This window comes from Polyodon spathula, chromosome 25 (assembly GCF_017654505.1).
Source record: "Polyodon spathula isolate WHYD16114869_AA chromosome 25, ASM1765450v1, whole genome shotgun sequence".
Classification (NCBI taxonomy): domain Eukaryota; kingdom Metazoa; phylum Chordata; class Actinopteri; order Acipenseriformes; family Polyodontidae; genus Polyodon; species Polyodon spathula.
In genome coordinates this window covers 12,802,287-12,946,465 of record NC_054558.1, presented here as the reverse complement: position 1 = coordinate 12,946,465, position 144,179 = coordinate 12,802,287, and the positions used below count along the sequence as shown (strand labels likewise).

Sequence of the window (144,179 nt, the reverse complement as noted above, 5' to 3'; positions counted from 1 at the left end):
GTCCTCATGCGGGTCGCTCGCCGGCAATTTAGCCTGGCAGGTGATGCAACAATGAAACCCAGACATCTTGTTGATGGGATATGTCACTGTGTCTTGATTAATGCGCGAACGTCGAGGTACGTGTACTGAGCGGCAAGGAGTTGAAGTACCGAGCGTAGAATGCCGAAGCGTTGAGCGTCGAGGTACGTGTACTGCGTGCACAGAGTGTTAGGCGCCGAGCGTCGAGGTGCGTCCACCGAGAGTCGAGGTGTTAATGCGCCAAGCGTCGAGCGTTGAGGTGCGTGCACTGAGCGTCGGAGCGCCGGACGTCGAGGTGTGTGCACCAAGCATCAAGGTATTAATGCACCGTACTGAGGAACTGCAGCCGTACTGAGTGTTAGTGTAGCAACCGAAGACAACGACCACACAGTGGGATGAACACAATCCGCGGGTGGTAGTTTGAGAGCGACTGCGAGTAGCAGTCTAACTCCGGGTCTGGCGCGGGGCGAGACTGAGGCTACAAATATTGTGTGGCTTACTGGCGCGCAATGTGTCCTCTAATTCAATGCCTGTTAGGGAAGAATAGACAAGCAAAAAAACCAACAAAAATATATATAACAATATATACATATATTGGAAGATAAAGGAAGATGAAGGGCCAATGCGGAAAGCATGCAATGCCGAGGCAAAGCGTGAAAGGAAAAATATATATAAAATTATATATATAGTGCTCAAAGGAGCAAACACTGAAATCAACTGAGAAGGGGCGGTAGCCAGCTTCTCAGCTCAAGGCTGTCGAGTACAATCAGTGAAGGAAAATCTCACAGAGAGAACTTACAAGCTCAGAGTCCTACAGAGGCTGAAGGCAAAAGAGGAAGAGAGTCTCCGCATGCTGCATATTGTAAGCTCCCAGGGGAGTGGGCTTACACGTCAGCTCGCGCGGAGGCCTATCGGCAGCTTTGCTATAAAGCTCAGCCAATCCTACTGCCTGACGGCAATATCCCATACCTTGATGGTTATTTTCGAATTGAAAGGGAACTACATTAACAAACCTGTAGCTCCTTCTTAATTAAATAAAAAGGCACACCTCAGTTGAGTTATTTAGTTTGTAGGTTTATATATTTAATATTCCAAACATAATAAGGCAAGAAGGCAGAGCTGAGATTTTTAAACATGTTTTCACTTTGTTTTCTGTTAAAATGAAAGATGTTATGATTGGGGGTTCATGTTCAGGCATACTGCATACACGGCAAATAATGTAATATTTTAAAGAAATTATATTTAAATAAAATACGATACTTGTGTATTTTATTATTGTAAGAATAGTAGTCATAGCTTGAAGATGTTATTGTAGTCATCGACATGAACATTTGCTTATCTACATACATAATGTATTGCATATCTATAGCCTACATAAAATTAATTGGATGAAAGGCAGGAATCATCATGTACCATATAAGCTGTCTCTGTCTGACTTTGGTCTATCTATATATATATATATATATATATATATATATATATATATATATATATATATATATATATATATATATATCTATGTGATATGATTGGCTGGTTTTGAAAATGTTGCCCCTCCTGGGAGACGCGTTGCTGGGGTGTTGCTGGGGTGGTCATGTTGTACGGAAATAACACAAATACATTCAAATCTAAAATATCAGAGAAGGCAGAACGACTACGCCAGTTCAGTGCGATGTAGTGGCGGATGAAGAGGAAGATGGGCCACAGTGCAGGACATTATTGCGCCCCCTCCATCCAAAATGTTAATTTAACCCTTATTTATAAACATCAAACAAACCATATCAAGTGTTCAATATTGATCTATATTTAATTGTCTGAATGTTAGCATGTATGAAAGAGTACGTAATAAGAAGGTTTTCTACTCACCTTCTTTATTTCAGTTTGGGTACATCTTTACATCCAACACTACACTATGTTTTAATGATAAACAAACAGGTTTAATCACTAACCCTACCAGGATTCCCAATTCTGCGATCACAATGATTACAAAATTCACAATTCTGCACCGATATTTGCAGAAATTGTCTCACACAGGAAACCGTTCTACTATTATTATTATTAGTATTATTATTATTATTATTATTATTATTATTATTATTATAATAAATCAGAAATACAGGGATGTTGATTGGCTGTAGTTTATTTTGGTGCCCACAGCAGAACCCAACAGCTTCCGTCTAAACAGGATGAATTGTGCACACAGAATATAACTGCAAATGTCTGTGGTGAATAATACAGCAAAACCTTCCATGAAGATGTGCCCTGTACCAGCCTCTAAGGGAAGAGTTAGGATAATTAAGTCAATAGTGATACCTGTTGAAATGAGGGAGGATACAATATGAATTACTGGCACCGCACACTGGCAGCTACAGTGCTACAAATGTATAACATGTGCAAATATAAATGCGAAGGATATTATCATTTTTAATAAATAAATAAATAAATAAATAAATAAATAAATAAATAAATAAATAAATAAATAAAAACTTTGGAACCCCTCCGGGACCCTCTGAGTGCACAGGTTCGTGTGCAGCTTCACCAGCTGCACCTGCTATTGCTCCGCCACTGGTGCGATGAGGCACTGAAAATCATACAAATCAATGCAGTACACGTTTGTTTATTGTAACAATCTGATAATAGCAACACAATGTTTAAAAGGGACTTGTTTAAGACAATCAGATAGGTTGCGAGACTTCGAATGGGTAACAGCAATGTTCATATTAAGTGGGATAATGTATTCAGCAAAGTGCAATAACCCAGAGAATAGAGGGGATATACATGTTCATAATACAGTAAAAACAGTAACAAATACTAAATACTGTGGTCTAATAATCTGAGAGAGAGAGAGAGAGAGAGCGAGAGAGAGAGAGAGAGAGAGAGACTTTTAAGATCCTTTATTTAAATATTCCAAATAAAATCCATTAAAATTCAAATAAAGGTGAAACACAACAAAAGTTAAGATTCCTACTGCCTCAGCAGAATTAAAATAAGTAAAATACATTGTGTTCTCCTTAAAAACAGATTTTAAACAAAATAAAGATTATTAAACAAATCAATATTAAACCGTGTTTTTTTACCTTTGTTGAAGACAGATTAAAGCCAAAATAAAACACTGTAAAACAAAAATTAAATAAAATTAGAACAAAAACTGGAGCTCCCCCTCCTCACTCACAGCACACAACGCGTCTCCCACACACCACCTCTCCTGAAAGTCCTCCAGGTTACTGACCAGTTTAAAATACTCAAACTCTACTCTGATCTGGCTGACCACGAGCACCCTGAACTGAACCACTAAACTGGTCAGTCCAAAACCAGAGAGTTGATTTTTCCTTGTCTTTAAAATAGCCAATTTTGCCTGTCCAATTAAAAAATTAATAAGAACACACCTGTTTTTCATTTTAAAACTATATAGAACCCCAAAAATAAAAAGCTCCTTACTAAAAACAACCCCTAAATTATTCAGGATTCCCTGCAGTAAATCAAAAAGTGGCCGCAGCCTCTCACACTCACTGTAGGCATGAAACAGAGTTTCCTCTGCTGAGCAAAAAGCGCACTGCTCACTGATGCTGGGGTCCACTCTATGGAGAAACCTGCCTGTGGACACAATGCAGTGTAGAATCTTCCACTGCAGGTCCCCCACTCTCTTGGTGAGAGGCGGCTTGTACAGTACCCTCCACACCGGCCTGTGCCCCTCCTCTACAGCCAAGTAAGCTCGCCACTTAGAGTCTACCAGACCCCTTAGCCTACTATACTCTGTGGCTTTAACACACAATTTGTATATATGTTTTCCACTCATTGTGTGAAAGATAATTTCCTCCACATTCTGCAATTTAAGCAAAGTCCCTCCATTCTCTCCACCCCCCTCGCCTTCCTCACCTACTGCTGGTGACACAATCATTCCTGGAAATAAGGAAAGCTGTCTCTGCTCTGTGCCTCTGGACAGCTCCTCCCTCAGGACTGCCTTGAGCCGCAGGGAGAGGTAGCCCCTCAACTCACCCATCAGTCTTTCTGCAAGCCTCTCTGAGTGCCAGCCTAGCTGTGCAATTAGCCAGCAGGAGAGCTCAAGGTTTAATAAGTGAACCATCCTGGTTACACCTGCTTTTAAAAAACTGGCACAGAGCGTCATCGACTGGAGGAACTTAACTGGAAAGAGTGGATTAAAAAATAGGGGCTCCTCAAACAGGTCCTGCCCTGTCAAGGACTCCACATCCCTTTCCACCCTCACCAGCTGCCAGGCTTTTAAAATACTTTGATAAAAAGGAGGAAGTCCTGCTTTACTAAAACTGGTGTTCTCAATTAAAAACAGGTGTTTTCCTAACCCCAGCCCCCCAACTCTATTGAGAAGGAAACCGGCTAGTCTCTTCCAATGAGCCTCCTCCTCAGTGTACAGGAGTCTCTGAACCGCCTGCAGTCTGAAGGCTGCCACCCTGCTGGCACCCCCCTACCCCCCACCCCCCCACCCTCCCCCCCCCCCCCCACTGCTGACCCCCCCCCCCCCCCCCCCCCCCCCCCCCCCCCATCACTAGGGAGGTAGAGGACTGCCGGCCTCAAACTGTGTCTCCCGCTCCAAAAGAACTCCAGCAACACTCTCTGGATCTCCTTCACCAGGCCCTGGGGTGGGTCCAGGCATACCAGCTTGTGCCACAAGCTAGAGGCCACCAGATTATTAATAACAAGCACCCGGCCCTTGAAGGACAGTTGAGCCAGCAGTCCCTTCCACCTCTGCAGCCGCCCCCTCACCCTGTCCAACAAACCCTCCCAGTTCTTTTTCATGTAGTTTTCTGTTCCGAGGTGCAACTCCAACACTTTAATGCCTGTTCTGTTCCATTTCAGCCCCTCAGGCAGGAAAGGAGGGGTGCCCTCATCCCAGCTGCCTGACAAGAAGGTGTCACATTTTGCCCAGTTTACTCTGGCAGAAGATGCTCTCTGGAAGTCATTTAGAGTCTACTGCAGTGCTTGGACATCTGCATCCCCACTCACAAACACAGTCACATTGTCTGCATAGGCAGACACCTTCACTGTGGCAGAGGAGGGTGTGGAGGGCGAGGAGGGCACTGTCCATCCAGCTAACCTGACCCTCAGCAGGTGCAGCAGGGGCTCTATAACCAGTGAATACAGCATACCAGACAGGGCACAGCCCTGCCTTATACCCCTGCACACTGGGAAGGGTTGACTCAGCCCATTGTTGATCTTTAAAATACTAAAAATGTTGGAATATAAAAGCTGAATATAAGAAATAAAACCAGGACTGAATCCGAAGGCTTCCAGTGTATGAAAGAGGTAGGTGTGATCGACTCTGTCGAAAGCCTTCTCTTGATCCAGGGAGACCATTCCTACATTAAAATCACAAATATCACTTACAGTTAAAAAATCTCTAATAAAAATTAAGTTATCAAATATAGAGCGACCTGGTATACAATATGTTTGATCCATATGTACTACAGTTCCAATAACACTTTTAAATCTATTAGCGATTGTTTTGGATAAAATCTTTAAATCAGAACATAAAATTGACACAGGTCTCCAATTTTTAAGCTGGCAAAGGTCTCCCTTCTTGGGCAGCAGTGTAACCACCGCCCTACGGCAGCTAAGAGGCAGTTCCCTGTGGCTGAGGCTCTCTCTCAGAACCTGGAGCAAATCCTCCCCCATTATATCCCAGAAATTATTATAAAATTCTGCTGGCAGTCCATCGATCCCGGGAACCTTTCCACTGGAGAGCTGCTTGACAGAGGCGGTCATCTCCTGGTGGGTCAGCGGTGCGTCCAGCTGAATCTGCTCCTCCTCACTGAGGCTGGGTAACCCCTGGAGCAGCCGCTCAGTGTCCTCTGTGTTGCACAGTTCTTTATTATAAAGTTCCTTGTAAAAACGCACCACCTCTCTGCTGATTTCTTCCCAGGTGTGCAGTTCTTTCCCACCAGGAGTCCTGATACAGCACATCCGTCTATTGTCTAACGAGTGGGGGCATCCATGTCTCTCAACTCCATGAATCTGGAATGCACAATAGCCCCTTCACTCTTTCCTTCAGCAAGCTCCCCAGCGCAATTTTCAACTTTCCTCTAGGAGGAGGATTTTGGACTCCAGTTCTCTCACGGCTGTGTTCAGTGATCTGGTTGCATTTATAGTATATTGTTGACAAAAACATTTAATTTGTATTTTGCCAATGTCCCACCACTGTCTTAAATCTTTATATTGTGCTTTTTCTTTTTTCCAAATTATCCAAAAAAGTTTGAATTGTTGCTTAAATTTTACATCTTGTAATAATTTTACATTGAAATGCCAGTAAGATGCTCTGTGGGGTTCTGATTGAATTATTACTGTAATTAATGGACAGTGGTGGTCAGAGAAACTACTGGGGATGATTCTTGCTTTGATAAATTTATTTAAATCGTTTTTAGAAGTATAAAACCGGTCTAGTCTTGCTCTATATACACAGTCTGTGTGATACTGAGACCAGGTGTATTGTCTTGAACTGGGGTGCAGGCATTTCCATATGTCAACCAGGTCACTGGACTCTAACAATACAGCCAACTCTCTGGAGGACTGAGGGTGTGGTTCATCATTATTTCTATCAATATTAAAATTAACAGTACAATTAAAATCTCCTCCTAGTACCACCACATCATTATTATTAATATTAAAAAGAGCTTGCTTTAATTTTTAAAAAAATAAAATTCGTTCCCCCCCTCTATTGAGGGCATAAATATTAATAAAAACATACACTGTACTGCCCAGCCTAGCTCTTACTTTTAAAATCCACCCTTTCTCGATTTCATCCATATCTAGTAAAACTGCCCCCAGGCTGGGTTTAAAAAGCACGGCTACTCCTGCACTAGTACTAGCGCCATGACTCATCACGTACAGCCCCTTCCACTCCGCTCGCCACGCCTCCTCATTCTCCTGATCCAAGTGCGTTTCCTGCAGAAACACCACCCCCGCCTGCTACTGCTCTAAAAACTCGACTAGCTGCGCCCTGTTAAAAGACTGTCTGCAGCCGTTTAGATTAAAAGAAACAAAAACGCACCTTTCCATCATAGCTAAAAAAATCTAACAGACTAAAACAAGTAATAAAAGAAGTTTCATAAAACACAGCCATTTTTAAACAAGAGATTTTGAACCACTGTAAAGATCCTTTTTAATTTTCTGAACAATTTTTTTTAATCTATAATGTTTTTGCTGATCAAATTCTTCTATTGTGGCTTTCCTTGTTATAACGTGAGCGGAGTGGAGAAATAACCTTAGATCAGGGAAAAAACTCTCTATTTCTACTCCCCTTTTCCCTTTCGTTTCTATCATAAAATCATTTACTTGCTCAAGCATGTATAACTTTTTCTTACTGACAGGTTGGCTATCAGGGATGTCTGAGATAAACGAGGAGTCAGAGAGCTCCCCCTCCATCTCATCCGCGCTGTCCTCTCGCTCGCCCCCGAGAATCTGCTCCTCCGCAGCTCCCTCCGACTCCTCGACATCGGTCTCTGCCACAGCCGTCACTGTTTCAGGAGGCTGAGATTCAGCTAGCGGAGAGTCTTGCACCACGCCCGGTTCACCCTGCGCTGTGTTCTCTTCCTCCGCTTTGGGGGGGGACTGATGCCCCGCCTGGAGCCCGCAGTCTCCCTGTCTGCATGGGTTCGGAGTTCTGCACTGGCTGCGCTCTGCCATTCGGCAGCTCTGCAGCCTTCTGTTGAAATCGTGTCTTTTTCGCTACTACCTTGAATGGTTCTTCACCATTATCAGTAGTAGCTGTATTATCCTCCGAACTCGTCAGTGATGGACTGCGGCTGGGTCTCTTTGTGCGAGGCCGTGGTGTTGGTGGTTCTGCTCCGGTTTCCTTCTGGATCGCCCGCTCCTTGGTCAGCACGGGCTCGCTCTGCGGCTGCGGTGCAGGAGCCGACTCTTCCTCCCTCTCACCCCCAACACCCCCGACTTCCTCCCCGCCAGCATCGCCCTGATCCTGCCCTGTCTCCGCTCTAGCCTCCTTTCTCGGGCAGGCTTTCCTCTGGTGTTCTCCACAGTAAAAACACCTCATCGTCTCCGAACTGACAAACACCACACAATTCATCCCTTTCACGTTGAAATTCCAGGCAACATTAATGACTTGACTAGGATCATTTAATAAGACAAAGGCCTGCCTTCTAAATGACATCACGTGCCTAACACTGTCATTTTTGCACCCCAGCGGGATTCCCTTAATCGGGGACACCAGTTTACCAAAATGAGCTAAATTCTTTTCTAATTGCTCATTTTTTAAAAACGGAGGCACATTAGAAATAATAACTTTCGTAACCGGGGTTACTAGAGGGAAAACCTGAACAAATTCACCTTTCACTGTAAATCCTTCCTCTACCAGCTTGTGTACCAGAGACACCTCCACTAAAAATATTACCAGTGCTTTATTCATTCTTGACGCCGACATAATATTCTCAAACCCCATCACTTCTCCTACGCCAGCAGGCACTCCTCCACCAAAACCCTGGGGTTTTAAAAGTTATAAAATGTGATGTTTGAACTGTTTAAAACTCCATAAATAGCAGAGCTTTATAAGTCTAGTTGAACTATGCAGTACCAGAAAGCAGCGCTCCTCTTACTCTCCTGCCCCGCACACTCACTGCCATTTCCCACACACCAAGCAGAAATAATCAGTTCCTCTTGTGGAATGTGCGGATACCAGCCCAGGCAGGGGTACGCCAGCACTATCATACACTGCCAAGACTGTGTCTGCAATCAAATGCAACATTTGCTGCTTCGAAAGGGGCTGTCCCAGGGTCCGTGTTCCATGGCAGACAAAGAGTTGGTCAGATAGACGCAGCGCTCTTGTCCTATCCAAATAACATCTCAATGTCCAAACCAGGCAGGGAAGGTTTATCCTCCTAGCCTCCTCTGAAGCAAATGGTTTCCAGTTCCACAGACTGATTCATGTGGAAGGCTGTAACCACCTTAGAGATAAAAGCAGGGTTTGCACGCAGTGACACTCTGCTACCATCATTCCAAATATGCATGCAGGAGCTAAGCACAGACAGTGCCTGAAGCTCAAGAACCTGCTTTGCAGAGGTGATAGCAAGAAGGTAGGCTGTCTTCATGGACAGATACTTCAACTCAATGGAGTATATAGGCTCAAACGAGGCCTGCGTGAGCCTTTAGTACAATCTCAAGGCTCCACTCAGGGAGAGTAGCCCTCCCTGGTAGCCAGGAAATGCGCACCCAGGGACACTGAGTCAATGGGGGCATGGCAAGCAGAAATATCCACTAGGTAAACCTTCAGAGTTGAAGTTGACATACCAGCATCAAGCAGATCTTGCAGAAACTGCAAGATGACAGGTATGGGACAAGAGATTGGATCATGACCTTTACTATGGCACCAATCATGGAAATATTTCCACTTATAGGCGTACAGCGACCTAGTGGAAAGAGCACTAGCATTCTGCAGTATACCCACAACCCTAAGGCTGACCAACGGTCCCTTTCAGGGGCCAGACACATAACTGGAGCCTGTCCAGCTCTGGGTGCCAAAGCTTGCCTCTCACCTGGATGAGGAGATCCCGGCGAAGCAGGATCTCCCAGGGTGGGCTGTTCAAGAGCTGGCACAGGGTTGAGAATCAGATTCTCCTGGGTCAACAGGGGGCCACTAGGAGAACTGATGCTTTCTCTGACCGGACCTTTTTGAGAAAGTCCAGAAGTAATGGTAGAGGTGGGAACGTGTAAAGGAGCACTTTGGGAAATACGTGGGCTAGGGCGTCGACGCCGAGTGGACTGCCGCAGCAGTGGAGGGAGTACCACAGGGTGCAATGTGTCACCTCTGCCGAGGAGAAGAGATTGACCTGAGCATTCCCGAATCATTCCCAAACATGCACCACCACCTGAGGATGAAGCAGCCATGACGACTGATGCAGGCCCTCCCTCGAGAGGAGGTCCACTGCCTGATTTTCTACGTCCGGATCCTGCGTCGCCAGAAGGGACAATAGGTTCTGTTGTGCCCAAATCTGGAGCCTGAAGGCTAGACGATGTAACCCCAGAGACCAAAGGCCAACCTAGTGGATGACATACACCACCGCTGATGTGCTGTCCATGCGAATCAGTACATGCTTGTTCAGCACTAAGGGTAGGAAGCTCTGGAAGGCAAGGAACACCACCTGCCACTCCAGCATAATGATATGCAGGGATGTCAAATGGACCGACCAGGGCCTGCTGACTCCTCTGCTTTCGCCGACTGTGCCCTAACCTGAGTTGTCACCATCCTGTGGTTTTAGATCACTCCCATTCGGACTCCTTGGTGCAGGCGAGAGGGGATCCTCCACCAGCGCAGGGCCGCTGCGTACGCAAGACACACTGTCAGACGACGGTGCCTGTCGCGCTTGGGATGTAAGTTGAACGAATTGAGCCATGCCTGTAGCGGGCGCATGCGCAATAAGCCCAGCTCGATGGCTGATATCGCTACTGCCAATAGACCAGGTAACTTCTGGCACAAAACAAGGGGCACCCTCGATCCCTGTCAAAACAGGCAAAGGTGGTGCTGGAGAGCTGCTACCCTGAAATCCTATAGGTATGCTTGCATCGTAGTGGAGTCCAGCAGGAGCTCCACATATGTTGTGCATTGCACCAGCGTCAGCCGACTCTTGGCATCATTGATGGTGAGGCCCAGCCTCACTAGATGCTCCATCACCAGAGCCGTGTGGGGCACCGCTCCCTCCCGCTGCCTTGAAAGGCGAAGCCGAGATTTTCCTGTGCTGTGGAAGAATGGAGACGTAAAAATACGCGTTCTGCAAGTCCACTGTGGAAAACCAGTCGCCCGGCCTGACAAACTGGAGCATGTGACGATGAGTCAGCATTTGGAGCCTCCTCTGTTTCAGAAACTGGTTGAGGAAACGCAGATCCAGGATGGGGCGAAAGCCACTGTCCTTCTTCGGCACCAGGAAGCATCTCGAGTAGAACCCCTCCTCGGAACAGGTGGGGTCTACGAGCAGAACGGCGCATTGTCCAGCAAGCCTGCTACTTCTATCTGGAGCACGAGGCCTGAAGTGGATCCATCACATACATAGTCATGACGCCACGAATAGGATGGGGTCCCAAGAAAAACTGAAGCATGTAACCGTATTGTACGGTTGCAAGCACCCACGCATCAGAGGTATAAGTGTGCCAGTAGTGCAACTGTTGTGCCGTGAACTGGGTCTGAGGTCGCAACCCACAGGGGCCCTGCTGGGGTGGCTGAGGCTGAGGTGGGGCTGGCTGCGGCAGTTGCCTACGGTGCGTGCCCTGGAACCGCCTTCTAGGGTGCTGGTGGGTGGACTGGCCATGGCCGCGCCCTCGAGGTTGCGGGAGAGTCCTGTCCCTCAACTAAGGTCACCTAGTGGGGCTGTGGGAACTGGCACCGTCCTGGTGACTGTCCATGTCAGGGTTGTGTGTAGATGGCTCGACCTACCCCGCACCAGACTGGGAGGAGGGAGGAACGCGGCTACTTGCCTCGACGCCTCGCATTCACGAAGAGACTGCTGCAGGATCTCCTCCACTGCTGGACCAAAGGTATGGCTGGAGATATAGGTGCGTCCAAAAGCGCAGCCTTATCGGCATCAGGCACCTGCACCGGCGATAGCCACATATGTCTATGCACAACCACTAGGCCCGCCAGGCTCTGGCCCAGGGCCTGCCCGTGCAGGCCAGAGATCTGGAGCAATGTGAGTGATAGTAATCACAAATCTGTGGCCACTGACTCTGGAAGCGGGGCATCACGCAAAACACCATCCATGTACGCAACCAGCATACTTTATGTATTGGCCAAGCGGGTAGTCTGGGCCTCCACCATGTAAGCCCTCCGGACGTGTGTCTCTGTAACCCTGCACTGCAGGTTTGGCAAACAGGGTCCCTGGGCATACCTCCCACAGGTGGAGCCTTCACCAAGGCTGCGATGGTGGATTCTATGGGGGGAAACCCGGCCGGGCCCAGCTTCTCTGCCCCCTCCAGCGAGGCCAGTTGAGAAACGTGTCTCAACTGAGCTGGCGCTGTGGCTGGGTGGTCCCAGGAGGAGTGCACCTCCTCCATAAAATCAGGGAAAGAGGGGAAGGGTTGGGGTCGGGGAGCCACAGCATGCGGCCGCAAGACGGAGCAACGTGGCTCTGCCTCTGCTGTCCCGGGGACCTGCAGGTATGCTGCAGCATGCCCCACGAGCGCCGATAACTTGTGTACTGACTGCCATGTAGCACCGGGTATATTGTGCACCGAGTGCACTAAGCAAGGGGCAACAGATACTGTGCGCACCATCTGTACCGAGCACTGTGTGCACCGAGTACTGCATGTACACCTGCACTGAGTGCCGTGCAGCGCTGAGTACCATGAAGCACCGGTGCAATTGCCTGTATCCCTACTGCAAGTCACTAAGCACCATGAACACCATGGCACCGCACTATTTAAAAAACACTGGGGCTGCTATGAACGGTGCCTACCCTGACCGCCTGGACACACACCTGAGCAGCAGGTAGCATACAAGAGAAAAAAAAAAAGCTTAAAATAAAAAAAGATGCTTAATAAATCCATGTACACTGTCGTGTATTTTGTTTAGAAACTACCCACATTAAACAGCACACATTGTTCTGTAAACTGGTTGATAAGCTCAGTCAATATACCATGAAAATAAATAAACAAAGTTTAATATCATTTGCGTTTTGTATCTGACCAGTTCAGGACTGCGAACAGTGTCGACTGTATCATAGTTGAATTCATTCAAGTATCGATAATACAAACCTTCATTTACCCATATCACACAGATTGAATTGAACAAATGGATGAATGAGAAAGCATTGTATGTAGCAGGTACCTTGATTCAGCAGGACCCTGCTCACTGCACCTCTCACACAGGTCAGCACAGTGAGCTTGATTCGTCAAAGTGTCCTTATTAATGTAGGTCTTGAGGCTGTTTTCAGAGTTTATGTACACAAAGCCCTTCTTTTACTTGGACTAGAGTATCAAGTCTTTTAAAAAGAAATACCCAAGCTTTTAAAAAGTAAGGAATTGTAAAAAAGCGTATTTTTCCTAGTTTACACATCACTGACTGTGCCAATTGCTAGTTAGCAGTGACTCATCATTGTTTAGTACATTTTAAAGAGAACTTCTCTGTCGTATTTTAATACAAGTTTTTAAATAACCTAAACCCTTCGCAGACTAATGAGAAAAAGGCTTTCTGATCCCTGGCTTTTGAAAAAAAGACTGTTCGGGAAAAACAAAATCTAAAAAGCTACACATTGCTGAAGGAAGCCTATTGTCACTTCAGCACGCCCTTTGCAGAATATGGGAGGTTATGGGAGGTACCACTGATGCGCTCAGTAATTCATTTAATGATCAGCTTGCAAGAAATCTGAACTGCAACATGCAGCTCAACACCATCCGGATGCAGATGAGATAAACAGCCACCAGGTGGCGATAGAGGACAACAACTACACCGTGTAGGAGAGAGGCACTGGTTTCCATGACATCGCCTCTATAGAAACACATGATTCATAGTTCCAGCTTCAGATTGCACCAGACAGTAGAGGGAGGTTTGTCTGTTGAGATTGGAACAGGAACGTACTTGGTTACTGTGCTGCTGTTCTGTTTAAGCATAAGTAGGTCCATGTATACATACTGGTTATGCAATTTGTCAAACACGTGTTTCAGTCTATTATACGATATCGTACAAGTAAAATACCCGATGTTCAAGACAGAGAAGACCTTTCATCTGAATATCACTGCCGATGTGTTGTCTGACTCTGCCACGTACTTCTGTGCTCTGAAGCCCACACTGTGAGAGTGTTTATATCACTTCATACAAAAACCTCCTGCTGCCTGCCGAGTGAGTCTCGTTGTTGAAGATGACAGTGCAGCCTTTGTTCTGTGTAGAAAGTACTAGAGAAAAAAGCACACATGAATCTGCACCTGCTGGTAACTATCCCCCTGCACTCTACTAGAGAAAACAGCACACATGAATCTGTAAATGACCCGAGCAGACTGGTAACTATCCCCCTGCTCAGTGAATATTCTCAGGCAGAGGACATTCCACCAAGGTTTCAAAATCGTTTCTCTGCATCTCTGACAAGACAGAGAAAATAGCACACATAAATATGTACTTGCTGGTAACTATCCCACTGCACTCTACTAGAGAAAACAGCACACATGAATCTGTACCTGCCGGTAACTACCCTCCTGCACATCAACGTGTATTCTACTGTATATAGTCTTAATATGCATGGGCACACCCCACCTGTTGCACAGAAACCTGAAGGGTACAAAACACAGCAAGAAGCAGCACATCACTTCCTGTGCAGAGCTTACAGCACAGACTGGGAGCCCCGCACACAATTGAGAATAATCTACTGCTACACATACTCCCCGGGGCGCCTTCATACAATGTACAAGGTAAGTGCTCATTTAACTAACCTGCACTGGTTGAGCTCTCTACAACAGCATCTCAGCTTGTCTCTATATCTGGCTTAAACTCACACAATTAATTAAGTGCCATAGCTTTGCTATTTATATAAACTGGTATTGGAACTAGAGGCAGACAATTAGGTGAGCCCAACACCAACAATATCTCACAAAATAAGAATAAAATACCTATTTATTTAGTTAAATTTTTGCTAATCTAAAAATTGACTTTAATAATCAATAGATTACTCTTACATAAAAACCTGAGACATGCTTCAATGTAAATGAGAGTAGAATATTTCCAATCCAAATGAAAGCAATGGTCCCCATTACAATAGAATGCTATGATAATACCTCTGTGATACAATGTTGTTTTCCAGATTTCTTTGTATGTGAGTTGTGTTCTTTTTAATTGTCTGAGACTGAACTAACCTGAATGAGGATCTTCCTTTACCTGCAGTTTCCACTGTGGTCTCGAAAGCTTGTGTATTTTATAGACTTATACAGCTGATCAAAATAAATCTTTGTTGCACTTCTGACACAGAACAGACTAACCGTGAACGAAACAAAGTGATGACGCAATAAAGGGTTGCACTGTGTAGGGGGCGGGGCACTGGTTTCATGACATCACTGCTATAGAAACGCATTCTTCACATTTTCAGCTGCAAATTGAACCAGACGGTGGAGGGAGGTTTGTCGTTTGAAAGTCTGGGAAGGACGCCGGGTGGTGTTGTTCCTCCCACTGTTCCCACCACTCCCCATCTCAACGCCACAGCGTGTTGATAACTATGGGGAGATCGTGGACAAGGTCTGCCTCAGGGTGCATCAACCAGTCCCAGATCTCCTGGGACGGTGGTGAAGGTGGTGGTGCTGGAGGTAGTGGGGTGGCCCCTGATGCCCAGAGTGAACACTGCACCTCTTCCTGGGCCTGGTTGTAGGGGCATCCTGCCCAGTTGTAAATTTACAGTATAAACATAAATCTCGAAAAACTACTCACTTCTAAATCTTTTGTAGTCATTTTTGTATTACTTTAGTATAAATACATGTTAATTTGAATTCATATGTTGTTTTTTTCTGACTATGTGAACGAAAAGACACAAAAGCACCCGTTTTCTCATTAGAAATAGTGATGTTTTGAAATATCACTGTCCTGGTCACAAAAGCAAAGTTTGTGGGGAATAATAGCCATTTTCTATACTTTTGAGGCATAAGCAATTAGGAAATAACACTTACTACCCAGGAACAAAAAATTGTGTTATATAGTGTTATCTTTCTGTCTCCTCTTTTAGAAATGATCCAGGGAGATACAGTGACTCAACCGTCGATTTCAACTCTTGTTAAAGAATCTCAGAATATTCCAATACATTGTAAATATGATATAGCAGCCGGCTATACCCCCGATGCTCTCTTCTGGTACATTCAGGATCCCAATCAAGCACCACAGCTCATACTCAGCGAACATTCTCAGGCAAAGGACATTTCACCAAGGTTTCAAAATAATTTCTGTGTATCTCCTAACAAGACAGGGAAGACCTTTCATCTAAATATCACTGCAGCTATGTTGTCTGACTCTGCCATGTACTTCTGTGCTCTGCTGCTGACTGCCGGCTCGGACTCACTCAGGTGAACGATGTACATTCAGCCTGTGGTTTCTGTGTGTAAATATTCTATATAGTGATTACATGCAGATGTAATTTTAAAGCTATCTGTACATTCAGATATAATTTATAAATCTATTTAACATTTAGCTAAATATTTAACTAAATCTTAAATCTCCTTACAAGATTTAACATTTAGCTAAAGATTTAATTAAATCTTAAATCTCCTAACAAGATTTAACAATTAGCTAAATATTTAACTAAATCTTAAATCTACTAACAAGATTTAACATTTAGTTAAATATTTAACTGACCAGCTAAATCTGGAGTTTGTATGCAGATGAGCTCTGCCCGCTGTGTGCTTACACGCAATTTGATTGGTTTTTGTAATGATGTCCATATTCCCTGATTATCATTACAAGTGCCAATAATATTTAGAAGGCGTTTCAAAAGATGTTCTATTTAACAAGATACTCAACTCCGCTGATATTCAATGGGGACTTCCCTCTCTGCGCGAAAAGCATTGTGGTATATAGAGAGTTAGACAAAAAATAAATCTATGGAGAGTCAATGGAGGTGTACGAAACAAGTTGAGGGATTTTAATAAAAGTGCGCAATTATTTGACTTTTTAAACAACAAGTGTTCAAATGTGATTTTATTGCAGGAGACAGCAGTAAGCAGTCTTACTGGCAGTATGAGTGGAGGGGCGACTGTATTTTAAGCCACGGTTCTAATTTTAGTGCTGGGGTTGCTGTTTTATTTTCTCCAGGATTTGGGGCAGAGATTTTATCTATTGAGGAGAGTGTTCAAGATCGACTTTTAAAAGTCGAGATAAAACACGCTGGGATTTTTATTGATTTTATTAATTTTATGCACCACATGTTGGGAAGAAGAGGATTTTATTTTTTAAAAAAGCTCAGTCAGGTACTCAGGGATTGCAGTACAGACAGTTTCCTCATGGTGGGGGGAGATTTTAATTGTACTATTGATTTTAATAAAGACAGAAACCACGGGGACCCCCATCCCCAGTCTGTCAGGGAGCTGGTCACTGTACTAAATACTTTTGACCTGATTGACATTTGGAGGATTTTTCATCCCAGAAGTAGACAATACACATGGATCAAATGTAATCAAAATCAGCTGACAGGGACGTGTCTAGATAGGTTCTATACTCCACAGCATATTAACAAATTCACTAAAAGTAGTATAGCACCCAGTAGCTTTTCTGATCATCATTTTGTTTCTGTCACTGTTTCATTACCAACCAAATCACATTCAAAATCATATTGGCACTTTAACAACAATCTGCTCCAGGACAAAAACTTCACTGATTATTTTAAATTGTTTTGGAAAAATTGGCAAAATGATGCTAATTTTAGTAGTTTAAGACAGTGGTGGGATATAGGGAAAATTCAAATAAAACTTTTCTGTCAACAATACACACAAAATGTCACCAGGTCCGTGGATGCAGTGATCAGTGAGCTGGAGAGAGAGGTTGTTGAGTTTGAGAGCCAGCTGGCCAGCGAGAGAGATGAGGGAGCGTATCGGGGCCTGCAGGAGAGGAGGCAGCTCCTGGGCAGCCTGCTGGAAAGAAGGTGAAGGGCTCTCTACTCAGAGCCTGCTTTACTGAACTTAAAGATATGGCCTCCCCCACAGCCGCCTTCTTCGGCCTGGACAGGAAGACAGCAGAGTGCAAGACAATGTGCTGTCTGAGGCTGTCCGGGGGGAGAGAGGTCTCCAGACTGCAGTCGTGGAATTGAAATTAATCAAATGAATGACACGATTACCGCAAAAGTTAGTAGCGACACGAGGATATTCTGCAATTATTCCCTGAGCAGTAGCGCTAGCACTGAGAATCGGTGCTGGTACAAGCAGACTCCAGGCAACTCTCCTCGATATCTGCTTCATCGCATGAAAGGTTCCATTGAAGAACTCCGATCAGATGAAACTGAGACCAGGTTTTCCAGTCAGTTGGACACATCGCAGAAGAGGACTACTTTAACAATCGTGAACACGCAGCTGTGTGATTCTGCAGTGTACCTGTGTGCACCACGGTGCTGTCTTTACATTACTGCCTTCTATAATAACACAGCCCATTCAGGGAGCACTAATGAAAGCCTTTACTGGAACATCTCAGTTACAATGTGTATGTGCAATATTTTATTATTATGGTATATAAGAGAGCAAGAAGCTTTAGAAAAAAAAATAAAAAAGCGATCAGATTACTGTGAATATTTGATTTAAAAAAAAAAAAAAAAACTACACTTGAATAAAAATAATATCTTATTTCGTAAGTTAAATGTAATGTTTTATTATTATTTATGTTATTTGTATCTATTTATTGTATTTATTTTTGTTGTTGCTTTTGTTGTTGTTGCAGTGTAGAAGTTCACTGTGTGTTTTGTCAAACAGCACTGCTTGGAATCTTGTTCCAGATTTGACAGCTTTGATCAACATTACAAGCCACATTACAATGTGCTGCTGTTCTTGTCATATTAAACAGCACCGCTAGGTTATAAGCAATACACAAATAAACAGATACATCTTTACTGAATAAACGTTGTTTAGCGTTTTTTTTTTTTTTTTTTTTTTTTTTTTCCCTAATATGTGTGTATTTACTGAGCTCTCTAATAAAGGCCTTGGCACAAACACACATCTAAACTTCAGTATTACACATCACATTGTACAGGAAACTCAACATGTACAACATCTATTGAACAACCAAACAATGCGCCCATATATGCGCTTCAATATGAAGGCGGACAAGACGGTGCTTGTATCAATATAAAGGAAAGTATGGGTTATTTTAATAAAGCATTTACCTCCGTGTTTATATATATATTTTATTTTTTTTTTTTTTTTTTTTCAGCAGAAGTAGTTGGTTTGACACTGTCCTTCTTTATTATCTTTTTAAAAAATAATTAACAAATAAATACATAATCACTGTCCTTCTTAACACTCAGCCCTCGATAAGAAACGCAGCATGGAACTACACTGGTAAAGTTACAATACAGTCCTGTACACTCTGCCCTGCTCCTCAGCCCTCGATAAGAGACACAGCACTGAATTACACTACTGAAGTTACGAACACAATAAAGAAAAGCGGAGTGTACATTGTGTTGTAGATACAAGGATCTCCTATAGCAGCCAGGAGATTGTGTTCCTCTGAATCTGCTGCTTGTTTCTTGTGTTTCATTAGAAATGTCCCAAGCCGATATAATAAGTCGATCTTAAAAGAAAAGTATGCTTAATAAATCCCTATACACTGTCCTGAATTGTGTTTAGAAACTATCCGCATTAAACAGCACACATTGTTCTGTAAACTGGTTGATAAACTCAGTCAATATACAATGTCAACAAATAAGCAACTGATACATTCAACTCAGAGACACACTTCATTTGCATTTCGTATCTGACACATTCAGAATTGCGGACAGCATCAACCTTATTCGCATTGAATTTATTCAAGTATCGATAATACAAACCTTTATTTACCCATATCATAGCGATTACATGGATCAAATGGCTGAATGGAAAAGCATTGCATGTAGCAGATACCTTGATTGAGCAGGACCCTGCTCACTGCACCTCTCACACAGGTCAGCACAGTGAGCTCTATTCATCAGTGTGTCAGACCCAACATCCCTTAATAATGGAGGTGAGACAGATTTCCCTAGAAGGTTAATGATACATCAAAGCCGTCTTTACCTTTTTTTGACTGCAGTAATGAGTCTTTTGAAAAGAAATACAGAAGGTTTTGAAAACTCCAAAGAATTGCTTTATAAAAATCCCACATTTTTCCTACTTTACACATCATTAACTCTGCCAATTAGTATAGACGTGATTCATCATTGTTTAGTATATTTTAAAGGGAAATTTTCCGTGACATATTTTAAAAGGAGTTTTCCTAAACCCTTACCAGAGAAAATTGATTAACGAGAAAATGTCTTTCTGCATCTCGGTTTTTGAAAAGGAAAAATTATGAATCGCTTGCACTGCTCGTAAAAGAAACCTACACATTGCTGAATGCAGCCCATTGTCACGTGTACACGCCCTGAGCAGAATATGCGAGGATCTACTTAACACTGGTGCGCTCAGTAATTCATTCAGGGCTCTATTCTCACCTGGTTTAAGAGCTTCTTCCAGCGAATAAATAACATAAGAATAGGTTCCTTAAAGATCAGTCTGCAGAAAATCTGAACTGCAACGTGCAGCTCTACACCATCCCAATAAAGATGAACTGAACAACCACCAGGTGGCAATGGAGGACAGCAACTACACCGTGTAGGGGAGGGGCACTGGTTTCCATGACATCGCTTCTATAGAAACACAGGGTTCACAGTTTCAGCTTCAGGTTGCACCAGACAGTAGAGGGAGGTTTGTCGTGTTGAGAATGGAACAGGAACGTACTTGGGTTACTGTGCTGCTGTTCTGTTTAAGCACAAGTAGGCTCATGTGTACATACTAGTTATACAATTTATCAAACACGTGTGTCAGTCTATTCTATCATATCGTGCAATATAAAAATTAAATGGATTTTAAAGTCGTACAGTTTAGTAATACATTGCAAACAGAAATAGTGATTTATCTTATACAGTAAACAGTGCAATTGGTAGAAATTAATTATTGGAAAATGCAAAATGAGTTCAAATCATTGACACACATGTATAAGGGAGTTCACATTATCTATAGGTGGATGCTATCATGTCATGTGTTAGATGTTTGTAAGTATGCTTTCACATAATCTTATTCATTCTGTTTTTTGTCTTTTCTTTTAGAAATGACCCGAGCAGACTCAGTGACTCAACCTTCACATCCAATTGTCCTGAAAGAGAGTGAGAGCACTATTATGCAGTGCACGTATGAAACAGCAGGCACTGCTAACGATCTCTTCTGGTACATCCAGGACCCCAATGAAGCCCCACTGGTCATACTGAATGCATTTTCTCAGGCAGAGGACATTCCACCAAGGTTTCAAAATCGTTTCTCTGCATTTCATTACAAGACAGAGAAGACCTTTCATCTGAATATCGCTGTGGCTGTGCTGCCTGACTCTGCCACGTACTTCTGTGCTCTGAGTCCCACACTGTGAGAGTCTCTATATCACTTCATACAAAAACCTCCTGCTGCCTGCCGAGTGAGTCTCGCTGGTGAAGATGGCATTGCAGCCTTTGTTCTGTTTAGAAACTCCTAGAGAAAACATCACACAATAATCTGTACCTGCTGGTAACTATGACCCCCTGCACTCTACTAGATTAAACAGCACACATGTATCTGTACCTGCTGGTAACTATCCCCCTGCATATCAACATGCATTGTACTGTATATACCCTCAATATCCAAGTGCACAGACACTGGCAGGAAATAAAACACAGCAACAAGCCGTACATCATTTCCTGTGCAGAGCGCAGAGCACAGACTGGGAGCTCGGCGCACAATGGAGAATATTGTACTGCTACACATACTCCTGGGCACAACGCTCAACATTACTGTTTAGGTGCACACACATAGACTAACCGTGAATGAAACAGAGTGATGATGCAATAAAGGGTTGCACTGTGTAGGGGGCAGGGCACTGGTTTCATGATATCACTGCTATAGAAACGCATTCTTCATAGATTCAGCTGCAGATTGAAGCAGACGGTAGAGGGAGGTTTGTCGATTGCAAGTTTTGACAATGGAACAGGAATGTGGTGTTTTTACTTTGATACTTCTCTGTTTAATCATAGGCAAATAAACTGTTACACAATTAGACAAAGTGTTTGACAAGATTGTGACAATGTCTTTCTTGTTACAGTTAGTCAACATATTGGCAGTATAACTATGTACTTCCTTTGTGTCTGTAATGATTATTTATCTATCTATTTACTGTAATGCAGCTTGTATCTGGAGTATATTTCATTCTAATTTCACAATGATTATCTTTCTGTCTCCTCTTTTAGAAATGATCCCGGGAGATACAATGACTCAACCTACAAATTCAACTCTCGTTCTAGAAACAGAGAACACCACTATACACTATAAATATGATTTTAGATCAGGCACTACTCCATATCTCTTCAGGTACATCCAGGAACCCAATCAAGTACCACAGCTCATACTGAATGAATATTCAAAATTCAAAAGTACCCTCACTAGGGGGCACTGTAGGACAATTAATTGTCAGTGTTTGAAGCTCAATATGCACCATCAGACAATGCTTCCCTCATTAAACAACAAAGCACGTACCAGGCAATAAGGAGATGACAATTCATTAATAGCACAGAATGTGAAATACATTCAGAGATACATCCCTCAAGCCCTTTAGCCCATTACAGTTCCATGTCAGACCAGTTGAGTCCCATGAACAGCGACCAGCGAAGCTCCCTGCTGAAAGCATTCAATGTGAATCTATTGAACCCTCCTAGTATGTTCAGAATGTAGGTACAGTTAATATGTTTCGGGTCATATTGCACCACTGCAATTTCAAATCAACTTGTGTTCATTAGATAGCTTTTATTCTTTAATGTAAAATATTTTAAATGATTGTAAACTCTTATAATAAATTCAAATAAATACACATTGCAGCACAACATTATATAACCATATTTATTACACAGAAACCAAAATTGCTTTGAAGCTTAATATCTGGAGAAGTGAATGAAAGAAGCTTGAGCACAATGCAGAATTTCAAGAATTTAACAAAAAAAAAAAAAAAAAAAAAAAAACACCTTTTCATGATGTGCTAAATATAACAATGGTACTGTACTTATCAATAACATTTCTGAATGAATTTAAAAAAAGAAATCAGGGTATATGCAAACATAGGACATAAAGCTGCTGATGTAAGGATATATGCAAAGTGATATTCAGCTGTAAAACACCCATATTGCAAGCAAAATGATATTGAAATGTATTCAAATGAAGAAAAAGCATGGAATTGGAATACTAAGCGGGTGCAAATATTATAATTAGAAGTAAGCATCTTGTAAATGTTATTGTGCTATCATTTGCTAAAGTATTCCTGCTTCACACTGCAGCTGCTTCAAGTCCACATCACTTGTGTCGTTTCATACCATCATGTCTCCAGTGAGCACTCCAGTGTGGAATAGTTCTCATCTTCATCATCGGTCACGTGTGCAGCTTCTGTCTCATGTTCCGACACTGCAGTTCTTGAGCTCTCCTCATTCTGCACTCACACAGGCACCGAGCATGGGGTGAGGAAATCAGCAGCACAGTGTTCTCACTACAGCTCTTCTGCTCATTCTGATAGGTGTGTATGTAGGGTTTGGGTTCAATTTAAATACTTGCATTATTCACATAGGAGCACACACATATTCCATGTCTTTAACATGGATTTATTGAACTGTATTTCAGAGAGAAGTCTTGGAGATTCAGTGGCACAGTTTCCAGCTGAGATATTGACACCTGAAGGGAATGAGCCAATATTAACCAATCAATATAATACAACAGATGAATCTGTACAACAAGTATCTATTCTGGTATAAACAAAGCCCTGGGGAATCTCCTGAATATATACTGCACACCAACCAGCATCTGAGTGATCCCTCAAGTGAGTTTCCAGCCCGTTTCTCAGCTGAGCTGACCCCCAGCAGCAGAACAGTGCCTTTGAGAATACAGCAGTGTGAACTCAGTCACTCTGCAGTGTATTACTGTGCTCTGAGGCCCACAGTCACAGGAACACTACATCTCACCCTGCAACAACCACCTGCTGCTCTTTACACTTCAGCATTGCATTGGAAATGTGAATGCTTTAAACTGTGGCAAGCAGCTGTGATGTTTAATGTGTCATTGTTTTAAATGAACCTTTTCCAGACTGCATGGTAAAACTAATGTTGTCTGAACCTCATTGCAGTAATCTGTAGATACCAACATGAACAAGAAAACTATTTTAAGCAATAAGGTGAAGAACAAGGTAGGTAGTCCCCAAGTTTCAGGTCATGTGTAGTGGTTCTTATGTGTTGCAGCATATACACCATTGTTCCTACTGGTTACGTATCTGTAATATTTAATTTCTGTTTGAGAGAAAGAATGTAATTATGGTTACTGTATTGGTCTATACTGCCATCTTGTGGTCTCAAGTATGTTGGCAGCATCTTAATTCAACAAACTATAATAATGGGAGAGCAAACAGTCATTGCAACATTTAATGTTAGTCCAACATTGAATACAACAACAACACATCCAGATTTCATGAAACAGGCAAATGAATAAACCTTCACATTATTAACTGTTCAGAGTTCTGTAGACCTGAATAACTGAGATTATTATTATTATTATTATTATTATATTATTATTATTATTATTATTTATTATTATTATTATTATTATTATTTTAAATTCCCATGTCTCTTGCTTTTTCAAAACATCTTCTGATGTACTAACAAGGATTGTTTTATTCCACACAGTGCATGATATTAAAAATACATTGTGGTGCTGAGCAGATCCATCTGTAGCCTTGTTCATATGACCAAACTCTATATATAGAACGGACTTGACCAGAATAGAACCTGAGGTATTGAGATAACAATAAATAGGCGAATCAATCTTTTAACCAAATGCTCTGGAATAGAACTTATTAGCACATGTAGTCTTATTTTATGTCAGTAGGTGGCAGTACAGAACACTCACTTCAGTAAAATCAGGTCAGACCAGCAAAAGGAGATGAGCCAGCATACACATGCAGTGCACTGAGTATCTCATTTAGAATAACAGGTTTAAACAGGCGAATACACAGACCCCTCATCGATATCCATCACTGCACTAATTTAATACTGCACAGTGCCTGCAGACATGGACCTGCTTCTTCTTCTGTACTGCTACATTGTAGGCCTCTTTATAATAACAATTTACAAAATAATAATTCTGACCGCATGTTATTGTGTTGCAGCCTAAAATCACCTCTTGTTCCCGTTCCACAGGTTCCAGTTTTGAAGATCAAGACTCTGTTACACAATGGCCTGCTGCCTTGCATGCACAAGAAGACCAGTCTGTTACAATGCACTGCAATTTTACCCATTCAGCTTCCAGCAGCATATATCTGCAGTGGTACCGTCAGGACCCGGGAGAGCGAGTCAAATACATTCTGCAGCTGTGACCACCAGGTGGCACTGTAGTACAGTACTGTGTGTGAATAAAAATTCATAGGTATATTCCTTTCAGCACATTCTCGTGTAATTCTGCACCAGTGAAAGCATGCATGGCTAACTAGGTCATGCACTTCTGAGCAATAGCTTCATACATAGCTGAAATAACTGGATTCCTTTATTCTGTGCTGTGCAAAGATGGGTTATACAAGTTCTCTATTTTAATTGCATGAACACTTGTTAACTGATAACTGGATATGAAGTCAGGGTAAAAACCATTGAAAGCAAATGCAAAGTGTCTCTTAATGTGTTTATCTGCAGATGAGAGCAGAGAGGCAAAGTGTCTCTTAAAGTGTTTATCTGTAGATGAGAGCAGAACCCCAGAAGGAGGAGGAGCCTGCATTTGTTCAAACATCGCAGTCATGCAGCTCTCATGTGTTGAGGAAGACATGTACACAGCGAGACTCACAGCTCTCATGGGTTGAGGTAAACTTGTACACAACGAGACTCACAAGTCTCATGTGTCGAGATAGAGTTGTACACAGCGAGACTCAAAATTCTCAGACCGGTGCAACCGCTCCTGTCCTGCACGCTGAGTGAAGATGAAAATATACCATCTGCTCTTGTTTTGCTTTTTAGCTTTTTAACATGTGCAGATATTGTAGATCCTATATTTATAGTAACAAATCTTAATACAGAATGTCATGTCTTGGTTTATTTAGACAAACGTTTTGTGGAACTCAAATATAATGCAATTAATACAATTAATTTAAAATTATTACTAATTATCATCACTGCTTTTCATTTATGATCATTAATAATAATAAGTAATTTTATTAATTGTGTTCAATTTGAGCTCAACATTACAGCTATACCCAAAAGTTTTGCATCATCTACAATTTGAGCATTGACATATATATATATATATAAAGTATGTGTCAATGCTCAAATTGTAGATGATGCAAAACTTTTCGGCATAGCTGTAACTACAAAATGATATCACAAAAGTCTACCAGAAGCCATATTATTAGTTCAGAATTTCTTGTTAGATTTCCAAATGTCACATTTTCAATTTGTCAGTTTTTTTTTGTTAAGTAGGCTATATGGAAATCAGTGATAGGCACATGTTATGAAACAGTAAAGATACAACATAAATCTATATGCCAAAGGCGGGCAAACCGTACAAACTACACAAGGTAGGCACATTATGTTTGCATGGTCAGCTCTAAATAGCTAAGCAACATGTTAACTGCTGATATGCTGACTTGGAAAGGGGTGTGTCTTTGAGCAAAGGACAGCCCAGGTTTATAAACGAGCTCTTTCATTCGCACCCGTTATCTAGAGAGGGGTTCATGAGACACGAGTGGAGCACGGAGAATGCAATGATGCGCCGAGTTCTATACACAGCCCTGCTTCTCTGTGTCTCAACGGGTATTATGATTGATTCAGATACATTTTTTACTGCTTGATGAACATGTATTTGTATTATTAATTGTTCCCTGTTTTTTGTGTTTTAATTTAGAAACATCTCAGGGACAGTCAGTGAACCAGTCTTCAGTTCTAACAGTAAAAGAAGAAGGACATACCACTATACCCTGTTCTTATAAAGACGCTACGTTGCCATTTCTATTCTGGTACATTCAAAATCACAACCTAGCTCCCCAAATCCTATATTATGAAAACATAGATGCCACAAGTGTTCCAGCAAGCTTCAGAAATCGAATTTCAGCGAAGCATGATAACAACAAGAAGACATTCGATCTGCAGATAACCCGAGTGCTGCTTTCAGACTCTTCGGTGTTCCTTTGTGCGCTGAACCCCACAGTGTGAGAATCTATATACAGCTTCATACAAAAACATCCTGCTAACTTCACATAGCCTGCTTTTCTATTGAAGGCGCACATGTTTCCTCAGTGCGCTTTCAATAGAAACGATGAGGAAAAACCATAAGAACAAATAAGTAGTAATTACCCGATTTGAAAATGTTCTTTAAAGCAAATCCAGTTATACAAAAAAGGGGAGATAAATTAAAAAAAAAAATCTCTACTACTGCTTTTTGCAAACAAACAAACAAAAAATCCCTGCATGTACCAGGACTAAAACTTACAAAGAGACCAATTTAATCTCTTAATATTAATAATATTACTAGTAAAGTCGTAGCCCGCTATTAGCCACCCGAACACGAGCCTCGGTTAAAATCAATTATATTGACTCAAGTCCCGCTGATATCTCGGGGCTCTTCAAAATATTTACTGTCATTGCAGACTACAGCAACACCGACTCTATTGTTATTAAAATCTGAAACGAGCCGATTAACTTCTATCTTCTATCTACTCCAGGGAATAACATTAACGTGGAGACTGAAGGCGGCGGAATAAAAAGGATGCTCTGTATTTTAAGCAGTGCTCTGATAATGCAAATTATCAATTGTTTTATAGGATTGTATATATATATATATATATATATATATATATATATATATATATATATATATATATATATATATATATATATATATATTTTTTCTTGTTTGCATTGTTATCAGGACTGTCGTTTGCAAACAAACCAGACATACAGATATAGACATATGACATGGTGAGGTAATCGTTTGTGCATCACCGTGTGCATTCTGGTATGCAGCTCCCTTTAACTGACTCTCTTTCTGATGCACTTGTTTTTCAAAAGTAATTCACAACAGTGTAATACAAATAAATAAATAAATAAATAAAACCACATTATCAGCTGCTGGTATTAATCCACAAGGTTTTGCTTCTGTCTCTCCCAGAAATCACTGCACACACTCTACTGGTGTGATCTCAAACTATTTGACACGCCTTCAATGTGACATCATACACAGCTGAGAGCACCATCCAGAGTGCTTCCTAACCTCGCGCATAGGGAGGGCTGTCACAGATTCCCTGGTATTGTCACGGGTGAGAATGTCGCTCATCACTTTACTGTTCTGTACACTTCTATTAGGTAAGTCTGATGACCAAGATAGACAATGAGATTTTAATTTAAGGTCCTTTAAAATTTCTTATTTCAATTGTGTGACTTACATTTTACAACACTAATGGACTTTACACAGTAAACGATCTCCAAAATAACTTTTTAAAAAGTGTCGGCTTCTTATCTTTAAAAAAAAAAAAAAGTGGTACATTTATTTAATAACAAGATGAATCTGTAGATCTGTAGTGTTGACATGCGCCTGCATTGAATATGACAGTTTAGACGTTTTTCTTTGTTTTATTTTATATCTGCAGAAGGAGGTTTTGGAAACACAATTACTTCAGTATCCGGTGTGGAAAATGTTAAACAAGGAGATAATGTGAGCCTCCAGTGCAGCTACACGGGTGCTGTAAGCACTTTACAATAGTATCGCCAGTATCCCGGACAGGCTTTGGAGTACCTGCTGATGAGCTTTGAAACGAGGGCTGTATCTAAAGCTAACGAGGAAGATCACCGAGTCTCAGAAGAGCTTGATAAAGACAAAAAACACGTGTTTCTGAAACTGCTAGACACTGAAGTGACAGACTCAGTCGTGTACTACTGCGCCCTGAATCCCACAGTGACAGAAACCCATCCAGCACTGTACAAAAACTACCTGACACTCAAACACAAGCAGCTGCTCACAAGCTGATATACTTTACCAGGAGATGGCACTGTCGTGACATGAAAGTAACTTGTCATGAAGTCAAGGTTGTGTGCTCTGAATCTCCCATGCCTTCCGTATTCTCCAATAGAAACCAAAAGACCTGGTCACACGGGCGACTTGTTGACGGCAACAAGAGGAACACATTTACTGCCTGCGTGTTGCCTTGCAGTTTGCAGTAGACACACGAGAGACAAGCATGCGGTCGACAAGCTGGCAACACACAGGCAGCAATATAATGCAACCCAATCATAATGCACGTTTGAGTCACGAGACCTAAACATGCTGCTAATGTAATCACTGCATTAACAAACCTGTAGCTCCTTCTTAATTGAATAAAAAGGCGCATCTCAGTTGAGTTATTTAGTTCGTAGGTTTACATATTTAATATGCCAAACATAATAAGGCAAGAAGGCAGAGCTGAGATTTTTAAACATGTTTTCACTTTGTTTTCTGTTAAAATGAAATATGTCATGATTGGGGGTTCATGTTCAGGCATACTGCATACACGGCAAATTGATTTAAATAAATCATATTTAAAAAAAAAAAAAAAAAAAAAAAAAGCTACTTGTGTATTTTATTATTGTAAGAATTGCAGTCATAGCTTGAAGATGTTATTGTAATCGTCGACATGAACATTTGCTTATCTACATACATATTGTATTGTATAGCCATAGCCTACATATAATTAATTGGATGAAAGGCAGGGATCGGCATGTACCATATAAGCTGCCTGGCTGACTTTATGGTTTCTCTCTCTCTCTCTCTCTCTCTCTCTCTCTCTCTCTCTCTCTCTCTCTCTCTCTCTCTCTCTCTCTCTCTCTCTCTCTCTCTCTCTCTCTCTCCTTCTTATCATATGATATGATTGGCTGCTATTGAAAATGTTGCCCCTCGTGGGAGACGCGTTGCTGGGGTGTTGCTGGTGCTGTCCTGTTGTAGGGAAATAACACAAACACATTCAATCTAAAATATCAGAGAACGTAGAGCGACTGCACCAGTTCAGTGCGATGTAGTGGCGGAGGAAGAGGAAGATGGGCCACGGTGCAGGACAGTATTGTGCCCCCTCCTTCCAAAACGTTAATTTAACCCTTATTTATAAACATCAAACACACCAAATCAAGTGTTCAATATTGATGATCACAATGATTACAGAATTCACAATTCTGCACAGATATTTGCAGAAATTGTCTCACATGGGAAACCGTTTATTTATTATTATTATTATTATTATTATTATTATTATTATTATTATTATTATTATTATTATTATTATTAAATCAGAAATGCAGGCATGTTGATTTGCTGTAGTTTATTTTGGTGCCCGCAGCAGAACCCAACAGCTTCCGTCTAAACTACAGGATGAATCGTGCACACAGAATATAACTGCAAATGTATGTGCTGAACAGTACTTCAAAACCTTCCATGAAGACGTGCCTCGTACCAGACTCTGAGGGAAAAGTTAGGATAATTAAGACAATAGCGATACCTGTTGAAATGAGAGAGGATACAATATAAATTATTGGTACCGCACACCGGCAGCTACAGTGCTACAAATGTGTAACATGTGCAAATATAAATGCAAAGGATATTATCATTGTTAATATATATATATATATATATATATATATATATATATATATATATATATATATATATATATATATATATATATATAAATAAACTTTGGAACCCCTCCGGGACTCTGAGTGCGCGGGTCTGTGTACTAGCTGCACCTACTATTGCTCTGCCACTGGTGCGATGAGGCACTGAAAATCACACAAATCAAAGCAGTGCAAGTTTGTTCATTGTAAAAATCTGATAATAGCAACACAATGTTTAAAAGGGACTTGTTTAAGACAATCAAATAGGTTGCGATACTTTGAACGGGTAACAGCAATGTTCATATTCAGTGGGATCATGTATTCAGCAAAGTGCAATAACCCAGCCAATAGAGGGGATATACATGTTCATAATACAGTAAAAAAAAAACAGTAATAAAAACTAAATACTGTGGTCTAAAAATCTAAGAGAGAGAGAGAGAGAGAGAGAGAGAGAGAGAGAGAGAGAGAGAGAGAGAGAGAGAGAGAGAGAGAGAGAGAGAGAGAGAGAGAGACTTTGACTTTTAAAATCCCTTTATTCTATAAAATTGAATACAAAATAAAAACTAAATAAAGCCACTTTAAAAAAGAAGCCTAAACAAAACAAAACAAAACAAAACAAAAAAAATACACTTGTGCAGAACACAAAACCACCCAACATTTCTCATTCCATTTAAATAAAAATCAACCTGCAGCCTAAACTCTGCCATCCTGCTAGGGATATCAATGAGCCCCTGCCCTCCCTCCTAAAGGGGGAGATACAAAACAGCTGGGCAGAGCCAGTGATGCCCACTCCAAAAATACTACACCATACATCTTTGTATCTCATTAAACAAAACCAGGGGAGGATCCAGGCACACTAGCTTATGCCAAAGCATGGAGGCAACAAGGTTGTTAATGATGAGGACCCTACCACTGAAGGAGAGACGAGAGAGGAGCCACTGCCATCTCTGCAGCCTCCCCTTCACCCTGTCCATCAGCCACTCCCAATTCTGCTGCATGAACTGTTCATTCCCAAAATAAATACCTAAAAGTTTGACTCCAATTTTGCTCCAGCTTAAAACTGAAGGCAGTAATTGGGGGGGGGGGGGTACCCTGCCAGCTGCCAACAAGAAAAGCTTCACTTTTTGCCCAGTTTACTCGTGCTGATGTTACCTTTCCATACATTCTAATGCATGACTCCAGCACAGCGACATCTCGGTCAGTTGCGACAAACACGCTGAGATAGTCAGCATATGTGGAGAGCTTGATAGGAGTTGCATTGGGTGCAGCTGGTATTGCCAGTCCAGGCAGTTTCCCCCTCAGCTGGTGTAGCCGGGGATCTATAAAGAGGGCATAGAGAATCCCTGAGAGGGAGCAGCCCTGCCGTATCCCCCTCTGCACAGGGAAGGGGACAGTCAGACCATTGTTAACCTTCACAACACTAAAAATATTGTGATAAAGGAGTCTTATAAAAGAAATAAAAACAGGGCCAAAACCAAAAGCTTTTAAAACATACTTTTTAATAAATACTCAAGGTCAACTCTATCAAAAGCTTTTTCCTGATCAAGCGAAATTATACCAAAAATTATAGACTTTGGATACAATAAAAATATCTCTTAATAAAAACACATTGTCAAAAATCAATCTCTCAGGCACACAGTACGACTGGTTTGTGTGCACCACTGATCCAATGTTGGTCTGTAGACGATTAGCGAGAGCCTTGGAAAGCAGTTTGTAATCGAAGCAAAGCAAGGATACAGGGAGCCTGTTCTGAATATCACAGAGGTCTCCTTCCTTGGGTAGCAGTGTTATCACTGCCCTGAGGCAGCTCAGTGGCAGCTCTCTCCCGAATACTTTCCTACAGGACCTGGTACAGGTCCTCACCAACACAGCTCCAGAACTTTTTATATAATTTTGCAGGCAGTCTATCCAGTCTGGGAGCCTTCCCTTTGGAGAGGTTAGCCACGGCCGCAGTGAGATCTGAGAGCAAAGTATACAACCCGCTGCTCTCCTCCTTGTCCAGGCTGTAGAGACCCTGAAGAAGCGATTCCAACTCTCCCAGGTCGCAGCCCTCAGCCTTGTAGAGATCAGTATAGAAGCTCACTGTAACATGCCTGAGCTCCGCACGGCTGGAAACCTCTCTTTCCCCCCGAGCAGCCTCAGACAGCACATTGTCTTGCGCTCCGCTGTCTTTCTCTCCAGGCCAAAGAAGAAGGCTGTGGGGGCGTCCACATCTTTAAGTTCAGTAAAGCGGGCTCTGAGCAGAGAGCCCTTCATCTTCTTCTCCAGCAGGCTGCCCAGGTGCTGTCTCCTCTCCTGCAGGCCCCGATACGCCCCCTCATCGCTCTCGCTGGCCAGCTAACTCTCAAATTCAACAATCTCTCTCTCCAGCTCACTGGCAGTGGTGACATTTTGTGTGTATTGTTGACAGAAAAGTTTTGTTTGAATTTTCCCTATATCCCACCACTATCTTAAACTACTAAAATTAGTTTTTTTCATTTTGCCAATTTTTCCAAAACAATTTAAAATAATTAGTGAAGTTTTTGTCCTGTAGCATGTTGTTGTTAAAGTGCCAATATTATTTTGAATGTAATTTTTGGTTGGTGGTGAAACACTGACAGAAACAAAATGATGATCAGAAATGCTACTGGGTGCTATACTACTTTTAGTGAATTTGTTAATATGCTGTTGTGGAGTATAGAACCTATCCAGGCGCTCCCCAGACAGCTGATTTTCCATGATCCATGTGTATTGTCTACTTGTGGGATGAAAAATCCTCCAAATGTCAACCAGGTCAAAAGTATTTAGTACAGTGGCCAGCTCCCTGACAGATGGGTCCCGGTGGTTTCTATCTTCATTAAAATCAATATTACAATTAACATCTCCCTCCACCACGAGGAAACTGCACTGTACTGCAATCACTGAGTACCTGACTGTGCTTTTTAAAAAGTGCAGTGTACACATCGTTCTTCTCCGCGTTGGCTGGTGCTGCATCCCCTGGTTTCCGCTTGAGTTGCACTGGTATCCAGCTCCTCCTTCCTCTGGGACTGCGGCTCAGGTCTCGGAGGCTCCTCCACCTCCTCTCTCTGAAACACCCTGGCCGCCTCCCCGTCACCACCACTACTACTTGTCCCTGCTTCAGTTTGTAGCTTGGGGCAGGTCCGTTTAAGGTGTCCCTGTTTTCCACAAGAAAAACATTTAAAAACCTCCGTGCTGGCAAAAACAACATAATCCATAATCAAGCAATACAAATACTTGTCTCCTAAAAGACATGACGTGCTTAACTTTAGGGTTTTTACATCCAAGGGGAATTATTTTGATTGGTGACATTATTTTACCATATAATGAATGATCTCTTTCGATAAATGAATTATTAATAAAAGGGGGAATATTTGATAGTATTCCTTTAGTAAGAGGCGTAGATAATGGTGTTACCAAAGAATAAAATGAAATGAAATGAAATGAAAAAATTCAACATAAATCCATCTTCCACAATTTTGTTAACCAGATTTTCTTGATTAAGGAAAACAACTATAGCTTTGTTCATCCGTGAGGCGGATTTGATCTTTTCAAAACCAACCACCCACCCCACGGCAAGCAGCACATCTTCAACAGAATCATTATTTTCAGAAAAAAACTTTAAAACCGTGGCGCCTAGTTAGCCCTCCAAACCCACCCGAAGTAGGAGCCCATCTTTGGGCACACACTGGCTAAAAAACCTTTAAAAAGGGTTAAGATAACAAAAAATACTTTAAAAAAGTTTAATAAATATATAATTAGTAAATATATAAGTAAATGGCAACACAGCTCACCACTACAGCTGTCACACAGCTCGCAAACCCTGCATTTAGATGTAAAACAAAAACTCCAGATTTTATAAATGGCACCAGTGATCTGGATATAATCATACTCCATGAAAGTTGGACCCATGCAGATGTGTATACTTGAGGGCTACAGAGTTCATCTCACCCAGAAAACGAGGGGAGACACATTTATGGCTCAACATTGAAAAATAAACCTTCCAATCCCAATCAGACACATATCTGTGTGCATATTACATGCCATCAACTGACTCCCCCTATCACAGAGAGGGGTGCTTTCAAAACCTTGTGGAGAGAAACCTGCTGTGTGGAGATCTCAATGCTAGGACTGGCAGGGAGATTGACTAGATCAGCACAGAAGGTGACAGACACATGACTGGACAGATCCCTTTGTACCACACACCCATCACTAAACAGAGGAACAGCTATGTGTACTGCATCTCTGTAAAGGCCTGGCTCTGTACATTATTAACAACAGGATCAGGGGGATTCTCTGGGCAGACACACATACAGCTCAGCTCTGGGAAACAGTGTGGTAGACTACGCCATTGCAGACATGGACCCAAAGTCTATTCATTCATTTATAGTCCGGCAACAGAGCCCTCGATCAGACCATTGTCAAAAAATCGTGTATCTAAAAAGAACTGATCAAAACAATTCAGTTTGAACCCCCCGGCAAATTATACAACCTCAAACCAGCTGTGGAAGGGTGGTTGGTAATTCACTGACACAGGAGACAGAACAGATGTACTTGAAACACCACACAGGTGCCCAGTTTAATTTTCAATGCAAAGGGCACTGTTGTCCGTGGGCTGCCTATCAACGATGATAGACAGCACTATGGGAATACCAAAGCTGGTAATTGAATTAACTGCGGGCGCACTCACAGATGCTCAAAATAATAATGAAAACAGAAGGCAAAAAGAACAAGGAAAAATAAAACAGTAATAAAACTACAAATAAAAGGTGCTGCACTCGGCAGCGTTATCCCAGTCGCCGCTACCCGTATGACCTGGATCACCGACCTACTCTAGCGGCTCCCTGCCTGCTCTAAACAATACTTCGGGGGTCTGCCCAAGGGTTCCCTGCTGTCACTCTCTGGCTTGTTAGTTGCTGTCTTTCTCCCAGCTGGGTTTCTCGGTCCTCGACCAGCGCGTCCACACATACAGCGTGTCTAAAAGGGCAGACCTGAGGAAACAGTAGAGCATTAACTTATAGGGCTAACAATCTCCCCAATTCCCACCTCCCAGCCATTTAGAGAGAGGGAAAGTCCATACACCCACTTTCCCACCTCCCAGTGTCACTGCCATGACTCACAGGTGGTTGTTGGACGACTGCTGCCCTCTTCCTGCAGCACTGTGAACATGCCAGCAGAGCCAGCACATATCTCCCCCTGCTACATATCCTCCCCCTCAGAATGACACCATCGGTTCATTCGAAAATCCTACACCCCCATGCCTTCCTGAGAGAAAAAGTCTGCGTTTTGATGCTACACCAGCCTATAAATGGACACAAAGCAGTGCTGAGGAATATAATAAAACAATCTATAGTGCAGAAATATAAAGTTTGCTAAACAGCTTTCTAACCAAAACATTGCAAATCAACAAAGATGGAATAAATTTGGCCATAAATTATATATAATTCATAACAAATTCAAAACTCAGGAAAACAAACACAACTTAAAAAATTAATCAAATGAAAAATGGTTTGACATGGAGTGTAAAATAACTAGAAAACAGTTAAGAGAACTATCCAACCAAAAACACAGAGAACCCAACAATACAACCAAAAACACAGAGAACCCAACAATACAAACAAAAACACAGAGAACCCAACAATACAACCAAAAACACAGAGAACCCAACAATACAACCAAAAACACAGAGAACCCAACAATACAACCAAAAACACAGAGAACCCAACAATACAACCAAAAACACAGAGAACCCAACAATACAACCAAAAACACAGAGAACCCAACAATACAACCAAAAACACAAAGAACCCAACAATGCAACCAAAAACACAGAGAACCCAACAATACAATCAAAACCACACAGAACCCAACAATACAACCAAAAACACAAAGAACCCAACAATACAGAATTATGCTTCAGCTACTGCCAGACATTGAAACAATATAAACACGTTCTAAAAAAAAGAAATAAAAAAAAAATAAGAATATGTTTCTAAAATAATAGGCCAAATTGAGGAATCCATTGACCAAAACTCTTTCTGGGATCTACTGGAACAAATTAAATACTTCAAAAACTGACAATGACTTGACAATGAAAAATGGCAATATTTGGAAAAATTACTTAATAAAGTCTACCAAACATTAGCTACAAATTAGCTAAATCCGAAACAAAATTGTGTATTGAGTTTGGAAACTTATAGCCCATTGACCCCTACTCAGACACCTTGTTAACTAAGTATCTCGGTATCCATGAATAGATAACCATGCTCTAGTAATCAGCAAGACATCTCACAAGTGCATTTAATTGTGGCGTCTCCGAAGAACAAAAACATTGACATGAAGGGAATGCAAAGGTGCCTGTGCAGCATGTGATATTGAGAGTAGATATGTGGAGACAAAATACACCAAGTTTAATTTCATGTGTAGTGGTTCTTATGCGTTGCAACATACACATTATTGTTCTTTCTGGCTCTGTACATGTGCTGCTTCATTGTTGGTTGGTATGAGTCACAGAATGAAATTATGGTTACATTAATTATGGGTGAACTGTTTGACAAACTGTTTGACTGCCCTCTTGTGGACAAGACTATGCTGACATCTCATAATTTTAAATATTGTACAATATTTTATTGGGCAAGAGCAAACACAGCCATTGCAAAATGTAATGTTAGGCTTAAGATACAGCTAAATAACGGGATTGAAAAGAGATAATGGGACTGACTGCAATTAACTCAGCATGTTTCTATTTTTAATAGTTTGCAAGTGTTGTGTATGGAATTGGTGAGCACAGCTTTAATTGTGTCCAGTTGTAATATGGAAAGCTCCCATGCGCAGTATGAGTGAAGTCCTGATCTGGCAGCATGTAACACACACAGCTCTTATGATTACATGAAAGCCGAACGCACAGAAATACTGTAATTATGACGTGTGCTGTTGAGAAAAAAACTAAATCTGCTGATGTTAATACAGTACTTCTCTGCGCTTCCAAGCATTTGTATTCCATCAAATTGTTACTGTCATTCTTGCACTGCAGTATATTAAAAAAAAAATCATATCACATTTTTTTAATATACATACCGACTTCATGTTGCATTCATGAATATTAAACATGTTTTTAAAGGGAGAGGCAGCATTTGTCAAATTTGCAACCGTGTGGAGTCTGGAGCCCTGCATCATCATCTCTCATTTATCTGTGATTCAGTGGTACAAACACATTGATAAATTACCATAGTGAGAATGAGGGAGTGTTGTGGGTGAGGAATCACATGGTCATAAATAACTGTCTGTGTGTAGCAGCTGCAAGCCTGTCACGTGCAAGTACTGTTGCACGTGTCCAGGTTGAAAGTCACTGCTTTAGACAATATGAACAGAGCCATTAGTGTGTATTTACAACATATTAAACAAAGCGGTTATTGTGTTAAATGAATAAAGCATTGAGTTAAACATCATTCTGAATATGAAAATCAAACAACATACACTGACATTCATTTACATTCTGTCCATTATAACTGCATGGAAAAAAGAAAAGCACATGTTCCATGATTAAAAGGTTTCATTTAACACTGGAAAAAGCCTGTATGGCTGGTATCATTGCTGGTACTAAAACAAACACAGTTACAAAACGTGATGTTTGAACCGTTTAAAACTCCATAAATAGCAGAGCTTTATAATTCTAGTTGAACTATGCAGTAGCAGAATGCAGCGCTCCTCTTACTCTCCTGCCCCAGCCACTCACTGCCATTTCCCACACACCAAGTAGAAATCATCAGTTCCTCTCGTGGAATGTGCGGCTACCAGCCCAGGCAGGGGTAAGCCAGCACTATCATACACTGCCAAGACTGTGTCTGCAATCAAATGCAACATTTGCTGCTTCGAAAGGGGCTGTCCCAGGGTCCGTGTTCCATGGCAGACAAAGAGTTGGTCAGATAGACGCAGCGCTCTGGTCCTGTCCACATAATGTCTCAATGCCCAAATCGGGCAGGGAAGCTTTAACCTCCTATCCTCCTCCGAAGCAAATGGTGGAGGATGGAAGGAATCCATTTACACAGACTGATTCATATGGAAGGCTGAGAAAAGCAACGTTTGCACACAGTGACACTCAGCTATGTTCATCCCAAATATGCATGCAGGAGCTATGCACAGACAATGCCTGCTGCTCAATAACCCACTTTGCAGAGGTGATAGCCAGAAGGAAGGCTGTCTTCATTGACAGATACTTCAACTCAATGGAGTATACAGGCTGAAACGAGGCCTGCGTGAGCCTCCAGTACAATCCCAAGTCTCCACTTAGGGAGATTAGCCCTCCCGGGTAGCCAGGAAATGCAAGCCTGGGGACACTGAGTCAATGGGGCCATGGCAAGCAGAAATAGCCGCTAGGTAAACCTTCAGAGTGGAAGGTGATCTACCAGCCTCAAGCAGATCTTGCAGAAACTGCAAATATTTCCACTTACAGGCATACAGCAACCAAGTGGAAAGCGCCCTAGCATTCTGCAGTGTACCCACTACCGCGTCTGACATCCCTAAGGCTGACCAATGGTCCCTTTCAGGGGCCAGACACATAACTGGAGACTGTCCAACTCTGGGTGCCAAAGCTTGCCTCTCGCCTTGCTGAGGAGATCCCAGTGAAGCAGGATCTCCCAGGGCGGGCCGTTCAAGAACTGGCACAGGGTTGAGAGCCAGATTCTCCTGGGTCATCTGGGGGCCACAAGGAGAACTGATACCTTCTCTGAACTGACCTTTTTGAGAAAGGCCAGGAGTCCTGGCAGAGGGGGAAACATGTAAAGGAGCACTCTTGGCAATACGTGGGCTAGGGCATCGACGCCAAGTGGAGTACCACAGTGGTGGAGGGAGTACTACGGGGGGCAATGTGTTGCCTCCGCCGAAGCGAAGAGATTGACCTGTTCCTTCCCGAAACATTTCCAAACACGCGCCACCACCTGAGGATGGAGCCACCATGCCGACTGATGTGAGACCTCCCTCAAGCAGAGGTCTACTGCCCGATTTTCCACACCCGGAACCTGCGTTGCGCGAAGGGACAGTAGGTTCCATTGTGCACAAATCTGGAGCCTGAAGGCTAGACGATGTAACCCCGGGGACCATAGGCCAACCTAGTGGATAACATACACCACCACTGATGTGTTGTCCATGCAGATCAGCACATGTTTGTTCAGCACTACGGGTAGGAAGCGCTGGAGGGCAAGGAACACCACCTGCAACTCCAGCATAATGATATGCAGGGACGTCAAACGGCCTGACCAGGGCCTGCTGACTCCTCTGCCTTTCGCCGACCGCGCCCTAACCTGAGATCGAGGCATCCATCATTACCACCCTGTGGTTTTAGATCACTCCCATTCGGACTCCTTGGCGCAGGTGAGAGGGGATCCTCCACCAGTGCAGGGCCGCTGAGTACGCAATACACACTGTCAGCCGACGGTGCCTGTTGCGCTTGGGATGTAAGTGGAATGCATTGAGCCATGCCTGTAGCAGGCACATGCACAATAAGCCCAGCTCGATGGCTGATATCTCTGCCACCAAGAGACCAAGTAACTTCTGGCACAAAACAAGGGGCACTCTCGATCCCTATCGAAACAGGCAAAGGTGGTGCTGGAGAGCTGCTTCGGAGCAGAGCTTCGGCGCTTTATGCTTCATGCCTCGGCACTTGGGGCTTGGTGCACGCACCTCGACGTTCGGCGATTCGACGCTCGACGCTCGGTGCATTAATACCTTGACGCTCGGTGCACACACCTCAACGCTCGGCGCTTTGATATTCAGCGCAAGCACCTCGATGCTCGACACTCGGTGCATTAACACCTCACCGCTCGGTGCACGCACCTCGACACTTGGCGCTTCGACCTCTGGCGCACGTACCTTGACGCTCGACGCTCCCATGCTCGACGCTCGGTGCATTAATACTTCGACGCTCGGTGCACGCACCTCAATGTCCGGCGCTCCGACTCTCAGCGCACGCACCTCGACGCTCAACGCTTCCACGCTCGACGCTTCCGCGCTCGACGCTCGGTGCATTAACACCTTGTCGCTTGGTGCACACACCTCGACACTTGGCATTTCGACCTCTGGCGCACGTACCTTGACGCTCGACGCTCCCATGCTTGACGCTCGGTGCATTAATACTTCGACGCTCGGTGCACGCACCTCAACGTCCGGCGCTCCGACTCTCAGCGCACGCACCTCGACACTCAATGCTTCCGCGCTCGACGCTTCCGCGCTCGACGCTCGGTGCATTAACACCTTGGCGCTTGGTGCATGCACCTCGACGTTAGGCACATTAATCAAGACACAGCGATGCATCCCATCATCAAGATGTCTGGGTTTGATCGTTGTGTCACCTGCCAGGCTAAATTGCCGGCGAATGACCCACATGAGGACTGTGTGGCATGCCTGGGACCAGAGCACGCCGTGTCTGCCCTGGCAGACAGATCGTTTTGTTCGCTGTGTGCTAATTTTCAACAGCGCACTCTTCGCCAGAGGGTGAGGAAAGCAGTGGGGAGCCACTCCCCTTCCTCTGGGTCGTCCTGCACGGTGTCTGCTCCTCCGTCGTCTACACCACCTGTAAAATTGCAGCTATCGAGGAGCCCCTCCAAAGTTACAGCTGGTCAGAGATCTCCTGAGCATAGACGTGCTCGCGAACGCTCCCGTAGCCCGCCTATCCGACACTGAGGCCCCTCCCCTCGCAGGGAACGCCCTTGCCGGTCATGGTCTCACTCTATTTCACTCCGCCATAGGGGACGCTCTCGTTCCCCTCGCCGGGATAGACGCCATAGGGACAGGTCAGACATGGCAGAGCTCACATCAAAGATGTCCCAGTTCATGGAGGTGATGATGGGTCAGCAATCGCTGCTAATGTTGCTGACCAACAGGGCACCACAGACCACCGACACACAGGTTGGGCTGACAGCTGCCCAACCGGCTCTGCCCGCCCCAGTCACCCAACAACCCCAAGGGGTTTGGGACGCGGATGCAATCTCCAGGGATGCGTCAGAAGGTGAGCCTCTCGCGGAGGAGGACTTTTTGACCTGTGGCCGGTCCTGAGAAGTCTGTATGGGGCCACGAGGACGTGGTGTACCGCCTCTTCTAGAACACCAACCAATAGTGTCGGGGCCTTCACCAGAGCAGTGAAAGCAATGTCTACTGGTGGAAAAGATGCCAACCCAACTGCGTCCGCCCCTTGCATTGCCGAAAAAGCAGAAGTTTTTCGTGCTGTGGCAGGAGAAGAGGCCGGAGCCCCCCAAGTGGACTGCACCTCCTTGATAAAGTCCGGGAATGCTGGAAGCATCATGGTATGATGTACCTGTGTAGACCGTGTGTCCAACTCCTCTTCATAGAGGAATGGGATCCATGTCTGATGCATCCCTAGAGATCGCATCCAGATCCAAAGACGCTAAGGGTGGGTCCTGCTATTGTACAGGTGGAACCACAGTAACGTAATATAGTGTGTGACAGGGATGGCAGAGTGGTGATGTCAGGCTAGAAGTAGAAAGGAAGACAAATGCAGTACTGCAGGGCAAAAGACACAGCGTGCACTGTTTTAATTTTAACACAAAAAAATATATACAATTGAACAACAAAAAAAAAAACACTGCTTATAGAGCCAAATAAAACAGGTAAACAAAAACAAAAAAACAAACACGAAATACTGTGATTGTGATCTCGCTCTCGCTCGTTCGAACACCGACCCTGAACTGAGAGCGCTGCAGGTTTATATACCGTGGCCGAGGGGTTTATCTAGCTAGTAATTATTCCACAACTGCATGAGTTTATTAATTACCAAACAAAAACAAATCATATGACAAATAAACAGTAACATGGCTACGTCGTCATAGTTACACAAATACAATAAATAAATCATAATGATAATAATAATCATAATCATAATAGTAATGCAAAACAAATATACTTTATAAGAGAAGGGCTTTGCCCTGCCCCCTTCTTCAAGAACTAGCCTTGTTACACAGTGGTTCTCAACTTTTTTCAATGTAGGGACCACTTTGGTTTGGATTTTTCCCACAGACCACTTGCCAGTCATTTTTTCACAACAGATTTTGAAACTAATTTGTGTGTGTGTGTGTGTGTGTGTGTGTGTGTGTGTGTGTGTGTGTGTGTGTGTGTGTAAGTACCTGTAGAAAGTAAAGTATTTATATAATGTAACTTCATGAGATTCCTGGGCTTGAAGCCTCACGACCAGGTCAGTAAGGAATGTTGTCATTTTGCACATTGAAAGTTGCTGATGGCAAAGTTCATGTTTATTTAGTTTTAAATTGTTTTATTTTTTTTCACATTCTGAATGCTTTGTAGATAAATAGCAACTCAATTTTGCAGGTTTAAGAGTTTCGTTTGACAAATAACAGACTGGGGTCATTCTCGGATACAGTACATGTAAATTTCAGTGCTGGTCCCTGCAACCATTGCCTCATGTAGCAATAATCTGTCAATTTATTATTATTATTTTTTTTTTTTTTATTCAGTTATTCAAACTGAGTTAGGAATATTCAATGCAGTGCGCTACTTTTATGCTGGGTGACAAGACTGTGAGAGCAAGATTCTGTTTTCTTTTCCCCTGAAGCTGAATGAACACAAGCAGTATGAGCACACATTAGAAAGCAATGTTATATGTGAATGATAGGTTTATTTTTTTTATTTATTTATTTTTTTAAAATAATCTCCCTTCATAATGTGTAAGTTAGCTAGTAGTAAGTATTTGCTTCACATTGGTAAGCTGTTTCACTTAATGGCGGAGCTGTAATAATATTAATTTATAAACACGCCCTTAATAAAAAAAAACAGATACAGGGGAATAATGCAGACTGCATGCATATCTTATAATTATATATCACATGGTTAAAGCCATTTTTGTTTTGCTCAGTAGTAACTCAACATGTGATTGTGTAGAAATGTTTTTTTGCAAGAATTGCGTAACTGCATTTTGAGAGTTGTTTGTGGACCACCTAGAGTTTACTCACTGACCACAAATTGGGAATCACTGAGTTAATGCCATCTACTTCTGGAATGATTGATTGATTTTTGTGTCATCCAATGGAAGAATCGAAAGTTTTTTGCTCATTCTCTCCTAATAAAATTAATAAATAAAAACTCGGAGGACTGATACCTGAAGATTGACTGGAGGAGGACTGTTACACCGGAAGGAAAGATCCCTGAAGATGTCATAAAAAGGACACCATATGCATTGTCAGGCAACATTCAGAGGGGGTGTACAAGAAATTTGATTTTCTTTCTCAAGCACAAAAAGGGTAAAATACACAAATACTATATTTACGTATTTAATGGTGAATTGATTTGGAACAATGAATTTCAAAGATAACATTTAAGGTCCTTTACCATGAATTACAGCCTTCATATTGACCAATCAGGTTGAAGGAAATCTCTGATCCATTTTCTAATTAGAAATAGTGAAACTATTAGAATAACACATGTACATCAAATACATTAAAACCCAACACCAAGGACCAGACACTTGTGCAATTATGAATGTCTAATTACCAAGGTCTAGGAATACACTTTGTTCTAAAAGTAGTTTCATTATTTGTGTCATCATTTCTAGTAAAAAGCTCCTCATTGAGGTTTCATAAGATCATGTTGCATAATGAAACTGCTGGCAATGCTGTGATGTACTTCTGATCTTGCTCAATGGTTTGGTGGTCACAATGCAACAGACTACGTCAGTGCAGGATGGTTACTCACTGAACAAATTAAACAGTTTATCAGGGCATTGACAATTCAGAAAAGCAGACCTAAAACCAATAACCTAAATACGCAAGAATTACACAACACAAACTGTAGTTTTAAAAAGATTGCAGATTTCTTTAATTGTTAGACAACTTAAACACACATCCTTTAGCACCAAGGCAATCCTTGTATATAAATATGGTAGCACTCAGACTAGATGTCATGTCTAAAACTATATTTAGTATACTGGTTAGATGACTATAGTCCCAATAAACAGGTTCAAGACAAATAGTACCACGACTAGCTATAAATATCGGGCTAATAAATATGGGCAATAGTCTTAATCGTTAGAGTTATATTATTTAATATATTTAAATTAAGTAGAAATCTGACCAAAAACTGTGTTTTGGGGAGGGGGGAGTGAAGACCCTGTGTATTGAAATGTTTTTTGGGGAGGGGGGGGTATCTTGATCATCAATAAGCTCAATGTGGAGGGTACAGACCAGGCACCTTGACAGGTTTTCTTTTAGTTTGGCAGAGACGCATGTATAAAGGCACCTGGATCACTTTGCAATTCAGATCGGGAGAGAGAGGACAGCCCTGCCAGCATATAGTCTTGAAATACTGACTGTACACAGAGTTAAAATCTATATTTAGAAGCATGGGTGTTGGAAACTTTTGGTTGATAGATATAGCCACAAATGTCAAAAAAAGGAGAAGTGGCCATTGAACAAAACAGTGCACCACATATCAGTTTTTTAAAATAAACATACTTTAAAAAGACCTTCCTCTTTAGTCTTGCATGATTTTAGACACAGCTCACAAAGGGAAGCATCGCTGCAGTGTGAAGGTTGACTTACCATATAGAAAGAAAGAGTCTTGACTCACAAAGATCCAGAAATATAGCGGGTGAAGTTCTCTACTCCAGTGTGAAGTTTGCTCAGAAAAACAAAGGCAGAAAAGCAGCTGACGAAACCAGCATAGGTAAGAGAATTGTTCATTTAAAGAGGCAATGCTATTAAAGTATTGGGCAGCCACAATGGTATGATGCTGCCTCTAGGATTATGGTACCACAGTAGGATAGCTGGTATTAAATGTGAATGTAGCCAGGTGCAGGTGCTGCAATGGCAATGCAATGGAATTGTTCTAAGGAGCAATTATTTGGACGCACAAGAACATCATTGCTGTAAATGGAATGTAGCCTACTGTAAATTCCAAATGGAATAAAATCATGTTGTTTATTTTCATTATACAACTACCATTCCATTGATGTTAAAACATCATGATTACATTGCAATCAGGGTCATTTCTTCTCATGTTTCTTCACACAAGGGAATGGAAATGATATCACCTACGCTGCCGTGAAGTTTGAAGAAACTCCAAGTGCCCAGAAACATGGTGAGATCACAGAGTAATTATTACATCAACATCTCTGTATTTATCTTGCAATCGGCAGTGTCTTTCTTGAAAGCATGTATTTATAACGAACAGTATAGCCATTAAATAACATTACATATAATTTCTCTTATTTTTATTAATAGTAGCAGGCAAAGTTGTGGACCCCCAGTCAAGATTGGCAACTCAGCACAACCAGGATTAGAAGCAGCAAGCTCCTGATTGTATGACTCAGTCTTCACTGCGGCACAGTGCTGTCCTTATTGGATGAGTCATGGGGGACCTCCAGGATTTTAAAACACTAGTTAGCATTCAATTACATTGTTATTTTTGTTTGTATTGCTTGGTGTGTAACTGTACAAACTAGGAAATCTTCAATAATTTAGCAAATCTTAATTAATTTAGCATCCCATCAACCTATGAACTATATGGTAACTGTCCTGGGAGACAGTCAACATGGTTTTAGGAAAGGCAGATCGTGTCTAACTAACCTGCTTGATTTTTTTGAGGATGCAGCATCGATAATGGATAATTGCAAAGCATATGACTTGGTTTATTTAGATTTCGAGAAAGCTTTTGACAAAGTCCCGCATAAAACACTAATTCTCAAACTGAGCTCAGTAGGGATTCAAGGAAACACGTGTACATGAATTAGGGAGTGGTTAACATGTGGAAAACAGAAAGTACTGATTAGAGGAGAAACCTCAGAATGGAGTGTGGTAACAAGTGAAGTACTACAGGGATCAGTATTAGGTCCTCTGCTATTCCTAATCTACATTAATTACTTAGATTCTGGTATAGTAAGCAAACTTGTTAAATTTGCAGACAACACAAAAATAGAAGGAGTGGCAAACACTGTTGCAGCAGCAAAGGTCATTCAAAATGATCTAGACAAGATTCAGAGCTGGGCAGACACATGGCAAATGACATTTAATAGAGAAAAGTGTAAGGTACTGCACGCTGGAAATAAAAATATGCATTATAAATATCATATGGGAGATACTGAAATTGGAGAAGGAATCTATGAAAAAGACCTAGGAGTTTTTGTTGACTCAGAAATGTCTTCATCTAGACAATGTGGGGAAGCTATAAAAAAGGCCAACAAGATGCTCAGATACATTGTGAAAAGTGTTGAATTTAAATCAAGGGAAGTAATGTTAAAACTTTACAAAGCATTAGTAAGACCTCTTCTTGAATATTGTGTTGAGTTCTGGTCACCTCACTATAAAAAAGATATTGCTGCTCTAGAAAGAGTGCAAAGAAGAGCGACCAGAATTATTCAGGGTTTAAAAGGCATGTCATATGCAGACAGGCTAAAATAATTGAATCTGTTCAGTCTTGAACAAAGAAGACAACGCGGCAACCTAATTCAAGAATTCAAAACTCTAAAAGGTATTGACAATGTCGACCCAAGGGACTTTTTCAACCTGAAAAAAGAAACAAGGACCAGGGGTCACAAGTGGAGATTAAACAAAGGGGCATTCAGAACAGAAAATAGGAGGCACTTTTTTACACAGAGAATCGTGAGGGCCTGGAATCAACTCCCCAGTAATGTTGTTGAAACTGACACCCTGGGATCCTTCAAGAAGCTGCTTGATGAGATTTTGGGATCAATAAGCTACTAACAATCAAGCGAGCAAGATGGGCCGAATGGCCTCCTCTCGTTTGTAAACTTTCTTATGTTCATATGTTCTAACTTCCTATCATTGCAGCTCATCAAAGGAAAAGAATTGTGTACTCAACAGCCTGTTAATAGTGAAGAGCAGTCACTCAATCAAGGATTCAATCTTTTTTCAAACATACGAGAAACAATACTACTACTACTACTACTACTACTACTATAATAATAATAATAATAATAATAATAATAATAATAATAATAATAATAATAATAATAATAATAATAATTTGTGGAAATCACTTTTACAGTCACAGAGGCCAAGGGCTTTTCTTGGTACCACCGTCTTCACTGCTATTCATCTGAACAGGAGGCGCACTGCACTGCTGTGGTCTGCTGGTGGTTTGCTCAGTGGTATCTGTAGTGCTGGTAATATGGGTTCAATTCCCCAGAGAATCTGTAAAGCTGCTGACCAGTGAAATCTTCACTTAGCAATCCTATCCTTCCTCTTATCACACAATATCATGAGATAATATTTATATAACTGCAATTGGTTCTCACGTTATTCTAATACAGCACATCCATGCAAAAGGGGAAGCTTGTGCTGCTATACAAAGAAAGAAAGAAAGAAATATGTAAAGACTTAATGAAGCTCTTACTGTGAAGAATGGAATCCAAAACCAGGGGGTGAGAAACAATCCCCTGAAATCCCAGAATACATGTCATCATTCAAAAACACAAGACTTTCAAAACAGTGTGGCGAGATTCTGATATTAAACAGTTTTATTGAAAGGCTTTTTGTTTCAATTGTATTTTGTTCTTATATTCCAGTGTTGTAGCTCCATAGTGCTGTGGTACCAGCATAAAGAAAAATAATTACCAGGCATTATTTGTGTGTTTCCTTGCATAACATTACAATAATTGTATATTGTGTGTAATTGGGGCGGTATAGTATGAATATAGTATCACTGCCCAAGGATATTTATTTCTTCATTTAATCGAATTTTGTGCTGACTGTAGAAACCTAAATTACATCAGTATACTAGAGTTTGACTCTTGAAGTTCTCTCATTTTTTGTTATATATTACAGCGTGAAACTAATTTTAATTACAAAACTGCAGTTCCGTTGATTTTATACTACCAGGTTTAAAGTGGTCATAGCTAACACAGTAATTTGCACTTTTGCTACATAGCTCTAAAATGTGCAGTTTTGAAAGAAACACGCATTACAGCAGACATGCTTATTTATTCTTGTACAGCTGCTATTACTTTAGAGTTAGAACACTCTCGGTTTCTTTACATTTATTAAGATAGCCACTCTGCTTGCACTTCCTGGGTCAATTTAAGGCAGTAGCGTCTTCTGGGTCAAAGCATGTTATTGGATGAATACATGTCAGTCAACAGAGGAAGCAACTACTTGGTTAAAGACAGGAAAAAAGCCATTGAATAGATGGGGTCAAGTATACCTTCCTGGTGTGTAATTTTAATGGAAAGCATGGCTTGCAAACAGAGATTTATTGGACCAAGTATTTTGATATAAAAATACATTTAAGACCTATATAGTGAATCAAAATGCACAATAGTGAATCAAAATGCACAACATATATATATATATATATATATATATATATATATATATATATATATATATATAGATAGATAGATAGATAGATAGAGAGAGAGAGAGAGAGAGAGAGAGAGAGAGAGAGAGAGAGAGAGAGAGAGAGAGAGAGAGAGAGAGAGAGAGAGAGCTCTGGAAAAAATTAAGAGACCACTGCAAAATTATCAGTTTCTCTAGTTTTACTATTTATAGGTATGTGTTTGGGTAAAATGAACATTTTTGTTTTATTCTATAAACTACTGACAACATTTCTCCCAAATTCCAAATAAAAATATTGTCATTTAGAGCATTTATTTGCAGAAAATGACAACTGGTCAAAATAACAAAAAAGATGCAGTGTTGTCAGACCTCGAATAATGCAAAGAAAATAAGTTCATATTTATTTTTAAACAACACAATACTAATGTTTTAACTTAGGAAGAGTTCAGAAATCAATATTTGGTGGAATTACCCTAATTTTCAATTACAGCTTTCATGAGTCTTGGCATGCTTTCCACCAGTCTTTCACATTGATGTTGGGTGACTTTATGCCACTCCTGGCGCAAAAATTCAAGCAGCTCGGCTTTGTTTGATGGCTAGTGTCTTAATATGATATATATATATATATATATATATTATATATATATATATATATATATATATATATATATATATATATATATATTATATATATATAATATATATTATATATATATATATTATATAGTAATTGCATTACACATTTGATCTGATCTATTACAATGTATCACATGACTCTTCTCATGTTACAGTATTGGAAGAGACAGCCAGACAGATACTGTCACAAACACTGACAGTGCTGAAGATTGCAGAATGGGACTCAATAAGATAATACCTTCCAATACCAGTTACTGTTGCAGAAGAATTGTGTTTCTTATACAGTCTAAATAACGGGTGACGTTATTAAAACGATCAGAACCTGTTTGAAACCTCATCCAGGACCCCCCTGTTTTATTCTTGTCAGAGTGGAGCACCGTGCTGCTTCTCCATGTCACCTGCAGAGCCCCTAGTATGGGTTGAGGTCACCATTACAGTCCATGACTGCCATCTGGTGGAAATGTTTACGGGTCTTTCCAAGGCGAATATAAACGGATAAGACAGTAGTTTTGCTAGTATGCCAGTAGACAGCAGCAGAGCACTGTTAAGCTATCTTTGTTATATTGCTCTGGCCTGTAATTTTACTGTATACCACTAGATGTCAGTACAATGACACAAATAAGAGTCATTTTCTGAAAATATGCACAGACTAGCTATGCAGTACAGTAAAACCTGTAGAGTCTGGCATTACTTCAGACCAGAACATTGTGCTGCACAATGTGCGAGAGTTACTGTTATAAAATAAAATAAAATAAATAACAAAACTATTTTAACACTTAAAAAAAAAAAAAAAAAAAAACATTGCTGTACATACACAGTATAATAAACACAAAACTATGTTAACACCTATTTCAATAATCTATTGAAAACAAAAGGGCACCCTTTCCTGGATAAAACAAGTCATGAATGAAAACCCTTTGGGTACTGTAAAACACCCATCTTGAAAAATACAGAAATAAAAACCACATGTGGCTTCCCCTTGCAGAATATAGGTTGATCACCCTAATGGTATACCTCTCACAATGACCCTGATAGTATACCTCTCACAATGATCCTAATACTATACCTCTCACAATGACCCTGATAGTATACCTCTCACAATGTCCCTAATAGTGAACCTCTTACAAACTTAGGGTGCTGAGCAATGTGTTTATAGGGATAAATAACCTCTGGATTTTATTAGGGATTTGTACAGCATAGGGTGAATTTACTTGCATCTTATCAAGCCCCTTTTTTTCAGGGTAATCTCTAGTGAATCTCTAGCCCTTGAGTTGCAGTCGTTGAAAGATTGTTTTGAAGGATTATGTTTCAATTTGTAATGTGTACCTTCTGGTATACATTTTCACTGCCCATGTGTATTTTTTCTCTACTATGAATATATTATATTGTGGATCTGAAAAAATAAAATCTATAGTGCAATGCACAGTCTGCAAAGTGTTCCCTGCAGGGACCAAAAATCAGTTTACAAGAAATAACTCTTTTTTTTTCTAGTTTCTAAATATAACGTCAATACAATATTAATGTTAAAAAAAACTAAACTTTAGCAGCCAAAACACATAAAAGTCCTAATCTAAATTGTGGCAGACAGCAGTTTTCAGTTATATAGAAGTTTCCAGTCCTCATATAGAATGTGACCACATCCTGTGTGAACTGACCCGAGCATTGTGTGGACAAAGGGGCAGTGATAAAGATTTGCCCTCCCCAAACTTTAATCACAGCATAGAGAGTACAAAAGCCAGAGGTGACGAGGGAAACACTTACAACACATTTCATTGAAAGGTTTGAAAATTACAGCAAATCCTTTCAACACGATTAAAAAGGTAAGCATTTTTTATTAGTTATTATATGCATAAGATCTTTCATTCTCATTACAGATCAACCTGGACTGCAAAAAGTGTGCAGTCCACCAGTGAACTACTGATGTTATTGTGATTGTAATGTTATTGTGAAAATGATATAGAACTATCAGGACAAACACCCACATAGTTCAGCACTATAACACTAAAACACATTCCAACAGTATCAATTATGATCCAGCATTCCACAACCTTTATTAATAATAGGTCATGATAATGGAATTCAACATCAATAAGCTCTAGGTGACAGATTTACTGCAAGGTATTCATGACTTTGCGTTGCAGATTCAGTTCTCATATTATTGTCACTTTACTGCGTGCACTAGATTGTTCTTGCAAGCCTCCTGCACACATCCTGTTTGTGTGGGCTGATCAGTGCTGGTTGCTTTCTGCTGAGCGTGTAACTGACATCCGGAGAAACACACTTCTGACACATTCAGTCTGCACCTCTTATCTTGGTTTCTCTTTTCGTATTTTTAAACTACACCATTTCTTTCCACAGGAAACGGATGTTGTTCACACAAGTGGTGATGTTTTGAATGCGCGACCTAGTTCTTCACATGTGAAAAAAAAAGCAGTGGAAAATATTGCAAACATCAAATGACCTTTATATGTTTTTCTGTCGCTAGATGTATTGCTTTTACATTTTATGAATATTAATTTTTCTTGGATGTTTATATATAAAATCATAATACAATGTTTGCACTGGAGTCAAAACCCTGTATTAGTCAGCAGATCAGGAGTTCCCCAATAATCACTAACCTCCATCAGACTGTCCATCTGAATCCATTTGATTCCCAGTATTGCTGTACAATATACAGGCACTCTTTCTTCACTGGGGTTCAGAGAGTCACAAACAATGCTTCCAGATATGTCGGTTTGAAAGGAGATTTATAGAAATGTATGCCTACAGAACATAGCTGTCATGTAAAATAAGGGCATCCCATTGTAATCATTTCAAGTGCTTATAATCTTATTAACAGTGTGCTTCTTCATATCTTGTGCTGTGTTATAAATCATTAGCACACTTCTCTATGATCTACCATGCTGGCCTGTGCTTTACCAGGATTTCACTGCACTTTCTATTATGCTTTATTAAAATGATTGAAGTCAACTTGTATATGGGATAGAAGCTGTCAATGATTACATTCACTTCCATGTAAGTGTATTGATTATTATAAAGTATTAATAGAACAATCTATAGCATTGTACAGGCTGAGAGATCACAGTGCTGGACATGTTGATTGCAGTATTTTGTATGTCTGTGTAATGTACTATATTGAAATTTTGAACAACAGCAATACAAGTGATACATCTCAATTATAGAAATACATGGAAAGTATGGCATATCAAATTCCAGTGAGGGCTGTGATTGCTCAAGACCTTTCTTTAGTAAGCATGCATGTGTTCATTTTTCACATGCCATTCAAATACCCTTTTAAAATGTATTGTTAACATCAATCATTCCTAATGGGGATTCAATATAAACAGCAGGAGGTCATCTGTGTTTCATTTAAAAACTATAGGTTTATTTTCAAAGCATTTTCTACAGGCTTTAATACGTCTGTAGAAGAGAGAATGGGAGAAACAACATTATGTATAGTGTTACATACAGAGAAAACAAGCAACAAAGCTCATATGAAACCAATCACACAACGCAGGGGCCAGACCATCGACATGTTCTTAATATTTACTTTCTTATTTTCTACATGAGTAGCTTCTCAATTACACTTAGTTACGTTGTAATGACACACAGTAATTAACACAAAATAAACATTTATATGGGATAGATTACGGTTAATGATGACATTCACGCCTATGTAATGAATTGATTATAATATATTGTATTAGAAGTACAACAAATTGTATTGTGCATGCACCTAGACATCACAGAGCTTTCAATTAGCTCAATTCCAATTGAATCTCTAGTTTAGTGTATTTATATGATTTAGTTTGATGTGTTTCTTGTATTGGGTGGTCATGATTGTGTCAGTGTATGCAATGTGTTTTTTTTTTTATGTTGTAAGTGGAAGGTTATTTTATGACTTGCTAATATTGTAAACTTGTCGAATGTTTAGTGTTTGCATGCAATCAGGGCTGGTTTTGATGCAATGTTTTAACAGGAATGGGGTGAAACATCCAGGTTCTTTTGACATTGCCCAGATGATCAATGTCTCATTCTGAATGGAGGATTTCTGGAGTGAGCTGAAGGTGAAAATGAAAGAAGAGCTGAACAGTTGAAGGTGTAATAAATATATCCGCCAGACCCGTACATGCTGTGGACACGCTGGGAACTAGCATAGAGAACTAGCATACCAAGCTTCAATTAGATCACTTTATTTAACCAATACATACATTGTTTTACAAGTACACTTAGCTATACGTATAATTTAAATAGAAATAGGTAGTGGCTCAATACAATAAACAATTACAAAATAAAAATAAAACCTTTTTTCCAAACTGCTGTATTTTTACCATTCAATTGCATATTTATCCAAAGTCTTCTATTGTTTCAATTCAATTGCATATTTACTTGGTCTTTATTTGTCCAAAACTTTTGGTAATTAATAAAAAATATTATATTAGTTTCATGTTGATAGTTGATTACTGCCTTTATAGAGGTTTTATTTTAAACATGTATCTTTAATTAACTTGCAGTTGGAGATTCATTAATGCAAAGAGGAGACAAATGAATTTTAGTGGCACAAACAACAAAACTAAAACCAAACAAACAACATAATTTGAGGTTCAAACCAGAAACATCTTCTTAATATTATTTTTTTACATGAATAAGTTACACTTAGTTACACTGCAGCGACTCAGTAATTAAACATGTCATTCTGTAGATATAATGCTACTACAAATTCACTAAACTTGTAAAAATTGCACAACGCCTTTTTTTTCTGTTTTGGTAGGCTGGGCAAAGACTCGTACAGTGCTCGTTAGTTATGTTAGCCAACATGAGGCTGACTGTTTCAGCACTAGACAGGCATCGTTAACAACAAAGTGGGCAAGGGACACAAACAAAATAATTACATAATAATAATAATAATAAAACCTGTTGTGTAGCCCTTATAGAAATGTGGCAACACTAGTTCGGGGATCTGTAAATGTGTTATTGATTATGCATACCAGTTACAGATTGTGATTAGAATTTTTTTTTTTTTTTTACTATAACACATTATAAGAATGTTCTAATGTATCCCTTTCTTTCTATAAAGGTTCATTATCTTCACTGTGCTTTAACATGTTTTCTTTCATCATGGGATACTATGGGATACTACAGAAAAAAAAAGAAAAGCATTAAAATGTAATCCATGGATACAGGGAGAGAAGGCAGGTGGCAGAGCATTCAACCTTACAGCCACAAGGCTGTGGAATGATCTGCCAAGATTTGAAGAGAGGCACTATCTCTTGCTGCTTTTAAAGTAAGATTTAAAACACATGTTTACAATTTAGCATATGTATTATAAAGGGAAACTCTATCATTCTATTTTATACTACTTTTTATTTTTTATTCTACCTTTTTGTCACTGCTTTTTAAAATAAGAATTAAAATGACTTTTTAAAATTATTTAAATGGATGTAATTTAAAGGCTTATGTTATCATTGTATCTTTTACAATTTCTCCAAATTGTTTTGTATGTTATGCAGTTGTGTTATATTTTAGCATTGTATCATTTGCAATTTCTCTAAATTGTTTTGTATGTTATGCAGTTGTGTTATCTGTCTCTGTAAAGCGCTTTGAGGAGAGTTATAAGAAATGAAGCTTGAATGACATGTTCCAGCAGTTCTCAGCCATGTGTAGGATGAGAGAGTGCCTGAAGAGTGGAGGACTTTCCACAGTATTGGGGTTTTCATTCGTATTATTAATGTGTCTATGTGTTGTCATATGTTGTCGTATTTCTGGAAATAATGCATCATATATTTTTCATAAATATAACTTGTTTGCACTTTTGACAGTACAAATTATGGGTGACATTAATCTGTTATACATACATGTGTTATAATATATAAACAATAGCCTAGTCTACAGTTATTAATAACCAGAAAAACAGTGTTGAAACTCGACAAACACCACAATCTTCAAGCTAGTTAGTTAGTCATTGTTAAGCTGTATCTGCATACTAATAAAGACAAAACAACTAATTAAAGACTGGGTTTAAGATTTTATTTTTCTTTGCTACAATTCAAATCAAGGAGATTTTAAATGATGCACTTGCTATCTGTGCGCACTCCAGACCGGGTATTTTCTGCTGAAAAGAAAATCTGTCGGGACAGATCTGAGTGAAAATAACAAAAGCACAGCGATAAACTAGACAACTGTAAACATGAAGTGCAATTAGCGTAATGTGTTTGAAATACAAATTCAGCAAAACAGAATCAGGCTCCGTCAAGACATGAAAGTAAAAACAAGTAACATTGTTTTGTTTTTCTGAGTTTAATTAGGAAACAAAATCAGCTCAAAATAAGTTTAGAGTGGCATGATGTGATAAAAAAATAAACCCTAAAAACTTCAATCCCCAGTTATAATTATAAACACATGTTTATTTCTATTGAAGATTAATATCTAAAATAAATATATACAGTGTGTATGGTCGAATCCATACACTTCCAATGAGAAAATGAATTGACTATACAAATAAATAATATACCAGTATACACTTTTAACATTTTTTTTTTTAACTTTTGACCAATATTTCAGAAATAGGGATGCACTCCCTCATAGCCTGCTATCCATAGACTCTTCATGTATCTCTAGTGGTCTTATAACAGTTCAGAAATAGGGATGCGCAGGCAGAGTTGTTTAATAGGTAACCTATTCAGTTTGATTTACTTAAAGTGCCCATTTATTGTACCCATGTTTTTCTAAACCAGTTTAAAATGTGCAATTACTCTCCCTCACACTGAGGGTCAGTAGGCATCCTCCAATCCCACCAGCATCTGGTGCTTTTTGGTGAATTCCCAATCATAAAATATGCAAACGTAAATTACTGACAATTCATTTGAATGCCCAAAAAGTGCCAAAGAAATCCTGGTATTTCTAAATGTTTTTTTTTTTTTTTTTTTTTTTTTTCTTTTGCATGCAGTGACTAAAGCAAAATATGACCAGATTATTGGAAACCACAACCAGCCAAATAACATTGATTATTATTATTATTATAATAAAATATTAGAATGTATTAAGTAACCTATTAGTCAGAATATTTCCTCACTCAATAATATCTCTCAGTAACAGTAATGCTCCTGTAGCTACTCACATCACCCCTTATCAATAATATCTCTCATTGGTATCGAACAGTAATACCCCTGTAGCTGCACACATCACCCCTTATCAATAATCATCAACACCATTATAGCAGGTGTTTATATATTGATCATTAATGTTTATTTGATTAAAACAAAGAAATAAGGTGCCCTATATTGGTGGCATACTTCCCCACATTCTCACGGTCCATTGACGTAAGAGTTAATTTTTTTGAGGTAACCTATTTTCCAATACAGTGTGGTTTCCATGGAAACATCTGCCCCTATACACATGAACACTTAACTGAATGGCACCCTGCCGGATTGTTAACGCTGGCAATGCCACGTTGTTTTTCCAGCAGCAAAACTGCAGGTGCCTTTGTGGGTTACAGCAACAGGATGCACAGATACGCCTTGAAAACAAAGTGACTGTGGTGCTAAAAATGGATTCTTTTGTTTACACTTCCTTATCGTATTGTTCTCCAAATAGGTCACCTTTACGAACACCTGTTTAATGATTTTGGTGATTACTCCAAATAAATGATAATGCTTTTCATAATAAAATTATATTGACATATTACAATAAGTCTAAAGCATTGTATCATCCAAAACAATTAATATAGAGTTTCTTAAAAATACTATAGTTAAATGTTCTTATAATTACTACAGTTATTACTACAGTTGTTTGTATAGACCATTAGAAAACGATTGAGTGCGAACAGCCAATCAGCTTCCAGATTTAGCAGGCTTCAATTTTGCATAGATGCCTGCTGGAATGTTGAAGTGCTTAACTGTGAATTATATTTTAAAATCAATCCGTGCATTACTGGCTTTTTCCCTTGACATTCTAATCTACAACTAATCTAATAACCTAAAAAGCTACTTAAACATACTTTCTGATGCTGGTCTACGGACAAGCAAAATCATGCCTGTGACAGGATACAGTAATGAAGGTTCAATTCACAGATACTGGACAGCAAATCAACAGTGAAGACACGATTGGTCCACAATTCTGTCATCAGCTGGATCCAAACAACACCCTCCATCAAAAATAGCCAGTCAAACTGCCAACCCTGTTTCAGTTCTTTCCACATCAGCCAATCCACTCCCTGCCTGCTTGAATAAAGCCCCGCCTCCAACAACAAGTTTCGAGTAAGACTCAATACTACACAGACTATTCAACAAGTGAGCATGTCCAGATAAATTATAATAGGAAAGAGTAAGACCCCAATAAATAAATATGTTAGCAATAATAATAATAATAATAATAATAATAATAATAATAATAATAATAATAATAATAATAATAATAATAATAATAACGTTTTCTCTACCTGTATTTCGTTTTCTATTCTAATTATGTTAGGGACTATTTTCCTCAGCGGAATGTTAACTGGCAAAATATCAGAAGTTCAAGGTAAATATAGGTTTTAAGGTTTTTTTTAAAGAGAAAATAAATAAATACATTGTTTTCTAATAGCAATAGAGCCCTCTCGATGCAGGCTCTACCGTGTGGTAGATAACCTTGACTTTTGTTAGCGCCCCTGCCTACGGCTCGGGACGCATAACTCCAGTTTCAGGCTCTATCGGTTAATTACACTGAGTATTCAAAACATTAGGAACACCTGCTCTTTCCACGAAATAGACTGACGAGGTGAATCCAGGGGAAAGCTTTGATCCCTTATTGATGTAACCTGTTAAATCCACTTCAATCAGTGTAGATGAAAGGGAGACAGGTTAAAGAACGATTTTTAAGCCTTGACACATCTGAGACATGGATTGTGTATGTGTGCCATTCAGAGGGTAAACGGGCAAGACAAAATATTTAATTGCCTTTGAATGGGGTATGGTAGTAGGTGCCAGGCACGCCGGTTTGAGTGTGTCAAGAACTGCAACGCTGCTGGGTTTTTCACGCTCAACAGTTTCCTGTGTGTATCAAGGCTGGTCCATCACCCAAAGGACATCCAGCCAACGGCAGGCCAGTGGTCAAAATGCTCATTGATTAAAGAGGCCACAGGAGGCTGACAAGAATTGTGTAGAGCAACAGATGGGCTACAATTAGTCAACTGACAGTCCAGTACAACATTGGTGCCGAATGACCCATAAAAGAATGCACAACTCGTCGTACCTTGACATGAATGGGGTATGGGAGCTGATGACCTAACAGAGTTCTGCTTCTTTCAGCAAAATACAAGAAACTGCTGTTGCAGTGGGCTAAGGGTCGAAAACACTGGACATTGGAAAAACATTGCCTGGTCTGATGAATCTTGGTTCCTGCTGTTTCACGCTGATGGGAGGACTAGGGTATGGAGAAAACCACATGAGTACATGCATCCATCATGCCACATATCAACATTGCAGGCTGGTGGTGGTGGTGTGATGGTGTGGGGTGTGTTTTCATGTCACACATTGGCCCCTTGATAAAAGTGGAACAATGTTTGAATGTCACAGGATATCTGAACATCACTGCCAATCAGATGCATCCCTTCATGGCAGCAGTGTATCAATCTGCTAATGGATATTTTCAGCAGTATAATGCCTCATGCCACAAGGCAAGGATAGTCCAGGAATGGTTCCACGAACATGACAGTGAATTCAGCTTACTGCAGTGGCCTGCCCAGTCACCAGATCTCAATTCAACTGAGCATCTGTGGGATGAGATGGAACAAGCTATTCAGAGTAGAGATCCACTACCAGCAAACTTGACACAACTGTGGGAAGCATTGGGCCAGCATCCCTGTGGAAAGTTTTCGACACCTTGTAGAGTCCATGCCCTGACGAATTAAGGCTGTTCTGAGGGCAAAAGGGGTGCAACTCAATATTAGGAATGTGTTCCTAATGTTTTGTACACTCAGTGTATATCATATGTAAAGATGCATTATTTAAGCAATGAAATCCTTATTATAGGCATTACTGTGTGGTAGTGGACCGCGTCGGTAAACAAGACCATACAGACAGGGTCAACTACATAGTAATGCCCGCTAGTCAATGTTTTATTGTGATTAGAAGCTTGTACACAGTGGCTTTATTGCTATTTTTGACAAAAGTTGCAGGTTGATTTATCTTTTCATTAGATGTTCTATCTGCAACTACTGAGAGAGAAAAAAAAAAGGTTTTATCAAATGAATATTGTTGTTCTGTACATGTTAGCTTTGTTGCATTTTACTGTGCATTCTTCTACTAAAGATAGCACTTTGTCCTTTTATTCTTTTCACCAAATTACACGGGATACCTGGAAACAACAAGCTCATGCTCACGTCACCTACATCTAGCACGACAGTGTCTTTAATAGACCATGAGCACATTGCAGCGTCTTTAGTATATCACACGCACATTGCTGTATCTTTAGTAGACCAGATGCACATTGTATTAATAGATTGCTAATTGTGCAAGTAATGCATAACAATGGAGATTAATAATTAGGTTCTTTCAGCTAAAGTATAAAAAGAGGTGCCCTATATTGTAACATACTTCCCCTACATTCTCACGGCCTAGTGACGTGATGGCTTCTTTTGAAGTAACCTATTTGCCAATACAATGTGGTTTCCATGGAAAACATCTGCCCCTATACATACCCTCAACTGAATGGCACACTGCAAGCCTGTTAATGTGGGAAATATGACGTAGTTTTTTCCAGCAGTAAAACTTGCAGCTGCCTTTGTGAGTTGAGTGTATATAGAACAGGAAGCACAGATATGTCTTAAAAAGTATTTCATTGTTTTGCTAAATATGGGTTGTATGATTGTTTCTAAATCACCCAAATAGGTCAGATCTATTAGTATCTATTGAAAGGTACTGATGATTATTCAACAACTTATTACAGCATCATGTGAAAGACACATTACAAGTGGAAAGCATGTAATGGGATACAGTTAATGTAGTTCACGTTTTTCACATTTTCTTATAATACTGATATAGCCTTAGTGATACTGTCGACTGCCTAATAGTGTTAAGAACATCCTTTCCAGATGCATCATTGGTTATTTATAAAGGATCCTTAAAGAAAAGTAGAGCTGTCCAACATTGTTTATTAATTCAGCCTTGCCCCTGGCCTGTATATTTGTGTAAATCAGCTGGACACCCTGAACTAAAGTGTTAGAAAATATTTCAATATCACTACACTGCAATCCTAGTAGAAGCATTTCCTTATTGTCAGAAATGTATATTTTACTGAATAATAGAAGTGCTCATTCTAGTGGTAAGTTTGAAGTAGACCATTGTATTCTTTAATCCACACACATTTCATTTAAGGAAATGTCCAATTCAGAGGGCAACCTCAGTTCCCACTGTGAAGGCTATGGCCTCTTTTCAAGCTGCTGAGCCCTGGAGTGAAGTGCCCAGCCTGGGAATTATCTGGCTAACTCATGAGGAACCTAATTAGTAGAGATGAGGTGAAGTATACCAGGCCTACCAGCCCTCTGGAGTGCCAAAGCCAGTGCAGTTCTACCTGTGGCTCCCCAACCAGTATTAGCCCCACAAGATAAGAAGGATTTGATGCAGTCAGCTCCTGTTTATAACCTGTAGGATTTGAAGCTGTCAGCTCCTGATTGTATTACTGAACCTGCAGGATTTGAAGCAGTCAGCTCCTGATTGTATTACTCACCCTGCAGGATTTGAAGCAGTCAGCTCCTGATTGTATTACTCACCCTGCAGGATTTGAAGCAGTCAGCTCCTGATTGTATTACTCACCCTGCAGGATTTGAAGCAGTCAGCTCCTGATTGTATTACTGAACCTGCAGGATTTGAAGCAGTCAGCTCCTGATTGTATTACTCACCCTGCAGGATTTGAAGCAGTCAGCTCCTGATTGTATTACTCACCCTGCAGGATTTGAAGCAGTCAGCTCCTGATTGTATTACTCACCCTGCAGGATTTGAAGCAGTCAGCTCCTGATTGTATTACTCACCCTGCAGGATTTGAAGCAGTCAGCTCCTGATTGTATTACTCAACCTGCAGGATTTGAAGCAGTCAGCTCCTGATTGTATTACTCAACCTGCAGGATTTGAAGCAGTCAGCTCCTGATTGTATTACTCACCCTGCAGGATTTGAAGCAGTCAGCTCCTGATTGTATTACTCACCCTGCAGGATTTGAAGCAGTCAGCTCCTGATTGTATTACTCACCCTGCAGGATTTGAAGCAGTCAGCTCCTGATTGTATTACTCACCCTGCAGGATTTGAAGCAGTCAGCTCCTGATTGTATTACTCACCCTGCAGGATTTGAAGCAGTCAGCTCCTGATTGTATTACTCACCCTGCAGGATTTGAAGCAGTCAGCTCCTGATTGTATTACTGAACCTGCAGGATTTGAAGCAGTCAGCTCCTGATTGTATTACTGAACCTGCAGGATTTGAAGCAGTCAGCTCCTGATTGTATTACTCACCCTGCAGGATTTGAAGCAGTCAGCTCCTGATTGTATTACTCACCCTGCAGGATTTGAAGCAGTCAGCTCCTGATTGTATTACTGAACCTGCAGGATCTGAAGCAGTCAGCTCCTGATTGTATTACTGAACCTGCAGGATTTGAAGCAGTCAGCTCCTGATTGTATTACTCACCCTGCAGGATTTGAAGCAGTCAGCTCCTGATTGTATTACTGAACCTGCAGGATTTGAAGCAGTCAGCTCCTGATTGTATTACTGAACCTGCAGGATTTGAAGCAGTCAGCTCCTGATTGTATTACTGAACCTGCAGGATTTGAAGCAGTCAGCTTCTGATTGTATTACTCAGCATGCCTTTACAAGATGAGCCTGTTTTAAAACAGATATTTTTAGGTTAGATAACTAATTGTGTAGACTAGTGCACAAAACTAGATTATTCATTAAGTTCCCCTATATTCATTTTTTGTTAAAAGTGACATGGCCTATATTTGTGGCATAATTTCTCTGTACTCTCAAGACTTGTTTTGAGGTAAACCATTTTCCAATACAATGTGGTTTTCATGGAAAACATCTGCCCCTATATGTATGAACCCTCAACTGAATGGTCTACTTCAGCACAAGCCTGGTATTTCAGTACAGCAGGTGTTTTTGTGGGTTGAACTTGTGTGAAACAGGAAGCACAGATATGCCTTAAAAACAAAGCTTCTAAAAATGGATCTTGTTTGTGTTTCTAAATCGGATTTCTCAGCAAATAGGTAACATCTGTTTAAAGTTATTGATGGTTACTTAAAAGGAATAATTCTTAATCACACATTACTATCGTAAAGCATCTAATTATCTGATTCAACAATTATGAGGTTTATTAAAATTACATTTATAGTAACAATTAGTTAGCTGCTCTTATAATACTGATGCAGCTCTTATTGTACTTGTTTCACATCTATAGAATATTGATTACACCGTGTAACAATTATTATTATTATTTTTTTGTTCCTGGGTAGTAAGTGTTATTTCCTAATTGCTTATGCCTCAAAAGTATAGAAAACAGCTATTATTCCCCACAAACTTTGCTTTTGTGCCCAGGACAGGTAAATTTCAAAATATCACTATTTCCAATGAGAAAACGGGCGAATTTGTGTCTTTTTTCGTTCACATAAAGTCAGAAAAAAACAACATATGAATCCAAATTAACATGTATTTATACTAAAGTAATACAAAAATGACTACAAAAGATTTAGAAGTGAGTATTTTTTTGAGATTTACGATTATACTGTAAATTTAAGCAATTAGGAAATAAGACTTACTACCCGGGAATAAAAATTGTGTTACATAGTGTTATTTTAAAAGTATAATTAAATGAAAGCAGAACTGAGCCCTGACAAAGACCATTGCATCACACATTGAAAGAATGTAAACACTTCAAATGATTGCCTTTAATATGTTTAGTTTACTAAAACTAAAAATCTGACTAAAGAATTCAAAGCTTTACTGTATTACAACAACAACAATTCACATTTCAATAGCGCCGTTCACCACAAGGATCCCAAAGAGCTTCACACACAAACACAAATCTGCTTAGAATTAAACAACTGAATTAAAAACAGTCTAATAGAGAATCTGATAAAACAGAAATTAAAAAAGGAAAACACATTTAGTTTGTTAAGAAAGTAAAACAAAAATGTAATACAGTTTGAATTTAAAAAAGGACAAAAAGATCGTGCAGTTTTGATTGTGAAATAGGAAAACTAAGATAGAAAAGCTATTGTGTAGAAATACGTTTTCAGTCTTGATTTTAAACAGTACAAGTCCCAGCTTCCCTGACAGAACCCGGACGGAACCAACATACATTTTTAATATATGGTAGAAAAGTATGATCCATATACTTTTCATATATAGAAATTGGCCCCTTTTAATATATCTAAACTATATGGGATATATTTAAAATATATTTTAGTCTCTAATCCATATATTTATTTTATATGGATTACAGACTGATAAAAATATATGGTGCACCATATATTTTCAACATATAAAATAAATATATGGATAACAGACTAAAATATATTTTAAATATATATATATATATATATATATATATATATATATATATATATATATATATATATATATATATATATATATATATATATATATATATATGGGGCCAATTTCTATATATGAAAAATATAAGGATCATACTTTTCTACCATATATTACAAATATTTGTTTTTTCCAGAGCACTCCAGAATGTAGAATGTTCTTTACAAGAACAGGAGTGTACAGACTTAATAATGCTTGTAAGGAACTGGAATTAATCCATTCAAGGCTTTATGTTAAAAAGTTTTAAGTTAAAAGCAAAATCTTAAAATTACTTCTAAACTGCAAAGAGGCCAAAACATGAGTAATATGTTCCCCTTTTCAGATTTTAGTCACAATTCTAGTGGCAGTGTTCTGAATGAGCTGTCAGAGAAAAGTGCATTAGAAGAATCAATTGAAGATGACCAGAAACACTGGTTTAGAATCTTGTGCTAAGCATATACACGTTTTAATATTTCCATTTTGAAATTATTTTTTCTAGACATCAGCTCTTTGATTTTCTTTTTTAACAAATTACAATCCTTAAATAGGATAAGACATCTCCAAATCAAAATAAACTTATTTTTGCCAACCTGATGGACAGCACTGAACAAAAGTATAATTAAATATCCATACCTGTACACAACAATCCTGTAATTGTGATAACTAAAGTGTTCAACTAATAGAAGTGCCCAACTAGAGGTCAGCTCCAAGAGCATAATTTGATCCTTTAACATGCTCTTATGTAGATACAAAATTACATAGAATTGTGCACAACTAATTATATTAAACTGCCAAACTGAATGGTCTATTTCAGCACATGGAAGCTGCTTCTTTGATCTGAATGGTCTTCAGCACATGTAAGCAGTATCTTTGAACTGAATGGTCTTCATCACATGTAAGCTGTATCTTTGAACTGAATGGTCTTCAGCACATGTAAGCTGTATCTGTGAACTCCAGTGCCTGCCAAAAAAATTATAATATTGTTTTTTGTTCACAATAAAACTGCAGGTGCTTTTGTGGGTTAAACAAGTTGGACAGCATGTTTAACCCCAAAAAATTTCTTACAGATTTTTTTGTAAATTAAGTTAGTTGAAATGTTGTGTCAATTTGGCAAGTATGGAGTTAAAAACCCATCTCTGGAAACACATGTTCAGCGTGGTCAGACTCTAATTGCAACACAGGTGGAATGTGGTCAGACTAATTGACACATGTGTGGAATGTGGTCAGACTCTAATTGAAACACATGTGGAATGTGGCCAGATTAATTGAAACACATGTGGAATGTGGTCAAACTAATTGAAACACATGTGGAGTGTGGTCAGACTAATTGAAACACATGGGGAGTGTGGTCAGACTCTAATTGAAACACATGTTGAATATGGCTTGACTCTAATTGAAACACATGTGAAATGTGGTCAGACTATAATGTGTAATGTGATCTGACTCTAATTTAAACACACGTGTAATGTGGTCAGACTCTAAAGGAAACACATGTGGAATTTTGTCAGGCAAATTGAAACACATGCAGAATGTGATCAGACTAATTGAAACACATGTGGAATGTGGTCAGACTCTAATTGAAACACACGTGGAATGTGGTCAGGCAAATTGAAACACTTGTGGAATGTGGTCAGACTAATTGAAACACATGTGGAATGTGGTCAGACTCTAATTGAAACACACGTGGAATGTGGTCAGGCAAATTGAAACACTTGTGGAATGTGGTCAGACTAATTGAAACACATGTGGGGTGTGGTCAGACTCTAATTTAAACACATGCAGAATGTGGTCAGATTAATTGAAACTCATGCGGAATGTGGTCAAATTAATTAAAACACATGCAGAATGTGGTTAGACTCTAATTCAAACACATGCAGAATGTGGTCAGACTAATTGAAACACATGCAGAATGCGATCAGACTAATTGAAACACATATGGAATGGGGTCAGACTAATTGAAACACATGCAGAATGTGGCCAGACTCTAATTGAAACACATGTGGAATGTTGTCAGACTCTAATTTAAACACACCTGGGATGTGGTCAGACTAATTGGAACACATGTGAAATGGGGTCAGTCTCTAATTAAAACACATGCGGAATGTGGTCTGACTCTAATCGAAACACATGTGGAATGTGGTCAGACTCTAATTAACACACAAGCAGAATGTGGTCAGACTAACTGAAACACACACAGAATGTGGTCAGACTAATTGAAACACATGTGGAATGTGGTGAGATTAATTAAAACACATACAGAATGTGGTTAGACTCTAATTCAAACACATGTGGAATGTGGTCAGACTAATTGAAACACATGTGAAATGGGGTCAGACTCTAATTGAAACACATGCGGAATGTGGTCTGACTCTAATCGAAACACATGTGGAATGTGGTCAGACTCTAATTGAAACACATGTGGAATGTGGTTAGACTAATTCAAACACATGCAGAATGTGGTCAGACTAATTGAAACACATGCAGAATGTGATCAGACTAATTGAAACACATATGGAATGGAGTCAGACTCTAATTGAAACACATGTGGAATGTGGCCAGACTCTAATTGAAACACATGTGGAATGTGGTCAGACTAATTTAAGTGCACCCGGGATGTGGTCAGACTAATTAAAACACACCCGGGATGTGGTCAGACTAATTGAAACATGTGGAATGGGGTCAGACTCTAATTAACTCAATGCAGAATGTGGTCAGACTAATTGAAACACATACGAAATGTGGTTAGACTCTAATTGAAACACATATGGAATGAGATCAGACTTTAATAAACACACATGGAGAAATTGGTCGGACTAATTGAAAGACATGTGGAATGTCATCAGACTAATTGAAACACATGCAGGATGTGGTCAGACTAATTGAAACACATCTTGAATGTGGTCAGCCTCTAATTGAAACACATGTGGAATGTTGTCAGACTCTAATTGAAACACATGATCAATGTGGTCAGACTAATTAAAACACATGCTGAATGTGGTCAGACTAATTGAAGCATGTGGAATGTGGTCAGACTCTAATTGAAACACATGTGGAATGTTGTCAGACTATTTGAAACACATGTGGAATGTGGTCAGCTGAAACACATGCAAGAAACGCTGTGTCTTGCTATGATAAATACATGTTTCAGTACCTCTACACTCAGACCATCCTCAGAACCTCGCTACATCTTGCTATGATAAATATATTTTTCAGTACCTTTACATTTTCCTACTTAATTTGAAATGTCCAATTAGAATGGCTTCTTCCAGTTGAAACCCTAGTTATGTATGCTACATAAAACCATGGATTTTAACTTTCTGAAAAAGAAACAATTATTTTGTAACATTTTTTTTAATCATTATTACAGTATTTTATGTATGATACAGACATGATAAAAGCACATGGTTTTGTACATTTAACTTGTAATCAATAAGCTGTAATACATGCCTAGTAACAAAGTATAACTAATCATTTTCTTTGAGTGATAAGCAGTCATGTGTGCATTACATTTCAAGGTTAGTATGAGCGACATTTTATATATATATATATATATATATATATATATATCATATATATAATATATATATATATATATATATATATATATATATACATGATGTACTTTCTATTTACCGTTTCGTGTCATAAAAGATTACTTTAAAACGAATGAAATATTCTAATTTGTCTTATTTACAACGAACAATGTTCAATGTTACGTTACAATGTAATATTCATATACATTATATATATATATATATATATATATATATATATATATATATATATATATATATAGTTGATATTCACTGTTTGTAATAACTTTGACACCTATTCACAAAGCTTTAACTAACTAGTGTGCATTTTGTTTGCACAGTAATACGAACCATGTAGATGTGCCACTATTCTCTTTTCAGAAGAGCTGAGCTTAAACAATTTCTTACAGCTTCCAATTTGATCAGTTCCCGCTTATGGTAGTGGATGTTTTAAAAAATAATGTATGAGTTAAAGCTCTGTGAAATACAGTGCATTGTTTACTTAACTAATATAATCAAACCAGACAGCTTACAATCTATATTTTAAGCTCACTGAAAACATTTCTTGATAAAAGCTACATATATTTTATAGGCAAATCTGATTATTTCAATATTGCATTCTAAAGCATAATGCATTGCCATTACAAAAGCGATATCATTCTTACTGAGAAAAGAATGACAAAGTATTTTCAATTTCCAATAGTATCTCTGTAAAGCCTAATCAAACCCACAAGCCTAGAACTTCTGAAAACTGCTTGAATAAAATGTTTGCTTCATTCCTTTTGGTTCAACAATCCATGTCTTCATCATATATTTGATGTATCCTGTTGCAAAGTAAAGAAAACCCCTTGTTAGTGTTATTGATAATATATCGACAGTCATCACTGCAGAAATTGCATGTTTGGGCTTTAATCCCACCCAGTCATTCTATATTGACATGTTGTGAAAAAATACATTCATAAGAACAACACTAACAGTAAAAGTAAATGCTACTTTCTGTGCTTTAGATCACATCTGATTTATGTAAGACCACTTGATTCAAATTGACCTTCCTCTCCTGGTCTTTGTTCCAGCCCTGTTCTAAATTGTGTAATTAAACTGTTTAAAGCTCCATCCAGACCCTGAAGTAGTTAATGATGTCATTGTATCAGTTAAACCTGGAGTGGAATGGCCCTCTGGGACTGGGATTGGACACCCCTCACCTACAGTGTATTGTGTGATTCAGGAACAGAAAGCTATAACAACACTACCACTTAGCTCCAGAAATCTGCATATTATAAAAACAAAACAAAAAAAAAAGCGATGTTCTTTACTAATTGTATTACTGTAGAATCAAAAGGTGAAAATATTTGTATAGAGCAGGTTTGCTTCAAGAAGTCTGTGTTTATACTATGCATGTCACACAAGAAGTCTGTGTTTAGACTATGCATGTCACACCACATTGCCTGGGGAACACTTGCTGGTGTGCATATTGGCTGATAATAAGGGGTAAGAAAAAGCAAACCCTTTGTTAGCGCACATGCTCATAATAGGTAAGAAAATGGAGCCTTGGTCAGCACTCAGAGAACATGACAGATGGATAATAGAACTCACCTAACTCATCCACGCCCTGATTGTCATGAGCACATTGAATGCAATGCTCTTCAGAAATATAACTCTCAGACCCAGTACCACCAAACTCAAAGAGTTCAGTTTCTCATCTGAAAGAAACAAGTTCAACACGGAATCAACACAATGCAAATGGGATGCTACTTTACTCATGTGATTACAAATTGTGATTGATATAATCTAGGGATAACAGGCTATTACAACAATATCTCCACGAGACAGGTCTTATGTAAAGCTTTATGTCATTTAATAAAGCAATTAACAAGGTAATAATAATAATAATAATAATAATAATAATAATAAATAATAATAATAATAATAATAATAATAATAATAATAATAATAATAATAATAATCTCTTGGCACACCATTCATTGATAACTACATCACGCTAATGACTAAAGCTAAAATGTAAACTTATATTCTGGTTGTAATGGCAATCTAGGAGCAATATTGGCAGGTTGCAGTTTAATAACCATGCTTTGGAGAAAATCTCTAAACATCCAGACAGACCCCTGTATTGGAAAAGGTCCATCTAATTGTATTTCTGAATTTATTTTTCAAAACAGCCGTTAATACAAATAGATAATATTTCTAATGGGCATGTGTACAGTGCTAACAGGTGGGTAAATTCAAACAAATTACCTGATTCAAAAACATATGCCACATCAGACTCACACACGCTTTCTTTATCTGAAACGGAAACAATTAGAAAGATTATTCATCAAATTAATTTAATAATTAATACCAGAAATCTCCCCCAGTTTGTGTAATATGCTTCCTCATATTAACCCTTGTTACAATTTCTGACAATTTACTTTTTTATTACAGTCTGGTTTAGTGTATTAAATACAGTGCTCTATTGTTGACTGTGTCAGCATAGATTATTTGAATGAATGAATGAATGAATGATTGTATGCATAGATGAATAAATAATTCTTACCTTTGCTGTCTCGTACAGTCATACTGCCATTAACAGCTGCACGGCAGTTGAAGTCTGATCTATCTTTGCTTTCTGAGAGAAATGCCACCACACTGTACTGCTTGTCTCCTTTAATTACTGAGGGGTCTGCATCAAAGGTTTCATCTCCCAATGTAACACTGATGTTATGTGAACTGAAGTCTGTGATGAGGCAGGCTCTGGCTTTGCCATCCTTATTGTCTTGGTCAGATCCTAAAATAAAGGCCTCTGTTTTCGATTCTTCTCCTGTCAAGACAAAAGAGTAAAGTTTCTGTTATGAGGTGATCCTCTATCTAAATTGGGGACACTTTCCCTGTAATCAGTATATTTATCTTATAAACACCAACATACGGTACATTTTGATTACAATATTATGCATACAAAAAGATTAGCAGCACAAAATATCACAAAATGCTGTAATGCTGCATTCGAAATATGGATAATGTACTAAATCTGTCATCTGGTTTTACAGACCTCTCTTAGCACTAGTTTTGGGTAACCTTCCCAGGGTAACATTAACTAGTCCAACATCAGTGTTAATCCAGGTCTCTGAAACCAGCTGATTTAGCCTTTTTAAACAATAATAAGTAACTAGTTAAAACCATCTGAATAGTGATAGTACCATACTTCAAATACCTCATAGCTATCACTCATTGCACAGCACTGTACCAAAACCCTTCCCATATCACATGTGCTTCTCTGATAATGACTACATCAATGGGGATGGAGCTGGTCCTGTCATCTCATGAAGGTTGAGCATCTCTTAACAGGACACACTATAATCAAAGCCAAAGCCATTCTCAAACATGAACTACATACTACTAGAACAAAGGCTGTCAGCCTGCAGTCCAGACACTGTTAAATCCCAGATGTTCCATGAAAAATCCCCAAATTAGGTTCCTGCTGAGTCAGCCGATCTCCAAGCTATCAAGTGTTAATCAAAAAGTTCTGTATTGAAGGCTGGAAACCACTGTATTGGGCAGTGATCTTCTATCACACTTACCCATTGGCCATCACATCAGCTCCTAATCGATGACACCAGAGATTTCAAAAGTGTGTTTAAAAAAAAACAAAAAAGACTAATTGGCTCCATAATTATTTTGGCCTTGTTTCCAAATATGATCTTTCCATCCTGATTTTTCATACAGTGTCTTGTCAGTTCAAAAACCCTCCCCCCACAGACATAATCAGTACCATTCCTCAAAGATGTTATCATGAGGAGCCATGTTTGTTTTAATTTAATTCAATACAGGAATTTTTTTCTTTATTAATGTTTTCTAACAATTATATCGGTTTTAGGAGTTGGTTTTAAATGAACGGCAAATTTAATAACTTTATAATAGCTGAATATTTTTGGACACGATTCTTATTATCTATTTTTTGAGATACAAGATTTTTTTTTTCATGCCCTAAAATGAACACTTAATGTAATCATGATTAAACAACTTCTCTGAATACTGTCTTACGAATTTAAGATAGATGGAATGCTCGCAAAGTTCCACGGAAAGCCAGGTTCCATTTCTGTTGCTATTCACACTCTGACAAACTCTAAGGCAATAATCTTTGTATTCCACTGTTAATACTGCTACCTTATTACCTGACCTTTTTAATTATATTTTGCCACTAAATGCAATTATGATGAAACACGTCTTTAATTAAGTTAATATCTATCACTGCATGCCATCCATAACTCTGACCATTCAATCAGAAGCAGTAAAGCATTAATAATACAAGTACACATAATATAATTCATGCTAACACAAACGTTTTCCTCAAAACACTGAACTTATTGTATCAATACATTTCTGATTAGCACTGATATAAAACATACTTGTTTCCACTCTAAGCTGGGTCCCTGATCCAAAGATAATATTCTCTGTGTTGCTTCTCACAGTTAGAAAACCCAAATTAAAACTGAAATCCTCACACAGCTTGTGCCGTCCCGTGGTCATGTTTAAATTCGCTGGGATGCATCTCCCTGGTGACAGGGGTCCAGAGGAGGCCTATATATGTAACTATATCTAGAGAAGCGTTCATCCCTGTCTGCACACATTACTTGTCACTGTGAGTTTCAGATAAAACTTGGTCAGGACATTCTTTAGCACATGTCATAGAGAACACAGGAATCAGGAGGTGAAAGACAATGCCTGTCCATTTATCTTTACATCTGTCCATTTACTGTATCACATGTTTTAAATTTTAACAAGTAGGTGCTAACATATTTATGTAATGTTTAACTAAATCTGTAGCACTGATATGCATTGGTAATATCAATGCTCTAGATATGCTGTTAATTAATACAAGCTCACCCATGTTCTTGAAGTATAATACTGTACCAGAATTGTATCACAGGCTTAATGTTATCATTTGATTTGTCAATTTAAATGTCACTTTTATTTTTTAGGTAGGTAAGTTTAATACACTGGTATAGAACTGAGAACTAATATTACTCACATAGTACACTTACTAGGGTGCACCTTCAGCTGGGTTCCAGATCCAACTAGCATCTTATTAAAGTTGTTATTCACACAGTGCATCAACTCAGAGCACAAACATTGCTTCCTGACCAGGAATTGCTATGAATTGTTCAGTAAGAGTGAACAATTCATAGCAATTCTTTTTATTCAATGATTTTATTTGTCTGTTATTTTCACACAGTGAATCGAGTCTGATCAAACATGCACTGCTGCCCACAATTTAAATACAAGTCTAACAATATTGCTGTATTTGCATTGTATGTACATAATAGCAATTCAACTGCAATTAACGTAATAAACACTTACACTTCTTTAAATGCAGCTTCATTTTTCACATGATGACTGAGCTCACCTTTTCAAAAAGGACACATATACGTACTGGAAGTAAACTATTCCCACATGATTTACTGTATCTGTCACTTCAGAGATCCACACAGAGATTTCGGATGACTTACTTGATTCTACTTTGAGGTTTGTCCCTAATCCAAATATAAGCTTCCTTGTAGCATCATTCACACAGTGACTAACACATATCCCAAAACACCAGCACACATCTGTCTGTCTATTTAAATATGCATTCCATCTCGTATGCATCTAGATTTGGTATGTTTATACTGGAACTGCTTCATTAATATTTAGGCTGAAATTTAGATTTTATGGCAAACTCTGCCTCAACTTGTATTCACAGATACATTGGTAGGTTTCCAGGCATTACAGATATGATGCTGTGATCACATTGGAAATTGTTAGAATTTACCAGCCCAAACCTTGTTTTTTGTGTTTATGAACATTCTTCTAATTAAACCTTGCTTTAAAAACTAATAAAGCCTCTCTGAAACAGTTGAAAAAAGTTTCATGAACTACAAAACTTAAATGATCCAAACAACCTTTAAAATCAAAAACATTTCTTATCAAACTTTCCTTAAAAACAGTCATAAATGTTTTGTGAATAGGACCCATAGTTACAAGTTTATACTTTAACATAATCTCATGCATACAGTAAATTGGTCAAGAGGAACAGCATTTTTACTATAAGGCTGACCCCCATTCTACAGCATGTCCTCGAAGGTGGTGCACACTGTTCCTCACATACATGCCACTACCATTAGAATGAGTTTGATTGACTCCACAGGTGGTCGATTCTATGTATGGACTGACCCTCTGGTAGCTAAGCAAATCCCAAGCACACTGCATTGTCTACTATTGCTATCTCTTTTGCTGACCATGCAAACGGCATTAATAATTACTGACATTTCTCTTAAGTAGGGTATTATTCTTCTGGCTTCATTCACAGAGTACTTATTACACCCATAGGTATACAATACCAGGCAGTGACCGAATGACAACAGCCACTGGATTGTATTTTTATGCTTGTTTAGTCTTTTTTAAATGTTTCTTATATAAATAAATAAGAGACTTACTCGACTGAACTGCAAGTTGTGTTCCTGCTCCAAATATCAGTTTGTCATTATTCTGATCCACACAATGAATAAATTCAGGTCAAAAACATGCCAGACTGTCCTGCCCCTTATACATGCCGACCTTCCTCAATATAACGGTGGCCAAACTATCTAAGTATGTAAGTATATTTTCTCACAATGCCTTTGTGTTTTTAAACAGTCAGAATGCTGCAGTGGTTTCAAGCTGACATTTTAAACCACTGTTGCAAGAACAGGCTTTAAAACATCTCGACTGGCCTGTCTTGTACGCAATTCCTTTATACCACTAGAAGTATTTATAGTAACTTTTAATAATCAAGACGGGGACATGTTTACTATTACAATAACAATCATGTTTTTCAGTTTCTCAAAAATAGTGGAACCAATTGCTTAAATTAATGAACTCCCCACTCAGCACCATTCTACATGCTAATTAAATTAACACAATTACTTACTGGCTTCCACGATCAGTCGTGTCCCAGATCCAAATGTTATCTTATTACCAATTCCATTCACACAGTGAGGAAATCTACAGCAAAAACCACTGGTCCTGGCTGCCACAAACAGACCATTTTCACCTGCAAATCTCTTACAATTATCTAAATAAAAAGTTCCCAATCTGTGAATTGGGGCAGCTTGTGATCCAAGGTGATCCTTGCAATATTCCTAAAATAATGCAACAGCATCTCCCTCACACCCAAATGCATCAACAGCTCAACAGAAAACAGTATTTTTTCTTTCAATTTTCAATCATAAACGTTCACTTAAGGATTATACTGTGTAACATTTTTTTTTTTTCAGGAACAAAAATTGTGTTACATAGTGTTATCAAGTCTAGTTGAATCAGTAAAAAAAAAGCATGATTCTGCTTTTTGTTTCATTATGTATTGAACTATTTCAATTGTAGGTTCTATACAGCAGCACATGTATGAGAAAGATAACTTGTGTATAGGGTTCAAGCTGTAATGAAATGAACTGACTTGGTTCCACTTGGAGTTTCGTACCAGATCCAAGTGTAAGCTTGAAACCACCTGCATCCACACAGTCATACATTCCTTACTAATATCACTGCAATGCTATACTGTGAAGCTGCAGCTTCTTATCACCTTATTCCATCATTAATGAAATACATATTCATATTTTGTAATGATATTTTGTTACCAACTAAATATTTCAAAATTAATATATCTTTTTGATTTTTACACATTGAACTGATTACATTTTAATATCGGAGCCAAAGAACAAAAACTGTATAAACATACCAGAATTGCAGAATCATTACACTGCAATGTAAAGGCACTGGTCATATTACACTGCAATGTAAAGGCACTGGTCACATTACACTGCAATGTAAAGGCACTGGTCATATTACACTGCAATGTAAAGGCACTGGTCATATTACACTGCAATGTAAAGGCACTGGTCATATTACACTGCAATGTAAAGGCACTGGTCATGTTACACTGCAATGTAAAGGCAATCGTCATATTACACTGCAATGTAAAGGCACTCGTCATATTACACTGCAATGTAAAGGCACTGGTCATATTACACTGCAATGTAAAGGCACTGGTCATGTTACACTGCAATGTAAAGGCACTGGTCATATTACACTGCAATGTAAAGGCACTGGTCACATTACACTGCAATGTAAAGGCACTGGTCATGTTACACTGCAATGTAAAGGCACTGGTCATATTACACTGCAATGTAAAGGCACTCGTCATATTACACTGCAATGTAAAGGCACTGGTCATGTTACACTGCAGTGTAAAGGCTCTGGTCATGTTACACTGCAATGTAAAGGCACTGGTCACATTTTAGTTTAAGGATCCATTTATAAAACATCTACAAATGTGGTGTTTTTGGTTCTGATGATTTTTAACAAGGAACAGTTCATTACAATAAGATTATAATGATACATCACAAAATTTAGTTCAGAGCATGTTACATGTTTTTTTTTTTATAAGGTTTCTGAAAATAACACATTTATAGACTGTTTATAACAGATACCTAAACTGAAGAGGTGCCAAAGTACTGTTTAGAAAGCTGCTACATTCACGGAACTAGACCTCATTACTTGGTACATTTTTTTGTTGTTATACATTATTCAAATGTAAACCAGCATAACCAAATAGAATTTCTTATGTATCTAGATAGTTATGTTTTTTTGTTTTGTTTTGTTTTACTTAATAAGCACATTTTATATTGTATTCATATATTAAGATGTGCAATCAAATTAAACATGCTTTTCGTTAATAATAGGAATACAAGTATAAGAACAATGACCAATGCTTATGCAATTTTTTCTTCTAAACAATAATTAATTTTTACTTACTTGGTTCAACAGTAAGTTTTGTGCCAGATCCAAATGTTATCTTGTAGTTATTAGCATTCACACAGCATGTAATGTTACAGCAAAAACCTTGAGCAATTAAGATCATCTGATTCCTATGTGTTTCATTTGCTTTACTGAACAATCACATAATACTTCACTAACTTACTTGGTGTTATACAGTACATATTCCTCAGTGATGATTATTAATAGGAATATCACGCTATAGAAACACAGTATTATGAAACTTGTACCGAAGAGATTTTTTTGGAATTAAACCCTTGTAATTTTATGATTTGGTCCTTATATAGAAAATTATTTATTTTATACTACACTGTCAAGTTTGAGAAGATTAACTATTATAATATACTTACTTGGTTGTACTGAGAGTTTGATCTAAATGTAATCTTGTATCCTCCAGTAGTCACACACTGTTTTATACCATGTCGCAATCTTTGGGAAGATCTAATATCCTTAGATTTATACTTTATAAAATGTTTACTATTTGAGAAGTTTAAGAAGTTGCATACGCTTGAAAATATGAACATTATTTTTTCTATATATGCACAACTTTATTAAATTATAATAAGTTTTATTGTGGCAAATGAAACTTATTCTTATGAGGGCTTATGTGTATTTAAACAACTCAACGTTTATGTCACGATCAAGCCACTAATCAATCTAACACATAATATAAAGCAGTATACCCCACTGCACGAACCAATCTGTCTAACACATAATATAAACCAGTATACCCCATTGCATTAATCAATCTGTCTAACACATAATATAAAGCAGTATACCCCATTGCACTAACCAGTCTGTCTAACACATAATATAAACTAGTATACACCATTGCACTAACCAGTCTGTCTAACACATACTATAAAGCAGTAGACCCCATTGCACATTGCTTTGATCCTCATCTTGTATTTACAATGATTTCATCTACAGGTCCAGTTTTACCTCATCTTACTCAATGTCATTCACTTACTTGGTTGTATTGTAAGTTTGGTTCCAGATCCAAATGTAAACTTGAATCCACTACCAATCTCACACTATTAAACACCACGCCAAAATCTTTGAGTGGGAAGATGTACTGGAACACATCTGATTGCCACCGATTTAATCAATATTCAAAGATTTCATAGATATTTGATCTGTTTCAAATTAACAATACTAATAATGTACCATATTTGATAAAGGAAACCACGTGTTGTTTGAAGTACAAAATTGATTATTTTAAAAGATAATAGTCCTTTCTTAGCATCCTCATTATGACTCCTGATAGTGTTCATAACGTCCTTTATAACTGATTTACAGATGTGTCACTGGTTATTTCTGATGGATACATTCACTGAAGTGTTACTAATATGTTTTACATTATTCCAGAACTCACAGTTACTTACTTGGACTCACAGTTAGCCTGGTCCCAGATCCAAAGGTTATTTTGATGTCATTCACACAATGAATGGAGTCTCAACAAAAACCTTTAGTCCAGCCGACCCACTGGCAACACTTTACATTATAGATCTGTTATGAATAATAATTACATATCTCTAAATGATAATAATGCTTTACATTATAGATGTGTTATGAATAATGCATTACATATCTCTACATGATAATGCCATCCATTGACCTTTTAAATATATCATTTCGTAAAACGGGGTCAATTGAATTTGTCAAAAACAATTTATCAAACAAACAACTTGAAATCAATCAATCAACTTGCATGTTCTTTAAAAAAAGGTCAGTCAGTTACAAAAGCGTGAGGCAGTTTTTTGTAAGTTGGTAAAACAGTGTAATGTGTTTAAACAGCGATAAGCAGGGTGTGTGAAACCAGCCGAATGACTTGAAACTGTGTTGAAATGCTTCACATCACAGATTAAACACATTTTGATACTTTTGAAAAGAGTAGACCTATTTCTGTGTTGCACAACATCATTTCCATAAATGACAGCAAGTTCTGTTATTATTGTGACTGGCATCTCGGTTGTCCAAAACGTTACTGTAAAGACTCTGAAAACATCTCAGCAGCTTTAATGGCTGATATTCATGGGATTCCAGAGCTGATGGTGTAACCATCTCTGAAAGAAATCATCTTTTAGATCATGTTATATAGTGGCAAGTGAAACATGATCTTTAAAGAGCTTGTCTGTATTATCTTACACAATTCAACCTTTACGTCACAATCAATCCACTGACCAATCTGTCTAATACATAATATAAACCAGTATACCCCATTGCACTAACCAATCTAACACATAATATAAACCAGTATACCCCATTGCACTAACCAATCTGTCTAACACATAATACAAACCAATATACCCCACTGCACTAACCAATCTGTCTAACACATAATACAAACCAGTATACCCCATTGCACTAACCAATGTCATTCACTTGGCTGTACTGTAAGTTTGGTTCCCAATGTAGACTTGTATCCACTAGCTGTTGCACACTAATATTACTGGTTTATTTAACTATGTATTATTTTTATTATTATTTTTTATTTTTTTATCAAACACTTTTGTTATAACAACACTGAATTCATTATCAAGCTTTGGGATAAGAGCCCTTCTTGTCTTGACATCAGCGTTATGACTTCTAATACTGCCCTTTATAACTGATCTATGGATGCATCATGTGCTGTATATAAAGGATCCTTTAACTAAGGTGTTATCAATTAGTTTTACATTATTCCAGAACCCATAGTTACTTACTTGGACTCACAGTTAATCTGGTCCCAGATCCAAAGGTTACTTTGATGTTGTCATTCACACAATGAATTGAATCTCAACAAAAACCTTTGGATCTGGGCAAGAGTACATTATAGCTCTGTAATGAATAATGCATAACTAAATAGTTATTAAGTATAACTGAAGAATAACCAATTCTATCTTTATCCATCAATTTAATATGTGGTAATACAGTAACATGAAACACACATTTTTACAATTCTTCCATAACTTTAAAGTACATCTAAGGTAGAAGCATGTAAATAAGTTTAGGGATATATATTATAATGTGACACTGATAAAGACTTCAGATATAAATGGTTGTCTAAATATTTCTACACTTACTTGGCTGGACAGATAGTTTGGTTCCAGATCCAAATGTAATCCTGTTGTTCAAATTCACACTGTGGTGAATGTTGCAACATAAACCTTCATCAATGATACCTCCAGCAACATGGCAGTGGCTCATCAAAATAAACCTTGGACCCCATCAATAATCCATCCTGCAATATGGCAATGACTACATCATAAACCTTGGACCCCATCAATAATCCCTACAGCAACCAGGCAATGACTACATCATAAACGTTGGACCCCATTAATAATCCCTACAGCAACCAGGCAATGACTACATCAAAACCAATTGGTGACACCTTAGTTTAAATTAACAACAATCTATAGACAATTTTCAATAGTTTGTGATTGATAATAATACTTTTTTTTTTTTTTTTTTTTTTTTTTTAATTTAGTCATCGCCAATGGTTTGTACACTGGTTTTCTCCCTAATTTGAAATGCCTGAGACATGCTCCTGCCAATCTGTCATTTTTCCCACTGCCACCATGACCTATCGTGTTGGAGGACAACACAGATGGCTCCACTGCAGAGCTGCAGGTGTCCTATTGGCCACAGGGGTCACTGGTGCACAATGAACCATAGATTCCACTTCTGACCTAAGCCTTCCATGCCCGGGCGACACTCAATTGTGTGCCGCACCCTAGGAACCCCTGGTCAAGGTTGGCTGTGATTTGAACCTGCGATCTCCAGGCTGCAGGGCACATCCTGTACTCCACGCGGAGTGTCTTTACTGGATGAGCCACTCGGAAGCCACCAATACTTTTTTTTTATTTGTATAAGGCTATTTAAAGTAACAGTTTTATACTTACTTGGCTGTACTGAAAGTATAGTGCCAGATCCAAATATAACCTTACTGTAGTCATTCACACAGTGAGTTGTGTAACAACAAAAACCATTGACCCTTCAATTAGAAAGTCAAGACCATCATTTCTATCTGTATCTATTGAACACATAATAATACATCATTGTGAGAAGAACATGTACCTAAGGCATTTAAAATAACCCTGAAGACCTTTACTAACACATGCATAGCTCCTTAATGAATAACAGTGTTACCAATAATACTCATGATGCCGAAAAGGTTTAAGCAATAAATTGAATGATGAAACCATATTACTTTACTGAACATGCTGGTACTATAGAACACCGTTGTTATCAAACAATTATGTGAAATACTCCCACTTCTCCTGCTTGTGAAATACACCCGCTTCTCCTGCTTGTGAAATACACCCGCTTCTCCTGCTTGTGAAATACATAGGCTTCTCCTGCTTGTGAAATACACAGGCTTCTCCTGCTTGTGAAATACACAGGCTTCTCCTGCTTGTGAAATACACAGGCTTCTCCTGCTTGTGAAATACACAGGCTTCTACTGCTTTTTGATTACCCCTGCCCTCTCCCTGTTCATCCACAATGATTCTCCATAAAATTGTACGCAATGCATTTGCAAACATATTTTATCAATAGTTATATCATATAAAACCTGAATAAAATAACTATCATCTCTATATCCCTCAAAATGATCAATTACAATAAAAAATAAAAATAAAAAAACTCACTCACTTGGATCAACAATAAGTTTTGTACCAGATCCAAATGTAAGCTTACGGCCACTGGTATCCACACAGTGACTGGTCTCCTACTAAAATCCCTTAACTGTGAAGCTGTGGTATAACACTCTATCAAGTCAAATACCTCTCTAATTCAGTGTTTTAGCAATGTCACTACATTATTAACCATTTATTTAGGAACACCTCTTTTCAATCAAAATAAAGAATACTGGAGATGCTGTCCAATTTACAAATACAGTGGCAACAAACCGGAAATATCATTTATGTATGCCTTACTTTATTTATAGAGAATGTTTTACTTACTTGGTGTGACCAAAAGTTTTGTGCCAGATCCAAAAGTTGGCTTAAAGCTGTTAGTATTCACACAAGCATACAACAAAAACCTCTGACCCCAAGTCAAACGGATTTTTCCTTTTTAATTTGTCATTGTTATGTGTGTATTGTTTATTAACCACAGCCCTGTTCCCTATTACATTGTAAATGCTCTTCTTGTTATTGCTATATGTGTATTGGTTATTCAGTTCCCTATTATACTGTAAATGCTATACTTGTTATTGCTATGTGTGTATTAGTTATTAACCACTGTCCTGTTCCTTATCATACTATAAAGGTTAAATGTACCTCTAAATCATTACTATTTGATTTTTTTCCTTGTCTAACGCATTACTAGTATAAGGCTGATTCTTCTCACCAGAACAGAGATGGATCTAAATATGTAGCATTTTTTTTTTTTTTTAATTATTATTATTTTTGTCCAACAGTAATGCAAATCGAAATTTAACAGTGAAAGAGGTTGAAATCTGAACTTTTACTTACTTGGTTCCACATAAAGTCTGGTGCCATTGCCAAATATAATCTTTTGACTGTTAGAATTCACACAGTGTGGCAATCCATACCAAATACCTTTGCACTCATATAAAGCTATGGATATGATGATTTGGAGCACATGTCTGATTCATTTTGATGCCACACAATTTGCTTCATTGAGACATCCCAATGTCACTGAATTATGCATTAAACATAATTACTGGTAAATCTTACATACCTGTACTTTTTATTTTTAAGAACAAGGTTACAATAATATATCAATAGATGTGTTACAAAGGTTGTTACAAACATTGTTAGACAGTTCCTGTTTCTAACATGATTTTACAGCTATACAGGGTCATACAAACACGGACATCATTTAATAACCCTGGACTTGCTTATAAAATTATATGTAACAAAAGCAATGTGCAATTAAAATGGTATTGCAATAAACTGTCCTTCCTTATTATTAATCATTCAACATTTTAATAAAACATGTACAGTTTTGATATATTAAGAAATTCCTAAATAACATTTGGACTTCCTAAGACAAATGTGTTCTTTCTGAAAAATGAAGTATTTGTTAACTAAGATTGATTATCCAAACACACATCAGATGTAATGCTCACCTGGTTCAACAGTCACTTTAGTCACCGAATGTCATCTTAGTGTTCGCATTCACACAGTGTGGAGCCTAACAGCAAAAACCTGCCACCCTTCAGGTAACACCAAGAGCAGCGATCAATGTGAGCAGGTGACTGACAAATCATTGACGTGGTCAGTGAAAGACTCTGCAACCTGCAACTATAATTTGGTCCCAGATCCAAAGGATAATTTCCCTCTAAATCCTCCAGTAGTCACACACTGCTACTCTGCCTATCCAAACCCTATTGTGGTCTGTGCCCATGCCTATGAAGTACAGCACAACACCCTGCACATACTACAGTTTTCTACTGGTTTTGTAGAACAAATACACGCTTGTGATTCTACATTAATAATAAGCCCTGGCATCAATTTAACCAGGTACAATTCTGCACAATCATAGTTCCTTTGCTGCCCCCAGGTCATTAAAGCTTATTTCAAAATTACAATTAACATTTGAGTAATGCACTAGTTGTGCAGTTCTAATGTGTATACCATACATTTGCCTCACAGTGAAAATCCCAAAAGGAAACGTTCTTGGTTTAACATGTAACTGCGTTCCATTTCCAAACAGGATTGTCTCGTATCCAGAAGTCACACAATATGAGCTATTGTCACACAAACCCACTAGCACACAACAATCTCTGAATACCAATAACTGGGAGTCCAGAGAAGGTTTGTCAGTAGGAAGGAAGTAGGAGGAAGTTTTGATGCATAAATGTATACATTTTTAATTGTAAGAACAGTTGTATGTTAATGTATAGTGATGTCTGTAATTATTGACTGCCACTATTAATTTCACTTGTATAAGTAGCATGCTACAAATGTACATTTCAAATTAATGTTTTTTTCATTAGGGTGGAAACATCAAGGCTCTATGTCCCAGACATTAGCTCTCAAACCAATGGAACACCAGACCCCAGCGCTCAGATCAATGGAACATCAGACCCCAGCAATCAATGGAACAACAGACCCCAGCTCTCAAACCAATGGAACACCAGACCCCAGCTCTCAACGAAACACCAGACCTCAGTTCTCAGACCAATGGAACACCAGACCCCAGCTCTCAATGGAACACCAGACCCCAGCTCTCAAACCAATGGAACACCAGACCCCAGCTCTCTCAATGGAACACCAGACCCCAGCTCTCAAACCAATGGAACACCAGACCCCAGCTCTCAGACCAATGGAACACCAGACCTCAGCTCTCAATGGAACACCAGACCCCAGCTCTCAGACCAATGGAACACCTGACCCCAGCTCTCAATGGAACACCAGACCCCAGCTCTCAGACCAATGGAACACCAGACCCCAGCTCTCAAATCAATGGAACACCAGACCCCAGCTCTCAAACCAATGGAACACCAGACACAGCTCTCAGACCAACGTGAAAATAAGATACTATACACTGACTAGGGGTCAGTGCACATGACCAAACCTTTCTATACTACACATAATATTGATAATTTTTATTTAGGAATGTGCATTGCTATTGATAGATGTGTTTACGCTATGAGAACTAAATGATTGCTTGGGTATCAGAAACCTCAAGTGCTCTGAGAAATGTAACGGCTTTGCCCAGTTTCCATCAACTTAAATAAAGACATAGACATAGAAATGAAATACCAACCATGTTTTATAAACTAATATAACAGCATGGCTGTATAAGGGTACACTATAATGGTGCCTAACTAAACTAATGTTATTTGATACATTCAATAACATTACATTCACATTCTAAATAGCCATTGTGTTTGTTTCACAAAGACCATCTGTCTCATAATTTAGAATGTCACTTTTACCAGCCTATAATGGACTAAGGAATGTGTTAACATGTATATAATGTTTAACTGTATTGCTATGTCATGTTATTAATAATAGCCACCTTATATTATCTATCAAATACTATATAAGAAATGTATATATGTATTGTTACTGATAATAATCATTAAACTAATATAATCTGGTGTATAGCATATAATGAATTTACTGTAGCAATCAAACTTACGTGTTTCTACTGTCAATCTGGTACCACTGCCAAATATGAGCTTCTGTGAACCAGATCCAGAATTCACACAGTGCTAATCACCCTGACAATATCTCCCTTTCATGGGCAATTCAAATCACAAGCAGCACTTGATATTAATAATGTTGGGGCTTGTATCTGCAGTCATTGGTTTTCAACCCCAAATTCTATTTTATGAACACTCCAATGCTTGTTGGTTAAACTATGTAACACAATTTTTGTTCATGGGTAGTAAGTGTTATTTCCTAATTGCTTATGCCTCAAAAGTATAGAAAATGGCTATTATTCCCCACAAACTTTGCTTTTGTGACCAGGACAGTGATATTTAAAAATATCACTATTTCCAATGGGAAAACGGGCAAATGTGTGTCTTTTCGTTCACATATAGTCAGAAAAAAACAACATATGAATCCAAATTAACATGTATTTATACTAAAGTAATTCAAAAATGACTACAAAAGATTTAGAAGTGAGTAGTTTTTCGAGATTTACGATTATACTGTATCTACTATATTATAAACTCCTTTTATTAATTGCTTATTTCTTAGTATCTCAAGAATCTTTAGTACTCTTAAGATAACTGATATAATTACAACATTTGTAACACACACAAAAAAAAAAAAAGTTTATTGTTTATGTTATTGTTTATTTTAATATCCAAGAGATTTCCCAATTAAACCAACATTTTAATTCTATTTTTTACTTACTGGGTTCAACTTGTAGCTTTGTTCCATTTCCAAAAATGATCTTGTTGCCATACTCCACACCGTGCTGTATCTGCTAGCAAAAACTCAGCATGTCTACAGGATAACATCACTATGGGCACACATTACACTTTAAGGATATATAAAATAAATACCACCTGACTATGAATGGCATGTTTTGGGTCAACTTGAGGTTGGTTTTAATGACATTACAGACCAGGACAGTGAGTGTTCTGGGCATCAGAACATACCGAGATGTGCCAAAAACAGCTTACAGAGGCTAGTCATAGCGTTTCATAATGCTTTATTAGTCAAGAAGAGTCCAGCACCGTCATTATAGCATGGGGTCTTCTATATATGTCCTGGGACAATAAAACTGCAAATACCTGCCCTTATCACTGATTTTGAAAATTGACCATACTTACCGGATTGTACAGTCAAGGTGGTCCCATTCCCAAAAATAAACCTGTACCCAGAAGTCACACAATGAATTCCACTGTGTCAAAAACTAATCAGTGCAGTGGAACTCATGGTGTGATTGTTAAGCCCATTCCAATCCAGAACTATGTTACAAACAGGTCCTTATTTAGTAAATTCAATAAAGCTTAGATCAAGGCTCCAGGCTGTGCTCTAGATGTGTTAAAGTTAGCAAGGTTCACTGACTTCACTTTTTGATTTGTTATTACTATATGTCTATTGGTTATTAACCAAGGTCCTGTTCCTTACTGTACTGTAAATGCAATAACTGGAATAAACTCCTGTGCCCGGTGCTATTTGGTGACATAATTTCCCTCTGGCTACATTGACCACATATTACAAACACATATGGCAAGCCAAATGATCATTTAGAGGTATCACAAGATACATTTGAAGATAATATCTTTAGATATTTCATGATATCTTTAAAACATTTACAAATACATACTTGATATTTAATATAGATTTAGAGATATCTGTAAATAAATTCATAATCACTAAAACGATTCAATATATTAATTATAATATGATGGACTACTACGCTACTCATGATCTGTGGCTGAATAGTTAATAAAAATTATTTAAGTCTCAATGGATTAACACAATCCAGAAATTTCCCAAGGTTACCTGGACCTCTAGTAAATATCAACCGTGGTTTTACTCCTAAACTGAGGAAAACAAAAAAAGTTTTTTTTCCTTGTCTATAATGATACTATTTCGAAAGCTGATTCTTTTCACCAGACCATAGATATATATATATATATATATATATATATATATATATATATATATATATATATATATATATTATATATATGTTAACAGGGTTTCATTCCCAAAGTAATGCAAATCTTGTCTAACAGTGAAAGAGGTTTAAATCTGGACTTTTACTTACTTGGTCCCACATAAAGTCTGGTGCCATTGCCAAATATAATTTTTTGACTGTTAGATTTCACACAGTGTGGCATTCCATACCAAATACCTTTGCACTCATATAAAGCTATGGATATGAAGATTTGGAACACATTTTGATGCCACACAATTTGCTTCGTTGAAACACATCCCAATCTCACTGAATTATGCATTAAACATAACTACTGGTAAATCTTACATACCTGTACTTTTTATTTTTAGAACGAGGTTACAATAATACATCAATAGATGTGTTATAAAGGTTGTTACAAACATTGTCAGACAGTTCCTGTTTCTAATATGATTTTACAGCAATACAGGGTCATACAAACACAGACATCATTTAATAACCCTGGACTTGCTTATAACATTATATGAAACAAAAGCAATGTGCAATTAAAATGGTATTGCAATAAACTGTCCTTCCTTATTATTAATCATTCAACATTTTAATAAAACATGTATATTAAGAAACTCCTAAACAAAATTTAGATTTCCTAAGAAAAATGTGCTCTTTCTGAAAAATGAAGTATTTGTTAACTAAGATTGATTTTTCAAACACACATGAGATGTAATACTCACCTGGTTCAACAATCACTTTAGTTCCAGATCCGAATGTTATCTTAGTGTTGGCATTCACACAGTGTAGAGCCTAACAGCAAAAACCTGCCACCCTTCAGGTAACACCAAGAGCAGCAATCACTGTGAGCAGGTGACTGACAAATCATTGACGTGGTCAGTGAAAGACTCTCCAACCTGGCATTTCATATATTGCTATTGACAGCTGTGTTTACACTATGAGAACTAAATGATTGATTGGGTATCAGAAACCTCAAGTGTTCTGAGAAATGTAACGACTTTGCCCAGTTTCCACCAACTTAAATCATGACATAGACATATAAATGAAACGCCAACCATGTTTTATAAACTAATAGAATAGCATGGCAGTATAAGGGTACACTATAATGGTGCCTAACTAAACTAATGTTATTTGATACATTCAATAACATTACATTTGCATTTTAAATATCCATTGTGTTTGTTTCACAAAGACCATCTGTCTCATAATTTAGAATGTCACTTTTCCAGCCTATAATGGCCAAAGAATGTGTTAACATGTACATAATATTTAACTGTATTGCTATGCCATGTTATTAATAATAGCCACCTTATAGTATCTATCAAATACTGTATAAGAAATGAATAAATGTACTGTTACCTATAATAATCATTAAACTAATATAATCTGGTATACAGCATATAATGAATTTACTGTATGTCAAACTTACGTGTTTCTACTGTCAATCTGGTACCACTGCCAAATAGGAGCTTCCGTGAGCCAGATCCAGAATTCACACAGTGCTAATCACCCTGACAATATCTCCCTTTCATGGGCAATTCAAATCACAAGCAGCACTTGATATTAATAATGTTGGGGCTTGTATCTGCAGTCATTGGTTTTCAACCCCAAATTCTATTTTATGAACACTCCAATGCTTGTTGGTTATCAAGTTTTTCTACCGCATCTTGTTGATGGTAATATTAAGCAAACTGGGTTGAATCTGAGATTGTGGGATATCAAGATGTTCCTCGACACTCTTCAAATAATACTGCAACTATATCTTATGCGGACCAAGAGTTTATCAAGAGTTTACATTACACCTGTATATATATATATATATATATATATATATATATATATCATATATATAATCTATATATATATATATATATGTAACCCTTCCCCATCATTCATATAACAAATTTGTAATCCAGACGGACCCTTCATGGGGTATAATATTAATTATATTAACTCCTTTTATTAATTACTTATTTCTTAGTATCTCAAGAATCTTTAGTACTCTTAAGATAACTGATATAATTGTTTATTACACCAACATTTTAATTTTACTTACTGGGTTCAACTTGTAGCTTTGTTCCATTTCCAAAAATTATCTTGTTGCTATACTCCACACTGTGCTGTATCTGCTAGCAAAAACTCAGCATGTCTACAGGATAACAACCCTATGGCCACACTTTACACTTTAAGGATATATAAAATAAATACCACCTGACTATGAATGGCATATTTCAGGTCAATTTGAGAATATTTTTAATGACATTACAGACCAGGACAGTGAGTGTTCTGGGCATCAGAACATACCAAGATGTGTCAAAAACAGCTTACAGAGGCTAGCCATGGTGTTTCATAGTGCTTTATTAGTCAAGAAGAGCCCCCAGCATCGTCATTATAGCAAGGGGTCTTATACATGTCCTGGGATAATAAAACTGCACATACCTGCCCTTATCACTGATTTTGAAAATAGACCATACTTAGTGGGTTGTACAGTCAAGGTGGTCCCATTCCCAAAAATAAAATTGTACCCAGAAGTCACACAATGAATTCCACTGAATCAAAATCTAATCAATGCAGTGGAACTCATGGTGTGATTGTTAAGCCCATTCCAATCCAGAACCATGTTACAAACAGGTCCTTATTTAGACAATTGAATAAATGGCATCTTAGATCAAGGCTCCAGGCTGTGCTCTAGATGTATTAAGGTTAGCACGGTTCTGAACTGGAGTGGACTGGTCATGCCACATGTTTTTACCAGTGTAAATGTCTGCCTCAAATCAAGTTGATGTGTGTTCAAATGTATACCCCAACATTACTTACTGATATAATAAATAGATATGAATAAACAACACATGTGGACAATTTAAACCAATATTATTGTCCTTACTGCAGTTCGAGGATCATTTTTTTTTAAACATTCATATGTGTGTTATTTAATGTTTTGACTATTAATAGAACAGACCAACAATTTATTGCAATAACATTGTAATGAGATGGTACTTGTGTGAAACATCACATACTGTTATAAAGTGATTTTTTAAAAAAAGTTATTTGATCTTAAAAAGCTATATTGCCATTTAATGTTATCATCTGTATGTGTAACACATTTATAGATGCATTACTGACTCTTTAAACAGACCCGTAAACAAAAGTGCCAGAACATAATCTGCAAACCACATATCTAATGAATGGGGACCAGAAATCCATGTAAAGATGACACTGCATCTCACTGGATCTACTCCATAGATACCATTAAATAGCGTTCTATAACATATTTAGATTGATAACATGCCAGCTATGTTTCTGTACAGTCAACACGTTTTCAATGCTTTCAGATATCTATTAATATCAAAATTAGATTCACGAATCACAGAAATGTTTTTAAAACAAAAGTAAAGCCCAGCCATATAAATTGAAATACTTACTGGGTTGGACAAATAGCCTTGTCCCCTGTCCAAATGTTATCTTATATCCATCAGTCACACAGTATAAACCACCTCATCAAAAACCCCATTCTCAGCAGAAAAGTAATATATAATAGGGCTGACAATATGTGCCAAATTAAGGGTTTAAATTATATTAGATACAAACCACACACATTTGTTTTATTACTGCACACATCTTCTATTAATGTTTTCATGGTTTTATAGTGTTTCTTTCAATTAATATTTTAGTGGGTGTCCAGCCATGCACTGGATATGTAAAACTGTATGTAATTTAATGTTCATAATCTAATATGATGTGATTATGTTTTTTTTTGTAATCATGTAGGCCATTTTCAACTTTCACTAAATTTTTGTCTAAATATGGATGAGATTTACCAATTCACTGCATGTTTGTGAAATCAGTGCATTTACCATTCTCATTTTTTGAACTCTAAGCTTTAATCCACACATTTTACTCTACATCATCTTTTCAATTAAATTTCAATGCATTAACTCATACTCACTAGATTCAACAATTAGCCTCGTCCCATTGCCAAAGATGAGTTTGTTTGTTCCATAAGCCACACAATGCTAAACCCCCAAACAAAAACCATCATTCAGCTCAGCAATCTTAAACCTAGACACTTCTAATGAATACTGGTACACATTATGTACTACTCTGTACTTACACTGTGATTGTAATAAGCACTGTAATAAAATGTGAATGTTACTGCCACATTCTGCTGCAGATAACTATATTTGAAATAATATGTATTTTCATAGGTTGTTTGATATTTAATGCATCATCATGAAATGCTTATAAAATGTCATCATGAAATGAATGCATTCACATTTTAGTTGCTGGATCTGTGATAAATAATTAATTACACATTAACACACGTGTGTTAAAGGTTGCTACAATTATTTTTGGTTATAAATATGAATGCCATCCTATCGCGTTACGGTGATATAAAACGTTCATCATGTTCCTAAAACACTGTGCAGCTATTAATAATGGTCTAATATCATAACATCCTTTACACAGCCTTATCTATAAAATGCCTTACTTGAGTTCACTGCTAATGTGGTCCCTTTGCCAAACAAAAGTTTGCCATATCCTCCTCCAGTACTCACACAGTAACTACAATCCCTACAAAAACCTGCATAGCCTGGTCTAGCTAAAGAATAAAATGCATGAACTACAGAGCCTATTCTCACTGGAATCTGCTTAGTATACCTTGGAAAGCTTAAAGCTGTTTCATCAACAATATAGACAACAATATGGAACCCAGTATATTTAAGGCTGATGGATGACACATGGCTGCTTATTAAATGTGTTAAATCCATTGCTATATAACAGAGGAATGGTAACCCACACTGGTCCTGGAGGGCCATTTCTTTCCAAGGGTTAATTAAATTATACGAGTTTCAGGACTTTGTCAACAGTGTAATCATTTCAGTTTAATAAGCAAGGACTTACCTGAAACAATTTGCTTTGTGTGTTCCATAAAGGAATTTGTAATACTGGCATTTGTCCATGACAAAGTATTCTTTTTAAAACACAATAAATGGATATTTGATGATATAGTGCAAATCCCAATATTAATTGGTTGCCACACATAATCACACATAAACAATATATTTATCCAATTTGTATAACAGTCAAGCCAAAATAATTACCGGGTTCGACTGCGAGTTTGGTTCCAGTTCCTAATATTAGCTTGTTCAGGCCAGTTCCAGAAGTCACACAGTGCTCACATCCATGACAATATCTCTCAACACATACACATATCATTCAGATAATACCATATGCAATTTACTGTTTAGCTGTTTATGTTTATATAACATATTTAAACATGTTTTTAAAGGTTTTGGTAGCTAGTCATATGAAATTACAGCTCATGGATTTACTTAGAAATTGAAAACAGACAACAGTGATCAAAATTAATCAGATAGCATAGCAGTCAATCTGCATGCCCAGTTCAATTATAATCATTACTGTGTCAAATCAAATAGCATAGCAGTCAATCTGCAGGCACAGTTTAATTATGCAATGAGTTCTTTTGTCAGATATTTGCTTGTAACTGCCACTATTTTACTATTGAGAACTAAGACTCATTGTATAACCATAGTATTACAACAGACATGTCTATGAGATTTGTATGACCATGGTATTACAATAGACATGTCTATGAGATTTGTATAAGTATGGCATTATAATAGACAGGTCTATGAAATTTGTAGGATTTATGTGGTTTCGTGAACCAAATTGTCTTGCAATGGTTACCCATGGTAAATGATGGCCATGGCAGGGTTGACTTGGGCATGGTTAATAGTTTAAATATGATACAGTACTGCAGTCAGTTTTATGATTCTCTGAATGCTTTATCCATGCAAGCATTCTATTTAGATATGCTGTTCACTATACAGATATAGTATTTTTTTGTTTGCTATAATTGCAAATGCATTTAAAACAGTGCAGCAAAAAAGTTCAGCAAAAAATACACAGTGTGTATACAAGTACAAGTAAAGTAAAATACTTACTCGGATTTACTGTAAGTTTAGTCCCTGCTCCAAAAGTCAGCTTTTCTCCAAATCCAACATTCACACACTATAAACCACCCTATCAAAAACATATCTATCTCAGTGCACAATGCACACGGCTGTGAAAGTTTAAGCGTGTTAATGATACATGGAAATAAAAATCTTAAACAATACACTATTTTATTACATGTTTAACCCAAAATGTCCTTGCATATATGTTTACTTCCTTTCTCCTTATTTTCAGATTTGGTGAAAGAAATAAGCACATTTGCAGTTTCTCCTACAATCTTCAAAAAGAGCGTTTCCAAATAGAACTAAGAGTCAATAATTCGATGCTTTAAACTCAAAGCCCCTAACCCGGAGTTTCTAATAGTTCTATATTGAAAGCGCACAGGGACCCTATTTCCTTAACACTCATGCTAATACGGGTCAGTTACAAATTATTAACACAATACACAAGATATCCCATTCATGTGAACATAACAAAACAAATGCAATAGAGTAACATCACAGTGCTTACTGGGTGCTGTAGTTAGCCTTGTCCTGTTTCCAGATATCAATTTAGCCACACTTGCAGAACGCACACAGTGACAAAGAGCTGGGCAAAGCCATTATATTAGAAACACAGCTCTGCTGCATGTTGTTGTGAATGCATCTATACCTTTCATTACTGTGGAAACCACTAATATTATTGCATGTGATTTCATCTCTGCATGTATTCCATTCATTTGGTAATGTATGCACAGATGTTGTATTACTCTGTGTTGAATGCGGCTGTAATTACACAGATGCTATGGAAGCACAGAAGAGTTATAGCATCAACAACATCAGTATATGTGTACTTTTCTATAAACAGCACACACAATATCTGTCTGTGCTTAGCGAACACAGATTGACCATTTCTGTAATTGTGGTAACTTTTACTAGGTTAAACAGAGATGAATGTTGTTATTTGTAATAGCACATTTACTAATACACATGAAGTACTATGTAAGTAAAGAGCACCTGCATGGAACTACACTAGCAATATCTTTGTAATACCTAATAATGTGTTGCCAGTTACAATGAAGTGTTCCCATGGTCAGTTAGCATTCATAAAGTGCGATTTTCATCTCCTGAAGAGATGTTTTAAAACAATACATTAGCCCAATTACACTGTGCAATGGCTTTAAACATGTGTTTTACATACTTACTGGGTTGTACCGATAACTTGGTTCCGGAGCCAAATGTTAGTTTGTATCCAGCCCCTGAAGTCACACACTGTAACTCACTCTATCAAAAACCCATTGAGCCTTCTGAGCTGCAGCTAACCTAGACTAGCTATTGAATTGTCTTTACTTCAGTGACATGCCATTGGATCTCAGAACTGTGTGTGCAATGCATTTCTTCTAAAATCATGAATTACTATGGATAATATAGACCATTGATGGCTATGCATAGACAGTGGCCATTGGTAAAATCAGAGTGCAGATAATTGAATTCATATTTGTTATTCTATTGACTGATTTTCTATTTTTAACATTTTAAAGTGCAGAGGACAGCAGGACAATGGCGGCTCTGGTCAGCACAGAGAGGCATTGAGATTAATCATAGAAGAAGAAGAAGAAGAAGAAGAAGAAGAAGAAGAAGAAGAAGAAGAAGAAGAAGAAGAAGAAGAAGAAGAAGAAGAAGAAGATAACTTACTGGGTTCCACATTCAGCTTCGTTCCTTGCCCAAATATGATTTTATCAACTCCAGTATTCACACAGTGTTGCATCCCTTGTCAATAACTCCCTTCAGTGATCTAATAACTTACATCACGTTTTGGCACACAATAGCTACCTGGGTTCACTTCACAGCGATAAGCATACTAGCTCATCTCCTCGGTCACACAACAACAAAATCCCTTTAAAACACTCTCCTCTTTACAATCAGTAGTAAACTCTACAAACAAATGCTGTAAAATTGGAGGAAATGCTCCAATGTAACGATAATCTACTGTTGTATTTAAGTAATAAAAATGCATGTAAAATTACAAGAAAAAGAAATACATAGTATCACTGGCAAATATGTTAATGTTTTTTTTTTGGCCAGGCTTGAAAAATTAATAGTTGAGAATATGACCTTCATAAAGAATACACATTGCATGACTGTCTATAGGTCTTACAGACAACACTCATTTGTATCATCATGGAAGAGATATTCAAATTACTAGTCGAAGTTACAGCAGTGTTAAAATCAGGTTCCTGGTACAATGCTGCAGAGCAGAGCTGGGGACATGCATTAATTAAGTTATATTTAGATTTTTGTTACACTTCTAAAGCATTTCTGTAATTATACAGATTTTTGACACTGTTTAAGTCTGACACTTGAGTGAACTGTGCATTTTCCTGTTAATAAATATTATCTTAATCGTCACGAATGTACCATTTATTTTATGAACAGAAAATCCAACAACTGATACTTACTGGGCTCAACAATCAGTCTGGTACCAGCTCCGAAAGTGAGTTTTGACCCAACGTCACACAATAAATCATCCCATAGCAAGAACACTGCACAGTAAGAAGACTGCAGACCACAATGCATCACCCCATCTCCTAGCTAAATTAACCTGAATCTTGGAAAACAAACCCATATTAACTAATACAAAGGGGGATTTGTATATCTCTGTCAAGCCTTGGAGCAAAACATGTGGTCATTTCATTAACTGATTTTCAAGGATTTTGTGTAAAACAAATGGCAGGGTAGTTATACGTTATTATAAACATAAACATGATATTAATGATGTTATTAACAATGATAGCATATGATCAGAAATAATAATACTATTATTATATACTGTTGGTATTGTTTTTTTGTGTTGCTTTTGCTTATAATCACTTATAATGGATATAGGCTGCCTGTCTTTATCAATTGTTTGAGGTTGCTTTGTTTTTGCAATACAGTTAGTATAAAATTTTGCTATTGTTTTTCTGTTTGTTATTGTTTATATCCACTTATAATGGATCCCTAAACTAAAATGTTACCATTATGAATTTATATGTATTATAAAATTATCTGATATGCTATAACTGTTAATAGCATATTTAATAACACAATTGTAAAGTGTATATAACCACTTATAACTGATCCTAAACTAACTAAACTAAAATGTGGCCATATTTGAATGACCACTGTTTTCATTATACCCTGCATGGGTGAGCATGAAGTTTGAATTTATATTTTAGATTATAATACACTTACTTGGTTCAACTACAAGCCTTGTTCCTTTTCCAAAGATTAATTTAACTCCTCCTTGATTCACACAGTAACACATCCTCATACAAAATCATTGCTAGCTTGTCAAAAAGCTACAATCTTTCAATACAATGAAGATGTGGTCATGTATTCTGTAATTTGATCCCAAAATGCCAGAATATGGATTTTATCATTAATTGAAGCTCAGTAAATTCTACCTTTACTGTTAATGGTGATTCTGAGCTTGTAAGAGCACAAGACTTGTGCTATATTGCATTTCTACATTATCATGCAAATTGAACCCATGTTGTTCAATGTGTGGGATTGTGGAATCCAGCCCCATTAATCCCACATTACTGGTATCAATAATGTACTTTGGCTCTTACTTGATTCCACAGCTAGTTTGGTGCCGTTTCCAAATAGCAGCTTCCCTGTTCCAGCCCCAGAATCCACACAGTCTTACACTGCATTACAATAACTAGCTTCTGTGTGTACTGATGATCAGAGACCTGATCTACAATTCCTATTGCATGATTCCACGGAAATACAACTCACCATTAGAAACAATACTGTTAATTGATATCCAGTCTGCTCTGTAGACATTAAAATCCCAATGCCATCCACGCTCTCTTGCTTGTGAAAGTTCCTGGTTGGCACATGGGTTCCTGTTTGACCCCACTCAGACCACTAGCTAACTGTCTTGGTTTTTATATGACAATGTATTACTTTCAACACAAGATGAAACAATGCTATTTTAATAGGCAAGAACAGCTACTGTGTTTATAGATCAGTACTAATATATCCTAAAACTAAATTGTAACCCTAGTAGAAGTCTGAGTATATTTAATCCCTCATCAGATATAAAGGTCCAGGTTATAAAATGGATTAAATACAGTTTCACTATAATTGTATTTACTTGGGTTGATTAAATACAGTATCAGTCTCATTCTACTCACTTGGGTTGACTATGACTTGGGTTCCAGATCCAAATATCAGCTTGTATGCACTGGACCCTCCAGTCGTACACCGTGCTTAAACACCTATCAAAAACTCAACACACTCAATGACAAGACATGAACTATTAGTACTGCTAATATTACAAGGATGACAGGTTACTTTTTAACCTAAGTTTATCATCCAAATATTCATAAAAATGCTAATCCCTTCAAGTTTGCAGCTTTCCTGAAAAGTAGTTGTGTATCACATTAAAAAAAAATAAATAAATAAAAAAATCATAGATCCCGGACTACAAATCAGTTTATCTCCCTCCTGCATCCACACTCTGATAACCACCATGTGAAAACTATGTATGCCAAACAAGAAGGCTGTGTCAATACAACTATCTCTTAAACTATGATACTTTTGAGGACCAAGAGTCATTGTATAACAGTGGCATTATAATAGACATGTCTATGAGATTTCTATAACCATGGTATTACAATAGACATGTCTATGAAAGATACGAGAGTTTATGTAGTTTCGTGAACCAGATTGTCTTGCAATGGTTACCCATGGTAAATGATGGCCATGGCAGGGTTGGCTTGGGCATGGTTAATAGTTTAAACATGATACAGTACTGCAGTCTGTTTTATGATTCTCTGAATGCTTTATCCATGCAAGCATGACTCTATTTAGATACGCTGTTCACTATACAGATATTGTATTTGTTTGTTTGCTATAATTGCAAATGCATTTAAAATAGTGCAGCAAAAAAGTTCAGCAAAAAATACACAGTGTGTATACATGTACAAATAAAGTAAAATACTTACTCGGATTTACTGTTAGTTTAGTCCCTGCTCCAAAAGTCAGCTTTCCTCCAAATCCAGCATTCACACACTATAAACCACCCTATCAAAAACGTGTTTATCTCAGTGCATAATGCACACGGCTGTGAGTTTAAGCGTGTTAATGGTAAATGGAAATAAATATCTTAAGCGATATACTATTTTATTACATGTTTAACCCAAAATGTCCTTGTATATATGTTTACTTCTTTTCTCATTATTTTCATATTTGGTGAAAGAAATAAGCAAATTTGCAGTTTCTCTTAGACTCTTCAAAAAGAGCATATCCAAATAGAACTAAGCGGAGTCAATAATTCAATGCTTTAAACTCCAAGCCCCTAACCCGGAGTTTCTAATAGTTCTATATTAAAAGCGCACAGGGACCCTCTTTGCTAAGACTGAAGAAGGAACACTCATGCTAATACGGGTAGTTACAAATTATTAGCACCATTCATGTGAACATAACAAAACAAATGCATTAGAGTAACATCACAGCGCTTACTGGGTGCTGCAGTTAACCTTGTCCTGTTTCCAAATATCAATTTAGCCACATTTCCAGAACCCACAAAGTGACAAAGAGCTGGGCAAAGCCATTATATTAGAAATACAGCTCTGCTGCATGTTGTTGTGAATGCATCTATAGCTTTCATTACTGTGGAAACCACTAATATTATTGCATGTGATTTCATCTCTGAATATATTCCATTCATTTGGAAAATGTATGCACAGATGTTGTATTACTCTGTGTTGAATGCGGCTGTAATTACACAGATGCTATGGAAGCACAGAAGAGTTATAGCATCAACAACATCAGTATATGCATACTTTTCTATAAACAATACACACAGTATCTGCCTGTGTTTAGCGAACACAGATTGACCATTTAGGTAATTGTGGTAACTTTCAGTAGTTTAAACAGAGATGAATATTGCTATTTGTAATGCACATGAAGTTCTATGTAAGTAAACAGCACTTGCATGGCACTACATTAGAAATATCTTTGTAATACCTAACAATGTGTTGCCAGTTACAATGAAGTGTTCCCATGTTCAGTTAGCATTCATAAAGTGCGATTTTCATCTCCTGAAGAGATGTTTTAAAACAATACATTATCCCAATTACACGGTACAATGGCTTTAAACATGTGTTTTACATACTTACTGGGTTGTACTGATAACTTGGTTCCGGAGCCAAATGTTAGTTTGTATCCAACCCCCGAAGTCACACACTGTAACTCACTCTATCAAAAACCCATTGAGCCTTCTGAGCTGCAGCTAACCTGGACTAGCCATTGAACTGTCTTTATTTCAGTGACATGCCAGTGGATCAGAACTGTGTGTACAACGCATTTCTTCTAAATTCTGAATTACTATGGATAATATAGTCCATTGATGGTTATGCATAGACAGTGGCCATTGGTAAAATCAGAGTGCAGATATTTGAATTCATATTTGTTATTCTATTGATTGATTTCCTATTTTGAACATTTTAAAGTGCAGATGAAGAAGAAGAAGAAGAAGAAGAAGAAGAAGAAGAAGAAGAAGAAGAAGAAGAAGAAGAAGAAGAAGAAGAAGATAACTTACTGGGTTCCACATTCAGCTTCGTTCCTTGCCCAAATATGATCTTACTTACTCCAGTGTTCACACAGTGTTGCATCCCTTGTCAATAACTGCCTACAGTGATCTCATAACTTACATCATGTTTTGGCACACAACAGTTACCTGGGTTCAGTTCCCAGAGATAAGCGTACTAGCCCATCTCCTCAGTCACACAACAATACAATCCCTTCAAAACATTCTCCTCTTCTTTCAGTAGTAAACTCTACAAACGAATGCCGTGAAATTGCAGAAAATGCTTCATTGTAATGATAACCTACTGTTGTATTTAAGTAATAAAAATGCATGTAATATTACAAGAAAAAGAAATACATAGTATCACTGGCAAATGTGTTAATGGGATTTTTTTGGCCAAGCTTGAAAAATTATAAGTTGAGAATATGACCGTCTTAAAGAATACACATTTCATAATTGTCGATAGGTCTTACAGACAACACTCATTTGTATCATCATGGAAGAGATATTCAAATTACTAGTCGAAGTTACGCCAGTATTAAATTCGGACTCCTGGTACAATGCTAGAGAACAGAGCTTTTAAATTGTGAATTATTTGGGGTATTATACACCATTGATGGCTATGCATTTTAACTGATGGTGATAATTGATTTCCTATTTGTTATTCTATTGATTGAATTCCTATTTTGAACATTTTAAAGTGCAGAGGACAGCAGGACAATGGTTGCTCTAATCAGCACAGAGAAGTCAATAAAAGAAGAAGAAGATGACTTACTGGGCTTCACATTCAGCTTCGTTCCTTGCCCAAATATGATCTTATTTCCTTCGGTATTCACACAGTGCTACATCCCTTGTCAATAACTCTCTACAGTGATCTCCTAGCTTGCATCATGTTTCAGATACACATTGCATGATTGTCTATAGCTCTTATCTGTAGTATTGTACTTGACATTTGTCAACCTGGCTTTAGGTTGTAACAACAAATATGATGTTTTTCTATGTAGAAGTGACAACAATCATCTGTATTCTCATGGAAAAGATCTTCAAATCACAGTTCAAAGTTAGGCCAGTATTAAAATCAGGCTCCTGGTACAATGCTACACAACACAGCAGCATGCACTTATTAAGTTATATTTAAGTAGGTTTTTGTTACACTTATAAAGCATTTTTGTAATTATACAGACTTTTAACACTATTTAAATCAGACATCAAAATGAGTGATGCTTTCCCTGTTAATAAACACTGTCTTATTAATTGTTGCAAATGTACTTCTCTTTCATTTTATGAACAGAAAATCTAACAGCTGATACTTACTGGGCTCAACAATCAGTCTGGTACCAACTCCAAAAGTGAGTTCTGTCCCAACTCCTCCATCACCCACACAGTAAATCACCCCATAGCAAGAACACTGCAAAGCAGGAACACTACGGACCCCAATGCATCACCTCATCTCCTAGCTAAATGATACTGTATCTTAGAGAACCAACCTATATTAACTAATGCAATGGGGACTTGACATATCCCTGTCTGGCCCTGGAGCAAAACATGTGGTCATTTCACTCATTGATTTTCATGCATCTTGGGTAAAACCTTTTTTCAGGGTCAGTTATAAGTGGAACTATCCAAATGATAACGGGTTTTAAATGTATATTTATTATAACATTCTCATAATATGCTATAACTGTTAATAGCATATTTAATAATACAATTATACATTGTATATGGCCACTTATAATACTCCTTAAACTCAAATGTGGCCATATTTGAATGGCCACTGTTTTCATTATACCCTGCATGGGTGAGCTTGGAGTTTTAATTGATTTTTTAGATTATAATACACTTACTTGGTTCAACTACAAGCCTTGTTCCTTTTCCAATGGTAAATTTACCTCCTCCTTGATTCACACAGTAACACATCCTCATACAAAATCATAGCTAGCTTGTCAAAATGCTACAACCTTTCAAAACAATGAAGATGTGTTCAAGTATACTGTAATTGGTTCTCCAAAATGATAGAATATGGATCTTATCATTAATTGAAGTTCAGTAAATTCTACCTTTACTGTTAATGACGATTCTGAGCTTGTACGAGCACAAGACTTGTGCTATATTGCATTTCTACATTATCATGCAAATGGAACCCATGTTGTTCAATGTGTGGGATCCTGGAATCCAGCCTCATTAATCCCACATTACCGGTATCAATAACGTACTTTGGCACTTACTTGATTCCACAGCTAGTTTGGTACCGTTTCCAAATAGCAGCTTCCCTGTTCCAGCCCCAGAATCCACACAGTCTTACACTGCATTACAATAACTAGCTTCTGTGTGTACTGATGATCAGAGACCTGATCTACAATTCCTATTGCATGATTCCACGGAAATACAACTCACCATTAGAAACAATACTGTTAATTGAAATCCTGTCTGCTCTGTAGACATTAAAATCCCATTGACAACATTCTCAAGAACAAAACAGAGATTCAGTTTGCCAATCCCTCCAAACAGGGACATGCTAACCATGAAACAAGATTCAATCTATCCTGCTCAGAAACGTTGTTAAATGAATAGTATAAACCCTGTGAATGCATTTCAGAAATACACTGTGCACTTGCTTGATTCCATAGTTTGTTTTGTATCACTTCCAATATGAGCTGTTCAGTTCCCAGCACATCCATGCAGCGGTAGAGAGCTCATTGCTGATTGATCAGTGTGCTGTATTCATTATTATAGCAGGAGGCTGGATTCATTATTATAGAAGAGGACTGTATTCATTAAACCAATGCTTCCTAACCCTGGTCGTGGGGACCTCTGTGTGTCTGCTGTTTTTCATTCCAACTGAGCTCTCAATTACTTAACTAGACTCCTAATTGATCTGATAGTTTGAACAATTAATATGTTGCGGATTTCATGTTATTCATAAAATATTATAGTTGACTGGAAATCTGCAACCGTTTAAGAGCTGAAAACGAGTAAAAAGGTCTAATTGGGCAAATTATCTATTCAATTAAGTGTCTAGTTATGTAATTGAGAGCTCAGTTGGAATTAAAACCAGCAGCCAAGGAGGGGCCCCAGGACTGGGGTTGGGAAGCACTGCATTAAACAAAATAAATAATTATTTAATTAAAGAATCAACTGAGAAGGGTAATACTTATTTTAGGGATCCAATATAAGTGATTATATACTATAAACATGTTATTAATTATGTTATTAACAATTATAGAATATGATTAAAAATATGAGTATTATCCCTTTTTGGGTAACACTTTATATTAAAGTTCTGCTTATTTATGTTTTATAAATATATAATATATGCTTAATAACTATGTCATAGGGTGTTAATAAAGCATTATAGACGGGATATAACCATGCAGTAGTCATAAATGGAATTACGTTTAAACATCACAGACTACAATGGGTAACTAAAAACTGTCATAAAAATGTAATTCCGTTTATAGGTATTGCATGGTTATAAATCATGATGTATTAACAGTCTATAACAAAGTTAATAAGCATTTATTATATATTTGTACAACAGCTACAATACATTAATAAGCAGCACCTTAATATAAAGTGTTACCCATTTTGGTCATTGTTTTTGCGCTATTGTTTATAATTGCTTATAACAGATATAGTCTTTGCAGGTCTGTTTGTCTTTCTATGTCTGTCTGTCTTTATATATCTGTCTCACCAGTTGTATGGCTTTGTTTTTGCAATACAGTTATTATATAATTTTGCCATTGTTTCCCTAAACTAAAGTGTACCCAGATAAACATCTATAAGTAACATGTCTATTAATATTCCTAAACAAACCTGTTATCTCAAATATTAAACACCTATGTGCTTATTGCATTTTGATATAATTTCAAATGCACACATATTTTATGATATGCTACCGTTATTAGCTATTTTACATATCATGTTCATTGTATTTCCTGCAGTATATTGTGTATTGGATACTATTTTAATTAAAAGTGTTTACACATTGTATATAAACAATACAATTACTATATAACTGTGTGTGTAATAATAGTAAAATTACATTGTAATATCAGTCACAATGTAAACTGGTCCCACAGCCTGCTATGAATAATAAGAATGCACATCTATTTTTAAACACATTTACCAGAATAATTTCATTTCATACTTTAACAGCTCAAGGAAAACTTACTTGGTTGAACAATCAGCCTCGTCCCCTTCCCGAAAATGATTTTCTGAGCTGTATTCACACAGTAAACTATGCCATTGCAAAAATTAATACTGCTAGAGACTTGAACATCTGCCCTCATTGCCAATCCTAGGTGACTTAAAACACCTCTCACCTTAAGTGATGACAATCAATTCAAAATGTGTATTAATAGTGTTTCACATCTGTTATCAGAATTCTTGACTAAATCAATGTGTTTCAAACTATATCACATGAAAGTAGAAGCTATGCATACAATCTTCTACTGGAGGCATCACCATACAGAATGACACTTCAGACAGTAGTAGATTATAATGTTGGCTATTCAGAAAGTAGTAGATTATAATGTTGGCTATTCAGAAAGTAGTAGAGTATAATGCTGGTTATTCAGACAGTAATAGAGTATAATGCTGGTTATTCAGTGTATGTTTTACCACTCACCAGGCTCAACTGATAGTTTAGTCCCTGATCCAAAGACAAGCTTGGTCCCAGCATTATTCACACAACATCAAACCCCCTAACAATAACCTTTCACTTTATCACACCGTCTATCATGCAGCCTGGCAGTAAGGATATGGATAATGCAATTGGATTGTGAATGTGTTTATTATGATTTTAGAAGTGTCTGTAACAGACATAGACAGATCCAGCTCTTATTAAAAGCACGCATGACGCTCTACCAAGAGTTGTGTTACTGATCCACAAGCATTTTTTTATTTTCTCTCATTTGAATATACTCTTACTTACTAATGATTGTATTGTATTTTATAACTGATCTTATCTGCAATAAGATATCTGGTATTCTGATACTTTTCAATGTGATATTTTATAACGTGATACTTTGTAATGTGATACTTTGTAACAATTGTAAGTCACCCTGGATAAAGGCATCTGCTAAGAAGTAAACAATGATTACAACAGTCTTGCCTGCATTATCTGAACTCATTGTCCAGTCAGACTGGTTATTGTAACACCTTGTTACATGTGGAGTATTAGGAATTAATTACTAGTTAAATAGCTCATACGTAACCAAGCTAAAATCCACTATAAACCTATTATTATTATTATTATTATTATTATTATTATTATTATTATTATTATTATTATTATTATTATTATTATTATCTAATCTGAAAGCTCAATAGTCTATTACAACTACTGAAATCAAGACTTATTCTTAATTAGTTTGCTGTTATTTGTTCAATGATAACCGCACCTAATAAACCACCATGCTCGTAGTTATAAATGGTCTATTCAACATGTTAGATTTTTAATACATGATGGATATTGTAAGTAATCCAGTCTATTTATTAGCAATGCATTTAAGTCTATTGTATCCCTTCTCTACTTAATTCCTGCTAAATACATGGTATTGAAATGTACGATTATCGAGTATTCAGTACATATTTCAGCAAACCAATTGCATTAAGAGTGACTCTACAATGTAAGGTGATTCAGTATACAATGCAATTGTAAATATCATTAGCTGGATTGAAATTACCAATGCAATGTTTACTATGTACTAAGTGATATTAACATAACAAATATAGTAAAAATGTGACCAACTTACGTGGCTCCACAATTACTTTAGTTCCATTTCCAAATATGAACTTATCACCTCCTGTCCTTGTTCACACAGTGTTGTACACCCATACTTAAACATTACAGGGTCTCAGTGTATTAGTACAGCAATGCAGAAGCTGCACCACCCTCCTGTCATATCATAACTAAACTTAATAAGATTTAAATATCTAAGCTCTCAAAATCCAGCTGCATTGCAGACCACTTTGCATTGTTAATCAGACCATGATGATGGGTGCAACAACAGTTAGATCTGCTAATATTGTTAACATTGACAACATTGTCTTAGAAGGAATCAGTATAGTATTGCACATAGGATTGATTTTCTCCATCACTGTTTTGAAGTGTGTATAACTGGTTAAATGGATAAAGATGCAAAAATGCTCACTTACTTGGCTCTATAATTAATGGAGTTCCTTTTCCAAATATGAGTTTACTGTTACCTACGAGATTCACACAGTGCACCATAGCATACCCAAAACTATCCTGATCACTCATAGCATACCAAAAACTACCTGATCACTCATATATACCAAAAACTACCCTGAACACTCATAGCATTCCAAAAACTACCTGATCACTCATATATACCAAAAACTAACCTGATCACTCATAGCATACTAAAAACCACCCTGATCACTCCTAGCATTCCAAAAGCTAATCTTATCACTCCTAACATTCCAAATATTAGATATTATTTTAATTAAACAGTGTTTACGCATTGTATATAAAAAATACAATTACTATATAACTGTGTGTGTAATAATAGTAGAATTATATTGTAATATCAGTCACAATGTAAACTGGCCCGTCAGCCTGATATGAATAATAAGAGTACACATCTATTTATAAACACATTTACCAGAATAATTTCATTTAATAGTTTAACACCTCAAAGAAAACTTACTTGGTTGAACAATCAGCCTTGTGCCCTTCCCGAATGTGATTTTCTGAGCTCCTGTATTTGCACAGTAAACTATGCCATTGCAAAAACTAATACGGCTAGAGACTTGAACATCTGCCCTCATTACCAAACCTAGGTGACTTAAAACATCTCTCACCTTAAGTGATGATAATCAATTTAAATGTGTATTACTAGTGTGTCACATCTGTTATCAGAATTCTTGACTAAATCAATGTGTTTCAGACAGTAATAGAGTATAATGCTGGTTATTCAGTATATGTTTTACCACTCACCAGGCTCAACTGATAGTTTAGTCCCTGATCCAAAGACAAGCTTAGTCCTAGCATCATTCACACAACACCAAACCCCCTAACAATAACCATTCAGTAAGGATTTGGATAATGCAACTGAATTTGAATGTGTGCATTATGATTTCAGAAGTGTCTGTAACAGACATAGACAGATCTAGCTCTTGTTAAAAGCACACATGAGGCTCTACCAAGAGTAGTCTTCTTGATCCACAAGTTATTTGTTCCCCAAAGCAATTCCCAAAGCAAGTGTCTTCATAGCAGATTCTCAAATGTTTTACACCAAATCGTAATTTGCATATTTATTTCAGAAATGGAAAAAACACAAGTTACCACACCAAGAATAAACTACTCAAACATTTCATTTTGGGACTTCAAAACAATCTTTAGAATTATAATTGGTGTTTGCATTTGTTTTGTTTTCTCCTTTTAGAAAATAAAAAAAAGTGCTTTGGAGTAAATATATTTTAGAATTTAGCCCATAATAAACCATTTCAAGCAGAACATCCAAAGTATAGAGACGACAAAAAGCCAACAAAGGAAAATTAGAAATATGATTTGGTTATGATGTTAGGATAATATAATATTTCTGTTCTTCTGTTTTTGTTTTTTATATGGGGATTGGTGGTCCAGTGGTAAAGAAAGGGGCTTGTTACCAGGAGGTTACAGGTTCAATCCCAGCTCAGCCATTGACTCACTGTACATGTGACCCAGAGCATGTCCCTTAACCTCCTTGTGCTCTGTCCTTCAAATGAGATTACTTTGGATAAAAGCATCTGCTACATAATTATAATAATAATACTGTCACGATTGCAAGACCATTTTCACAAGATCAACATTTTGATTTGTTTTCAAATGTTGCCCTCAATGACCTACTGTCAATTTGGCTTTAAAAGAGATTGAATTGTGTTATCTAAACTGTGGTGGATCACAGTAACATAATCGTGAAGGCTGCGGGTAAATACCAACAGATTATGTCCATTTAAAAGGCCATATTAACTAGATATTCCATAGATTAGATTATTAGATTAAACCATGTGTTCTAGAGGCACCCTGAAAGCCACAATCACAGCATGGTTTTAATGTAGCCATAAAACACACACACATATATATATATATATATATATATATATATATATATATATATATATATATATATATATATATATATAATCAGTGTAGTGTACTCACGGGGCTCAACGGTGAGTTTGGTTCCATTACCAAATATAAGCTTATTCACACCAGCTCCAGCAGCCCACACTAATATACTCCCTTACAAGAACTGGAGCTGACATCTGAATGTGAAGCACATTGAATTGGTGCCATGCTTTCTGTTTAATATTTAGAACACCCAATCGATAATGTCGTTGTTAAGTAGATAAACTGTAGATACAAATCATAAATATTGGAATATTTACACACATCAATTTACTTGGTTCTACCAAGAGTCATGTCCCAAATCCAAACGTAATCTTTTCATATCCTGTATTCACACAGCCATTTCCCTCTTTACAAAAAACTAAAGCAAATGTCATAGGAAGCATGTTTACTGTTAGCAGCCAACCTGTACAGGCAGTTAACAAGGAATGTCATCCCATTGCTATAAGCAAGAAGGTTCCTACACGTACTAGCACAGAGGAATACTGGATCCTTTATAAATAATTACAATGTATATAAACACTTGAGAAGTATGAATGACAATAACGGCTACAGCACTACACTGTTTGAAAACATATTACCAAGCATTATGAGAACTGTATTCATACTTTTGTCTTATTTATATTATGTAATGTGTGTAGTTTTAGTTAGATATCTCTAGCTTTCTTTATCATAGTATGTATTATATCTTTGTGGTTATTGCCATACTGTATTTCACTTACTTGGCACCACAGTCAATTTAGTTCCTTTCCCAGAAATGAGCTGATTTCCACCCGACTGAGTTACATTACACATTACACTCCATAACATATACCTCTTGCTATGGGGGGAGAAGCACCAGTCTGTCAATATATTCACAGGTATCCACACCGGAGCATTCCTATTCTACTTACTTGGCTGCACATTTAATTGTGTTCCTCTTCCAAAAATGGTTTTATAACCACCCTGAGAATTCCACACCATTACACCTCATAGCAAATACCTCTATTACTAAAATAGATATTATTATAATAGAGATACGATTGCAGTTCATCCATTTGTATTCAATTCACAGAAATTAGCTTAATTGTTAAAACACATCAAGAGCCCACTGGGTATTTAATAAACTGTTAGAATGTAATGTTTGCTTGTTTTCTTTAAGCCATGTGTTTTTTTTTGCACTTCATTGTTAATTTGATGTATCTTCCATATTTGTCAAATGTTTTTGTTTTTATTACATTATTATTGTTTTACAATCACTGTTCCTGCCACACAATTCTTCCCAGATATATGACAATACATAGAATAAACACACTTACTTGGCTGCACAATCACTTTTGTTCCTTTTCCAAATATGAGCTTCCTAGCTCCTCCATCATTCACACAGCATTAAATCCTAATACACAAACCCACTAGAGCAGGTTTTACTGATTCACCACATAAAACAAACCCTGTTTACTTTTCTTTTTATAATTGCTAATATATTTGTATTTCTAGCAATAGTGTCATTGTTGCAATTTCAGTGTTTTTTTCTTGTTCTCAGTAAGTTATCAGTTGTAACACTGCATATATTTGCAGAGCTATTTTTAAGGAATGTATTTTAAATGCACTTACTTGGATTCACTATAAGTCTTGTTCCATTTCCAAATATCAGCTTGTCAGCCCCTCCAGTATTCACACAGTGCTACACGCCCTACCAAAAACCTCTTGGATGGGCAGTCGTTTCCAGGGGCCCCACTAGGATTTTACAGCACTCTAAATTAACACTAGGCATAATGAAATGCATTACCAAGAATGGCAAGAAATACCTTCTGATTACACATTCGGATCACTTCACTCTATACTATACTATACTATACTATACTATACTATACTATACTATACTATCAATCTTCAAATCCATAATTTGATCCATCCAAGCTAAGTGTGTATTAGACTTGTTTATTTAATTTTTCTTCTATATAAGTTACATCATTTTGCTGCTTATTATTTATTTACAATCTATTTTTGATTTCACACAATTCTTCCCAGACATATGACAATGCCTATAATAAATACACTTACTTGGCTGCACAATCACTTTTGTTCCATTTCCAAATATGAGCTTCCCAGCTCCATCATTCACACAGCATTACACCCCAATACATAAACACACTGAATCAAACTAACCCAATACAATGAATGCTGCTTATTTTCTTGTACTCTAATTGTAAACATGATTATATGCATATTAAATTCCCAACAATCTTTGCTCACAATCTCTTTTCTGCAACCAATTCAATACATTGCGGTGCTGAATAGACGTTTGGGATTTTGAGGTTGAATTGAGAACCATGAACATTGTAAAAGAGAAAGGGTTTAATAGAATTGACCTGGACAGTGTCAGGTCTAAACACTGCCCCTGTTTATTACTAATACTACACACCGTCTGTAAAAGACAAATACTAATTATATTTACAGTTTATCAGTTTCTTCTTCTAACCCCTGCCATGTACTCTTATTATAACTAAGTGTAGGTGATTGAAGGGTCTGAATCAGGGCTCTTAATGGTGATCTGATCATCACATGTATCTCTGTGATCTTCTGTTACAGCACTGTATATATTCACAAGCTTACTGTTAAATGTATTTGACATGTACTTACTTGGATCCACTATCAGTCTTGTTCCGTTTCCAAATATGAGCTTTTGACCCCCTCCAGTATTCACACAGTGTTACACCCCCTACTAAAAACCATCTGGATGGGAACTCAGTGTTACAATCCCTACCAAAAATGACTTGGTTGAGAACGCAGCATTACAATCCCTACCAAAAACCACCTGGATGGGAACTCAAATCCAGTGACCCTCTAGGATTTTTCTGCACTCCACGTTAGCATTAAGAAGAACATAATTAATAAATTGCAATAAGCAATATTGTCTCTGATAACTCATACATACTGTCTGATCCTCTTTGCACATTATGTTTAAAACAATAGCAATTCATTATTAAGAATTACTAATTCCATTAAAGTCAAATAAATGAAATTGCTTGCATACAGTATAAGCTCAAACTTTCAATTGAAAAGAAAGAGAGCAGAAAATCCAAATTATTCTATAAACTTCCCCAGATACTTTAGTTCAACTTTTCAATGGTTCCACTCATTAACTGATTAGTTTAATGAACAGTATTTAAGTGTAATTTAGGAGTGCCATCACATAAAGGTTGTCTACAGTATCCCCAAATCATATGGGCAACCTGAAGCATTCCCTGTCTTTGCTTTAGGTAAAAATGCCACAGTGTTCATTAGAGTAACAATGACAAGTGTCACTGTTAATAATAGGCTAATGGAAATGGATGGCACATCATGTCTTAATAAATCTGCTCCAATGTAGCATTTCATTTATTTTACTATCTTAACTCTCTTAATATTATTAGTTTCCATTTCTGCAAGCGATGTGTACATTTTATTGAACTGTATCTGTTTTTAGTTTCTTTACAGCTGTTGGCAACTATATTACCAGCTTGCTTATGAATAGGTTATTATATATAAACTAACATGGAAACAAAATACACAATTTCATTAAACAGCTTTAAGCTAGCGGTTTACAGTTAATAAAGGGAGAAAGGTGCCACCTTCAATAAATAATGAATGTTTACTTTTTTAAAGCAATCATTCAAATGATTCTATTTTGGTGCCACGGTGTATTTTTCAGATGCACTAATTGCATGGCTGTAATGTACTTACTTGGCTGCACAAACAGTCTGGTGCCAGCTCCAAATATGACCTTTCCAACTCCTTGAGTATTCACACAGCATTACACTGTGATACGTAAACCCCCTGACTCAGGCTTCACTAACTCACTTTCGAAAAATACCTACACATGTATTACCCTCTGCCAAGAAACATGCCATTGCTTATTTTCAAAATATTAATACACATATTTAGACTATACTCTTTTCTCACAAACTATTTTTGTAATTAACTCTGACCCAAACTCTGATCTTAATGGTAGCTTATCTTGTATCTGGATGTGATGTATATTGTCATTGTTATAAAGACATCATTCCTCATACTGCACTCCTCACTTTGTCATTGTTGTCATTTAATAAAGAACTGTGATTGTGTTGTTGTTGTTGTTGTTGTTGTTGTTGTCATTGTTATTTTGCATCTACTTTGTCAGTGATCTTCTGTTACAGCACTGTATATATTCACAAGCTTACTGTTAAATGTATTTGACATGTACTTACTTGGATCCACTATCAGTCTTGTTCCGTTTCCAAATATGAGCTTTTGACCCCCTCCAGTATTCACACAGTGTTACACCCCCCACTAAAAACCATCTGGATGGGAACTCAGTGTTACAATCCCTACCAAAAATGACTTGGTTGAGAACGCAGCATTACAATCCCTACCAAAAACCACCTGGATGGGAACTCAAATCCAGTGACCCTCTAGGATTTTTCTGCACTCCACGTTAGCATTAAGAAGAACATAATTAACAAATTGCAATAAGCAATGTTGTCTCTGATAACTCATACATACTGTCTGATCCTCTTTGCACATTATGTTTAAAGCAATAGCAGCACTACAGAGATATGCATAGAACTTGTTTAATAATTTAATCTAAATAGTTCACTCACTTGAATCCACTCTCAGTCTTGTACCGTTTCCTAATATGAGCGTCTCAGCCCCTCTATTCGCACAGTGCTACATCAACTGAATCTGTACAAATAAAACCCACATACCATATTAATTGACTGCATTTATACAAACACTTACTTGGTTCCACGATTACTTTAGTTCCATTTCCAAATACAAGCTTTCTACTTCCATCATCTACACAGTAATGCATCCCTGTACATAAACATACTGAGGACCTGACCTGCTAACCCTGGTGCTGGATTGCCAATGGTCCCATCTGAGAACACTTTGAAATCATTTTTAGCACAGCTTTCAGTTTTTTTTTCTTTAATTAGGGAATTTAAAGTCAGTTTGTGTCACTAGAATTAAACATAAAGTATGTGTAATAAAATGTTGATGAAATTTAGAAGTGAAGTCTAGAGAAAGCTAAAATAATGATATTTCAAGCACAGTTCTCAAAAGCAAAAAACAGCAGATTTCAAAATATATCTATTTAAACAAGTTATTTTGACCTTCTCTATTGTCATAAAAAATATATGATATTCTGAAATCAAATGGCAGCGTATATGGATTTGGCATTAGATTACAAAACTACTCCTCTTCAGTTTAATCTCTACTGCATTGTGGATGATATTTTATATTTTGATTGCTGTTCAGTTTAATCTATACTGCACTGTGGATGATATTTTCAAGTCTGATCTGTTTATTCCTCGTTATGATAGTAAATCAAACAGCATATAATATGTATTTCAGTTAAAAATGTGACAGGATTTCTATTGAAATGTGCTTTACTTACTGGGTTCCACAGTTAATAGTGTGCCATTTCCAAAGGTGAGTTTTTGAGCCCCTCCAGCATTCACACAGTGTAACACCCCATATCAAAAAGTAGCACCAAGGCAGTCAGTATTGTATATTTGAAGTACGTTAATATATTTGACCTATGCCCTAGACTACAATATACGGACCTGTAAATCAACAGATCATTTAGTTCATCCATAAAATAATGATTTATTGAAAACAATAACAAAAGTAAAGAAACTATATTGTACTAAATACAAAATGTTTAACATTCTCTACATTCTCTCACTACAGAAATAAAACAACTGGACAAAAGACAATCTGGTTGCACTTTAACATAATAAACAGAAATGCATATTCAATTCATTGGAATTGCATAGTAATTTCTGAATATCTTATGCTTTTTTTCACCACTATATACATTCCTAATGAATATAATCTATTATCACAATCTAGTGTAGAAATGTACACATACATAGTTTAAGACATTCTAGAGCAAACTCATTTTACAATATTCCTAAATATGCAAAACACTAACGGCTGGTTTCATAGAGCCTGATTAGAATTAATCTTGTATTAGCTTACCTGAGATAATAATAAAATCAGCCCAGCACAGACAAACATTAAGGCGCTCTGTGTTTTCTCTATACCCAGTCTGTCATTGGAAGCAGTTATTTGTTATATTTACTCACTTGATTCCACTGTTAACAGAGTTCCTTTTCCAAACACCAGCTTGTTTGTCCCTCCAGTAGTCACACAGTATAGCATGGCTTAACAAAAACTAATAGTTTAAGGAACCACTTATAAAAGACCTATAACCATGCTATTAACACAAACAAAGTGTATTGCAATACAATCGATTACTTTACTGGTGGAGAGCTTGTCATTTTATCATTTTCCCTTGCCTTATAATGCCCCTTTTTTTTTTTTTTTTTTTTTTTACACATCGTTGACATTGGCGGTTATTAATTTCATTTATAATACATTATTAGATTGCTTACTAAATCTGTATCTCATATCCTTAAACTGAAGCTACCAGTCAGACCAGATGACCTCTTCATTCTATATAAAGTAGCAACCATCCATAATTGTGTATCTATCTATCTATCTATCATAATCTATACATAATGTTGTTTCTAATGGCGTGGCTAGTGGTTAAAATCAAAGGTTTAATCCAAAAGAAAATCATTGAATCAATCAAAACCTCTACCCCCGTTTTCTCAATCCATATAACAAATAAAAGTAAAAGACTTGTTTTGGATGTGCTATATTCCACACATTTCAAAAAGAAACATTCAGTACTTACTTGGATTCACTGTTAATTTTGTACCAATTCCAAATATGAGCTTTTGACCTGCAGCATTATTCACACAGTGAATTATCACATAGCATAAACTATATTGATTCCTTCTCCATTATAAGTAATGCAATAAGCATGGCATATTTCAAATATACAATTAAGTTAAAGCTTCATAACAAGAATTAAACATGTTGGGTCTTTAGGTTGTTGATTTCGCATTTTACGACTATGAAGCACCCAAATATTTACCTCACTACACTGGGCTTCGTGTTCCATGCTTCAATTACTAATAATACATTTTTTACATTTAAATTACATTAAACCACAATGTACTTAAAGTACAATAATATTATATGCAAAGTGTTTTTCTTTTCTTTTTTTACCAAATATACAAATAAATAAATAAATAAGTCCTACTTTGATTCTAGGTGTGTTTAAAACAAAGGGTCAGTTATTCAGTAAGCTTTAGAGGAAAACCCACAGCACCCTAGACTTTGTGTCAGTGTTTGGATAGAACGCAAGACTAACATGTAGATATTGTCAAAGTCTTTCTTTGCAAGTAGAGACCTATAACACTACATTTCCATTTCGAATGCATACATACGATTTTGTATAAAGATGCAGACTGTCATTTGCTTTAGACTATCATTTTACTGGTTTCCACTGGAAGGATTAATATGTTAGTAAGGATGTTAACAGTTAGTGCATATGATCTGTAATTGTGCCATGATATTCATTTTATTGTAGTTGAAACTGTGATTCTTTAGAACCTTCCTGTAGAACTTTCATGCAGAACCTTCTATTCCGTATATTTTGAATAACTGAATGTATTTCTATAGTTTTGGAATTACCATAATTATACCTATTCTGCCTATTTTATATAAAATGACTTAAATCAAACTTACGAGGCTCTACGGTGAGTCTTGTTCCTTTCCCAAAGATCAGCTTGTAGCTTCCATCATTCACACAGTGTTAAACTGCATCACCAAAACTGCCCTTTCAATGTAGGCTTACATCCTTGTACACCTGTGCACTTATTACCATGTGTAATACAATTTAATACTGGACACCTCTAATACAATACATCCATTATATCTTCTTCTTTACAGACAAGAAAGTATATAAACCAAGATCCATGCTTGTGAAAATATCTATTTTACTTACGAGGGTCTGCAATAACTCTTGTTCCAGATCCCATCCTGTACCCCATTACCAAATCTGGACTCAATCTACATCTTCAGAAACCAGTATTTATGTAAAGGGACATTTTATTTTACTAACAGTTAACTACTAGTTTACTACCATGTTAATGTATTTTGTTCATTTTTGTTTGTTTAATGGGTAGTTAATAAAGTTTAATAGTAACATATTTCATACAAAAACCAGCTAAAACTGTTCAGTAAATATCACAAAAAGTCTGGATTATCAACACCAACTCCATTTCAACAAATTAAAAATACATGCTTGCATGTAAACATGTTATATATATATATCCCCTCAGTTGGTGCACACCAATATGCCAAGATGTGCATTGCATTTCTAAATGACTTACTTGCTTCTATTATCAATCGTGTTCCATTTCCAAATATTAGTTTCACACCAGAATTCACACAGTGATTATCCTCTTTACAAAAACATGAATGCATGGTCAGGATTTATTATACCACACACAGCTAATGCACAGAGCTAACAAGAAACATGTACCTGGGGATCATAAATAACAGTTTAATATGTAGAGTTTTCATTACTTACAGAACAATAGGGTAATTCATAAGTACACTACAGATATCCAACAATGTTAAATGAACGAACTGCAATATGAGAGACCATAAATACTATAATGCACTATTTCTATTGCACATTTTTGATTAGTTTTGTGTAGATCTGTGTTAATGAAAAAATACATTGCACTAATTGAATGCACAGATGCACTAATTCAATTAAACAATCGTGTTTAACAATAATGTACAATGTATTGCTTGATTGAATAGTAAGCTGTGTTCCAGACCCAAGGATTAGTTTTGCACCACTGCCAGTATTCACATATTAAAACACAGTCAAGTTCTGTCTAGCAAACACGCAGTAATGATTTAAAGCACTCTGAGAAGTAAGTGCTTTAGATTATAACATGTACTTGCTTTGTAATACAGAATACAATGTAAATACTGTGTTATTACAATGTAACTAAGTCATTAACACAAAGTTAACACATAGTGTAACATCTTTCTAATGTATAATAAAAATGGGATCACTTCTACAGATTCTTTAATAAGGAGATAAAACAACACTCACTTGGTTCAATATATAATTTGGTACCTTGACCAAAAATGAGCTTCCAAGATCCAGTCCCCTGAGTCACACATCAGTACACATCATTACACAATCTACAAATACATCTTCTGCACATAAAGGCAGGTCCAATCCCTTTGAATGGCTCAATCCAATTGTAAAACACATACTATATATAGTGTTTGATAGGATGTCACCAAAGAACAAGGGGGGCATCACACGTTCTGTATTTATCTTGAATTAATTATTATAATTGCAATATGACATCACAATCTTCTTTGACTAATTGCATATTCAAACAAAACCAACAAATTCAAGCTAGCATTATTTAATAATGAATCAGACATCTGGCAGAAATGGGATAGGTGATTACGTATCTATCATAATTGAAATTATTCTGTGTTCAGTTCCAAAGGTAAACTTGCCACACCAACGCACATGCTGTACAACCCTAAACTGCATCTCAATAATCCTCCCTTATCAAATCATTACAAAAATCCTAATCAATAATGCATACATGTGTGTAAATGCACAGTGAAGAATGTTAAAAACACTCACGAGGCTGTACTTGCAATTGCGTTCCATTTCCAAAGACCAGCTTGTCATTTCTAACTGGCACACAGCAGTAAATCCTTGTACAAAAACTCTGCACTGCTTTCTGAAATACTTCATCTTTAGACAATCAGTTCTAGAAATCGTAGCGATACAGCCCTTTGTTTAATCTACTGAAAAAGTATATAACAAGCTATTAAACATGTTGAAGCTTAACAGGGGAAAACAGTTATTCTGAATGACACAATTCTATTGAAAGCTGTCTGGCTATAAAGTAATGCTATTGAATAACACCAAAGTAACATCATTCATAACACTGTTTTGTAATTACTTATTAATTTTATACTCATCTCTTCTTTTTTATAATATCCCTTATAACACATATATAACATTACATTTTAGAAGGTAAATCACAGATGGTTAAATCAAATCTTTAAATTGATGGTAGATTAATTTGCACCTTGGTACTTATGTTATCTTTAACAGATGGATCATTCAAACATCCTTATATTCCCTACACTCTATTTCACCCTGTCTAGGTCAGTTTGGAAATGTCACCAGCATTCACACTTCAATACAACACATTACTTAAACAACCGTTGGACCGCAACTTCTTTCTTAATGTATTATATAATAGTATTATTAACTACCAGTACGTGAAAGAATACTCACTTGGTTCTATTGTTAGCCTTGTTCCAGATCCAAAGATCAGTTTATAAGCACTATTATCATTCACACAGTAAGAAAACTAGTTACAAAAACTCTCTCCTTACTCCCAAATTCACAGAAATGGATGGCGATTCAAATTTGAATTATATTAGATATTTGTACAACCACAATATTACTTTACCATAACCCTAATGAATTCTACATCACAAACGTTGCTTTACTATCTATTTTAATCTGGCTTTCTCAATGTATCAACTATAACCCTGAGATCAGAATCTATCCACAATGCCATGGAGTGTTCATAAACAGCAGAACTAAGAGGCTGAGCATGTAATTGTGTTCCAGAATGTTCATAATATTGCATCACAATGCAGTAATTACGAGGCTGAACATGTAACTGTTTTCCAGAATGTTCATAATATTGTATCACAATGCAGTACTTACGAGGCTGAACATGTAATTGTGTTCCAGACCCAAAGATCAGCTTATTGCTCCCTGCTGAGTCACACAGAAGTATAGACTAGTACAAAAACAGCACAGCGTTTACAGCAGCTTCAAAACAAGCAATCTTTCACTGTCATGTACAATATTGTAAATCATTGAGTGATTAGAGAGCTGTAATATGTTGTATACCGGGGACAAAAATGAACAAATATATATTCATTGTGTCTGAAACTACAAGTTCGACCCAATCCCATTCTTAGAAAAACAACACAGAAGCAGATCAGTAAAACCATCTCTGTGCTACAGAGCATCCTATGTGTCACCTATCCAGCTATTGTAACATTATGAAATAATGATAACACTCAAATGAATCAATCACAGTGTTGAAATGTGCCCAACCTGGAGCAGATTGGGACACCTGGTTAGATAGAGACCTTAAAGAACACCAATGAATTAACAACAGTGTCCTCTCCATCGCATAGCACACACAAACACAATAAATTAATCATTGAATTAACAACAGTGTCCTCTCCATCGCATAGCACACACAAACACAATACTAACAAAACAGACTGATCAAATGATCATTTCCATGATAAAATACTTACTTGGCTGGACTAGTAATTTTGTTCCAGAACCAAGTATGAACTTGGTTCCCTGATTCACACAGCAGTACAATCCATTACAAAAACCTATCATCATAGTTCAATGTACGTTAACTGTTACCGAGCTCTATAGTCATGCTTACAATATATAGCTTTAGTAATATCACAATATGTGTATTTATTTAAAAAAAAAAAAACACACTTGTTATTGCAAGGATAAAAATAAATATTTAGTTTTTCTAAAACAAAAACCAGACAACTCAAGTTGTTTCTTTCTCATTCCATTTTTTTTTTTTGGTGTAAATTGCTCTTATCTGTAAAAATCTTATTAAAAAAAAATCACACGACAAACTAGATATGATGCATGGTGATACATTACAGTCTACATGAAATCATCAAAGCTCAATTTTCTTGTTTAACAATTGTTTAGGTTTTAAGTAATTATAAAGCAATGAAGTGTTCCATTGCAAGGCAATTCCCATTTGTATTGAAACATATGAGGTTCTAAGTCAAGAGTATTCCCTTTTCCAAATATAATCTCATATACTGTATTGAAACAGTAAGTAACACTACAACAGAAACAAACATATCTGAAGCTGTTTCCATTGTAAGAATAATAATACCAAACATAGGTTTTCTGCTTCTTTAGTCATAATCAACAAGCACTGCTGTATTTTCTGTCGCATCATATGAACAGGTCAGTTTGATCACATAGTATACACTGAAATGCATTTAGACTAATAGCTGGTTCCAGAGCCTCAGGATAGCACAACCTACTCTTACCCTCAGTAAAGTGGTGTAGATTAATGCTAAGCCAGGTCTCTGAACCCAGCTGTTACTTTTTATAATACCAAACATGTGCCGTACTGGATGACATAAAATAAAAAACAAACAAGTATTAATGACCTGGTTCCACGGTGAGTCTCGTACCCTTTCCAAACAGCAGCTTCTCAGCCCCTCCACCAGTATTCACACAGTGCTATACAGAGTTACAAAAACTGCCTCACTGAGGCTGCAGTGGAATGGATGGGTCCCATTTAACATTTTAGAAAACAAATGATTTGAAGCAGAGATCTATAGAAAGTAAATGTGCATTGAATCCCAATAAACAATGTCCCCTGGTTATCACACATGTACTCACAAACCCAAATGACATGTAATCAAAACTAAACCCAATGAACCAACAACACCCCACACACCAAACAGCTCACCTGTGTTTGCAGATGGGTTTGTAGAAAGTTATTTATGTCTGATAATGCTTTAAATGAAGTGTCTGTTATTAGACTGTTATAACACTGTACTAGATCATGTGGTTATAGTCTAATTACATAGTAAATATATAATCCTATCTGTAAACACAATGTAATTATACATAATATTAGCCAGTGCCTGCAATGCCCTGTAACTGCACCACCATTTCTGTGCCACAGAGGATCCTATGTGTCACATATCCAGCTATTGTAACATTATGAAATAATGATTACACTCGAATGACTCAATCACAGTGTTGAAATGTCCCCAACCTGGAGCAGATTGGGACACCTGGTTAGATAAAGAGACCTTAAAGAACACCAATGAATTAACAACAGTGTCCTCTCCTTCGCATAGCACACACAAACACAATAAATTAGAAACAAGGCACACTGATCAAATGATCATTTCCGTGATGAAATACTTACTTGGCTGGACTAGTAATTTTGTTCCAGAACCAAATATGAGCTTGATGTTTCCCTGATTCACACAGCAGTACAATCCATTACAAAAACCTATCATCACAGTTCAATGCACGTTAACTGTTACCCAGCTCTATAGTCATGCTTACAATATATAGCTTTAGAAATATAACAATGTGTGTATTTATTAGAAATACGCAAACACACTTGTTATTGCAAGGGTAAAAAAGACATATTTAGTTTTTGTAAAACAAAAATCAGACAACTCAAGTTGTTTCTTTCTCATTCCATTTTTTTTTGTGTAAATTGCTCTTATTGTAAAAACCATATTAAAATGAAATCACATGACAAACTAAATATGATGCATGGGGATACATTACAGTCTACATGAAATCATCAAAGCTCGATGTTCAAAATCAAAATATATAGTCAATATAATAATAATAATAAATAATAATAATAATAATAATAATAATATAATAATAATAATAATAATAATAATAATAAACTCACATGTTTGAAGAAAAAGTGTTGTGCCAAATCCGTATGTTAATTTGTCATTGTTAGTATTAGTGCCTTGCTTTACAACAAAAACCTATGATCACAGCTCAATGCAAGTTATCTATTACCCAACTGCATGTGTTTATTAAAACAATGCATGTGTTTATTAAAAAACGAAAACACATGCTATTGCAAGAATAAAAATACTTGTTTATTTATGCAAAACTAAAAACAGACTACTCATTCTTATTCTGTGTTACTTCTATGTGTAAATTGTCACTTACCTATCAATCATATTAAAATGAAATCACATCACAAATCAGATATGATGCATGGGGATACATTACAATCTACATTAAACCATCAAAGCTCTATTTTCTCTTTTAACAATTGTGTAGCTTATGTTATAAGTAATTATAAAGCAATGAAGTGTTCCATTGCAAGACAATTCCTCTTTGTATTAAAATGTATGAGGTTCTAGGACTAGTGTAGTCCCTTTTCCAAATATAATATCATCTACTGTATTGAAACAGTAAGTAACACTACAACAGAAACAAACATATCTGAAGCTGTTTCCATTGTAAAAGTAATAATACTACCAGACATAGGTTTTTTGGTTCTTTCATCATAATCAATAAGCACTGCTGCATTTTCTGACGCATCATATGAACAGCTCAGTTTGATCATATAGTATACACTGAAATGCATTTAGACTAATAGATGGTTCCACAGCCTTGGACTCGCACTACCTACTCTTACCCTCAGTAAAGTGGTGTAGATTAATACTAATGTTTCCCTCAGTAAAGTGGTGCAGATTAATGCTAATCCAGGTCTCTGAACCCAGCTGCTATTATTTAAAATACTAAACATGTGCTGTACTATATGACATAAAATAAAAAACAAACAAGTAATAATGACCTGGTTCCACGATGAGTCTCGTACCCTTTCCAAACAGCAGCTTCCCAGCCACTCCACCAGCATTCACACAGTGCTATACAGAGTTACAAAAACTGCCTCGCTGAGGCTGCAGTGGAATGGATGGATCCCATTTAACGTTTTCGAAAACAAATGATTTCAAGCAGAGATCCAAATAAAGTAAATGTGCATTGAATCCCAATAAACAATGTCCCCTGTTTATCACACATGTACTCACAAACCCAAATGACATGTAATCAAAACTAAACCCAATGAACCAACAACACCCCACACAACAAACAGCTCACCTGTGTTTGCAGATGGGTTTGTAGAATTTTATTCATGCCTGATAATGCTTTAAATGAAGTGTCTGTTATTAGACTGTTATAACCTTGTACTAGCTCATGTGGTTATAGTCTAATTACATAGTAAATATATAATCCTATCTGTAAACACAATGTCTTTCTACATAATATTAGCCACTGCCTGCAATGCCCTGTAACTGCACCACCTATGTGAGCATCCGATATGTCACCTATCCAGCTATTGTAACATAAGGAAATAATGGTTACACTTGAATGAATCAATCACAGTGTTGAAATGTGCCCAACTTGGAGCAGATTGGGACACCTGGTTAGATAAAGAGACCTTAAAGAACACCAATAAATAACAACAGTGTCCTCTCCATCACCTACCACACACAAGCCCAATAAATTAATCATTGAATTAACAACGGTGTCCTCTCCATCACATACCACACACAAACACAATAAATTAGTAATTGAATTAACAACAGTGTTCTCTCCTTCGCATATTACACACAAACACAATAAATTAGCAACAAGGCACACTGATCAAATGATAATTTCCATGTCAAGATACTTACTTGGTTGAACTAGTAATTTTGTTCCAGAACCAAACACAAGCTTGTTGTTTTGCTGATTCACACAGCAGTACAATCCATTACAAAAACCCAGAGAAGGCTATTCCTTTGATGTTTAGATATTTAGGAATGTATTTTTTTTTTTTACTATGCAAGAGCTGCCAAAAAGAGAATGTGTTGGTAGAACTGATTAATCGATGAATTATTCATTCGCCCGTTAATTAATTGCAATAGGAGGTCAGTATTTAATGCTAAATTTTGAAATGTCACATTTTTCAATTTGTCAACCATGGTATTTAATTCACTATGTTTATGTAACATTATTCAACAGATTTCAATGGACTTTATGAAGCTACTTTAGTTAATGATATAGTCCTTTGGTCCATAGCTGTACATACATACATACATACATACAGCCATACATACATTACAAAAAACTACTAACTGTTTAAGGACAGTAGGTTAAGCCTATGCAAATAATGTACCCTACAATTGAAATACCAAAATTATTCTGTAAACAAATAGATGTAATTTTTACAACCATGTAAAAATAAGCCCTCTGGCACTTTACTCTCTACCCCACTGTAGGCAAATAAAGCTTTTCTACAAACTGTCTTATTAAACAAAGCATATGGCTCTTACCTAGTGAAACACTGAGTATGGTTTCATTTCCAAATACAACACTGTTTCCAGCAGCATTCACATAGTACCTCACAGCTCAACGAAAACGTGTTACATGTCTTTATTTCACTGCTTATAATGTGTTTATTACTAGGATGCATTCAAGAGGTAGTCATTAAGAAGTGGTTTACACATGTTTTCTTAGTTTATGAAGTTTAGTGTGTGAATGATTGAAAAATCAGTTCATCTTTGTGTGTTTTTCATTTAGTGCTTCCTTTATTACATTTGATTTACCTGTTTTGGTCAACCAGTCTATCTGGGCTGAGTGACATGTAATTGTTTGCAGTCTCTGTAATAAAATCGATAGATTACATCACAGGACTGCATGTACTGGGTTCCACAGGGAACTTTGTTCCATTTCTAAAAATCACAATGTTTCCATAACTCACACAATATGAGATGTTCAAAATCAAAATATATAGTCAATATAATAATAATAATAATAATAATAATAATAATAATAATAATAATAATAATAATAATAATAATAATAATAATAATAAACTCACATGTTTGAAGAAAAAGTGTTGTGCCAAATCCGTATGTTAATTTGTCATTGTTAGTATTAGTGCCTTGCTTTACAACAAAAACCTATGATCACAGCTCAATGCAAGTTATCTATTACCCAACTGCATGTGTTTATTAAAACAACGCATGTGTTTATTAAAAAACGAACACACATGCTATTGCAAGAATAAAAATACTTGTTTATTTATGCAAAACTAAAAACAGACTACTCATTCTTATTCTGTGTTACTTCTATGTGTAAATTGTCACTTACCTATCAATCATATTAAAATGAAATCACATCACAAATCAGATATGATGCATGGGGATACATTACAATCTACATTAAACCATCAAAGCTCTATTTTCTCTTTTAACAATTGTGTAGCTTATGTTATAAGTAATTATAAAGCAATGAAGTGTTCCATTGCAAGACAATTGCTATTTGTATTAAAATGTACAAGGTTCTAGAACTAGTGTAGTCCCTTTTCCAAATATAATCTCATCTACTGTATTGAAACAGTAAGTAACACTACAACAGAAACAAACATATCTGAAGCTGTTTCCATTGTAAGAGTAATAATACCAAATATACGTTTTCTGTTTAATGATAATGTTACCCTCAGTAAAGTGGTGCAGATTAATGCTAAGCCAGGTCTCTGAACCCAGCTGCTATTATTTAAAATACTAAACATGTGCCGTACTGGATGACATAAAATAAGAAAACAAACAAGTAATAATGACCTGGTTCCACGGTGAGTCTCGTACCCTTTCCAAACAGCAGCTTCCCAGCCCCTCCACCAGTATTCACACAGTGCTATACAGAGTTACAAAAACTGCCTCACTGTGGCTGCAGTGGAATGGATGGGTCCCATTTAACATTTTAGGAAAGAAATTATTTCAGACAGAGATCCAAAGAAAGTAAATGGGCATTGAATCCCAATAAACAATGTCCCTGGTTATCACACATGTACTCACAAACCCAAATCACATGCAATCAAATCCAAACCCAACGAACCAACAACACCCCACACACCAAACAGCTCACCTGTGTTTGCAGATGGGTTTGTTATTCATGTCTGATAATGCTTTAAATGAAGTGTCTGTTATTAGACTGCTATAACAATGTTCTAGATCATGTGGTTATAGTCTAATTACATAGTAAATATATAATCCTATCAGTAAACACAATGTAATTATACATAATATGAGTCACTGCCTGCAATGCCCTGTAACTGCACCACCATCTCTGTGCCACAGATCATCCTGTGTGTCACCTATCTAGCTATTGTAACATAATGAATTCATGATTACACTCAAATGAATCAATCACAGTGTTGAAATGTCCCCAACCTGGAGCACATTGGGACACCTGGTTAGATACAGAGACCTTAAAGAACACCAATGAATTAACAACAACGTCCTCTCCATCGCATAGCACACACAAACACAATAAATTAATAATTGAATTAACAACAGTGTCCTCTCCATTGCATAGCACACAAACACAATAAATTAAAAACAAGACAGACTGATCAAATGATCATTTCCATGATGAAATACTTACTTGGCTGGACTAGTAATTTTGTTCCAGAACCAAATATGAACTTGTTGTTTCCCTGATTCACACAGCAGTACAATGCATTACAAAAACCTATCATCACAGTTCAATGCACGCTAACTGTAACCCAGCTCTATAGTTCTGATTCAGTGTTATGCTTACAATGTATAGATTTAGAAATATCACAATGCATGTATTTATTAAAAATCAAAAGCATTTGTTTTTGCAAGGATAAAAACACATGTTTAGTTTTTGTAAAACTGAAGCCAGACAACTCATGTTTTTTTGGGGTTTTTTTTGTGTTTTTTTTGTGTTTTTTTTGTTTTTTTTCTTTGTCTGTAAATTGCCACTTATCTGTCAAAATCGTATTAATCAAATCACATGACAAACTAGATATGGTGCATGGGGATACATTACAATCTACATTAAACCATCAAAGCTCTATTTTCTCTAACAACTGTGTAGGTTATGTTATAAATAATTTTAAAGCAATGAAGTGTTCCATTGCAAGACAATTCCTATTTGTATTAAAACATATGAGGTTATAGGACAGGTGTAGTCCCTTGCCCAAATATAATCTCATCTGCTGTACTGAAACAGTAAATAACACTATAACAGAAACGAACATATCTGAAGCTGTTTTTATTGTAAGAGTAATAATACCAAACATATGTTTTCTGATTCTTAACATAATAAATATAAACATTGCTGTGTTTTCTGTCCCATCATCTGAACAGGTCAGTTTGATCACATAGTAACACTCTTACATGCAATAAAAACCAACAGCAAATGTATTTACATTAATAGCTGGTTCCACAGCCTTGGGACAGCACTACCTACTATTACCCTCAGTAAAGTGGTGCAGATTAATGCTAATCCAGGTCACTGAACCCAGTTGTAATGTTTTAAATACCAAAAATGTGTCGTACTGGATGAAATAAGTATGAAAAAAATGTAGTGCTATTAGAAGAAATGCTGTACAATGGTACCTGGCCAGTTTTGTGTAGTTAGTATTTCTTGTCTATTTAACCATATTGCAGGTATTCAAACTAACTGACCTGATCCAACTTTAATTTCTTACCAAAAGAAATTGAATAGAACACCTTTTTTTTAGATCATATAGCAAATGATAAATGCAGGGATTTCAATACATAAATTTTGAAAATAAAGTGCATACATATACAATATAATTGCATTATTATCTCATGGGATAGAATGCAGTTACAAATTCACGGATGCACACTTAAACTGAGTGAGGAATACTTACTGGGATCAACAAACAGCCGTGTTCCTGCTCCAAACACTAGTTTACCAGTCGACCCCCCAGAAGCCACACAGTGGCTTCCACCATTTCAAAAACTACTGTGTACAGCTAGCTGAGTGATATTCTGCTGTGCTCTTAACAATAGCATTCTTTTTCTTTCTTTCTTTCTTTCTTTCTTTCTTTCTTTCTTTCTTTCTTTCTTTCTTTCTTTCTTTCTTTCTTTCTTTCTTTCTTTCTTTATTTCTTTCTTTCTTTCAACATGCATGGACATTTAACTATTACATTAAATAGAGGAGTATGAGTTATTTTGCTTTATCGTTAGAGAGATAATCCTAGCTCTGTGCCATAGATAACACCGTGCAACAATTTTATTTTATTTATTTTTTGTTCCTGGGTAGTAAGTGTTATTTCCTAATTGCTTATGCCTCAAAAGTATAGAAAATGGCTATTATTCCCCACAAACTTTGCTTTTGTGACCAGGACAGTGATATTTCAAAATATCACTATTTCCAATGGGAAAACGAGCAAATGTGTGTCTTTTCGTTCACATAAAGTCAGAAAAAAAAACCCATATGAATCCAAATTAACATGTATTTATACTAAAGTAATACAAAAATGACTACAAAAGATTTAGAAGTGAGTAGTTTTTCGAGATTTACGATTATACTGTATTTACTGTATTTACAGTATAATCGTAAATCTCAAAAAACTACTCACTTCTAAATCTTTTGTAGTCATTTTTGTATGTGTTACATAGTGTAATGTTGGTTTAACTGCATTAAAGTCCCTGTTTCGATCGGACTCTATCAGGGTTATTTCAATAATTCGATACACTTTGAAACAACATTCTTCCCAACTGATAACTATGCTTCTCCTTTTCTTTTTAACTAACCAAAACTGTTAATAATTAAAAGGTGCTAAATTGGTCCATTGGTAAACAGAGAATAGATTTCCCCCAGGGGTCTGCATATTCTGCCCATTATAACAATGTGTACACTGTGTTCTCACTGGAACCCAGCTGTTATTGTGATCACCCTTCTTAAAGAGGCAGATTTCCTTGGCTACCTGCTAATCATGGAATTGATATAGTAACACTGCAAACAAAAAAAAAGTATCCCCCAAAAACAAATCATCCCACTTACTTGGTTCCACAATCAGTCTTGTCCCAGTTCCAAATGTAACTTTATCACCTCCAGCATTCACACAGTGAACTGTCTCATTACAAAAACTCACAATCCTGCAAAGCTGACATTCTGGGGTCTATACAAGCTATATAAATAGTTTCTCTTGTTTTGTATTATTTTAATAAATACAGAATACTGGCTAGAGTACAATAGATTTGTAGATGTAGCACTTAAGTTTAAGAATCTCTTATAATAATGAAGATGCACCAGCAAATGTGTTCTAACTGACATTATGTACTCTGATGGAAGGTTATTGTAACAGGCTGTAGCTAAACACTAAACTCTTTCCAATTCAGTATGTCAAGACACTAGATTACTGAGTGGGGAATGCAGTCTGGTTTGGAGAGTAACAAGATCTTAGCCACAATATTGTATTGTAATGACATTAATAAGTACAAGCTTTTCATAGATATCAAAAACATTGCATTTGATAAACTATTATTGCTGGTTAATAATCTTCAGTATAATTAATTACTTATGTTTTGTAAATGGACCCTTCAACTAAAGTGTGATAGTTTAAACTGTCAGAATGAGGCACATACTTATATTTATTTTACACAAACTAGTTTAAACAATATAACAATTTACTTACTAGGTTGCACTGTAAGTCTTGTTCCAGATCCAAATATCATTTTACCAGCATTGTTATTCACACTGTGAGAAACCCCAGCACAAAAACCCTCAACTGTCTCTCTACCATAGATGAAGAAACATGTTTAATGAAAATATACATCAGTGATAGGAGAAACAAACACTGCTTCAACAAATACATCTAGTAACTAGTTAATGTTGTACTATACACCAGTCATTAGCATATTATTTCACAAATATATATATATATATATATTATATATATATATTATATATATCTATATATATATATAATCATATATATATATATATATATATACTTTTGTCCTGAAAAGCCAACTTCCCAACATTTTGATTTGTTTAACACACCTTTATCAAGGGAAGGTGTGTGTAAAAACACACACTTTCTGGGCTTTTGAATCCATGGTAACTGCACTTATTTAATTATGAATTATTAATTCTATGAATGTGCTTGTGATGTCATTTGGTACACAATTAATGATGTAACAGTCTACTGTTCATTTCTGTTTAAACCTTCAGACATCATGGTAGTGAGTCTATTCATCCTTTATTTTTCCAGTGTACATGATCACATTGTGTTTCTTCTAACATTACGCATTTCATTCTTTCATGTTGTTTATCTGTTGTAAAGTGCTGAACTATTGGTTCGTTTAAATGAATATTTGATTGTATTATTTTATATATTGCTGTACCTGTCCCTCCTGCATATTTTTGGCAACATATACTAAGGTTGCTAGTTTTGCATGACCATTTTAATATATAAATAAAAAAGAAAAGAAAACTGGACATGTTTGTAACAATACATCCCTCAGAAACGCTGTTCTCTCAATTGTCTTGAAGAATGTCTTCAAGAACATTATTATAAACGATCCTTTTACTTGCCTGATTCTACAAAGAGGTTTGTTCCAGATCCAAATAGTACCTTCCCTGTACCTCCCGTCACACAGTGACACATGCCACTCTTCAAACCAGAGCTATAGTTTTACTAATGGGGTTTTCAAGCTGTTGTACTAGATGTAAAAATCTTGAATGGTTGATATACAGTGCAGTAAAAGTGGTTCATCCATTGATTTGCATGCTATTCAATGATATAAACTGTGTAACAATAACAGAATCTATAATATAACAGCACTTACGGGGTTCCACAGTTAGCCTCGTCCCTTTTCCAAGAATCAATGTATCTGTATTTCCAGAACCCACAGTGATAAAGGGTTTAACAAAAATGTATATGAAGTGTGTGAAATGCAAACCTACTTTTAATACTCCTCATTACTTTATTACTACAACAACGACCACTACTACTACTACTACTACTACTACTACTACTACTACTAAAATAATAATAATAATAATAATAATAAATAATAATAGGTAATGGTAGTAGTCCATCCATATGTTCTGAATCCCGTGTTTCTACAAACTAGACATATGCACACACTATACGTGTGTTCTTTGTTCAGAGCTACTACGATGATGACTGCTACTGACTTGATGATGAATATTAATACATTTAAATATATATATATATATATATATATATATATATATATATATATATATATATATATATATATATATATATATTATATATTATAATGTTATAGAGAAGGTTGAATAGTTATACACTTTATTTTTGCTCTAGTTTAAAACTTTATGCAGTCAACCTTTTCAATCAAATACACTTAGAAACACACACTCATGGCTATTTTCACAGATAACGAGTGCTAATCGGGATCGATGAAACCAGTTGTCAATATTCTGAATATCCTGTTGCAAATTAAACTTACTTGATTCCACCATCAGTTGTGTTCCTTTTCCAAATATCACCTTCCCTGCATTCCCAGATACACACAGCAGTACACAGCATTACAAAAACTATCACGCAGAACTTCAGAAGCTCAACCTTTTCAAGCTGAGAATAACTCTATACTTTGACGCATTATCAACATTCACATTTTTATTTTGTGTTAAGCCCATTTCATAATTGAGAGTTTTTCTTTTTTTTAAGAAAACAATAACTATTTAGTTTAAGACCTTTTAATAATATTATAACATGAAGCTTCGCTGTTGTGTGCTATTAAAATGTTACTGCAGTAAACTGCTTTTCCTTTTCAATAATCGTCAAAACCTGTTATAACACATTTATGAATGTTTTTTTTTTCTTTTAAATGAATATTGAATCCAAAGGGGGAACTAAAGCAAAGACTCCCATGCATTGCTCCCAAATGGTAATTAAGAGTCACATAAGTAATGAATATCACTAACACAACAAAAGATTAAAAAATCCAGTGAACTTACTTGATTCCACAAATAATTCTGTACCAGTTCCAAACATCAGCTTCCCTCCAGTTCCACCAACATTCACACAGCACTTCAGAGCACAACAAAAACTCAACATGGGTGTCCCATCATTGAGATAGCATGCAGCTTTCGTACAGTGCAGTTCTTTAACTCTGTATAGTTTTAATGTATAATAGAGACACAAGTAAAGGGTTGTCCTACTCCGTAACATAATAAATAGATGTATGTTTATAGCTAGAACACATTCATAATGACAGTTTTCTATTAGAGTTTTCTTTTTTGTTACAGCACGATGGCACACTTATACCAGTGGCTCTTGCTCTTGGCACGTTTTAATGTACAAACACCCAAAGAAGGAGACACCTGTTGACATGAATGTGTGCCATGCAATTCAACCAAACTGCACTTACACTAGGCCACTGTGTACGTACCCAGATTAGAGATGAAGCAGGTGTACAGGGGGCAGTGTGTCACAGATATCTTACAGACTGTGCTTTGTGGAGTCACAGGGTTCCTTTGATATTGCAGTGAACCCTTGATGTGTTTAACCATGTCTTTACTGAACTACAGGGTTCAATATAATGGGTACCACGTTCCAATAGGAACCCCTGTTGGATCAAATGGTTCTATTTAGAACCCTCTGTTATTCAGAATGTTATAAGAGTGGTTCTGTATAGATCCTAAACACCACAAAGATTCTAAAGGAATCCTGAAAGAACCATACGGTTCTATATGGAAACGCCTAAGAGTTTACAATAGAAACAAATGCTATGATAGTATAGCACCACCAGATAGAGTCAGTGGATTGGACAAAACTGTGTTAAAAAGGAAATATTAAGAGGTGAAGGTACCTGCCCTCTTGATATCACAAGTCCTCATGCATCTCTATAGTGATAACACAAATCCTCATGCATCTCTAGGGTTATAGCACATCCTCATGCATCTCTACAGTGATAACACAAATCCTCATGCATCTCTAGGGTTATAGCACATCCTCATGCATCTCTATGGTGATATTAGAAGTCCTCATGCATCTCTACAGTGATATCACAAAGCCTCATGCATCTCTAGTGATATCACAAGTCCTCATGCATCTCTACAGTGATATCACAAGTCCTCATGCATCTCTACAGTGATATCATAAGTCCTTATGCATCTCTATAGTGATATCACAAATCCTCATGCATCTCTAGTGATATCACAAGTCCTCATGCATCTCTATAGTGATATCACAAGTCCTCATACACCTCTACAGTGATATCACAAGTCCTACTGCATCTCTAGTGATATCACAAGTCCTCGTGCATCTCTACAGTGATATCACAAGTCCTCATACACCTCTACAGTGATATCACAAGTCCTCCTGCATCTCTAGTGATATCACAAGTCCTCGTGCATCTCTACAGTGATATCACAAGTCCTCATGCATCTCTATAGGGATAACAGGTGCTGCTGTAGAGATTGTATCTGAAAACATATTAAATCTCATGCATGCATTCATTTACACTGTATCTAACAGAAGACTTGTAATAATGCCATCCACGGGACCTATTTAATAATGCAGTCCACAGGACCTATTTAATAATGCAGTCCACGGGACCTATTTAATAATGCAGTCAAATTTTTAGGCATTCTGTATATTTCTGCATTTAAGCACTTCCTAAACAACATTCACAGATATTATTGTGCATGTGTGTATATACATGTATGTATACTTTGCAAAAAACTAGATTAATGCATCAGTAAGGGTTGTTATTAAAATAACAAAAGTAGGGCAATGCGATGTTAGGGTTTTTAACCCTAACTCTGCATTCCCTCCCACCCTCTTACAAGCAGTGGAAGGGGCAAGGCAACACAAGCAATCACAGACAGCCACCATCAGTTAAGATGAACAACATACAACTCTGCAGATAACACAAGAGACATCCATCTGCATTGCATAAGGATGGATATTTACAAAACACATGTGTGTGTTATCTGTCAACGTAGTCCTAAAACACTGGAGAGTACAGAGCATACTGGTATTACAGAACAACGTCTACAGCCCAACTGTGATGGTGAGGCCATCCCTCCCATTAAACAGTATTCTGTTGTTCATCCAGTATGACACTGAAAAGCCCTTGGCTGATCTGTGTTGACATGACAGCACATTCCACTCGCTCATGCAATCACAGTGTACCTCATACACTTCCATGTTTGCAGGTCTCAATATCATTGTGATATTGAACCTATGTGGTGTTTGGGATCTATACAGAACCATTTTTATAATATTCAAGATGCAGGGCTGCTGGTTATTCCTAGGGTCAACAAAAGCAACAAGGGAGATAGGTTTTTATCTTGTAGAGCTCCAAAATAATAGAATGCTCTGCCTTCATTTGTCAGGGAAGCTGGTACCGTTACAGTTTTCAAGCCAAGACTAAAAAAGCACTTTTATAAAATAGCTTTCTTATCTTAATGGGTTTTAATGTAACTTTAAAACTGCTGCTTTTCTATTGCAGCATTGGGTCTAAAATATTTATTTTATTTTCTTGAATAAAAAACGGTGTGCCAACGCGCTTTTCACCCGCAGTACCTGCCTGTGTGTCTCCGTCAGCTGTCTGGTCTGGGACTAGCCTATTACACTATAACATTTATATTATATAAGCCATGTTCTCGATAAATGTTGTGGGGTGCATTTTTCTGGCATGGTTTGGGTGCACTCATGCCCTTAGAAGGCAAGGTCAATGCTAATCACTACTTAATGGTATTGAGTGACCATCTTCACCAAATGTTGCAGCATTTCTTTCCTGCCTGGGGGGGGGGTGTCTTCCAGGATGATAATGCCCCAATCCACAGAGCACGTGTGGTCACCCAATGGTTTGATGAGCATGACAGTGATGTTATCCATGTCATGGCCTTCTCAGTCACCAGATCTGAACCCAATCAAGCATTTATGAGATATTCTGGAACGACGCCTGAGACAGCGTTTTCCACCTCCATCAACCAGGCATGAGCTGATTAACTTTCTCGTAGTAGAACGGTACCGCATCCCTCCTGCAGAATTCCAGAAGCTGGTAGACTCTATGCCACGGCGCATACAAGCCATACTGGGCACACGCCCTATTAAGTGTGTATACATTGGTGTTTCCATTTATAGTTTTCCATACTACATAACAAAAAACTGTGACATTTCAAAATGTGACATTTCAAAATTTATTATGGCTTCCGATAGATGCAAAAAGTGTGTCCATAGCTGTACCATGTCTCTCAGAAAAACGCAATTCGTAATTCAAGTGAGGACGTTTAATTTTAACCATTAAAATATTTAATATATAAAATGTAATACACTGTTAGCATTTTGGATGTTCACATTCAAGTTACGGTGGCCGAGAAGTGCAAAACGCAAATAATATTTTTAAAAATAAAAAAGCAAAATAAACAAAAATAATATTTTGAAACCAGAAAAAAAAAAAATTGAGAACAGAAACATTATTTAATTTTGAGAGCATGAAAAATATTAGCAGAGCATAAAAAAAAAAAAAAAACAAAACAAACAAACAAAAAAACTTTCAGTTTCTGTTCCTGTTACGATTTTCTGTAGTTCTTCCGATGAAACTAAAAACATGAGATTATGTTTTTGATGCAGTCTAGTTTTGACCATATTTGTACACATTTAATTATATAAATACAATAACTAAGTACAGCATTGGTATATTATTAAAAAAAAAAAAAAAACATACATATATCAAATTCCAGGGAAAATGCAACCTAACCTACACAGGGATTGGAAAGGTATGAACGCAAAGTAATGTCACACACTCACCATTCTAATCTAGGGTTAGGTCTTTACATCAGCACATAGGGACATGCATTGGGAATATTTATTGCTGAATTATATGTATGTGTGTATAAAATACACAGTGTGTGTAGCTATATCTATCTAACAAGTTCTGTTTGTAAATCTGTGTATTCTGCCGCATTTTATGCTATTCCCCATGATTTACTTATACAAGACTGCATATATTTCTAGAAAATGGTGAAGACAGTGATACTGAAGTAGTGCTTCGGACCTGTGACCACGTGAAAGACTCCTCCTTGAATGACACACTGGTATAAGTCTACTGATCTTTTTTAAGAACGTGTTCTGTTTAAAAGACTGTGAACTGTTTATTTATTTTTTTTATATTCCATGCCTTTTAATCACAGCTCACCCAAAACAAAGAAGAGGGTCTTAAGTGAGATCAGTGATGAAGAGGTGATTTTCAATTATATATTAATGTTTATGTGGTAACAATGACATTTCATAGCATAAAGTATAACCTACAAGACCTGTCTAATTTAGCTTTTGTTGAAATAAGTTTATAATAAAACATATTGGGCTCTAATCTGAGCACAGTGCAAAGCAAAGGTCTAGCGGACCGATCTCAAAATAAAATGCCTCCATATAGTTTGAAAAAACTTGCAATATGCTGAATTACCAGTAGATGGCAAACTTAATGCAGGCTCAATCTTTGAAAGAAATGGAAGACTATATATAGAGTAAATTGTGATTTGAGCATGTACGGGGTATATCAGCCAGAGAACATATAGAGTGAAGCACACGGATGTAGGAATGTATAGCAGTTAAAATTCATTTTGTCATATTTCTGCTACCTGCAATAATAATTCAACTTCTAAAAAAGAATGACTGCAGAACCTGAGGTTGTTTGAAACCCAAAGTAGGAAGATGAATTGATCGATTGATCGCTAACATGGGTGATCATAAATTATAGATGTGTATTATTACTGACTGTATGCGTTTAAATGAGGCACATTTTGTAATAATAATAATAATAATAATAATAATAATAATAATAATAATAATAATAATAATAATAATAATAATAGTAGCAGTTATCTACACTTTCAATATCAGTGGAATCTGCAAACCGCGTATCACAGAAAGAGGGAGGGGAGTGTGGTTGTTAATACGTCGTGTAAATGCCTCTACTTTAACACCAGCTTTGACTCAGAAGAGGACAACGCCGCAGATCACAGCCCGGAAAGGGTACACCCAGTGCAGTGGGATATACCCATACCTGAACCATAAAGAACAAAACGTGTTGAAGACGTATTGTATTCGGGAGATGGGTCCAGTCGCAGCGCTGTTGTTTAATGTGACTCTCCTACTCCTCCTTAGTAAGTTTCATAGAATCATAGAATATATATATATATATATATATATATATATATATATATATATATATATATATATATATATATATATATATATATATATAACAATACAGACACAGTAATAATGTTTCTCAGATTATTCAACCCTTGTTCTTTTACAGGTTCTTCCAATGCTAATTCTGTAAACCAACCCGCCGCGTCGCTTGGTGTGTTTGAAGGTGGAAAGATAACAATACCGTGCACTTATTCCACTAGCTCCTCGGATCCGGATCTTTACTGGTACCGTCAGAAGCCAGGTGGGGGGATCCAGTTTATCCTCTACAGAGATAGCAACAGAAAGAAGGACGCGGAATTTGCTAAGGAGAGATTTTCTGCACCGCAAACTAGCTCGAGTAAAACATTCCCCCTGACCATATCGGGGGCTCTCTTCAGTGACTCGGCTCTGTATTTCTGCACACTCAGACACACAGTGATCCAGGATCATGAAACCTTCGAACAATAACTACAGGGCGAGGTGTCAGTCGATATGCACACCTTTCTCATTGTCAAAATAAGTTTTCGTAAAAATAATTTTAGTTTCTCCAAGAAAGGTTTAAAAGTATTTATTTATTGTATCTGTATTCTTTAACCGTGTTCAGATAAAGATACCGCTGCTAAGCTTTTTGGAAGGTGTTTTTGGTGCTTTACATTATATAAAAACTTGATATTTTCACCATCAATTATAATTATAATTTTCATCATCAAATGACCATCGCTTCAATAACTCCCTGATGCAAGTCAGTTTCTATTAAGGATGTTGATTACACACACACACACACACACACACACACACACACACACACACACGTACGTGTATATTGTATGTTAATATCTTGAATAATAAATGTTTGCACAGGTTACATTACGCATGGTTTGAGACCATTGGAAAGTATCCACAGGGCAATCTTGATTGGGAGATTTATTTAGGTTAGTGAAGTTAGCAAGCGGTTCACAGTTCGCTATTCCAGCCTGCAGTTCGCTATTCCAGTTTGCTATTCGTTTCTACAGCTTGCGGATGATTTTTACAGCTTACTAGTCTTTCTTTGCAAAAAAAAAAAAAAAAAAACAGAAAAATGAAAATAACAAACAAACAAACAAATAAAAAATAAATAAATAAATAAATAAAAATAACATGATGGGGAGAGTCGAAAATCCAACTTTACTCACGGGCCAGTCTTAACTTTCTACCAAAATATCAGGAACGCTTGATTTTATTTAAGATCACAATTATTGTGCTCAAAAATAAATTGTGGGAATGATGAACGATTCATCTGTGAACCTCTGCCAGTCACTAAGACTACAGATCATGCAACCCCCGAACAGCCACTGTCCACAATAGACAGCCAATGGGAAGGCCCACAGTCTGCTTGCAGGAATCATGAGCTTTCCTATTGGCTGAATGCACAGGTTTGAGGACACCAGTAAACTACCGATCAGAAAAGACACAGGTTAATAATATATATATATATATATATATATATATATATATATATATATATATATATATATATATATATATATATATATATATATATATATATATATATATATATATATATATATATATATATATATATATATATATATATATATATATATATATATATATATATATATATATATATATATATATATATATATATATAATATAATAATATATATTATCCTTGATTTAGGGGATCGTTTTGGGCTCGGCCCTGCCCACGTCACCACCGGAACGCAGTTACCCCCGGGTATTTACACTGCCTGCTTCCTGACCATCTTGTTGTATCTGTGCCACCTATAGGAGCGCTGCAGTGAATCGCGAAATAAATAGCTTTCTCGCCTTTTAGGACCTACTTCCCAACCACCTAGGACCACCAAACTTTATGTGAGATGTACTCGAGGTGACCTACATTTTGGTACCATTCATATTGCTGTGCCACCTATAGGGGCGCTGTGGCGAATAGCTAACTGGCTTTTTTCTGTTAGAATGCAAAACTAACAACTTACTTAAAAGTTGTTACATTAAAATCTACTATCAAATCGTTATATACAAACACTTCAATCACTTTTTTTTATTTTTTATTGTTATATCAGAATAATGTGTCAGAGCCCTGGAGGAGTTGTTTATTGCAACAGTAACACAGGGACCAATTACCACGTGCATTACACACATTGACAAGTACACAAACCTCAGGTAGCCGTCATCCCAATTTGGGATTACTCATTAGAAATTAAGAAATTCTAGAACGAGAGAAGGCCATTCGGCCCACCTATGCTCGCTCGTTTAATGCAAGCGTAGCTATCTCGGTTCCCGCAGGCAGGAGCATCAACAGGGCAAGGCAACCCACACACAGGCGTTGGGTGGGTGTGAACCCAGGACCTTTTGCACTGAAGCATAGTGCCGATACCGCTGTACAAAAGAGCCGGCTCCTTTGTACATTGGTATCGGCGCTATGTTTTAGTGCGAGAGGTCCCGGGTTCGCACCCACCCAATGCCTGTGTGTGAATTGCCTCACCCTATGTGATGCGCCTACCTGCCGGAACTGAGATCGCTACACAAGCATGGTCCATTAGCACTCAGGAGAGGAAAAACAAAACAAAAAAATCCAGAACCATTTAGTTAGTAGGGGAAATGAAACCTCTGGGAATACGTAGCTAAGCGGACATTCCTGAAAGATCCGATAGTCTCTGCTTCAACAACTCTGTCCGGCATCCTGTTCCAATGGTACATCTCCCTTTCTAAGAAAAAGCTCCTTCTCCCCTCAGTTCTGAGTATGCCCTTCTTCAGCTTCCACCTGTGGCCCCTGGTTCTGTTCTCTGTGACCTGTGAAATACAGTTCTCTGCAGTTACTTTGTTAAGTTCTTCCCCATAGCTTCTATCTGATCTTGAACTGCAGTACCTCATTACAGAAAGCACATTTCCAATCTACCTCTCCCCGTGATGCAACTGGGGAGGCTCGCTCTGCTGCCACTGAACAAGCAGCAGCAGGCCATGTCTCCCCCTAGTAATCCTCTTCGTACACAAAGGCCTCCTCCTTTCCCTCCTCAAAGGTCAGCCCCTCTTTCCTATGCACCAACCACTTCAATCCCTGCCTCAGGTTACTTTCCTTCTGTCCCATGATGAACTGGTTCCTTAAAATTCGATCTACCCGCCCCAGTCCATCTGGGTCTCGGTGTTGTAAGCGACAACACAGTTCCCACAATCGGAGGCTAATGGCCCTCACGGTTTCTCCCAGGTGCAGAGCCCCCAAGATAAAATCACATTGTTGTTCATTATTAAGTACTTTAGCTCTTAGCATTGCATCAATCTTCCTTTTTCATTTCTTTTCGTTTTCCACTTCTGAACTCATACCTTTAAATTTAGGTACCCACGGCATGCCCCCAAAAAAACAGCATCACAGTCACTGACCCTCTGGATGGCGTCCCGCTGCATGGTGGTGGGAAAACACATTGCTCCAACTTCACTGTAAAGTTATCCTGTGCCAAGTGTTGTACCTAGCCTCGTCCTCTACTACCACTAGTTACCCTAGAGAGTAGGGGGCAACAGATACAAACAAAAACTAATAAAGTGGTAGTCTACTGACCTACACCACCTAGTGTTTAAAGCAGGTACTAGGAACCTGTGATTTACTTCCAAAGGACACTACTCAGACACCTTCCCCTCACCTTCAGGTTAGTAAAACTTAGAGCAGCTGTTACCCCATCCACCAAGCAGCAGGCACAGACACAATCCCACCCACCAAGCAGCAGGAACAGACACAATCCCACCCACAAAGCAGCAGGAACAGACACAATCCCAACCACCAAGCAGCAGGCACAGACACAATCCCACCCACCAAGCAGCAGGCACAGACACAATCCCACCCACCAAGCAGCAGGCACAGACACAATCCCACCCACCAAGCAGCAGGCACAGACACAATCCCACCCACCAAGCAGCAGGCACAGACACAATCCCACCCACCAAGCAGCAGGCACAGACACAATCCCACCCACCAAGCAGCAGCCACAGACACAATCCCACCCACCAAGCAGCAGGCACAGACACAATCCCACCCACCAAGCAGCAGGCACAGACACAATCCCACCCACCAAGCAGCAGCCACAGACACAATCCCACCCACCATACAGCAGACACAATCCCACCCACCAAGCAGCAGGCACAGACACAATCCCACCCACCAAGCAGAATACACAGACACAATCCCACCACCAAACAGCAGGCACAGACACAATCCCACCCACCTAGCAGCAGGCAGAGATACAATATTAACAGTAGTTCAGTTTATTTTACAATGTTCAAAGAAACACAATCTAAGCTCCATTTATTGGCTAGGAGCCAAAATATCAAATAAAAGTTAAAACTAGGGGGGTTGCTCCCACATTTAGCTAGGAGCCAAAGCAGTAAAGAAATAAAGAAACGTGTAAAAGGGGAGTGGGTGTTATGCCCTTTATGGACAAGGAGATAAAGTAATAAAAGAAAAGAGTGTCCAAAAAAAAGTTATAAATGTCCAAAGGAACAAGCAAACAAAAAACACCAGAAAAAAAAGGGGAAGTAGCAGTCTGCCGTATAGATCAGTACAGCACACTATGTGAATACCAACCAATCACATTTCTCCTCAAACGGCCCCGAATCCCTTCCAGCCACGTCTCCAATTAATACATTTAATTCAGGTGTCACAACCCTCCAGATTAAAACACTATGTCTGGTCGCAACTACAGTAATAATAAAAACACAAATCCCTATCTAAAGTATCCTTCTACAAAAAAACCCCAAAAACCTGCCAACAGCAAAGTACATATTTCACACTATCAGCGATAGCATGGATCTGTGTGGAGGGCTAAATAATCTGCCGATAATCTGATGCTGGTCTCTCCGTCACCAACATCTCTTCCTGCTCCCAGTCAGCACCATGTTCTCTCTGTTCTCCAGCACTCCCTCTCAGTCTCCCAAGCAGCTTTTCCCTGATGCCTCACTCAATAGGCAGCTCCCGTTCTCCTCTGTACAGCCTCTCCCTTCAGCACTTCCCACCGTGAACTGTTTTCCTGGGTGCTCTCTGGTTCAGACGCATGTGACACTTGGAAGCACTAGAATGCATCAAAATGTTTCTATTTACTGGTACATTTCTAGTTTCAACAGTTGTTTAATTCCAGATGGCTCCCATTTCAATATCTGCCGATGGATGTGGAAACTCCATTGGGTGCCTGTGCTGCTGATTAATATTATTATTTTTTTGTAGTAGTAGTAGGCCGCTCTGTGTTATCTTTCTGTCATGCGTGAGCGACTGCCTGTGCAGTCACCCACAAGTGATTGTCTATTTCCTTTTTGAGATTGTACAGTTCCTCCATGGGACTAGGCCTTGCCATATTCCCTCTGTTGATTGACTCTTCTAGCAGTGCTTTCCTCCATGCGGCTAAGCCTTGCCGCATTATTGCTGTAGAGTAGACCGCGCCGGCTGCGTAGGCACCCACCTTGGTGAGTCGGGCATTGTAAACAAACAGTGTGCTCTCCCTTATCTATCTATTCTACTGTTGTTTTTGCTGTCTGCTTCAACTCGCCCACCGTGGCTTCAGCCCTTGTTTCCCCTTGGTGCATGCTATGCGCTGATCAGGTGTGTGTGTGACCACGCGGTGCTTGGTGCCCTGTGCTACAGCACTAGTGCACGAACACACGGTGCTGCATTGTACACGGTGCACAACGTGGACGGTACTTGGTGTACAGTGCTTGGTATGCACGATGCACATGGTGCTTGGCCACTGCTATGGAGCTAGCTCAAGAGCACATGATGCTGCACAGTACTCGGTGCGCACGGTGCTTGGTGCCATTGCTACACTAGTGCACAGGCATATGGTGCTGCACAGTACGTGGTGCCCGAGGTACTCGTTGCTCATGGTGCACAGTGCACACAGTGTTCAGTACCCTCCACTACAGTGCTAGTGGCTGAGCAAATGGCATCTCACTATTAATCAGTGCACAGCACATGCAGAACACTATGTCTGGCAAGTCTGGGTTCCACCCCTGCACGGCCTGCAATGCAAATATCCCACAGGAGGATAAACAAACCCTCTGTGAGTGATGCTTGGGCATCCAGCATGCCACCTTGGCCCTCGAGAGGGACGTGGCCTGCAGCATCTGTGCAGCTTTTCAGCCCTGGTTAAAGGAAAATAGGTTGAAGAGGGCCAAGAGGGCGAGTTCTGTGTCCTCAGTGGCCGGACCGTCGGCGGCTCTTGGATTCCCAGCGCCCATCCTCCATGACCTGTCCCAGGACTCCCTGCTGGACATCCCTAATGCACAGGCCTCCCGTAGTTACTCCTCATCTCCGCAGGTGAGAAGGGTGAAGCATTCCAGGCAGATAAGGGACATTATGGACCTCAAAGCTCAGATAGCCCAGGTCCTGGAGCTCTTGGCCAAACTCCATTACAGCCCCAATTACCGTAACCCCCTCCCCCAAGGGAGATCAGGGTGAATGGAAAGAGGCGTCCCAGCTGGTGCAAGAGAACACTTTCTATAGCCGCCTCTGGGGATGGGGCTTCCTTCTCCTCTGACATGCAGGTAGGAGGGGAGCTCGAACCTCCTGCTGAGGAAGAACCTGGCTTCGAGGTAAGCTCGGAAGCCAGTGTTCCCTAGTCTAGCTCAATTTTGGCACTTATGAGATGCGCTGCAGCCTTCCTGCAGGTCCCCTGGACGTCAGTGGCAGAAGCACGCCAGTACATTTTCCGAACACAGGCAATGGCTCCTAGCCTTAAAAGTTCCCAGCCTTCCCAGAGTTCATGGAGGAGGTACGCTCCTCCTGGGATCATCCGACCTCAGGTCCAGACATCCTAAAACAGGCCTCACCGCCTGCCTCTCTAGAAGGAGTGGAAAAGCTTGGCCTAGTGAGGTTCCCCCAGTGGACTACGCCATCACGGCCCTGGTTAAGGCCCCTCCAGTGGGTGGCCGGCATGCCCGAACCCTCAATGCAAGGTGAAGGAAACATATCTCAAGCGGGCGTATGCAGCAGAGGCGCAGGAAAATCACCTGTCTAACACAGCGAGTGTGCTTACTGCTTATGTGGACAGCATACTGCACAAGGCCCTACTCCCTGATCTGGTGGCCATGGATGCCTGTCCAGCACGCTGCTGCAGCTCTCTGGTCTCCAAGGGCAAGCTGTTGGCTAGAGCCTGGCTAGCTTCATTGTTGCTTGTAGACAGCATTCGCTGTCACAAGCCAGAGTTCCTAATGCAGATAAGGCCGCGCAATTAGACACTCCTATATTCCCAGGACATACCTTTGGGCCAGCCATGGAGGAGATCTTCCAGAGATCCCACCGGGAACACAAGGCGTCCTTGCAGGTGGCTGCATTGCTACCTCCCCGCGCTTCCACATGGGGCAGGTCAAATTGCTGGCAAGCTCCTCAGATGCAAACTGTCAACTGGACAGTTCCGGTCCCCACGGCTCCACTGGGTGACCTCAGGCATCGCCTACCGGAGCAAACAACTGGGCCCACCCGGCAGGCAGAGGAAACGCAGGACATTCAGGATCACGAGCAGGGCCCCTGAAGGCTGGCAGCCTCAGAACCCCTTTTAGACACAACAGCTGCAGTACTGGACCTCGGACACCTGCGTGCTCGCCACTGTGCAAAAAGGTTACGCGCTGCTTGGGATCTTTTTAAAACAAGATGTTATACTGTGGTTAGCTGGGCTATGCCGCATACCTTCTCCAGATTCTACCACCTTAATGTGATAGATTCTGCCCTGCCTTCATTAGGCACTACGGTCTTTGAGGGTGTAAGTTCACACCTCTAACTACTGGGTTAGACAGCGCTAGTGCGTCCCTCATATGCTGCTGTTCCTTCTCCCTCACAACGGCTCTGGCATACATTATCCCATGGTAATGTTCGTTGGTGGTCATCTTTGAATTGAAAGGGAACATTAGGTTACCTACCATAACCCTGGTTCCCTGAAAGAGAAGACGACCATGACCCACAAGTTTGCTTTGGTCTCCCTCATGGGTTTGATGGAAAAAGAGAAGGATCTTCCTGTGACTGACGGTTTTATTCCCTCTAGGCGGGACCGAGTGCATCATCACAGGAAGGGACCTATCAGCAGCTCTGGTATAGAGAGCTCAGCAATACATACCCAGTGGGCAGGCATATCCCATTCATAATGTTTTGTTGGTGGTCATCTTCTCTTTCAGGGAACCAGGGTTATGGTAAGTAACCTAACACTCTGCACAAGACCCTTTGGGTTCCCACCATCTCGTTAAAAAGAAAAAAGAAAACACTCCAGTCCTGCACACTGAGCCGAAGTGCTTGTGATATAATGATTGTGAATGTGAATGTGAATATATTATGTGTCCTTCCACTGAGAAAAAAAAAAAATAGTCCATGAAGATTGTTTGATTGTAACAGATATTTTGTAGTTTATTTATTTATTTTTACTATAAACATTACATTGAACATTGCCATTTATAGTACAATTACCAAGATGAAATGACAATTGTGACTTGAAAGCAGACTGATTTCCCACATCTGAGGGAGGATTCATGGAACAGCCAAACACTGCACTGCCACTCGAGGGAGAGGCTTCTCAGTGGTTGTTTTTTTATAGGAAATGATCAGGCTTTGCCGTCTTCAGGAGAAGCTGACCAATAATTTGTCAGGCTGTTTTCACACCGATGCTGGTAATCAGCATAATTTCCCTAAATTTGGCGAGCACAA

General features: G+C 37.7%; 1 protein-coding gene and 1 long non-coding RNA gene across 2 annotated transcripts; one reads left to right on the top strand and one right to left on the bottom strand.

Moving 5' to 3' along the window:
* The first annotated feature begins 44,862 nt into the window (after nucleotides 1-44,862).
* On the top strand, nucleotides 44,863-45,928 carry LOC121299546. The gene is made up of 3 exons (XR_005947427.1): nucleotides 44,863-45,020; nucleotides 45,369-45,434; nucleotides 45,578-45,928. It is a non-coding gene; the product is annotated as an uncharacterized LOC121299546 (long non-coding RNA).
* Nucleotides 45,929-67,631: 21,703 nt separating this feature from the next.
* LOC121300138 (M1-specific T cell receptor alpha chain-like) lies at nucleotides 67,632-128,037 on the bottom strand. The gene is made up of 5 exons (XM_041228572.1): nucleotides 127,982-128,037; nucleotides 69,924-70,187; nucleotides 69,626-69,673; nucleotides 68,966-69,072; nucleotides 67,632-68,196 (listed from the first exon to the last, which is right to left on the bottom strand). Exons 1-4 carry the CDS (start codon nucleotides 128,019-128,021, stop codon nucleotides 68,966-68,968), a joined length of 459 nt encoding a protein of 152 aa, XP_041084506.1. The 5' UTR covers nucleotides 128,022-128,037; the 3' UTR covers nucleotides 67,632-68,196.
* Between the last annotated feature and the right edge of the window lie 16,142 nt (nucleotides 128,038-144,179).

Excerpts from the sequence above, each read along its gene's own strand:
- LOC121300138 (XM_041228572.1), bottom strand. The coding sequence starts at position 128,021 with ATGATATTTGGATCTGGAACAAGACTTACAGTGCAACCTA. Across the intron at positions 70,188-127,981 it reads AAGACTTACAGTGCAACCTA|GAGAAGAATCGAAAACAGAG; the intron begins GTAAGTAAATTG and ends TTGTCTTGACAG. Across the intron at positions 69,073-69,625 it reads GGCATATGTTTTTGAATCAG|ATGAGAAACTGAACTCTTTG; the intron begins GTAATTTGTTTG and ends TGTTTCTTTCAG.